The sequence below is a fragment of the Chelonoidis abingdonii genome, chromosome 3 (assembly GCF_003597395.2).
Source record: "Chelonoidis abingdonii isolate Lonesome George chromosome 3, CheloAbing_2.0, whole genome shotgun sequence".
Taxonomy (NCBI): Eukaryota; Metazoa; Chordata; order Testudines; family Testudinidae; genus Chelonoidis; species Chelonoidis abingdonii.
The window spans coordinates 6,951,664-7,076,407 of record NC_133771.1 but is presented as its reverse complement, the minus strand read 5'-3'; the positions used below and the strand labels follow the sequence as shown (position 1 = coordinate 7,076,407).

Genomic DNA, 124,744 nt, shown 5'->3' with positions numbered 1-124,744 from the left:
GGATAGCTACCCACAGTACAACACTCCGGAAATGGACTCTAGCCTCGGACCATGGACGCACACCGCCGAATTAATGTGCTTAGTGTGGCCGTGTGCACTCGACTTTATACAATCTGTTTTATAAAACCGGTTTATGTAAAATCGGAATAATCCCGTAGTGTAGACGTACCCTTAGAGAGGCCTTTTAAATTGTCCTGGGGGCCACGGAGCAGCCCAGGGTCAGGAGAGGGCAAACGTGGCTTAAAACTACCTCGGCCCCCACACTTCACCTTGGGCGTCAAGTTCTGGGCTGTACCTCTTGGAGTCATAGCACGGAACCTCACCCAATTCTTTCAGTGGGCCCATGTATGGGGTAATGTGCTACTCAGCATGACTAAGGGCTGGTCTACACTAGAAAGGTGGGGCGACTCAGTTACCCCTCAGAGATGTAGTTAAACCAGCCTATGCGCCAGTGTAGACAATGCTAGGTCTACAGAAGATTTCTTCCAGTGACCTAGTTACCGCCTCTCAGGAAGGTGGATGTGCTACAGTAAAGGAAGAATCCCTCTCATTGCTGCAGAAACTGTCCACACTGAAGCTGCAGCTAGTATAGATGTAGCCTAAGAGTGGCAAAGTCTGACCCTAATGAGGAACCAAAGAAACCCAGGAAATAAATGTATTAGAGGAAAGACTCACAGCTCCATTAACAAGCTGGCTTTCATGGTAAGTGGCTCAGCTAAGCAAGCACACCCAGTGTTCTTCAATTAGAATTCAACTGAAGGCACAGAAAATGATGAGACCACCTTTGTCAGCTTGTCTATTTCGACAGTCAGCTCCTGGGGGCAGGGACTGTTTCTCGTGAAGAGTATGTACAGCGCATAGCACAGCAGAGCCTCGCTCTGTGCTGATGCCACTAGGGGCTACTGGAACACATTAATAATACCAATTTATATTCGCCACAGAATTCCCCAAAGAAACCATTTTTACAATTACAAACTAAAAATCATATGGGTTTCTTTTAAAGTTCCACCTCGGGGTCAGGAAAGTGATGATTTGCCCCACTTCTGCATGTTTATTTCCTTCAGAATTCCACAGGAGTGTCAGAATTCAAGATTCCAGCCCTCTGCTCATATGTGTAACCCCTGCCCACTTGGTGTGGTGCTCTGTCCCCGTTGGGTGGGGGCGAGGTCACATAGAGGTTGATGAACCTGCTATAACCTAATTTCAAGCACTAGAGGCTCATGCATTAAGATACGGAGGACCCATACCAATAACAAAGACCCACCCAGGAGCATGGCATTATACATGCAATGGGTAAGCTCCAGCAACAAAATTTCCCCCCATGTGCCCTGCTGACAGGGCCACCCAGAGGATTCAAAGGGCCTGGCGTCTTCAGCGGCAGGTCCCAGAGGGGGAAAGTCTCCCCTGCCGCGGGTCTTCGGGGCACTTCGGTGGCGGGTCTTGGAGCAGAAGGACCCTCTGCTGCCAAATTGCCGCCGAAGACCCAGCACTGCGGCGGGTTGGTCCTTCTGCCCCAGGACCTGCCGCCGCAGGTCTTCTGGGTGCTTCGGTGGCGGGTCCCAGAGCGGAAGGACCCCTGCTGCTGAATTGCAGCGGAAGAAGCTCTGGGTGTCCAGGCCGCATAAGAGTTTTCCGGGGTCCCCGGAGCGAGTGAAGGACCCTGCTTCAGGAGCCCCGAAAAACTCTCGTGGGGGCCTGGGGAAAATTGCCCCACTTGCCCCCATCTTCTGGGCGGCCCTGCCTGATGACATAACCTGAGCTGGACTGACTACTTCTGCCACAGCTCAGTCTCCAGGGCTCATTCATTCCTTAGCCTCTCTCTTTGAGGGTGGCCATTAGTGCCACCCTGAGATGGTGGCTCTGTAGCCAAGGCAGAGACCAGATGTCTTATTCCTTTAATATCATCCCACAGCCACCCGGTAATAAGAGCTTCCAGTCATTACAGCCCTGGGCTGGATTGGAGCAATGAAAAGCCCCATATTGCAGCCCTGTCCCAAATTGCACAGTCATAGAAAGCCTGATTTTCAGAAGCGCTCAGCAATAGTGCTCTCAAGGAGATTAGGTAGAGTTGTGGTGCTCAGCGCTTCTGAAAATCAGGCCCAAATTCCCTAAGGGCCGGGAGCTGCTTAGCATAGATGTGGATAAATTGGAGAGAGTTCAGAGAAGAGCCATGAGAATGACTGAAGGCTTAGAAAACATCTCTTATCCAAGAGCCTGATCTATTTAGTTTAACAAAGAGAAGGTTAAGGGGTGTCCTGAACACAGTCTATAAGTACCTACATGGAGAACAAATATTGAATAATCGTCTCTTCAACCTAGCAGAGAAAGGTATCACACGATCCAGTGGCTGGAAGTCAATGCTAGACAAATTCAGACTGAAAATAGGGTGTAAATTTTTCACAGTGAGAGTAATTAGCCATTGGAAAAATTTACCAAGGGTCATGGTGGATTCTCTATCACTGACAATTTTAAAATCAAGATTGTTTGTTTTTGTAAAAGATCTGCTCTAGGCATTATTATGGGGAAGTTCTCTGACTGAGCTATACAGAGGGTCGACTAGATCAGGGTGGGGAACCTTTTTTCTATCAGGAGCCATTGACCCACAGAAAAAATCAGTTACAGGCCACACACAGCCCCCCAGGGACTCCCTAGGCTCTGGGGTGGGGCCAGAAATGAGAGGTGCAGGGAGCAGGGGCTCTGGGATGGGGCAGGTTGCGGGAGGGGTCTCAGAGCTGGGGAAGTGGGCTGGGGTGCAGGTGGGGTTCTGGGAGGGAGTTAGGGCATTGGACGGGTTTCCAACCTAGGGCAGTGGATGCGGGATCTGGGATGGAGTTAGATTGTGAGAGCGGGTTCCCACCTGCGGCAGGAGGGTTGGGGTGTGGGCTCTGGCCAGGTGGCGCTTACCTCAGGTGGCTCCTGGTTGACAGCACAGAGGGGCTAAGGCAGGCTCCTTGCCTTCCCTGGCTCCGCACTGCTCCCAGATGCGGCCAGCATGTCCGACCTCTAGGGGAGAGGGCAGGTGGCTCTGCACGGTGCATGCTGCCTGCACCTATAGGTGCCGCCCCCCGCCATTTCCAGCCAATGGGAGCTGCGGAGCCAGCACTGGGGGTGGGAGAGGCATGCGAAGTTTCCCTGATCACCCCTGCGCCTAGGGGCCACAGGGACAGGTTTGGGGTTTCCGGCCCACGGTGCTGGATTAAATGAAGTGGGCCATAGGTTCACCACCCCTGGACTAGATGATCACAATGGATCCCTTCTGGCCTTGGAATCTATGAATACGAATGGCCATCGTATAAAAGGATCTGAGTTCCAGGGCCAAGCGTGGTGCAAAGGCAGCATGCTTAAGCAGAGGAAGGGAAGAAGGAGCACCTCACAGTGATCCCGTCCAGCTGATGCATGAAGCAGCAATAAGTGACTCCGAAGTTTTGGCTCCTCTTTCCTGAAAGGAAAGTCACAGCGTGGGGCCTTTGAAGGAGAGTGGGAGGAGGAAGAGGCAAAATGCTAAGATCTACCAGACTCAATGAAAGACTTGGGGTAGCAGCAAACCTCTGGGAAAAGGAGGTGCTGAGAGGACTGGCTAGAGGCAGGCAAACTGCAGGTGAGGTCTGTGCAAGCTTCCTATACACACCAATGTCAATGTACCTCAATCCTAACACCCCTCTGCTATTTCAGTCCTGGCCCCCTCCCCAGCTCTGCCAGTGCACCTCAATCTTAACTCACAGCTCCCCACCCCCGCTATCCAGTCCTGGGCACCCCATCCCCTCTCTCTGCATATGCACTTGTGCTGCAGGTATGTTAGTTACATCTTAAAAAAAAAAGATTTATTTGTGAGATGTAAGACATAAAATCCAGTCATGTAACACCAAAAACAGTGCGAAAACAAAAAGGCTTAACACGCAAATACAAATGCTTCTCTCTGTCTGATGATCAGACCTTGCTAGGGTGTTGTTACAAGAAATTACACAGATAAAATCTCACCACCACCAAGCCTTTTGTTGTCTAGTTTAAAACACTGAGCCGAGGAAGCTTTTTCTCTTCTCTCTGCTACTCAATTTGGGCCAGATCATGGTCCCACTTGAGTTACCTGCAGTTTTGCCACTGATTTCAGGAGAAACAAGAGTTTGACCCTTCCAGATCAGTTTGTTTAGTCTTCAGGAGAATCCTTTGTTGGTGTTGGGTTGCTTGAAAAGATTAATTCAGAAGGATCTGCCCCCTCCAGCCACAACCCAGAGCTATCAGAAACTGTGAACATGGAGAGAGTGGTCTGGTGGCTAGCACAGGGGTTGAGCATCAGTACTCCTGGGTTTTTTTCCTGGCTGTAGGAGGGAATGTGTCTGGTGGTTAGAGCAGGTCCACATTCCAATATTTTATTCTTGACTCTGCCACGGGTTTAGTTGTATGACTTGTCCAAGTCACTTGATCTTTGTGCCTCAGTTTCTGTGCCTGTTGCCTGATCTATGGATTGTGTATTAATTATATTGATTGCTTAAGAGTTGAGTTATCACCTTGCAGTTTGACAGGTACTTGTCCCAAGATCAGGCTCTATGGGCAACACTGCAGAATGGGATTAATACTTTCCTACCCCACAGGAGTGTTGTGGGGGTTAGCTAAGAAATATTATTATACAGATGCTATTGCTGTAAGTAAGGGGCCACAGTACTTAGCTCACAAAGGCTAGATCCAGTGCATGACTTTAAGGGGGAACCCCTGTACCAATCTGACTAAGACTATAGGCATCTGGCAATGGAGCAATGCAGCATTTGCTTAGTGGTGAGATTCACTCTACATTCCCTCTTCTCAGTTTCAGTCTGTTACTCTGGCCCAACCGGTGCCCTTGCGTCCGAGCTATTCTTATAGAAACCCCAGCCCGGAGGGCTGCACAGCTCCTGCAGACATGCAGCCCCGCCAGAGCGCCTAGGGTTTCACTGCTCTTTGTTTGCGATATGCCCCAGCAGCCACCTCCCTCCCTTGGTACCATTAACCCTTCCACTATAATTAAAAAGAGAGGATCCTCCTCTCTCGGGCACTGACTAATTGATTCCTCAGCTCTGAAGAGGAGCTGATGCTGATCCTATCCCCCTGAGAAGCAAATGATGGCAATCTGGGGGATGAGCCATCCTCAGCTTCCTTCCTGTCAGCCAGGAGAGAGACAGTGCAACTGAGTGGACTGAACAGGGGGCTGGGCCCCCTGGTACTCCTGGCTCCTAATCCTAGCCATGCCACTGACTCACCATATGGCCTTGGGCAAATCTCTGTGCCTCAGCTCCCCATCTGTAAACTGGCGACACTGACCTGCCTCACAGTGGGTGTGTGACCCAAGGACTGGGTGGTACCAACTGGCAGAGGGCACAGAGGGTACATACGGTTTTACAGGGATCCCCGGGGCTGGATATCTGCATAACCATTCACCAAAGTGCAGCATGTGAGCTCTCTACTGCCAGCCAGTAACCCACTGCTTGTCATAATCATTGCAAAATGTATGTACAGATAATATTTAAGGAGTTATGTGTCTGTACTGAAAATTATGCTCTTTCGGTCTAGAAGTTAAGACAGTTCACCTGGAGAGCACATACCTCAGAGATGTTCCTTTCACACAGGAGGTAACAGACACCTATCTCCTTGTCTGGCCAGTTGTGTATTGGGTATTGTATGCCTCACATTGTAGGACAATTTGTACACTGAGCCACAGGCTAAATAAGAGGTTGTGAAATCTGCAAGAGAGGAAATCTACAGGAAGAAACAAAGAGGAGGGGGGTGTCCTGCTTTTGAATAGACACAAAGAATTGGGTGAGTGTATCTTGGAGTGCCAAGAGATGCACTGAATCCTTTACCAAGGAGGGAAACTGATAAAGTGGCAGTAGAGCTCTGCAGAGATTTGGGCTGAGAAATACTTTACTACACATGAATATCCTGTGAATTAAGTCGACTGTAGAATGCACGTTGTGATTTTATTTTATATGTAATCACTTGTTTCCAATACTTCTACATGCTTTTGAATCTCCAGGCTTTGTTAAATACATTTATCCTTGATTTCATTATAGATGTATTTCAGCGCCGCGTGTCAAGCGGAGCAATGAGGTGAGGTGGAACAGGTAAGCTGGGGGGCACTATTTATTTGGAAACAGCAAATCTGTGAATACTATGAGTGCCCAGTGGAGCAGGGGCCAGACACTCTGGTGGGGGATGTTCAGAGGCCTGGGGGGTTGGACTGTGCCTATCGCAGGGAATAGCGGGGCCTGCATAGGCCTAGAGGGGAGTGTTTGTGTTGCCTGTGGCCAGTGGAACTAGGGAGCCAATGCACAGACTACCTCACGCGAAGGGCAGGTGGAACCGAGGTGCCTCACAACCTAAGTTCTCAGTAAGCTGCGCAGCCGTGTGGCCACGCAGCTGCCTATTAAGCCCCACACACTGGGAAAAATTCGAGGGAAAACTGCTCACAACACTAGCTACCCCACAGGAAGCGTCACAGGATGCTGTGAGATTTAGTGTATTAACACAGAATAAGGATGGCACCACGGTTAGGGAACTTGCCTAGGACTCAGGAGGACTCAGTGCTTTGCTACAAACTCCCTGTGTGACCTTGGGCAAGTCACTTAGTCTCTCCCTGCATCAGTTCCCCAGCTGTAGCAGGGGTTAATAGTCCTGCCCAGAGTGCAGTGAGAATACACACATTAAAGAATGAGAGAAGCTCAGATACTACAGGAATGGAGGCCAGATAAATACCTAAGAATAAAAGATGTTGAGCTCTTTGTGTGTAAGGAGCTACAGCAAATACCTCCAGAATGGATCTGAAATAAATGGACTGAGAATCTAGATAATCTTCCCTATAGGATTATGAACTATTTTAACAAGGGCAAAGTTGGAGATGAAGCTATTTGATAGTGACTCTCTACCCAGATAGTGTATGATCCTCCTCTAGTTTGAGGTTCAGTAAGTACCTATTTAAAGCATAATAGCTCATATTTATAGCATCTTTCATCCTAAAGGAGCTCAAAGTGCTTTCCCAACTTCCCACAAATACAGTTCCTAGATCACTTCATCAGCCTCTGATGCAGCCACCTCTAGCGTGGTGGTATGTGGCAGTTGTTTCACAACAAACAGCAACACCAGTTAATATAGGAACCAGAGAAAAATCTTATTTCCAACTGAGACGGCAGAGTGGGGGATCGGAGAAGGCAGAATGTAACTGCTGGTGTTGGAATTCAGCAGGGAAATAGGACTAGTTTGCCTGCTCTGGAGATCACTTCTACATACAGGACCTCTGCTGATCAGAAGTGGTTAGGTTCTTGTCTCACCTGACACACCAGATTGCTGACCTATGGGTTTGTTTCCAGCACCATCACTCTGAGTGTTTCAGCTTGAGTGGCCAATGACTCATGCTGATCCCTTTGCTCTCTGACTTTCAGTTGTTTTTTAGCATATGCCGATTCACCAGGCAGGGTGACATACTTTCCAAATGCCCTGTCTGGAGAGGATGTTCACCGGTGTCTCTCATATCAGTGGTCAGCTGCCTTTGTAGCTTCTTAGGGGAGAAAAGGATTTTAGTTACTTTGTGCTGCTCTTCAGGGTCTATATTTTGAGGATCAGATCCTTTCGCTGCTTTTTCACAGGAATTAGGGGCTGTCTGTTCCCAATCCATGGTGATCATTACTTGATTAAATAATCCAGTGCAGGGATTTTCTGCTGGATACCACAGGCTCTAGTCAAGGTCAGCCAGAAAAATAAGACAATCAGGTAACTGCTCAGAGGGTTCTTGTTTAGCAGCTTGGCACCTAGTGGGCCTCAGACGAGGGGCAAGGCCACGGGAGAGGCAAGTGATGGCCGCATTTCCCTATAGAGCAAATTGGAGGTGAGGCTTCTCACCAGGTGCTCTGCAGATGCAGGATCAACTTATACTGAGCACTCGCCTACATCTGGCTAGCGGGGCCCATTCATTTGCTCTCCCAGGAGGTCTGCACTGTTCAGAGCGCTGCATCACACTCACCTGTCCACATGGACACAACCACATCAAATCCAGAGATCTCCACCGCCTCCCAGGTGCTCTGAACTCCCATTTCTACACATGGCTGCAGCCCCTCCTATGCAACTCTACTCCCCCCCACTAACAGAGGCTGATCCTTTGCCTGCTGCAGCAGGATGAAATGGGGAACCTGACTCCCAACCCTTGTATGACACAGCCCTGACCCCCAATGCTTCTCCGCTGCCTGTAGCAAGTGGGCTGTTGGCCAGACCCTTGCACCACACTATTACTACCTCTTCGCCTGAGATCCTCATCCACATTCTCCCTCCTGCCTTCGAGCGTAGTGTTTCCACTGCTGTCACTGCTCTGTATTGTGAGAGAGCTGCATGAATGGCCTGTTAGAGACATTGCATTCTGTTGTGGCAGAGTTGGAGGGTGGGCTAAGGGGGGTGGTGCTTGGATCTTAGAACGGGGTGGGATGGGAACTCTCCAGAGAGCATCTAGGAGATGCAGGAAGTAGCGCTGGAAATTCCGGAGCTGGCACTCCTTCCTGAGTTAGTACTGAGCCAACACCCCAGCAAGATGCAGGCTGGGGAGGGTGCCGTGTTGTGCGAGGCACCATCTTTCAGGAGAGGCGGAAAACCCAGGACCTGTTCATTTGGCATCTTTGATCTCCTGGTACTTTTCACAGAAAAATGCCACTTGATCCCGATTTTCTGGCAAAATTCTAACTATTGTCTTCCTAAAATTCCCCCTTGCAGTTTTGGTGGGATGCAGAATTTTCCTTAGCACAATAGCTTATATTGTTGGGTAGGTTCACATGTGCTTCTAAACAGCTGCTGAATTCCATTCCAGCACTGCCTGTATTTCAGTGGTGGGTGGAGTGATCCCTCTCAATCTTTTTCCTACCTCACAAGGGTCCTGTAAAGCTTAATACATTTGTAAAGCACTTTGAGCTTGTTGGATGAAAGCTGCCAGTAACTTTATATAAAGCAAAGAATTATTAATAATACTCTCAAACTCTCCAAAGGGTACAAAAAAATCACAAAGCTTTCATCTGGCACTGTTCATCCTCAGATATCAAGGAGCTTTCAGTAAGCCCACTTTGCAGAAAGGGAAACTGAGGCACAAAGCAATTAAAGTGACTGGAACAGAACCCCTGCCTCCCAATCCAGGGCTTTCTGCACATCACCACACAATCTCCCTGTCAGCGTTTTTTCATGTGCAATGATACAAGCCCTGGGAGGAGAACAAGCAGTGCTAAATGTTCACACTTCTTCCTTCTGGATCCAATTGAAGTGCTTTGTGAGTGAGGTGCAGGCTAGGGGATTGGGAAGCTCAGGCCTGACTGGAAACTCAGGATTCCCTTGGCTTTCGTCCGGTATGCTGTGGCTCTGACTGAGCTGCTTTGGGGTTCTGTGCTGCAGTTCGCTGGCACCAGGAGGTCTGAGCATCAGTTAGTGCTGCGCCTCCTGAGAATGAGTAATACCGTGAGGTACTGCTTGTCCGCAGCAGGCTGGTGTCATGGCATGTAAGTTAAAGGGTTCCGGTAAAGAGATCGCAAAGTGACACTGTTTCTGGAAAGGTTTCGGGGGGAGGTGGAGGGGATGCTAAGGGCACAGTGCTGCTCCCCAGCTGTTAGTTAGCGTGTCAGCCAGCCAGCATCCTGGGGGTGGGCTCACAGATGCACGTGGTGGTAGGCTGGGGTGGGAGATGCGTGGATGTGTGTGTGTGTGTGTGTACTGTATATATATATACACACCACTGTGACAGAGATACTGTGGAAGAATCACATATCAGAGGAAGCCTTGCTACTGACAACACACCCTCAGGTAGGCAATTGCTTGATAATACCGGCACTGCTTCTCTTTGTGTCAGTGGGGAACAGAGGACCACAAGGGCTCTCTCTTGCTCTCTGCATGCAGGTGCTTCTTCAGATCAGGACATCCTTTTAATAGAAAGACAATGGGAGAGGCTTTGGGTTTTGCTGAGATTTTTCCCCCATTTAAAGGGTTACAATGAATATATTCTCTTTAAGGAGTTTCTCTGGCTGAAAGGGACTGGAAGATCAGACCCTGCTTAAGATGCTAGTTTGGGTGAGTGGTTCAAAGAAAAAAAAAAGTTTTGCCTTCACAATCCAGTTCCCGAGAAAATCTTTCTTGGACCTAATCACATGAAAGACCAAATGCATCTGGAGAAGGAATTGTTCAGTATATCAAAATCTACTAACCCTGTGGAAAAACCACATCATCTTCTTAGTAATGTGTCTATTGATTTCTACCCTCCCTGTTATTTCTATTGATATTTATCAGACAGGTTTCATTTACATGGCTGCTCATTCCAGACATAAATATTTTGCAGGTGCCTGATCCTCAGTTGAACAGAATGGGGGATTTTTGTTTGCTAGCTTTAAAAAATGAATCGCTGTGAGCTTTGTGCAGTTATTCCCAGGATGATTTCTTTGACCCAGGCTCAGAATTCCCTCAGTCATGGCACCATTATTTTCCCCATTCAGTATTTCTAGCTCATCTAATTTAAAGCAAGAACAAAATAGATCACTAACTTTGGAACTTGACTGGAGAGTGTTCTCAAAGACATCTGAATTAGGAGCGGTGCCTTGTTCTTTTTGAAAACACACAAAAGGTAAACAGAATATTCTCGCAGTCACCCGTGCAGGACAAGGAGGTGTAGGAATGACTGAGATTCAACTGGGTTATACTGGAAGGAGAAACCTTTTCCCAACAATGCTCTGCCTCTAAATTGCATTTCTGAATCTACAGATTTACTGTATTTTGTAATTTGGCCAATTATGACCAATTGCACAATTTAGTGAATTAACAAGAGTATACACTTGCTTTTCTGCAAGCATCATATAAACTAGAGGAATCTATGGCCAATAAAAACCCTCGCTGAAATCTCACAAAAACCAGAAATGTAATTTTCTTCTTATCGACCCATTCTCGCAAAGGAGCGTGATTTCAATAATGTTTGTGAAATGCTTTGAGACACTCTAAAAATGTTAAATATTCTTATTATTTTGTATACATATGTCTTTTAAAACAGCATTTTCTGTTTTAGGAATCAGATTCTTCCTTGCTTACAGGCAGGCTAGTCATAACTTTATACCTATGGTTTGGAAGAGAGCTTCAGAGAGCAAAACTGCCAGGGTTTTAACTGTTGCCAGTGGGGGTCACCATTGGACAACGTTGTGGCTATTTGCTGAAATGAGTTGGACACACTCACTGTGACTAACAGAAGCTGACATCTGCTAGCCACAGTGTGTTCAGACCAAGGGCCTGAGCCAAAGCCCATTTGAGACAATGGGAGTCTTTCCATCTGGGCTTTGGCTCAGGCCCCACTTTGGTATGTGTGCATGAATGAATGAAAGAATGTTATGGCTGGATTAACTGTATAAATGTAAATTTTAGAGAATGCAGGGTACAATTCTCTGTCACTCCCTGGTATGGAAATCACCCTTTTCCTTGTCTGTTAGCTCAGTGAGAGCATGACTGATTCAGTACCGCTTCACCCACAGAGTAACAGCTCCACACACACCAACAAAGCTATAGAAAACTGATCATATTGTCGCCGATTCTTACTTTTATGGCTATTGATTCTGCAGAAGGAAAACTAGACCGTCCAGCCCATCCCAACTCCCCCTGTGGGACGGTTCCTACCTAGACATTGTGTCCAGACTCATGTACCAAGCAATGGGGCTTCTGCCCCGTCCCACAGGAGATTGCTGAGCAGCCAGTGGGGGGAAAGGGGAATTAATGATTCTGAGCCTGCTTGCACAAACGCTCAGTATAAAAGCATCAGTGCCTTTTAAATTAATTTTCCCAAAGACACAACAAGAGGGCAAAGATCCTGTCATTGGTTCTCTGCCTGGATAAAGTGCAATAGAAAATGCCTATGAGAGGATTTATTCTGTCTTTAGTACTGCCAGGCTCCAGCATTAGGCTTATCTGCAGCGTGAAGTAAGACTAGCTCTGAGCTGAAGAGTTCCTGACTGGCTTGGATACAGTAGGTCACAGGAACCAGTTCAGTCTTGACTTCTTAGGTTGTTTCACAGCAGTACTACCAAATGGCAACATGTTTTGACCAACAAGGTGCTTTCTGCCATGTTATCCGATGGGGAATTTCTTCCTAATATCCTGATACTGATCAGTTTGTGCCCTGATTCATGAGGACTGATGGGCCATGTAGTTTTTTATTCTAACTGGCCAGTACTTCTTAGTAAATGTTTAATTCATTTTTGAATCTTACTAACCTGTTCAACTCAACAACATCCTACAGCAGCAAGTTCCACAGGTTAATCATATGCTGCTGTTTAAAAACAGCATATTCTTTTATGCCTCCCTTTCCCCTTGTGTTATATGGGGAAGGATTATTAATGGATGTGCTTGGTTGATCTAGTGAGCTGTGCTCAGTACAAGTGGCCGCAGCATTATTCACAATTTTGTATACCGCCAACATGCTCCTGTCTGGAACCACAGATACCCCTCCAATAGCCAGACTCCTAATATCTGAATTGGTAGGCTGGATTTCCATAGTGCTTTACAGCTTGACTACTTGACAATAGAAATTGAGCACAATTAAGGTACATTGAGTGATAATAACCACCAATATTTTATGCTTCCCTAGCACATTCCATCCAGGGATCCCACACACTTTCCAAAAAAATGAATGAATCTGCACACCCTCGCCCTTCCCTGTCAGGTTGGAAGGCGGATGCCTTGTCCTGTCACCCTCCCGCGAGTGACCAGATGTCCCGATTTTATAGGCCTTGTCTTATAGAGGCACCTATTACCCCACACTCCCTGTCCGGATTTTTCACACTTACTGTCTGTTCACTCTACCCCCTGCCCCCTCCCAGAAGCTACATCAATATCCCTGTTTCAGGCAGAGATTTCTGCTGAGCATGTATTCGTTCTGGGAAGAAAATCTTTACAGCTTCATCTATACTTCTGCTAATTACGTGAATAAGGATACATTCTCCTCTTGACACCCCGTGGGTGGAGATGTGATGACTATAGGATAGTACGCTCGAGTGTCTTACGCCACCATTTGCATGACTGGGTGCCTCTCACAGAAGCTATCAGCATCTCTTTGGATTCCCTGCCTTCACACTTCCCAATTCATTCTCCCTCCCATGCTCCCTGCAGTTTATAAAGCCTCATAGTTCTGACCCTACTCACTGCTAGACTTAGGCTGGCATATTTTTGGCTACGTTTAACAACACAAAATTTGGAATTTGAATTTGATTGCAAGTCTATGGACCAGAGCCTCATCTATGACCAGCAGAAGGGTGTGGGTGAGGGTGGCTTCCCAATCCTGGGGCTGGTAGCAAGTCCCACGAGCCCTCGTGTAACTTAAGTCAACCTAGGGGCTGCTCTGAACTACCCTGGCTGGCTCTGGGCTCCAAAGGATTGCCAGAGTGCTGCATAGGAGGTGGGGTGGGTGAAGCCAGGGTACGAACTGATTATGCTGGCTCTACATTCACTAGCTGGGGAGTTGTGGCTGCTTCTTGACCATATCTCAGCCCTCTGTGCCCTTGCTCAGATCTCTGCCCTCCATCCCTGGGCAGAGCTGCCCGGGGTGTGGAGCAAGTGGGGCAATTTGTCCCAGGCCCCACAGGGGCCCCCACAAGAATATAGTATTCTATAGTATTGCAACTTTTTTTTATGGAAGGGGCCCCCAAAATTGCTTTGCCCCAGGCCCCCTGAATCCCTGGGACCCCCACCCCTCACTTTCTGACTGGGTTGATTTTGGGAGGTTTACGACAGCAGGAAGGTTCATAGCTGCTGCTCTGACCCCACCGCACAGTTGATCCCTTGAGAGCCACAAGCAATTGTGCGTCAAGCCAGGATTTCACATTGCACGGCAGTACAAATCAGCCACTTTGCTTATCTCTCTCACCAGAACATGTCTGTTCCAGCCAATTCTCTGTGGTGCATTTCATTCACTGGGTGATGATTGCTAGTGCCTGGAGAGACTGGGCTGATAAGATCTTTCAATTAGCAGGAAAGAAAAGACTCAATGGTTGTCTGTGTGTCTCCCTCAGCCACTCTGTGACAGCCAGTTGCAACCTGCCTTTCTAGGGCACAGTGAACTTGAAACCGCTTTGGGGGACAAAAGAGGTGTGGTAAGCTGCCTGGAGGGCCTGATTCTGATCCCAATTACTTTGGCATGAATAAGGAGTAACTCTGTTGCAGTTACATGGGTTACACTGTGTGAGTGAGGTCAGAATCAGGCCCATTGGAGTTTTCCCCTTTGTAGTATGGGATGAGCACAGACTTTGCCTAGTTAGTCTGGAAAGTAGAGAGAAATACTGGTCTTGTCCAGCAACTGCCACAAAAGTATCCCATTTATATTAATTATAGCCAACACCTGCCTCTTCCCCACCATGAGAAGCAATGAACCATTGGCTTGCATGGGAGCAGGATGGAAGCCACACACTTTCATGGACCTCAGTGAGTGGGGTGCCAGCCATTCTGGGCTGAAATAATAGTTAATAAACTCAAAGGAAAAAAGAGATCTTAAACAGTAGACTCCAATAAAAGGCTCATAAATTACTACGTGTTGGTAGGCATTGTTTTTTTTATCTGAGTCTTAATTCTAAGATCACCACAGTGCTTTCTAGATTGATTAATAGATTTCACAGTCAGAAGGGCCATTAAGATCATCTAGCCTGGCCTGAATGGCCAGTGTAAGTGCTTGACAGCACTTCCTACTGCTAGATCACTTTTCATTCACGGCTCTGAGGTGCTGCCCAAATGTGAGAGTTGAAAAATGAGAACAGGCTTTAAAATCAGAGCCTTGTAGTGACCAGATAAAGAAGCAGGAGATGCCACAGACAGAGAGATACCATGGATAGTAACAGTTAGCACTTCTGTAGAGTTTTTCCCATCTCCACGATATTCTGTTCACTTCAGTAATTAGCCCTATTAACTCTGTGAGACAGATCATCCAGGACTAGTACCCCCCATTTTACAGATGGGGAAACTGAGGCACAAAGGGGTGACACAACGTGCACAAGGACACCCAGGGAATCAGTGGCACCCCTGGGTTAGAACACAGCACTGCTTGGACCACTAAACTCTGCCTCTGTACATCGTGAGAGAAGAGATTACTCTGAATAACTTTTAGGGGTGAGTTGAAAGGGTGATTGCCATTCCCAGCTCCCTCTTCTGGAAGCTTTTGCCAATCCTCTGACTCATTCTGCCATCCAGCTTTAATGAGACTCAGCAAAGATTAAAGTAATTCCAAACCTTATCAGCGCTCTCCCTTGTGCAGTCGGCAAACAGCAAACAAGCTACTGAGATTAACCCTTCCATGCCCTCAGCATATGCTACTCCAGCCAGAGAGAATCTGTGTGTTACCCTGGTACCAAAGTGCAATGAATCTGATATGGGAATCTTTATGGGAATCTGCGTAACACTTCCACTCTGCTGGTAACACTGAATTAAGGAAAATTTGTATGAACCATCCCTTCTTAGCATCACTTCCATGCAGAAAGAAGCAGCCCAGCTTTCATCTTTTTACTGCCTTATGTGTTCCCTCTACTCAGCCTGGAAAAAGAAGCATGGTTTGAGGATCCCGAAGGCAGCCTTTTCCTCTCTACATTTGCCACTGTCACGAGCCCCAGAGAAGTTAACGAGGTCAGGCCACATCAGATTGGAACCAGCTCAAACACTTACCCAAGTTAGAGCTGACCTGGACTCAAACTGAGTCTTTGTTCTGAGGTGTCAGAGCTTTAGACATACTAGGTTTTTCATGGCACCGCACCCTTGATTCTCCTCTAATGAACGGATGTTCACTCCTATGCCTGTTCGATCCCTCAGCTTCTGTCTATTTACACTCATCTTGCTTCCCTCTACCCAAATCCCCTTTTTCTCACTCGTTGGGTTCTGATCAACCAATGAAATGAGCATTTCCAGAAGGACTAGAGTCACGGGACCATATTCAACAAGGCAACCTGGAACAACCAGGTGCAACATCCATAGATATCTCTGGGCCAAGTTCAGCAGTGACATACACAGGGGTGTGCTCAGATGCCAAGGTGATGGGGGTGGTAGAAACTCCTAAGATAAACAAACTACGTGTTAGCTCCAAATCTCAGACCTGCTCTGGTTACTTTGCCTGGTCTTGTACATGAGATGGCATATTCATATCCTGCACATTGACTGTACCTGTTTCCTCCTCGAACTGCTAGGAAAACACACCATGGTCCCATACCAGCCAGCAGAGCCAGCTGGAGACACCAGGGCCATGTACCATCCTAAGGGGCAGCAGAGGCCCAAGGAGCCATAATCCCTTCCGCAGCTCCCTCTCAGGTAGCACCAAGACCCCAGCTCAGGGCAGCACTTATCAGGCATGCTTGGGCCCTAATGGATTTCACTCCCTGACATCCCTCTGAGGAAGGTGAATGATCCCCATTTTGCAGATGGGATAAACGAGTCACAGAAAGGTGAAGTGACTTGCCCAAGACCGCACAGTGGTAGAGCTGGGAAATGATCCCAGGTCTCTTACCTTCACCACAAGACACTGGTCTGTTTCTCCCTTTTAGGCAGTTAATCTAGTCCACTGGCTCTCAACCTTTCCAGATGACTGTACCCCTTTCAGGAGTCTGACTTGTCTTGCATGCCCCAAGTTACAGCTCCCTTAAATTCTATTTGTTGACAAAATCAGACATAAAAATACAAGTGTCACAGCACACTATGACTGAAAAATTGCTGACTTTCTGATTTTAGAATTATATAGTAAAAATAAATCAATTGGAATATAAATATTGTACTTACATTTCAGTGCATAGTATGTAGAGCAATATAGACAAGTCATTCTCTGCATGCAATTTTAGTCTGTACTGACTTGGCAAGTGCTTTTTATGTAGCCTGTTGTAAAACTAGGCAAATATCTAGATGAGCTGATGTACCTCCGAAAGACTTCTGTGTACCCCCAAGGATATGCGTACCCCTCGTTGAGAACCACTGATTTAGTCCAGCCCTCAGATGCCAGTACCAGGTGATTCCCTGTGAATATACTCCAGTGCATTGTCCAGTCTAGTTTTCCCTTTGGGAGATTCTTCCATATTCTACATACATATGTCCCTGGGTTAGCTATACACTGCACAGGTGCCATGTCAGGTGAATGAGGCAGCACCTGCTGTGGGCACCACCTCAACCTCAGATCTGTGCTACATGAGGCAGCTCTAACAGGGATCTGATCACTTATTTTCGGTAAATTGATGCTGCAGCAGTAGGTAGTTAAATAACATCATCCTATGACCACATTCCAACCCACTGACAGTATCATTGCAGTAAACTGTACCCAGTGGGATGATTTTAAAGAGGATTCACAGTGTAATATGCAACCCTTCAGTTCTGCAGGTGGACTCATCTCCCTGTAACAAAGCCCCTTTTAAATCTCTTTCAGTGAGGCACTCCAGGCCCAGCCCTGTACACCCTTTTCACTGAAGTCAAGAGAGCACTGCATGCAAACTCTATACATGAGGGAGGTATGCCCATCCTCTTCGCATGAGCTAGGGGCCTGGATTCTCGTCCCTGTCTGGAATGAGACAGCTGGCACAAAGGGAACAGCACAAGGATCTGGCCCTAAGTGTCAGAGTATCTTCTCTTCCAGCCTTCTCTGTTTTCCCACCTCCTCTCTCTCTCTCTCTCTTCCCCCAAAGACTTTTAGGGGTTCCACTAGTTCCTGTTTTACACACATCTCAACAGTAGGGTGACCAGATGTCCCAATTTTATAGGGTCAGTCCCAATTTTGGGATCTTTTTCTTACATGGGCTCCTATTACCCCCCAACCCTGTCCCGATTTTTCCCACTTGCTGTCTGGTCACCCTAGCTCAACCCAGAAACCACAAGCAGAAGCAAAAAGAAATGTTGTGCTCCAAATCCTGGCATTACTGAAGTCAACAGGGCCAGTTCTGCTCTCACATCAGTTTAACACCCGCTGAACTCCACTGACTTTGACCAGGTTACTCTCAATTTACCCTGCCATGAGCAAGGCCAGAATCAGGTCCAACTGGCGTTGTGCCACTGACTTCAACTGCATCAGGATTTGGCCCTCGTTTCTTAGGTCTGTATCAAACATCTCATTTTTGTATTTGTCCAAAGACAATTACAAGCTGGATCGTAGACAGAGCAATAAATGCTGCACTCAAGCATTATACCTGATTGCTTATTGCAACAAGGAGCTGGTAAAAAGCATACCCAAGTGCTTAGTTAACCTTGTAGCCTCCCAAATCATTCCAATTAGACAGTTTCCTCTTCAAATTTGTTTATCCCCTGCTATTGTCATCAGAAACACCCTAATAAAACCAATTCACCATGTTTTTGATTATACGGGTGAATGGGAATTTCAGCTCTGAGCGGCTAATCATGTGAATAAAAGCGGTTATCCCCACTGTGCAGAACGACACTGTGACAGATAAGACTGGTGTGGAGCAAATTACCTTTCCTTATAAAAAACAATTCATTATTTTTATTTTTAAATAGCGACATGCACTAAGCTTAAAGACCTTGATCAAGCTATTCACCTAGGGGAGTAAGATTGGCAAATGAGCCTCTGGAACGAGATTCACATCTGCCTCTTCTAAGCTAAGTTTATTCACAGTGGCAAAAAATGTAGTCTTAAGGTGCAGGTTAGAAAAGTGAGGAATGAGATAAGCAGCTTCTTTAAATGCTACAGGCACATCTCAGACCTGTTGTGACTGTCCACTCCTTCAGCAGGCTGGGGCCAGTTCAGGGAAGCCCTGGCTAGTCTAAACTATGCCCATATGGCTATGATCCAAAGGAACAAGCTGCCATCTACTTACCAGAGCACAGAATAGTCTGGCTATGCCATCTTCCCCTCTGCCCCAAAGAATGACCTGATATGCCCCCTACACTATGGGCTGCAGAAGGAGGAGTCAGTTAGCCTGACTTTATGCCAGTGGAGAACCAGGGGCGGCTCTAGGCATTTTGCCGCCCCAAGCACGGCAGGCAGGTTGCTTTCAGCGGCTTGCCTGCGGTAGGTCCGCCGAAGCCACGGGACCAGCGGACCCTCCTCAGGCAAGTCGCCGAAGGCAGCCTGCCTGCCGCCCTCGCAGCGCCAGCAGAGCACACCCTGTGGCTTGCTGCCCCAAGCACGCGCTTGGCATGCTGGGGCCTGGAGCCGCCCCTGTGGAGAACTCCTCCATGCAGGGGCATTCCCCAGCTGGGGAGATCTGGCTGCTTTCTAACTTCTTCGCACCAGGACCAATGCCCAACAGGACCAGAGCGGGGCTCAGGATTGAATCCCACTGTTCTTCTATTCATCCACATCCACGGATGTGTGAGTGAGTAGAATTTGTGCTGCTCTACACATCGTCTCTGGATCCAGGCCTTGGTCCCTGATCAGCAGGAGCTCCTGGTCCTCCATATATAGCTCAGGGAGAACAGTGCCAGCCACAGGAATGCCCCGTGCTGTCCCAGCTCATGTCCAGTTCATAGGGCTGATCCCCATTCATGGATTGTCACCTCTGAGCAGAATCTTACAGTGTCAAGGGAGGAAATGAAAGTCAAACTGCAGGAAGGGGGCCTTCCAAAGCCTGCCAGCTTCGTGCCACACTTGCTTGATGCTGAGGATGGGAATGCGAATCACAAACAGAACATCCCACTAGACAGGAGACATAATGCAGAACATCTGTCACCACCGTGCTTTGTGGGAGTCATTGCCCCATGCAGGGGAAATGCAGATCAGGAATTTCACAGGAAGCAGAGAGACTGGCATCCCTACTGTGTTCAGCTTAAATCACCGTGGTGACAGGACCCGGCCTGCAATGCAGCGCTACTCCTGGACTCTGCTCATGAATAATGGCGTGTCATGTCTCCTCTCTCACTGTCATGCAAATAAGAAAACCTGCTTCTTCTGTGTGCCAGGACTCAAGTCCTTGTTCCCCTTCTCCCAGCCTTGCTGATTAAATACAACAGCTGAAGAGGGAGCTTTCAGCTAGGTCAGACAGCCTATATGTACTTGCACAGCACCACAAGCCACTGGCAGGAGTCCTGGGTACCACTTCTTCAGCTCTGATTCACTGCTGCACCTTGATTGAGTCATTTCACCGCTTTGTGCCTCAGTTTTCCTATTTATAACATGGCAGTAAACAATACCAGTCTCACAGAAGTGTGAGTCTTCATTCATGGCTATAAAGTGTTTTCAGCTCTTCAGATGAAAGGTGCTTGAAACAAGGTAGCATGGTCTTCTGTTAGCCCATTTCAACTATCCCAATATTGACTGGGTACATGTCATCTCAGGATGGGATGCAGAGATAAAGTTTCTTGACCCTTTAAATGATTACTTCTTGGATCAGCTAGTCCTGGAACTCACAAGAGGAGAGGCAATTCTGATTTAGTCCTAAGTGGAGTACAGGTTCTGGACCAAGAGGTGAATATAGTTGAACCAGTTAGTAATAGTGACCATAACATAATAAATTTAATAACCCTCTGGGGGGGGACACCAATGCAGCCCACCCCAGTAGCATTTAATTTCAGAGAGGGGAACTACACAAAAATGAGGAAGTCTGTTAAATAGTAGTTAAAAAGTACAGCGCCAAAAGTGAAGTCCCTGCAAGCTGCATGGAAACTTTTTAAAGACACCATAATCAAAGCTCAGTTTAAATGTGTACTCCAAATTTAAAAACATAGTAAGAGGACAAAAAAAAAGTTCCACCGTGGCTAACCAACAGAGTAAAAAGTGGAAGTTAAATCCTATTGAGGAAAATAGAAAGGAGCATAAATTCTGGCAAGTGAAGTGTAAAAAGAAAAAGAAAACATAATTAGGACGGCCAAAAGAAGAAATTAAAGAACAGCTAGCCAAAGATTCAAAAAGTAACAGCAAAAAAAAAAAAAGTACATCAGAAGCAGGAAGCCTGCTAACCAACCAGTTGGGCCACTAGACAATAGAGATGCTAAAAGAGCACTCAAGGAGAATAAGGCCATTGCTGAGAAACTAAACTAAAACTAAATGAATAAGACCATTGCAGAGAAACTAAATGAATTCTTTGCAACAGTCTTCATGGCAGAGGATGTGAGGGAGACGAACTTGAGCCATTCTTTTTAGGTGACAAATCTGATGAATTGTCCCAGATTGAGGTGTCATTAGAGGAGGCTTTGGAGCAAATTGATATATTAAACAGCAATAAGTCACAATGGCGAGATGCTATTCACCCGAATTCTGAAGGAACTCAAATGTGAAATTGCAGAACTACTAACTATGGTTTGTAACCTATCACTTAAATCAGCTTCTGTATGAGATGACTGGAGGATAGCTAATGTGACGCCAATTATTTTAAAAGGCTCCAGAGGCAATCCTTGCAATTACAGGCTGGTAAGCCTAATTTCAGTACCAAATTTGTTGAAACTATAGTAAAGAACAGAATTATCAGACATGTAGATGAACACAATTTGTTGAAGGAAGAGTCAACATGGTTTGTGTAAAGGGAAATCATTCCTCACTAATCTACTAGAATTCCTTGAGGGGGTCAACAAGCATGTGGACAAGGGTGATCTAGTGGACACAGTGTACTTAGATTTTCAGAAAGCCTTTGATAAGGTCCTTCACTTAAGCAAAGCAAGCTGTCATAGGATAAGAGGGAAGGTCCTCTCATGGATCAGTAACCAGTTAAAAGATAGGAAACAAAGGGTAGGAATAAATTATCAGTTTTCAGAATGGAGAGATGTAAATAGTGGTGTCCCCCAGGAGTCTGAACTGGGAACAGTACTTTTCAACAGGTTCATAAGTGATCTGGAAAACAGGGTAAGCACTAGTGAAGTGGCAAAATTTGCAGATGATACAAAATTAATCAAGATAGTTAAGTCCCAAGCAGACTGCAAAGATCCTTTTCTCACAAAACTGGGTGACCGGGCAACAAAATGGCAGATGAAATTCAATATCGATAAATGCAAAGTAATGCCCACTGGAAAACATAATCCCAACTATACGTATAAAATGATGGAGTCTAAAGTATCAGTTACCACTCAAGAAAGAGATCTTGGAGTCATTGGGGATAGTTCTCTGAAAACATCCACCCAATGTGCAGCGGCAGTCAAAAAAGTGAACAGAATGTTGGGAATCATTAGGAAAGGGATCGATAAGAAGACAGAAAATATCATATTGCCTCTATATAAACCCATGGTACACCCACATCTTGAATATTGCATGCAGATGTGGCAGCACATTTAAAACAAACAAAAGAAAGTATTTCTTCACACAATGCACAGTCAACCTATTCATGGAGGATAGGTCCATCAATGGTTATTAGCCAAGATGGGCAGGGATGGTGTCCCTAGTCTCTGTTTGCCAGAAGCTGAGAATGGGTGATGTTGTACTCAAAGTGCTATACGGGATCTTTTCAGAGGGATTAAGGCAAAACGCCACATTTATTAGTAATACAGGTATTAATTAATACTCTATCATATGCATATGATATATTACAGTCATGCATTCACACACACACACACAGACACAAACACACTCCGTCTTGCTGTTGTTACCAACTAGTTGCTCCCCTTAACTGCACTGGCCAGGTGAGTTAGATGGGGGAGGGGTGGAGCCGGGCTTCTGCCGATCCTGTTCGATGCTCCGATGGTGACAAGATGAGAACCGGGGTCCTTCTGCAAGACACCTCGTATTTATAGCAGCTTCCCTCTTATGCAAATCCAGACCAGATTCAAAATCTGGGTCTGTGTCCGTTGGTCTGTGTCCGTTGGTCTTTGTGCTGCTTTTTTACTGGGTGTTGTCCCAATGCTGCTCAAAGAGGGCATTTTATAAAGAAGGTGCTTGCTTCTAATCCCTGAGAACGTCAATATGTCTGCTCTTCTTTATTGGGCCCACTTGACAAGTTGTATTGTCTTTTGCTCTGGCTCCCATTCCCTCTTTAACTGTTGTAGCTGTCTGGAGGTGGGTGTCTTCCAAGCCTCACTCATTCACACCTCATTCAGTCAATGGGGCAATTGATTACAGAGTGGGGGAGGGGGAGATCTTATTCTACTTCTAGCAAAAAGGAACGTTTCTTTCACTTTAACTATACTATCCTTAGGGGCTATAACATTTGATACAAAGTTTTCTACCATTTTTCTAATACAGAGTTGTATGAGAGAGGCACAATGCCAAGTCATATGAAATACAAAATCAAACAGTGAACAGAAGTTACAATGCAGGCAAGTGTAGTGAATGGTGAACAGAAATTACATTAATAAAGTGAACAATTAAAAACAATTTCATTTATCAGTTCTACAGTGACAGGGGATGGATCACTTGATGGTTACCTGTTCTGTTCATTCCCTCTGAAGCACCTGGCATTGGCCACTGTTGGAAGACAGGATACTGGGCTAGATGAACCATTGGTGTGACTCTGTATGGCTGTTCTTATGTTCACATTCTCAGCAGCTGCTGACTGATTTTGGCACCTGTGGAAGTGAAAGTGGGATAGGAAATTAGGATCTGAGGTAAAAAGGTCCTTCAGGTAGAGCCTTAGAGAGAACCAGACCTGGGGAGAAGTCTTGGGTTGTCATATTGTCAATGACAAGGGCTTGGAAGCTTAGATAGAAGAGTAACTTGTATTCTAGTTGTGTTGGCGATAAGAGAGAGGCTAGAGAGGCCGACAGAAGTGAAGTGAATACAAACAAGCTGAAGTTGGAGAAGAGGATGTCTCCAAGGACTGGGAATGAGATGCAAACACCTTCATTTCTAGATTACTAGCTCAGACGGGAGGCGGTCTCTGCCTGGTTCCTAGCAGACAGGATCCACATCCCACAACCACCTCCCTAATTGGCTTTAAATCAGCTGCCTGGGCTGGCAGCCTCAGCCCAGAAACTATGATGGGTCACAAAAACATACTTCCCCTCACCACCCATATGTCATCACTCCAGGGTTGAGGTAAACTTTGCTTCTGGATACCTCTGTTGTCTAGACAAATTCCATCTCCGGCTGCCAATCCTTCATCAACACAGAATTAACTTTTAAAACCTCTTTCAGTTACACTGAAGCTTAACTGAGCTTGCTTTGGGTTTGAAGAGTGCCTCAAAGAAGGGCAGAATTGCAGCCATTGATTTTAATGTAGAAGTGACAGTGCAACTTGGCCCACTTTAGCTCATTGATATGGAGTTTTCCTCCAGCACCATCTCATATACAAAATTAATGTACCAGACCAGCACATCTATCACTGAAGACAATGTGAATCGTATGAATGTGTCTGACAACAGAATTTGATCCCATATGTTCAGCAATATCTCCCTTATATGTGTCACTAAGAGCTGATGGAGTATTATGAGTAATACTGTTTGTTATGGATTTAGCTGCTCTTTAAATTAGCAAATTGTTTGGAAACCCAATTTGATTGCCTATGACTCTATTCATTACTCACATTCGCTGAACAGTTTCGACAGAAACATTTTCAGACCAGAGGCTCTTCATCAACAGTTTACGTTGACTATTCGCACCTTTTGTTCCATGATCTTAAAGTGCCTTACGAACAATTGAATCTCACACTGCCTCTGTGGAGCGATGCAACCTGCAATTTAATGATGGGTTCCTGATCTGAAGAAGTGAAATGATTCACCCAAGGTCACACAGGGAATCAGTGGCAAAGCTGGTAATGGAACAGTGGAGTCCTGACTATTAGTTTTGTAAAACCATGGACAGTTTAGAGAAGCACCAACTGATTGGGGCAAAAGCAAATGCAGCATCTGTTTCCAAAAATGAAAGCGTGATCCTGGCAGTTACTGACCAGTCAGACCACATGCACCTTGTTAGTGTACTGGGAAAATAATCTGGTTGCTTAAGAGGTTTTGCAGCTCTGGTGACTCAGCAATGGGAGAATTTCTCTTTCTAACAGACCGCGAGTGATTTCTTCAATGAACTACTTGTCTTTGTTTCTCTGTTCCCTAGGTCTTGCAACTGCCACTATGGGGGCTCTGCTGTGGGATCTCTTGCTGCTGTGCTTGTTTGCCCACGTGCTTGGCGACTGTCAGAGGGACTGCCTGAGCTGCAACAGACACTTGTACAACCAACAGGACAACTTCAATGTTCTCGTAAGTCAGTCAAGGCCATAGCCTCACTCACTCTCCAGCAATTGACATGCAGCTGTCCCAGGTGCATCAGAAAGGCTGCCTTGTCCTGATGTCATCAGCAGTAGGAATAGATAACATAGGCAATCACCTAGAGCCCATCAGGAGGTGGGGGGCAGTAGAATTGGTAAAGTGCTTCACTGGACTAAATGTGCCCTTCTATCCCTCTTTGTTTGTTTGTTTGAAACATACCAGGGTCATCTTGTACCCCACAGTGAGATCCCCATCTGCACCCTTCCACTCCAGAATCTTTTATCCCTTTGCATTAGTAGCCACGGCAGCCTTATGCAAAGGATTCTCAGGATCATTTGGAAGTAAGGGGGGAGATCAGATCCGTCCATCACCTAGGGCTTCCAGTGACAGACCTGGGGGCTGCTTTGCAGGAAAACTATATTATCTACGAACGTGTCAGACATCCAGCTATATTTTTATGGCTGCAGATTAAGATGATCAATGGCTAGTGCAGGGGTGGCCAATCTGGGGCTCTGGAGCCACATGCGGCTCTTCAGAAGTTAACATGCTGCTCCTTGTATAGGCACCGACTCCGGGGCTGGATCTACAGGTGCCAACTTTCCAATGTGCCGGGGGTGCTCGCTGCTCAGCCCCTGGCTCTGCCCCTACTCCATCCCTTCCCTCCCCCTCCCCTAGAGCCTCTTGCATGCCATGAAACAGCTGATGGGGAGGTGCAGGGAGGGAGGGGGAGGTGCTGATTGGCAGGGCTGCGGAAGGCGCTGGGAGCAGGATCGGGGAGCTGATGGGGGGCGGCTGATGTGTTACTGTGGCTCTTTGGCAAGGTACATTGGTAAATTCTGGCTCCTTCTCAGGCTCAGGTTGGCCACCCATGGGCTAGAGGGACAATCAAGTAAATACAAAGCATAGAAACAAGAGGCCTGATTCTGAGCTAGCTTGACCTGGTGTAAATCAGGAGTAATCCTATTGAAGTTAATGGAGTTACACCACTGTAAAACTAGAATAGCACAGTAGTGAATCAGGTCCACCCTCCTTGTCTCTGAATTTGTTAGGAGCCCTGGGAGGCACCTCATAAAGCTGGAATCCTCTGTGGGACCCGTATGTTTGGCACAGCATACCTATTACATTGCACCATGTGCAGCTATTGTATTATGTGCATGGCTAGCAAGGGTAAAGGCCTCCATTTTAGGAGCAGCAGGTCACAAGTTCTCACCCAGCTGTCACCTGTGTGCAGGTCAATTAGACACTGAGAGGTCTTATTTCCAGCAATGATCCTAGAATTTCCAAGATTGATTACACTAGGACACTTGCTTCTTGGACTTTTGACACTACAGCAATGGGTGCATTACGAGTAACGCAGAAAGACAGGCTTGCTGGGGCTGTGGACACACCAGTGGGCAGTTTCAATCTGATATGTTGAGGTCCCCCATGTTAATCAGAAAGCTGATATCTTGGTGGTGTTAGCTTCCCACTCCCCAAACTAGGGTTGCCAGGTGTCTGGTTTTCAACCGGAGAGTCCAGTTAAAAAGGGAACCCGGCCAGTTCCGGTCAGCACTGCTGACCAGACACTACAAGTCTGGCTGCCTACAGTAACTGGCCTCTGCCACCAGGGGGCAGGAAGAGCAGCAGCTGCTGCTGGAGCCTGGAGGAGCACTCAGGAAAGGCTCAGGTGGAGGGAGGTACTGGTGGTTCCTGCATCCTGCCCCGAGCGTGGCTCTGCCTGCCCCACTTACCCCCACCTCAACCCCCAGAGCCCGGCTCTCCCTCCCCTATCTTGTCCCAGTTACTCACCCCTGGAGCCCAGCTCTCTCTGCAATGTTCTGCCCCAGTCACCTCTACAGCCCTGCTCAGCTGGCAGTGGGATGGTGGTGGAGAGAGCAGTGAGTGATAGGGGCGGGAGGAAGAGGAGCAAAGGTGGGGTCTTGAGGGAAAGAGATGGAGTTAGGGGCAAGGCCTCAGGGGAAGAGGCAGAGCAGGGGTGCGGGAGAGGTTCCAGTGCTTCTGGTTTTCACAAATGAGAAAGTTGACCACCCTACCCCAAAACAATCTCTAGGCCCAAGCTGCTCATAGATACAATCTAAGCCATTTCCTGATGTGACTGTCCTGAGGGCAAAAGAGTTTTTCAAAGTGTCAACCCTCGAGTCAGCCCAGACAGAGACAAGACTGTTGGGAGCAATAGCACCTGGATCACAGCTGGCTTGAACCAAACATTTCACTGCTGTCCCCCTATTCTACTGTAGCTTTAAGCCCATACAAAAGAATGGTCCAGCTTTTCTTCTTCTTCGCATCCCCTTCTCTCTCTCTAGCACAGTGTTAGGCAATGAGTCCTGACCAGTTTTATTGGCAACAATGTGTCTGAAAGGTCTTGTCTGGCTCTACAAATTTCTGTTGAAGTTTATGACTCACGAGAAGTACCACAGAATGCACCGGGCAAAGGAACAGAAAACCCCAGCTCATAAAAAACCAGTTTCAGTAACTGCACCCAGGAGAAGGGCTCCTGCAGTTTGCCTAGGGAGTTATAGCTGGGTTCAAGGAGAGTCAGGATTTGATTTGTGTCTGGTGCATATTAATAGTCAATGGGAAGTGGCTGATAGAATGCCCATCCCTATGGGTCACGGAATATCAGGGTTGGAAGGGACCTCAGGAGGTCATCTAGTCCAACCCCCTGCTCAAAGCAGGACCAGTCCCCAACAGGCCCCCTCAAGGATTGAACTCACAACCAGGGGCGGCTCTTGGCATTTTGCTGCCCCAAGCATGGCAAGCAGGCTGCCTTTGGCAGCTTGCCTGCGGGAGGTCCGCCAAAGCTGTGGGACCAGGGGACCCTCCGCAGGCAAGCCGCCGAAGGCAGCCTGCCTGCCGTCCTCGCAGCACCGGCAGAGTGCCCCCCGTGGCTTGCCGCCCCAAGCACGCGCTTGGCATGCTGGGGCCTGGAGCCGCCCCTGCTCACAACCCTGGGTTTAGCAGGCCAATGCTCAAACCACTGAGCTATCCCTCAGTAGCAGCTTCTACTCCTTGGTGTCCTGTGCAGAGGAAGAATTTCCCAGGATTTGTATTTACACTGGAAGAGGTGGATAAAAGGCCTGAAATCAACCCCCACCCCATCACAGGGTTTAGGTGGCAGAGCTGGGGGATCTAATGCACCAGCTTTACCATGTCTCTGACTTCAGACTGACACAGTCTGCTAGCAAATCTGCTGCACTGCGAGTCCTGATCCACAAACACTCATGTTCAGGGTTGGCTTTAGATGCCTCCTGGTGTCAACTGATTGAAGTGTCAGGAAAAGGATTTACAAAGTTGGTCACACTAATCTGGCCACATGATGATGACAGATTAAGCCCAATGAATCCTATTGCTGAATGCATATTGGCCACCCCAGCTATCTAGTGGTTAGTGCTCTTATCTGTACAATTGTTTAGATTCCATCCAGTCTCCTGTTACCTGTGTCAGTGGCGGTAAGGGGCGGTAAGGAAGCCTGCTCAACTTAACAGGGACCACTCTGACCAGTTGGGCTCTGAAGAGCCAATTATTCATATTGATTTTAGCGTGCACTCTGCCTTCCCACGCCAGGCTAGGGATGGACAAGGGTTACAATCAGGAAGGTGTGGTGATACACAGCTAAAAGCCGAGGGAGAAATGTCCATCTTCTACCAGGGTTAAGGGAGCAGAATTCCCCACAGGTCCATCTCAGCTCTAGTTGGGTTTGGATGAACTCTCCCATCCTTATTCTGCCTCTTTCATACAAACCACTGCCGCTAGAAGTGCTAAATACCCAGAGAGAAGCAGTTCTTGTGTGATGTCCAGGCTCAACTGTGTAAATCCAAAAGGTCTAGATTATTCTTCATTATCTGGATTACTGGGAGGGCTAGAAGCCCCAGTCATAAACCAGGACTTTTTGGCAAGGACCTGTACAAACCTACAATAAAGAGACAAGTCCCTGCTCCAAAGAGCTTACAGTCTCCGTAGGGTCACCCAAACTTTTGGCTGCTCATCTGAACCTCTGTCCCCTTTCGGAAGCTCAGCCACTGCTATTACAACCCACAGCTTGGAATAAAGGCGTTGGCCACATTACAATTTCATGAATGAATATTACTCTGAAGTATATTAAGTCACATCCTCTCTTTTGCATGTAAAATAGTGCATTGAAGACGCACACACAAACACCACCTTTGGCTGAACCCAGCCTGGGTTGGTAATGATCAAAAGCAGCTGTTGCCTGTTTGGTGGTCTCTGTGAAACATCCTCGGTGTCTTTACCCCCCCCTTTCCAGTGCCCAGATATCCCCAACATAACGGACAATAGCTGGTTTTCTTTCTCAGCATTCTCAACACGGAGACCAACAACTACATGGACCAGGGAGGGTGCATGGTCATCTGACTCCTAGAATTGGTCTCTCCTCCAGGGCAAGGTTGAGGCATGGCGATGGAGGCAGCTGGCACAATCACTCCTCTTGTTGTAAATGTTCTAGGATAACTAGAGGACTTCAAACTCCAGGGCTGTCAAGCTAGCAGTAAGTGCATTCCGAATGGAAACTTTTAATTGGAAAGGAATGAATCTGCCTGTCAGACTCGACTCCCCGACCCCAACAGACATGAGGCTTGGGAGCTGGCGCGTAACTTTATAATCTAGTCTTTAGACACATTTTCAGAAACAATGCTAAGCTTTGCTAGTCTCCTGAGTCACCCCCAATCTAACTTGTCTCAACAACTCATCCCTCTTGCCAGCTGTTTGTCCCTTAGGACGCAGCCTTACACATACAAATGAAAACTGTCTTTGTCAAGACCAGCGAGTCTCACTGTGCCAATACAAGGCAACGTTCTGATGTGATTCGACATATACACTGATTAATGAGCACTACTTAGTTCTGAGCATCTCCTGATGCAGATCCCACATGTGGAGAGGGGCAGAGCAGGACTGGAAGGATAGGAAAAAGGACATTTCTATCCTCCCTATCCTATGATGGAAATGAAGGGCCTGATCCTGAGAGGTGATGAGTAGCTGCATCTGCCCTGGAAGTCGGTAGGATCTGCATTTGCTTACCACTCTCCGGATCAGGCCCTAGCTTCCCTAGGGAAGTTTGTGTCTCTAGATCAGTATCTTCTCATTCCTTGGTTATCACTGCTCCGATCTTTCTAGCCTGTTGTGCAGGAAAATGAGACTTGCCTTCAGCGCTTGATTAAAGAGCACACAGGCATGAGAGCCATTAGATACTCTGGCCAGTACTTTTTCACAGTTCATAATGCTTTCTTTTCCTCTCTATTGATCCTCTGTGACAGCCTTGGCAGTCGACTTTCTTTCCCTATTGTTCTTCTCTACTTGATATATATTGATTTCCCCTCCACTTTCTATTTCTTAACAAGCCCAAGCCAATACATCACTGCAGTGTTTTACTTGCGTTTGTCATGGTGACAAGTCCTGAGTCACTTGGGTACATTTCACAGGATGCATCTTCTGCACTGAATGCCCTGCAGGATCCATCACCCTGCAGCAGATGGGCCAGATTTGACCTGCAGGAGGCACCTTCTGCATCAACAAACCTCCTATAAATGTTCTGCAGAAGTTAGTTCCTATTGTGGGGGGTCTTTCTAGGGACCCTCAATGCACCCATTAAGTGCAGCAGTGGGAAGCAGTATGCCCAATGGTTAGGGCACTACCCTAGGTCTTGCATTCCCATCCTGGCTCTGCCATTAACTTGCCAAGTGACCTTGGGCAAATCATTCTCAGGGCCCATGTTTCCCCAAATGTAGAATGGGGATAATGCTTAGATGATGATTACCAGACACTATGGTGATGGGCACAGTGTAATTGCCAAGCTACAGCCAACCAAGACATCAGCTGATCATGGTGCCCCCACATCACCCATCTTCCAAATCTTTCAAATCTTTGCATTAGGTTTATGTTTTGTAAGTGTGATTCTGGGCAGTGCCGACCTGGAAAGGCCTGGGGGAGGGAGGGGTAGACATGGTTCGGATGGGGGGAAATGCACTGCACTTCCCTGGGTATACCTACATTGTAAAGAAAAACCCACGGCAGTGAGTCTCAGAGCCCAAGTCAATTGACTCAGGCTCGTACTTCAGGGCTAAAAATAACAGCATAGATGTTCCCACTTTAGCTGGATTCTAGGCTCTGAAATCCACTCTGTGGGGAGGGACTTAAAGCCGGGTTCCAGCCCAAATGGGAGCATCTACACTAGTATTTTTAGCCTCATAGTGCGATCCCCACAAGCCCCAGTCACTTGACCTGGGCTCTGAAACTTGGTACCATGGGTTTTTCTTTGTAGTGTAGACATATCCTCTGAACTGGCTGGCTCTGTTTGCCAAGAGAAGACTCATGATAAAGTGCACATGGATTGTCTTTTAACATGTGTGGATTTTACAGCTCTCTAATGAGAGAATTATTGTGTGCAATGCCTTGCAGTAGCACCAGGAGGCCACAGCGAAGATCAAGGCCTACTGCGCAGGTGCCTGTCGATTCAGAGCAGGGGCTATCCCAAAGAGTTTACAACCTAAACAGATACAGACAAAGGAAGCATCTTTGTCCCCATTCTATAGATAAGGAACAGAGGTGAAGTAACTTGCCCAAAGCCACAAAGATTGCATGTCAGAACAAATGACTCACCCCATAATTCCCAAGCTCTCTCCCAAGGCCTTCACCACAAAACCAGTCTTCCTCTCTATTCTCCTGCTTAAAAAAACATGGAATGACCGTTGACTTTTTCAGTCTGCACTCTTTTAGACCTGGAGAGCAGCAACAGGGTATTTAATACCTCATACAGTTTAACCACTCTCAGGGATGAGTGTGGTATAAAAACCTAGATGGACAGAACAGTGTAACCAGCAGTAGAGTAAAACTTAGTATGCAGGAGTCAGGCACAGCACTTGTATCAACTACATAAGCATTCAGCTCAGTCTGAACCTGCTCAGACTTCTGGAGACATCAAGTTCACACAGGACACGCTCAGAGGTACTCAATCCCGTACTGGTAGTTGATCCCTCTCCTTAGTCACATAGTGTAAATCCAAATGACCCACTGATGTCAATGGAGTTACTCTAGTTTGTCACGAGTGTAATGAGAATTTGACTTAACTACATTTGTAGCTCTTCACCTGTTGTTACTAATCCTATCACTCAATCTACTAGACTGCAATGGTTCTCAAACTTATTTGATCAGGCCCCCTTCTTTGTGTCTGTAGTCATTTATGTCCCCTCCCCAAGAACATCTATCACCACCCAGCTCTGAAGGCAGAGCTGAGAGCTGGGGCTGCTGGCTTGGTGCCCAGGTCTGAAGGCAGTGCTGTGCCAGCAGCAGCACAAAAGGGTGGCAATGTGAAAAGTGCAATTTTTCAATATCACTTTTCACAGGAGACTTAGCGCCCCGTTGCCACCCTTACTTCTGCACTGCTGCTGCCACCTGGAGCTGACCAGGTGAGGGATTAGGGGTGAGGAGATTCTGAGTCTGGGCTACCTCCCAGTGAGGAATTACAGGGGGGAGAAGGACCCAGGTGTACTGAAAGCTGGAACTCTTTAAAAGAATAAAATAAAAAAAAGCACACAGCTTGTGCTTCCCTTGACACATTCCTGCGCCTCCCTTGGGAGGTCTGTCCCATAGTTCGAGAACTGCTGTACTAAAGTAGGGGTCCTTAATCTTTTCTGAATCGCACCCCACCATAGAATTTTTTTTTAAATTTAAAGCCCCATCCCTTTTTACAACAGCAAAAATGATACTGCTACATTACCATGTACTCCTCAAACAAGGCACCCAAACTACCCTAACTGCCCCCAGAGATGCCAGCCGATCTTATTCACATGTCGAGCCTTGAAATTGTGTATTGCAGGATATTAGCTTTATAACTTCTCATACATAGCTCTGGCAGTCAATGTGCTGCTTTGGCACCACGGCAACCGTTTCCTTTTTCATACAAGTGCTCTACCTTCATGATCTGACCAAATAAAGTTTGCATACAGAGACATGTTAGCCATGTATCTAATGACACTTGGAGAGCTGGCCACCTAATTCAGCAGGTTATGCTGAGCACCAGCTGAATCATAGGACTGGAACGGACCTTGAGAGGCCATCTAGTCCAGTCTCCTGCTCTCATGGTGGGACTAAGTATTATCTAGACCATCGCTAACAGATGTTTGTCTAACCTGCTCTTAAAAATCTCCAATGATGGAGATTGCACAACCTCCCTCAGCAATTTATTCCAGTGCTTAGTTATCTTGACAGTTAGGAAGTTTTTCCTAATGTCCAACCTAAACCACCCTTGCTGCACCTTAAGCCCATTGCTTCTTGTTCTATCCTCAGAGGTCAATAAGAACTTTCCTCCCTCCTTGTAACAACCTTTTATGTAGTTTTAAACTTTTATGTCCCCCCTCAGTCTTCTCTTCTCCAGACTAAACAAACCCAATTTTTTCAAACTTCCCTCAAAGGTCATATTTTCTAGAACTTTAATCATTTTTGTTGCTCTTCTCTGGACTTTCTCCAATTTGTCCACATCTCTCCTGAAACGTGGCACCCAGAACTCAACACAATTCTCCCATTGAGGCCTAATCAATGCTAAATAGAGCGGAATAATTACTTCTCACGTCTTGATTACAACATACCTGCCAAAACATCCCAGCATGATGTTTGCTTTTTTTGCAGCAGTGATCCACTATGACCCCCAGATCCCTTTCTGCAGTACTCCTTCCTAGGCAGTCATTTCTCATTCTGTATGTGTGCAAATGATTGTTCCTTCGTAAGCTGAGTGCTTTGCATTTGTCCTTATTGAATTTCATCTTACTGATGTCAGACCATTTCTCCAGTTAGTCCAGATCATTTTGAATTTTAATCCTATCCTCCAAAGCACTTGCAGTTCCTCCCAGCTTGGTTTTGTCCACACACTTTATAAGTGTACTCTCTGTGCCAGTGGTTTTCAAACTCCTTTCACACAGCAAGAATCTCAGTGTGACTTTCCCCGATCCATTAAAAATGGGAGGGGTAATTTAATTTAATGAGGGCTGGGAACTGTCAGTCCCAAGGAGTTGACAGCTCATGAACCACCTTGTGACCTTCTTAGGGGTCATGACCCCCAGTTTGAGAACCCTAGCGCTATGCCATTATCTAAATCATTGATGAAGATATTGAACTGAACCGGACCCACAACTGATTCCTGTGAGACCCCCACTTGTTAGGCTCTTCCAGCTTGATTGTGAACCACTGATAACTACTCTCAGGGAACGGTTTTCCAACCAGTTATGCAGCCATCTTATAGTAGCTCCATATAGCTTATATTTCCCTAGTTTGTTTATGAGACGATCACGCTAGACAGTATAAAAAGCCTTACTAAAATCAATATATACACATCTACTGCTTCCCCCCCGTCCACAAGACTTGTTACTCTGACAAATAAAGCTATTAGGTTGGTTTAACATGATTTGTTCTTGACAAATCCATGCTGACTGTTACCTATCACCTTATTATCTTCTAGGTGTGGACTGATGTGGAGAAAGTTAATAAGAAAGTGTTATTTACTCCTTCTCATAACACAAGAATGAAATTAATAGGCAGCTGGTTTAAAATAAACAAAAGGAAGTATTTCTTCACACAATGCACAGTCAACCTGTGGAACTCTTTGCCAGAGGATGTTGTGTAGGCCAAGACGATAACAGAGTTCAGAAAAGAACTAGATAAATTCATGGAGGATATTGGCTATTAGCCATAATGGTCCAGGATGGTGTCCCTAGCCTCTGTTTGCCAGAAGGTGGGAATGGGTGACAGGGGATGGATCACTTGATGATTATCTGTTCTGTTCATTCCCTCTGAAGCACCTGGCACTGGCCACTGTCAGAAGACACGATACTGGGCTAGATGGACCTTTGGTCTGACCCAGTACGCTGTTCTTATGTTTGCAAATTGATTACTTAATTATTTGCTCCATTATCCATCCAGGTTCTGAAGTTAAGATGACTGGTCTGTAATTCCCCAGGGTGTCTTTATTCCCCTTTTTATAGATTGGCACTATATTTTCTCTTTTCCAGTCCTCTGGAATCTCACTCATCTTCCATGACTTTTTTAAGATAATCACTAATGGCTCACATATCTCCTCAGTCAGCTCCTTCAGTATTCTAGAATGTATTTCATCAGGCCCTGGTGACTTGAAGACATCTAACTTCTCTTAAGTAATTTTTAATTTGTTCTTTCCCTATTTTAGTCTTGGATCCTACCTCATTTTCATTGGCATTCACTATGTTAGATGTCCAATCATTATTAACCTTTTTGTTGAAAACTGAAACAAAAAAGTCAGTTAGCACTTCTGCCATTTCCAAATTTTCTGGTATTGTTTCCCCCCCTCATTGAGTAACGGGCCTACCCTGTCCTTGGTCTTTCTCTTGCTTCTAATGTACTTGTACTGAGTATCCTCAGCACCTTGAAGAATCAAGCTCTTAATAAGGTGTGGGGAATGACTGCCTTCTGTGTGTAACAATTTGTAAACTGCTTTGGTGTGTGCAATGTATGACTTTAAGGAAGGCTGTGAAGTGGCTTAGCCACTGTATGATTATGATTGTTTTTTCCACTGACAAATGAAACTCTTTATTGTGACTGGATAAGGTGGTCTGAGTTCCCTACACTCAGGGAACAGCTGCAGGGGTAGAGCTGAAGCCGTTAGAGTGCCTAGTTTGAGAAATGCAACCTGAATTCTATGCCAGGTCTCAATGCCACTAACTCAAATTTGACCTGGTTCACTGCACTCCCCTAAAGTTTGAAGTCCCTCAGTTGAGAACCTAGAGCACAACAGTCCCCCAGTTACAGTTACCTCCTCCTGTACGTTCTACCCTGTAACCATGCACAGGACACGCACTGCAAATGACTCAGTTCCAGGAAGGTTATATTCTACACTGGAGGTGGGCAAACTACGGCCCTCGGGACCATCCTGCCCAGCCCCTGAGCTCCCGTCCAGGGAGGATAGCCCCTGGCTCCTCCCCTGCTGTCCTGTCCCCCCGCAGCAACGCCGCCGCACGGGCACCAGGGCTGCGAGCTTCTGCTACCCTGAGCGGCATGGTAAAGGAGTAGGGGCAGGAGGTCAGGGGGGGCAGTTAGGGGACAGGGAGTGGTTGGATGGGGTGGAGGTTCTCGGGGTCAGTCAGGGGATGAGGAGCGGGGAGGGTGGGATAGGGGGTGGGGTCCCAGGAGGGAACAGTCAGGAGACAAGGAGCAAGGGGATTGGATTGGGAGAGAGGTCCCAGGGGCGGTTAGGGACAGGGGCCCGCGATGGGGCAGTCAGGGGACAAGGAGCAGGGGGAGTTGGATGGGTCGTGAGTTCTGAGGGGGGCAGTCAGAGGGCGGAAAGTGGGAGAGGGCAAATAGAGGGCAGGGCCCAGGCCCTCCATACAGTTTTGCAACCCTGATGTGGCCCTCAGGCCAAAAAATTTGCCCACCCCTGTTCTACACCAAGCCCTTGATTAGTTCTGAGGGCAAGTCTACATTTAAAATGCTGCATCGGCACAGCTGCACTGCTGTAGCACTTTAATGAAGACACTCCTGCTTGCTGACTTGGTCTCTGAGAGGAGCTGTTGGAAACTCTACAGCTCTTGACTCCCCACCTCCAATTTCCTTATAAAGGAGGACAGACAGTTAACACAGCTGATACATCATTACAGTTAGATTTGAACACCCATCACTATCACATGCTGCGCGCTCTGGTGGTCTCTGCGCTTCAGCACGATGACTAATCCCTGCCATAACATGCTGCACCTTCAACAGCCCTTCAAGAGCACTGCAGAAGGGAGAAGGCTTCCGTAAGCTCGTTGCTGCTGCTGTGCTTGGGAGCAGCGACGTGATGGCCTCGCAGCGAGGGATTATGCAGATGATCACTTTCTGGCTCAGTAGCCCAGGCAATCACTAGGGAAGATGAATGAATGCATGCACTGGAAGAATCCGTATTAGCAGCTTGTGTCACAAGTGGCCCCTGCCAGGCAGCTAAACTAACGGGTATTTGGAGCAGGAGGGAGAGTGGCAAATGAGTAAAAAAATGGAATGGATGGGGAAGTAAATAAGAACTAGAAGATGATAAAGAAAGTCTGTTCCTATGATCCTGTAGCTGTTATCATGGTAACTAATATAGGACTAATGACTTCAAGGATACAAGGACCATAGTCTGCCCAGAAGGTTGCTCTCCCATTCTCTATTAATAGCAATAATTTGCAAATCAGCTCCTATAAACCCCCATTTCCATATGCTCAAATTTCTGACAAGTTCCCAGCTCAGGCTAAGAGTCAAGACTCAAAAAATGAATTTTCTTTTCCTTGATAAAGTTAGAGCAAAGTCTCTCCAGTCCCTTTTTTCATTGTGAAAAATTATTTTCCTATAGCTGGTTCTAGCCCCCACACCACCATTTTTTCACAGAACTACCTCAAAAGGCTGAAACTTGAACCATGCTCAGTTATTCCCGTCTCTGCTTTCCCAGGTGTATCATGTCTTCTCTGTGTCAGTAAGCAGCCTATCCATAAGCTCATCAGGGCAGCTCCTCTTAATGCTGTGTCTCGTGCAGCACCGAGCGTGTAGTTGGAGCTCCCTTTTATAGGAATTGGGGAAACTGATCCAGGCTACCTGTTCTGTAGCGTGACTAGATCAGATTCAGATCTCAGTCACACTTGGACTTAACTACTGAAGTCAAAGGAGTCATCTGGTGTAAGCAAGGTTAGGCTTTTCCCTGAGGAATATAGACAAGTTCTGTTTTGGAGAGGATCTGGTTCTGTCCAGTCTCTCAGCTATATTTTTTGCTGGTGCAACAGTAGAGAGGACTGTTTCCTTAGCCTTAAAGGCCAAGAAGGTTGGTACATGGTTGCCCTAAAGAGACAGAGTTTAATATCAAGGATGACAGGTAGTTAGATCTTATGCCCGTTGAGTACCGATAGTTGTCCATGTTGGGAATATTTCTGGCAAGATCAAGGAAAGTGAGATGTAGGCAAGAGCTCAGACTTCCTGCTGGCTCGTGATTCTGGGACACTGGGTGGTATCCGGTACAGTCTCACATTTTGTCTCAAGCCAGATGCAAGTTGAGCACCGAAGAAGAGCATTTTACATTATGACAGACTTGATTTGCCCGGCTAGGAGCTAAGTTTCTTGTTCCACTTGAGAGCGTGGCCGGATGGATATGAGTGATAGCTGGCATGCAGCCACTGGCAACAATGACCAGTAAAATGTTGGTGACTAGTAGCATTGGAAATAATTGCTTCAGGAAGGGAGATGACTGTTTGGTGGTGGATCAGTGTGTGACACTCAGACAATAGCAGAGGATGACTTGAATCAGGGTGGCTCAGATACCACAGTGACAGGCACGGTAGACTTAGAAAGAAGGTTTGGTTTTGACAGCGATAACTTTATACTGGATCCCTATATTTTCTAAGCATCAGCCAACTAATTCTCATTCAGTCTCATGGGCAGGTGAAGCCCCACACAACATTTTTGAAAACTTAGGAGCAGTTTTTCAGTGTTGTGACCTAATTGGCTGGCTGGTTAAGACTTCTTAATGATGTCATAGCCAGCTTCAGATCCCCCAAAGTTATGGGCATGACCTCAAGCCCTTCATCATCATATCAACTTGCTGTCAGTGTGAGGCAGGAATTTGGGGTGAGGTGGAAAGGGCTGGAAAGAGAAACTCCGTGGAGCAAGTCTAGCTGGCAAATGTAGATGAGCTGTTCAGTCTGGCTCACTCTGAGCCAGATCCACACCTGGTGTAAACCAATTCACAGCTAAGGATCTACCATTATGGCTCTGGGAAATTAAAAACAAAGGGCTGTTAGAAACTGGGAGTCGGGGAGTGGATCTGGCATTCACTGGGACAGTCCCAACCCTTATCTCCCACCCCTATTCCAACCCCTGGCAGTGTCACTGTGTCAGCCCTAATCAGTAGGTGTCTCTGTGCCCTGGAAGGCAGCACCAAGAACAAGTTAAAGAGAGGGACAGAGACAAGAGAACCCTGACAAGGGCCTCTCACTCCAACAGAGCTCCATTGAACCCTCCTGAGGAAGCCATGTGTAGCATGTACTGTTCCTAATGTGGACACAGATCAGTGCCTAAACAGCAAGTGGAAACCCATTTGCAAGTACGCTTGAGTGGCAACAAAGGAGTTTCATTATCTTTTATTGGAAATGAAGCGTTAAAAATTGCACCTGTTCTCATTCTGACAGAGAAGAGTCTGGGGGCAGCAGGGTGGGGGAAGGAGACGCAGATGTCATTCCCGCTCCCATCAGCTCAATCAGTAGCATTCAGGGCCTCTATTTCTGCTCACTGGCTTGGAAGTAAAGCGGCGGTGCCGTATGGGGAGGCACAGTTGATAGTGTCTTCTAGCTGATTTGCTAAACTGAGCGTTAGCATGATCTTTGTGGGGAAGTGATGCTCTATGTGCTGTCCTCAGTGTGTGCGCGGCATGGTCAGGTTTAAAGCAAATCTCCCTGCAAAAGCCCCAGACCTACAGCTTCAAAAGACACTGATCTCTGCCATTTGAGCTAAAGAAAAGGATCCATTAGCTCCAGAAAGACTTTTATATTCTTCCCAAATTCCAGCTAGCCAATAGAGAGCAAGATGCACCACAACGTGGGGGCCAGATTTTCAAAAGAATTCAGCATCCAGAATTGGGGCCAGATGTTCCAGACAGCTCAGCTCCTGTCAGGCATCGAAATAATGGGCCAGAATTACTGAAGACCCAAGTACGTTAGATGTTGCACTCCTCTGAAAGTCTGGCCCTAAGCATCACAATAGGAGCTCAGCGCTTTCAGAAATCTGGGCCATGGTTCCAAATCCTACTACCAATGAAGTCAGTTGGCATTCATGTAATGGGCATATTTTGCCAGAGGACTGAGCCCTAAACTATCCCTCACAAACACACTGTAAACAAGCAAACTTATTAATGATCTATTTTCTTCGAACACAGCTAGTGCATGGGCCTGCAAGGAGAGGTGACTATAAAAAGTTTGACGGGATAGTGTAGTAATAACAGGTCTGCACTAGAGGGAGACAAAGGAACGTTAGACCATGTTTTTTTCAAATCTAGGTATTTATTGCCCAGTAAGTCAGTCTGACTGATTTTCTTCAAACTTTGCAGGAACAGTCCTCCTTTGTTTCAGACTAAATATGGCACTTTTTAGTTTAAAGGAATTTTCCAAAGCTGTAGGATGTTAAAAATAGGATTTTATAACAGAAGCTGGCTGCAACTAACTACTGTATGGACAGGCTGCCCCCTTTTCATAATGCCCATATAACAAGGGTGGGCCTTTCCTGTGTTTGTAAAGCACTTTGGGTTCCCCAGAAGCAAGATGCTATAGAAATACCAGACTAACACGGCTACCACTCTGAACACTGACCAGAGTAAAACTACACCACCACATAGGAGTCACAGTGAAAGAGCTTCCTCAAGTGGCATAAAGTTCACCAACAGGTCTATACTTACTTCTGAAGAGAGTGTTCACAAGTCAGGATGGATCTTACCAGGAGTGCTGAGAATAGCATTCCATACTCCCAGGGTCCTCTGTTTTAATGTGAAGTTTTCTCCCTATTGTTAGATATACAAAAGAGGTGGTCACAACCAAGACTCCTGGTCCAGACACCCCTGGACTTTGGGAAGACAGGCCCATGAGCTATATATTTAATAAACATACAGGTTTCTAATATGGGTGTGGTTTGGTGGGGCACTGGCAGGCACAGAATGTGTCTCCCCAAACGCAGCCCCACTGGCCTGACTGCAGCTGCCCCCCCAAATATAGAAGTCAAACTACAACTATGGTTTCAAAGGGTAGCCCCCTCCTACCGTGCCCCAATCTGGAGAGGAGGTGTAGTTCCTGATTCCGCCCCCCTTCGTTACTCTCAGACCTTCTCCCTTCCCCTTAGGACCAATGGGCTCTGGGTCCAGGTGATGGGTGCCCTCACCTAAAGGCAGGTGTACACAGGGCTAATACCCCATGACCTCTTAGATAAAACTAACACAGCAAATCTAAACCACACCAAAACAACAACAGTTTACACTCTGGAAGAGGAAAGGGGGTCATTAAGGGAGGAGAAAGGAACAGGAGACAGAGCTAGGGATGATGACTAAAAGCTGCAAGCAATATCACGATACCAATATATATGAAAATAAGAATGGCCCTACCGAGTCAGACCAAAGGTCCATCTAGCCCAGTATCCTGTCTACCAACAGTGACCAGTGTCAGGTGCCCCAAAAGGAAAGAATGGAACAGGTAATCATCAAGTGAGCCATCCTCTGTCGCTCATTCCCAGCTTCTGGCAAACAGAGGCTAGGGACACCATTCCTGCCAATCCTGGCTAGCCATTGATGGACCTGTCCTCCATCAATTTATCTAGTTCTGTTTGGAACCCTGTTATGCTCTTGGCCTTCACAACATTCTCTGGCAAGGAGTTCCACAGGTTGACTGTGCATTGTGTGAAGAAATACTTACTTTTATTTGTTTTAAACCTGCTGCCTATTAATTTCATTTGGTGACCCCTAGATCTTGTGTTACGAGAAGTAGTAAACAACGCTTCCTTATCTACTTTCTCTACACCAGTCAAGATTTTATAGACCTCAATCACATCTCCCCTTAGCCGTCTCTTTTCCAAGCTGAAAAGTCCCAGTCTTATTAATCTCTCCTCATATGGAAGCTGTTTCATACCCCTAATCATTTTTGTTGCCCTTTTCTGAACCTTTTCCAATTCCAAGATATCTTTTTTGAGATGGGGCAACCACATCTGCACACAGTATTCAAGATATGGTCTTGAAATGGAGGCAACATGATATGTTTTGTCCTATTATGTATCCCTTTCTTAATGATTCCCAGCAGTATTAGAAGAGAACCCCCGCCTTCCCCAAAGACCACCCCCAGCCAGATCAAGAGAGCTGTTTGAGGGGCAGGTAGCTATCACTGTCTGAACTGCAGGCAGGTTCTGCATGCAGCTGGTTGATGTCCCAGTTGAATCAAGCCCTGGCTGACTCCTGGCTTCCAGAGCAGAGAGTGGCCTATAGGCTCTCTGAGGTAGACTCAGGCCCTCTGACTGGGACAGTCAGAAAACGGCTCCCTCTCCATGCAGCGGTGGAGGTTAAGAATCACCCCCACCTTCTCCTCTGGGTCTTTCTTGCTCTGGTCATGCAGTCCCTTGGATAGTCCCTCCCAGGGGAAACTCAGGTTGCCAATCACACGTCTGGTGTGTCCACTCTCCAGCCCAGGTAGATAGTCTCTGTGTGGCCCTGCTCCTTGTGCAAGCTACATCTCTGGAACCCCCAAACTGGCAGGGTCTACACACATTGTTTAGTTTGATCCAATCTGTTGCTGCAACGTGTGTCATTTTGGCCCAGCGTCATACAAACAACTTTGGTGAGGACCAAATTGTTTTCTCTTTGAAGATAACAAAAAAATACTATTTTCCCTGAACCAGTTTTCCCCATTGGCTGGTTTTAGTCATCAACACGAGGCTTGCTAACCATGACTAACAGCAAAAGCTGTGGCCACATGACCCGTCGTTTGATCCGCATCCTAGCCTGGGGAGAACTAGGTCTGATCAAAGGAGGAAGGATGCAGATGATACCTGGATTAAGGGCAGAGCCGTAATAAGCAGAGGGAGAGTGGAATAGAAGCACAAACTTCAAAGGGAAACGTGAATCATTTTCACCGATGAGTGGATATTGTTTTTTGATGCAGTTGCTGTCTGCTTCCCCAATAGAGGATCCACAGATAAGTCCTTGCGAAAGGGGGGTTAAGTGAACAGTCTTGAGGATCAGTTTGGATAATTAATACATTGTGCATTTCTAGAAGACATTGCATTTCTGTGGCTCTTTTCAATCCAGGTTAATCCATAGTGCTTTACAAGCATTAACTGCCCCCGGATAGGCAAGTATTATCATTTTGAGCTGATGGATGAGCAAATGGAGACATGGCAAAGTGACTTGCCCAAGGTCACACAGTGAGACAGTGTCTGAGAACCCACACTTAACCTATTGGAATCTCTCAAATCAACTAAATTTGGGATGGAAGCATCTCAGGGTCAGACTCATAAAAATAAACAGCAATGTTAGGTCAGACATCCCACATGTGTATTTCAACATCTTCCATAGTGGGGATGCTAGAACCAGAGACCAGAAGGTTTTTAAACAAATGAAAGCTAAGTGGGAGGAAGCAGTTCCAACGCTCAGAAAAGGATCAGTTCAGGTTTGAGTTAGTTCTGATTTTGGGTGAGCTAGTTCACCCAGTGCAAGTCAGTGGAGTTACTCTGGTTTTGTACCAGCATAACTGAGAAGAAAATCTAGCTCTGTGTCTCCAGGGATGCCTGCTGGGCTGTACAAGGTGCCCAGATACGATTACCCCGACAGGTGCAGTATGATAATTCCCACATCAGGTTTGAATGTTGTCTGTGAATCCTCTACACTACACAGACAGTTCAGTGCTGCCAAGCAGCCAAACCAGAGAAAGGAAAGAAAAACCTGAAGGGTGTTAACTATACAATTTCCAAACATGCTTCAGTGACAGGATTACAGGGCTGGCTAGACAGCCCCCCATTGTGAGCTCTATGCTTTCCCCTCAGATCTTTTAGCCAGTTACACAAGGCTAATTAAATGCCATTCTGCAGGTCAGAGAGGCTGTTGTGCAGTATTATAACCTCAGTATTACACAGCTGCAGGCAGTTTACAGGCTGCTGTAATCTAACAGTTGGGATGAGCATGAATGGGATCTAGCCCCCTCAGCGTGTGTGTGTGTGTTTGTGTATTTCTGCACAATCTTTTATAGCCGTGGCTGATGGGAATGTATTTTGCCAGGAGCTTAAACAAAAAATTTCTTTCAAAATGTCCTCTAGCAGAAGAGTGCATTTAACGCACATACTCTGTATTTTAAATGCTGTTGTTATGAACTGGATTGAATGTTGTGATGGGAGAAATTAAAACCTCATTGAAACTGATGTGTGAATTCATCCTTCACTTAAAATACCTGTGAAGTGTTTTGAGTGTTGCCCCTTAACTAAAGCCTAAGAGAGCCCACTCAGGAGTTCCTTGACTGAGTGGGAGGAAGGGTTTTGCGGAGTATTGGTTGTGTGGGGGGTGTTCATGTGTAGGCAGAACACACAGAAACTGAGAACAGACAGAACAAAGAAAAAGCCCAGGTAACCCTGGAAAAAGCTAGAGTGCACACAGCTCCTTTTTTTCACGGTTCCTACTGTGTTTGGGGAAGCAGGACCTTGTAGATTCCTTGTAAATAAACAAGATTGCATCAAAGCTAAATACCAGACTCCATCAATTTCTGCTTCCAGCTAGAACATCCCCATGACCTAGGGTGACTAGACAGCAGGTGTGAAAGACAGGGGCTGGAGGTTAGCAGGTGCCTATATAAGACAATCCCCCAAATATCAGGACTGTCCCTATAAAATTGGGATATCTGGTCACTCTATTATGGCCCCAAAATGTAACTAGTTGCTCAGGTCAAAAAAGCAGCAATACTAGGTCATTGGCCTCCCCAGCTAGGACAAAGTCAGGCCGTTCCTCTGATGCGCAGAACTCCATGCATACCAAAGGGTACATCCAGACTACCCTCCATGTAGCGATCGATTTATCGGGGATCGATATATCGTGTTTCATCTAGACGAGACACGATATATCGATCTCCAAACATGCTCCCTGTCGACTCCGGAACTCCACCAGAGTGAGCGGCAGTAGCAGAGTCGACAAGGGAGCCACGGCTGTTGATCTCACCCCGTGAGGACGGGAGGTAAACCAGAATAAGATACGTCGATTTCAGCAATGGTATTCCCATAGCTGAAGTTGCATATCTTACATCAACACCCCCTCCTAGTGTAGCCCAGACCAAAGAGAGCTCTGCCTGCAGGACAGGGAATTAGCATAATTACTTGCTTCAATTAATCCTTATTCTCTGCGGCCCTTTTCAAACATTTTGGGATTATTGGTTCCCTAGCAGTTTAGGCAGAATCCTGGAAAGACTCTGTGCTGCCTTTGCCAGATCTGTACAATGTCTACAACTATTAATTGTTGGCTAACAAACAGCCAGGTTGGGAAACCAAGTGTAACACTGACAGACCCTGGTTGGTGGCTGCTGGGATTGAACCTGGGACCTCTGGAGCTAAATGCACAAGCTTCTACTGCATGAGCGAAAAGCCATACATCTGTTACCAGGCTCATTAATCTCTCTCTTTCTCTAAGCGGTCTCAGTGTCACTAGATGGGACAAAACACTACACCCAGGAGGTGTGTGGGTTACATACTTCCCCTAGCTGAGGAAGCATGTCTCAAGCTTCAGAGACTTCCCAGCTGAAATCCCAGACAAGCCCCCACTTGTAACACTGATGGACCCTGGTCACGGGATCGAACCTGGGACTTCTGCTAAATGCATGAGCCTTTACTGCATGAGCTAAGCGCCACAGGGCTGTTAGCTAAGGCTGTAGAGCAGGCTCATTAATTTCTCTCTCTTTCTCTAAGTGGTCTCAGTGCTACTAGATGGGACAGAACACCACACCCAGAAGGTTACACAAGCTCACACTGGTGAGCAGTTGTCACAGAGGGCTTAAGCAGGGCTTGAAGCAGAGCACAGACCTTGTACTAGTGCTCTGCAGGAAGTTACTTCCACTCGCTGGAGAAAAGGCGATTGAAAGCCGTCTTGTTTTGTCCCTCTTTGCAGGTCTGCATCATGGAGTGTGAAGGAAAGGCCTTTTCAAGTACCACCTGGGAGCTTTGCACCAAAGTGGCTGGGAAGTCGTCCATACAGGTGAGCGCTGACAGCCTGGAAGAAGATTCCTACCAGCCCTTAGAGATGGATGACAGTGGCCTGTTCAGAGGCAGCCGGAAGCACTTCAATGACCTCACCAAAGTAGTGGATCTTAGCAAAATGGAAGGTGAGAAGAGAGTTTCCAAGGTGAGCAGCCTGATCCGCCAGCGGGAGGTGGATGAGGGTGTCAGCAATGGGAGTGAGACCCCGCTGGGTGACTTCCAAGAGCAGCCCAAGGATATTTCCAAGCGGCTCGGTGGCTTCCTCAAAGGAAAGTACAGTTACAGGCAGGTGCTGGAGCCCACCGTGCAGGGGGTGCAGAAGCGGTACGGGGGCTTCATAGGGGTCAGGAAGTCGGCTCGGAAGTGGAACAACCAGAAGAGGTTTAGCGAGTTCTTGAAGCAGTACCTGGGCATGTCACCGCGCTCCAGCGAGTATGATAGCTTAACCAATGACCTGAATGAACAGAACGAGATCTAACGGGAAACTCTGTTTCATGTCACTGACACATAGTGAATCGGTTTAAGTCTCCCATGGCCAAAGAAGTCAACCCCTTCCCTGATCCCAAAGAGCCTGTGCTAGGAATGGTTCACCAGACACAACCGGATTCATTGCTGCTCAGAGTCAAGGGGGGGAAGCCGCATAGTGGTTGTTTCTGAATCATTCAACATATTTATTAATTCTTCTACATTTTCATGGCACTTTTGAAGGCAAATACAAGACAACTGTCCCTGCCCTGAGCTTACAGTCTAGATTTACTAGAATGGGAATTTACTTATGAGGAGAGAGACAGAATCAGTCAGGTTTCTCTTTTCACATTCAAAATGGATTTCCAAGTGTTTTGGTCCCTTAGGATATGTCTAAGCTGTAATTAAACACTTGTGGCTGGCCTTTGCCAGCTTACTCAGGCTCGTGGGACTCAGGCTAAGGAGTTGTTTAATTGCATGGGCTCGGGCTGCAGCTTGAGCGCTGGGACCCTCCCACCTCGCAGGGTCCTAAAGCCCAAGTTGAATGCCTACATTGCAATTAAACTGCCCGTTAGGCTGAGCCCCGCGAGCCTGAGTCAGCTGGCACAGGCCAGCAGCCGGGTTTTATTTGCAGCGTAGATGTACCCTAAGTCTCACAGGGCTACATGAACAACTCAAAGCTCCACTAACTACACAGTCCATAAACTTATGGTGCCTGTGACCCATTACCACCAAGGTAGTCACCCTCCAGAGCAGCCAAGGGAAATCCCATGACCATCCCTCTCCACCTGGGACCAGCATGCCCTGGGGGACACAATGTCTAGCCCAACAAGATGGAGTCATGTCACTCTTTCCTTCTTCAACTTGGGCTTTTGCTTCTTAAAATGTAGCCTTTCTAAACCTAACACTCGTGCTGCTCTCCCTGCTCCACATGGGGAGCTTTGTTTGTTTATTTTAAATGCATTTTCTTCAGGTTAAATGTGCTGGATTAACATCCCTGGAAGCTAATCAACTACAAAACAAGTATGCCATTGGACAGCAGGAGTGCAAGTCTGATGGCCGCAATACCACAAACTGAATCAGGGACCTCCTGAGCGCGAAAGCATGAGCTGCTACAGCTCGAGCTAAAGAGCCAGGCTCTGCAGCTCTGGCTGCGATACTCTGTCTGCAGCCCAGGCATAAACAGGGACCTGTAATATACATTCCCCAGTGGTTACAGAAACTTCACTACACACTGCAGCACCATCATGCCTGAGCCCTGCCCTGGGAGCAGAGAGGGAGTTGATTCCCAATGCCCATTCATTCCCTGAGCTCTCTTCTGAGACTTCACCCACGCCAGAAAGCTCCAGATACACTCCAGCTGTAACCTTGGCAGAGACAGGGTTAGAACATGGTCATCCCATAGCCCAGTTTCAACATGGATAAAGCTGCAGTGTAGATGGGACCTATTTGTGTCCCCACACCAGGTTAACACCTTGGACTGATTAAGGGTTTATCCCAGTGACAGGGATATGGTTACTACAATTTTTATCTGTGTTGTAACCACAGCCCCCCAAGTAGACCCCTTTGTTCCGTCAGGAATCCAGAGAAAACCTTTCCTCTCTGCATGAGATCACCTCGCTTCTGCCCTCTGCCCTCCTTCCTCCATCAAGCTGGCAACCCCCCTTAGTCTTTGACTTTATCCAGATGCTGCAGTGTCACTTACAAGATGAACCCCCATGCTCACAGCTGGAGAGGACAGAGAACTCTGACACCAGAATCAGTTCTGTGGGCGAGGAGGATTATTCTAGAGTCAGAGGAATGATTGTGCACCTGCACCACCTGGAGGAGAGTTAGGGCATATCTACACAACAGCTGCACAATTACAGTGCAGGGTTTCAAAGTAAAAAGGGGGCCTCTTCAGAGCTGGAGGTGAAAGAGCCATGGTAGGACAGAGGGCAAGAACTGTACACGATTAGAGATTCCAAAATACTCAGCTCTCAGGAAACAAACAAGAGCTCACAGACGCACTGGGAACAGGAGAGCCACGAGCTGGCAGCTTCAGCAGAGACCAAGGGGTGTTTGGGCCATGAGAAATGAGCTTACCACTAGATTCCCAATCTACCATTCCAGGACAGAATCGAGGCACTTTGGGAGTGGGTAATATACAATCAAAGAGAGTGGGCATTGCCACTGCCTGTACTGCACCTGCTCTGTGGTTAAAGAGGACGACAGTCTCCAGGACTGCTGATCCAGCACCAATTTCATTGCCCTTTTAAAAAAAGAAATTAACAAAGCAGCTTAATGGTCCCCTTCACTGTGTGTAAATTCAGACTCATTCGTAAGAATATTGCTTCAGTTTGTCCTTAGAAAAATCCTTTGGATAAAATATCTCATATACATCTATAAAGCATCCAACTCATTCTGGTGGATCCCAAAGCACTTCAGACTCTTATTCAGGACTTATTCAGGAATCACTTTACCCACTACCGCAATGCAGTTACCTCTGTGGTGGGGCATGAAAGCTGTGTAACAGTCAGGGGTGGCTCTAGACATTTTGCCTCCCCAAGCACGGCGGCATGCTGCGGGGGGCGCTCTGCTGGTCGCTGGTCCCGTGGCTCCGGTGGACCTCCCGTACGCGTGCCTGTGGAGGGTCCGCTGGTCCCGTGGCTCCACCACGCCTGCAGGAGGTCCACCAGAGCCACGGGACCAGCGGGCCCTCTGCAGGCACGCCTGCGGGAGGTCCACCGGAGCCACCTGCCGCCCTCCCGGAGACCAGCAGAGCGCCCCCCGCAGCATGCCACCCCAAGCACGCACTTGGCGTGCTGGGGCCTGGAGCCGCCCCTGGTAACATTACAGTTTAACAGCACAGTAACTGTTAAAAACAGGATGTAAAGAAGGCTGCATCCATCTGCAACTGGATTGTGAATTTATTAGAGCAAAGGACTATGGGTAGTACAACAGGTGGAGGAACCACGTTTTACAAAAGAGTTAACATTTGATTGGTCACTGAAAATCCCAAATTAGATCTGGGGGTCTGGAATTTCAACAGAATTTTTTTTTCATTCCCCTGTAAAAAAACAATCCAAGCTATTTTATAATAGCAAGAAGCCATTCCAAGTGGTGATACTATGTAAGGATATTTAAAATGATACTCCTGTTACAGCCTCTGTGTCTCAAATACCTGCTGGCTCTATTTTCAGCTCCACTATTGACTCACTCCGAGACCACGGGCAATTGCGACCCCTCTTTATGCCTCAGTTTCCCCCTCTGTATAATGGGGGTAATGATCATACTTACCCCCTTACTACTCTGGAGAGTGCACTGAGTTCATTAGAAAACAAGTGCTATTGCAATGCAAAGCGCTGTCATCTCCCTGTCTGAGTACTGGCAGGTGAGATCCCGAGTCCTCCTCCTTCTAAGCATATGCGCAACATCCCTAAGGTGGCACATGACCAGAATTCATCGCTGAATTTGGTCCTCTGGTTGGATCATGAGCTTCCCTGGCTTGGGCCAGGTACTGACGGAGAGTGCGATGAGAATGCTGTTCCATGCCCTTCCCCTCCACTCCCCACCCCCCAAGTCCTTTACCCAGCTGGTCATGAATTGCCAGGACATGTCTGGCTAGGAGATCAATATTGCTATTAGAAACAACGGAAATAATGTTAAATAATACCTTACTGCATGAGTGGACACACATATGGAGTACATTGCTACTCTGTACGAATCAGAATTTGATCCTACTGTAACTATTTTAATGCACTGCTCTTCTCTACCATCTTTCCCCAGGGGCCACGAAACACTTTACAAATTTTGATCGCATTAAGCCTCACATCATTCTTGGATTGTTATAGTTCATTTTACAGATAGAGAAACCAAGGCACAGGGAAGTCACATGACTTGACCAAGGTGATCCAGTCAGCCCAGAGGAATGCTGGGAACAGAGCCCGGATATCCCAAGTCCTAGTCCCCTTCTTTAGTTACCAAGTATTTCTCCTTCCATCCCAGTTAAGAGCTGAACTGTTTCCTGCCATGAACACAGGGATCCATTTACAGTTCAATTCAAGTAAGGTATACAAGGGTTGTCAGAGTCAGGATCCATTTACAGTTCAATTCCAGTAAGGTATACAAGGGTTGTCAGAGTCAGGATCCATTTACAGTTCAATTCCAGTAAGGTATACAAGGGTTGTCAGAGTCGGGATCCATTTACAGTTCAATTCCAGTAAGGTATACAAGGGTTGTCAGAGTCGGGATCCATTTACAGTTCAATTCCAGTAAGGTATACAAGGGTTGTCAGAGTCAGGATCCATTTACAGTTCAATTCCAGTAAGGTATACAAGGGTTGTCAGAGTCAGCACCAGCCCGTCAGTTAAAGGCCGGTACAGGAAGCAGCAGGAAAACAAGGTTTCCTGGTCAGCGTTCCTTGAGGTTTTATAATCACTCTGGGGTTGACTTCTTTGCTCAGCGATACAGCGGTGTCTGTGTTTTCATTATGTCTCTTTCCCATGGCATGTATCTTGTCCTAGCTGCTGTCTCAGTGCTGTCACATTAGAGGGTGTATTTTTGTAACTCCCAGGATGACAAATGAAGCCGTGCCTGCCGCTCGGCCCTATTCTGCCTAACTTGCAGACAAAAGCATGACCAATAAACAACAAGCCTGGGTCTTACCTGCGTCACTGCCGTTACTGTTTGTAAAAAGAACCAGTTCTTTTTAATTGTTTCATACAAATATTTCTCCATTAAACTTGTACATAGCAAAAAATGATTAATAAATTAGTTTACTATTTCTACTGTATCATTGTGATCGACACAATCACTGGGTCTGGCTTCCTGAGCACCCCACCCACAAACCTCCACATAATACCACCTCCACCGCTAAGGCCCAACATTGACAATATAACCAACCCCAAACTGTTCAAAGATCACCAATCAGACCTCAACATAATTATGAGATTAGTTTAAAAATCATTAATTTTTTTAATAAAATAAAGCATTCGGGATTATTTTCCTCAGCACCTTTAGAGTGCACTTGGGTCCAGGTTTTGAAAGTTTTCTCTACTGCCATGAGGGTAGAAGTTTGCTTCTTTTTTTTTTTTAAATGAAGGCTGAGAGTCTCACATCATCATGTGATCCAGGTAAGGGAGCATTATGAAAAAATGTTGCTAGACTTATGACAAACTTGTGAGAGTTGCCAACCCTGCATGGAGGAAAGCTGGCTTCCCGTAGGTATGGAAGGAGGAAGAGACCAGTTCCTTCCCACTCTGGTCTCACTTCTGGGGAGGAGACAGCGTGGGAACCTACTTGTGGACCCCACTCTAATCCTGCCTCTGGATGAGGGTCAGAGGATTGTAAAGGCAATGAGCATCACCTCCCACTAGTCTCACACCCACAAGGAGAGACAGGGCCAAGTCTTCACAGAACTGTGGAATTCCAAGAAACCATTTGTGCTCTATGCCATGCTTGCATCCACCTCTCCTGGACACAGGCACCAACTTTCCAAAGTGCCAGGGGGTGCTTGACCCCTGACTCTGCCCAGCACCCCCACCCCTCCACCAAGCCCCAGAGTCGGCGCCCAGGCTGCAGGATCTCATCCAGTGCCTTACCATCCACATCCATTTGTTTGTCTAGTCGCTTACACCTTTAGGACCATGAAGGATGTAACTGTAGCCGGCTGATGTGCAGCTTGTAAGTGGAGCTAATGTAAACATAGGCTTGGCAGAATTCAATTATTTTTTATAATTTTAATGGATAATATTGATGTTTATTTTTATTTGTTTAGATTTTTATCTATTTAAATGTTCATAGTTGCACAAATTTATGAGGGTGTCACACAACAGGGCAGCAGTCCCCAATTTTTTTAAGTCACCCCCTCATCCTTAATGTAATTTGCCTGCACACCCTGGGACGTTGGGCTGGGAGCAAGACCGCAGTCAGGGCCAGGAGCAGGGCCACAGCCTGGGCTGCAGTCAGGAGCCAGGGAACAATGTCAGGGGTGGAGCTGGGGCAGGGTTGTGGCCAGTAGTCGGGGGCCACAGCTGGGAGCCAGGGACCAAGGTTGCAGCCAGGAGCTGCAACTGGGGACGGGGCTGCAATGGGAGCCAGGGCTGGAGCACAGCTGGGGGAAGAGCGGTGCAGGGTGGTGCTCACTCCCCACCCCCCCATGAGGGCTGGCCCAGGCCCCGATCTGTCCCCGCAAATGTTCCTCCACAACACACTGGGGGGCACGCCCTACAGTGTAGGGACCATTGCAATAGGGGGATGAGACAATCATTATTTAATGATAGTAGACACTGAGATTCAAATACTGTAATTAAAGCTTTATAACCCTTAAAACACAAATTGTAAGATCACATGTCAAAATACACAAAGTAAATATCCTTCAGTCAAACTTTAGTAAATTCTAAAGCCGCATTGTTCTTACTTTGCCTATCTCGACATTTCAATTATCAATGGAAATATATTTTTATTGGTTTGTACGGACACTGTGGATTCGACATTCATGGATAAAAACTCCAAACTTGTTTATACAAATGAACTAGCTGCACGCTCTCAGTTTGCGGATACATGCATACACATTCCTCTGAGTGATACACAATCTTCTATCCATAATGAAAGATACATTTTTTTATTTAGGCAAGAAAACAAAAAGTCTTTGTGCATAGCATGGGGGGTGGGGAGGAAAATTCATCTAGAGCAGCAAAGCCAAGCTACTCCAATGATGAGATCACTGGGATGGGAGGAGGGGTTGTCTCAGTCTAGATCCAAGTGTCCACATCTCAGACCAGTCTGTATCCTTACTGCAAACCAGGCCAAGTCTGATGGATGTGATTACTGAATGGCTGTCTCACCCTAGATTAGGGAGGAGATACCTGTGTAATGACTCCTCCATCAGCTTGTACCCTTCTTTCTATTTGTATACTAAGGGAGGACCTTCGGCACCACAACACAGACCTCTACCCCTTGAGGTACAGGATTAATTTTATTAGATGGTAGCGGCAGTCAGCCATTTCCCTTCAGCCCAGGACACTACATATACTTTGCCAGTGTGTTTCATCTGTACTACCCACTGCCCTCCTTATGCCCTCCTTATGCCTGCCCTTTGGCTAAATAGGGAGCTTCCATCTTCCAACGCCACCAACTCAATGCCTTTAGTCAGCTTCAAATTCACCCGAAGAGACGTTTTAAACCAACTCCCACCATGCAAACTGTTTGGGTGGACAATAATGCAACTGGTTTGCAGCCAGCTAGGACTTCACAGCAGCAACTGTGCTGCAGGGCACGGCTACTCAGAATGTCATGGAGAGAGCAAAGATAGAACTGCACAAGCACTAGAAACACCTTACCCAGACAGGTGGGTCTCCACTCCCGCTCCATGCTGAGCTCTCTCTCTCTCTCACCCACACACACATTTCCCCTTTATTCTTTTGGGCCCAGAGAGGATACACACTTGGCTCCTGAGAAATCTCTGCTGCGAAAGGCAGGCAGCGCAAAACAATTTTAAAGTAATGATTAAAAAAGTAGTTGATGCCGTCAGGACTCATCTGCAGTGTTTATTAGAAATTGTCTCCTCCAGGCAGAGTATTGGGATAATAATAAGGAGCAGAACCAATTGTGCAACTGACTCCCATCCTTCCTCTGAGCATTCCCTGAACTCATGGCAATTTTCTTTCACTTGCTGCTGGAAATTTGTAACCTTCCTAAGGATACCGATATCCGCTCTGTCCCGCTCCAAGCCATGGACATTCATGTTTGAATGTAAAGCTTGGATTAGATACATAGGTGTCTCAGGAATTTAACCTTCTAGGTCATTGTGACTATCACCTTTAACATTAGATCAGTGATACTCAGACTGAGGCTCAGGAGCTGCAAGTGGCTCTAGAATGTCTTCTGCAGCTCTTTGCATTACACGATATTGAAACACTGGGTGATTTAATTATTAACCAATCAGTTTTAGTTGATAAAATAATAATAGTTGGTGTAGCGAAGCAGAGTGGCCTCCCTCCCCACTTGAGAGCGAGGGATCACTACACTGCCCCTGGTGGGCAGAGTCAAACCTGCTCCACACTCCTTGCCGGAAGTACCTTGCAGGAAGTATAAAGGGAGGGAGCTGTAGCACAGCTGAGGGGAAGCCAGGGAAGGAGATGGATGCCTTCACTTTGCTGTGGCACTTTGGAGCTGAATCTGTGCTCTGCAGCGCCCTGCCCACAGTGGAGACTGACCCTGAAGAGGAGTTGCCGGGACTGCCATCAGCTGCATATCGAGAGGACCTGCGGATTACAGAGATACCAAACCCTGGGGAGGTAGGCAGTAGCTCAGGGGCAGCCGATGACTGTCTGGCTAAGATGCTGACTGACTCTAGGGAGCGTGTTCTGGCTGACGCAATGGCAGACACCACCACCATTGTTTGGGCCCTGGGCTGAGATGCGATGGAGTTGGGCAGGCCCATGTCCCCCTACCCCCTGCAATCCCACCCCTAGGGAGCCAGACTCCACAGCCTAGGCCAGGAAGGGAAATACAGGTACAGTTGCCCTGAACCATAGCATGTATCAACTTTTGGTTGTTTTACTCATACAAGAAGACGCGGCCCATCAAGGGTACCCACTCTTAGGCTCCCAGCTCTTGCCTCTCTTGGGTGGAGTAGAGACACGTCCCTCTCCCTTCTGTCCCAGGTATTTCCAGGATGCACAGTTCCCCACCTTCACTGTCTTTCCCAGTGCAGACAGGGTGCCCAAGCACGCCTGCTGGCTCTCTCTTCAGGGATGGTTAACAGGCGTAATTGCTACAGTTACCAGTACCACACAGTTCTTTCTCTGCAAGCCTATTTTATTCTTCAGGTAGGACGCATTAGAGAGAAAACATATTAAAAATGATAAAAGAACCTAAGCACATGCTAATATCAGGGGGTAGCTGTGAGTCTGTATCCGCAAAAACAACAAGGAATCCAGTGGCACCTTAAAGGCTAACGGATTTATTTGGGCATAAGCTTTTGTGAGTAAAAAACCCCACTTCTTCAGATACATGCTAATAAGCTCACCAGAATTAACCCCAACCCTAACAGATTCTGGAGGAGAAATCCTTCACCCAACTCTAGGGGTTTCTTTGTAGTTACCAGTTTGTCGGTACAGTTGCCCTGAACCCTAACATGTATCAATTTTTCATTGTTTCACTCATACGACAGAGGTAGAGTTATTATCTGCTGTTCATTCCCTGTAGGATTAGGCAAAGAGTGGGTGGGTGCATGCAGAGCAGTTTGTTCAGGTCTCTCATATCCCTCCTGGGAGATCTCAATGAAACTTTCATGGAGATACTCTGTAGTCCTCTCCTGAAGGATTCTAGGGATGGCAGCCTTATTTCTCCCTTCACAGTAGGATGCATTCCCACAACACTCTTCACAGAGTTCGGCTGGCACCATTGCAGTCAACAGGCTAGCGGCATACGGGCCCAACTGGCTTTTGGATCCCAGCAGCAGCTGTGTTCTCTGTACCTTTGTCACCCTCAGGAGTGAGATATCAGCTAAAATCACTGCCGCCTGCGGAAATTAGAGCCAATTTTCAGTGCTATTGTCCTCTGCTTGTACCCATGGATATAGGGACCAAATTGTTTCATGCAATTGAAAATGTTAATGTCGTTCTCCTTCCCCCATCCCAGTCCCTCATGAGTGATACTCATCGTAACTGGGGCTGGAAAGCAGAGCTGTGCAGAGGCACTCCACAGCAGAAGTGTTAATAAGACGTGCGCTATTAAAAATATTAATGGGAACGAAGGAAAAGAGTTTTAAAACATATCCTTCACTTTCCATTGTGACGCTAAAGACAATACATTTGTCTGTTTTATCTATAGCTGTTGCCATTGTCGCCTTGAGGGGAATCTTCCGCACATCCACAGAATGCCTGACTGATGCAGAGGAGAAATAAGAGGATTAGGGAGAATATGTGCAGCAAGATGCTGCAAGCCATAAGAATGGCCCTACGGGGTCAGACCAAGGGTCCATCTAGCCCAGTATCCTGTCTTCCAACAGTAGCCAGTGCCAGTTGCCCCAGAGGGAAAGAATGGAACAGATAATTAAGTGATCCATCCCCTATCACTCATTCCCAGCTTCTGGCAAACAGAGGCTAGGGACACCATTTCTGCCCAACCAGGCTAATAGCCATTGATAGACCTATCCTCCATCAATTTATCTAGTCCTTTTTTGAACCATGTTATGGTCTTGGGCTTCACAACATCCTCTGGCAAGGAGTTCCACAGGTTGACTGTGCGTTGTATGAAGAAATACCTCCTTTTATTTGTTTTAAACCTGCTACCTATTAATTTCATTTGGTGACCCCTAGATCTTGTGTTATGAGAAGTAGTAAATACCACTTCCTTATCTACTTTCTCTACACCAGTCATTATTTTATAGAACTCAATCATATCTCCCCTTAGCCGTCTCTTTTCCAAGCTGAAAAGTTTGAGTCTTATTAATCTCTCCTCATACAGAAGCCATTCCATACCCCTAATAACTTTTGTTGTCCTTTTCTGAACCATTTTCAATTCCAATATATCTTTTTTGAGATGGGGCGACCACATCTGCACACAGTATTCAAGATGTGAGTGTACCATGGATTTATATAATGGCAACATGATATTTTCTCTCCTATTTTCTATCCCTTTCTTAATGATTCCCAGAATTCTGTTTGCTTTTTTGACTGCCGCTGCACATTGAGTGGATGTTTTCAGAGAACTATCCACAATGATTCCAACATCTCTTTCTTGAGTGGTAACAGCTAATTTAGACCCCATCATTTTATACGTATAGTTGGGATTATGCTTTCCAGTGTGCATTACTTTACATTTATCAACATTAAATTTTATCCAGATCAGGAAAAAGAGGGAGATGCACCAGGACACAATGGGGATTCTCAGGCTGCAAACACAAATACTGCAGACTCTAGGTTGACCTACAGGTCAACAATAATGGACTCAGCAGCCTTTGCAATTCCTGGAGAACTCCATGATGGCAGCTCCCTATACCCCTCCAAGAATCCAGCTGGCACCATGGGTCACATCCCTACCACTGCATGCTGAGGGACAGTAAGAACAACCACAGCTTCACATACACTGATCTATGAGAGGCATGGCTGGTGTATGTGTAGCCAAACTGGATTGTATTTCTGCACTGTAATGGACAGAGCTGTTTTCTGCCTTTCTATATTTAAAGTTCCATTTGGTTATTTTATGTTTGACGTTGGCATTTTATTGTCCTCTTGTACATTTTTCCACTACTTTTATCAGTCAATAAAATACCTTTTTTTAAAAATATATCTTCACTAGCTCACTGCACATACTGCAGAACGCATAGTAGGACTTGAAGCACTCAGTACTTTAAGTATGCAGCACCACAGTACGCATACATTCAAGAAACCACCCATTCATGTGTAATGTACAGCAAGCACTGCTTAACACATTGTTTCAGTGAAAGTGTGTCAGTTATAAATGCACAGCAAAACAGGATAATTCCTAGGTTCATTATAAGACACAGGGTTATACGAATAAACATACACCAAACACTACAACATTCCTAACAAACCATTAGGGCCAGAGAACAGTCAGGCACAGCACATTACTGTAGCTGAAAAAGCTCTTTCAAAGTCTCCCCTAAAATCTGGTAATGACCCTTGTGTCTGGTTGTACAAACTCAGTAGACAGCCACTCCACCTCCATCCAAGCAGCAACTTTTCCCACTTTGCCTCCCATATATTATGCAGCACATAACAGGCATTTATAACCATTGGGATATTTTTCACACTTAGATCCAATCTAGTGAGTAAACAACACCAGTGACCCTTCAATCTACCAAAACTACATTCAGCTTTCTGCAGCTAGTGAGTGGATTGTTGAATCTTTCCTTGGTGCTGATGAGGTGGCCAGTGTATGGCTTCATGCACCAGGGGAGCAAGGAGTAGGCTGGGTCCACCAGGATCACTACAGGCATTTCAATATCGCCAATCATAAACTGCTGGTCATGAAAGAAGCTGCTTGCAGCTTTCTGAACAGTTCTGTGTTCTTAAAGATGCAAGTGTCATGCACCTTCACCGGCATCAGTATTGGGTGATCAGAGAAGCATCTCCAGTGATCCACCAAAGCTTACATAACCATAGAAAAGTAGCCCTTTCTATTTATGTAGACTATAGCAACATGTGCTGGTGCCAAAATGGAGATGTGTATGCCATCTATTCTCCCATCAGAGTTCAGGAACCCCGTTCTGAAAATCCACCCACTGCGTTCTGCATGTTGCCAAGAGTCACAGTCCTGCATAACAGGCCACAATTAATGGCCCTGCACACTTGCATGAGAATGGCCCCCACTGTCGATTTTCCTGCTCCAAGATGATTTCCCACTGACTGGCAGCAATGCAGCACTGAAGTTCCCAAAGTGCAATCGCCACTCCCTTCTCTGCTTTCAGGGAAGCTCTCATTCTGGTGTCCATGCTGGAGCGAGGTCTGCACACAGACTCAGAAATGTGGTCTTTTGCATCTGAAAGTTCTGCAATCACCACTGATCATCCCAAACCTGCATTACAATAAAAGCAGCAAAGAGTCCTGTGGCATCTTACAGACTAACAGACATATTGGAGCATGAGCTTTCGTGGGTGAATACCCACATGCATCCGATGAAGTGGGTATTCACCCATGAAAGCTCATGCTCCAATACGTCTGTTAGTCTATAAGGTACCACAGGACTCTTTGCTGCTTTTACAGATCCAGACTAACACGGCTACCCCTCTGATACCTGCATTACAATGTGATCCCACCAGTCAGTGCTCATTTCTCGAGCCCAAAAGTGGTGCTCCACCATCTGCAGCTGCTCTGTGAAGACTACTAAGAACCTTGAATTGTTTTTCATTATGTCCCTCAACAAATTGTCCTCAAAGAAATCATCATGTCCCCCAACTGTTGCAGTTCTTCCTGCAGCTGATAATACTGGAGAATTACGAACACTACAAATAAAGGATGCATGACACTAGTACACAGCTGTGTGGGCTCCATGCTTTTGTAAGAGTTGGCAGACACTAAAAGGTGCCATGTGGGTTTGTGGAGTGAGGGTTTAAGCAAAAATTATGGGATATAGATGGTATTAGGGAGGAAGAAAGGTGCATGATGGGAACTTGACTCCTACCTCCCAGAGATCCCTACGTGAGTTATCTGTCCCCCACACTATATTGTGAAAGCTTCCCAAAAGGTATTACACCAGATGGTAGCACATGGCACACTGGGATACCTACCCATAGTGCACTGCACTTTGCATCAAGACTCCTGATGAGTATGTCAGCACCAATGCAAAAAAGCCAAATATGCACACACGTGAGGAATACACTAACTTCCGCAGCTGCATGCCAATGTAACTTGCATCAACCAATGTTTGTAGCATAAACATGGCCTCCCATCCAAAACTGATCCAGCCATACTGGCTGATAACATCTCTTGGTGTACATGTAGAGAGGAAAGGAATGAGCTTCCCAACCAGCTGCATTTAGTAAAAACTACACAACAGCTTTAGAGAAAGGAACTTGCTGGGACTTCAGAGTTCAGAACACGTTAGGAATGGAGGGTGTTCGTAATTCTGAAATGTTCGTAACTCTGAACAAAACGTTATGGTGGTTCTTTCAAAAGTTTACAACCGAACATTGACTTAATACAGCTTGGAAAACTTTACTATCCAGAAGAAAAATGCTGCTTTTAACCATCTTAATTTAAATGAAACAAGTACAGAAACAATTTCCTTACCTTGTCATATTTTTTTTTAAACTTTCCCTTTTTTCTTTTTTTTTTAAGGTGTTTACGTTTAACACAGTACTGTCCTGTATCTGCTTTTCCCCACCCTCTTGACTCTGCTGCTGCCTGATTACTTCCAGTTCCAGATGAGCTGTGTGGTTGACTGGTCACTCCGTGACTCTGGGATTCATGACTCTGGGGTTCTGCTGTATCCCAATTTTGATTAAGAACAGTTGTAATTTGGTCTGCATTTAGTGCAACCCCCTGTTCAACCATTTACTCTTTCAAGAGACAGACTGAGAGCCATCAATATACACAACACAATGATCCAGGCAGAGGAATGGGATTTTTACCATTGTGTTTGAGGAACCTGAGATGCCAAAGCAAGTTCCCCTAGGCCCATTCCTGGTCTCTGTTCAGGAGCAAGTTACAGATGCCACAGCCCTGTTCAATCAGGGTAGGGAGTGATCTTGTCCCAGCTAACCTTTACTCTCTCAGTAAAACAGCTGCTAACACCCACAGCTGCATGTGAACTACTGCTGAGTGCAGGAGGGCTGACGCATTTACCTGCAGCAGTCACAGCACAGGAAGTATATAGCTCATTGCTTTGTTAAGTGCCGAGAATATGAAAGATACTTGCTAATAAAACCATATTCTAGTTGAACAGTAATAATGGTCTTGGCATACAGGATTTCTTGTAAGTTAATGGCCCACAGCAATCAGCTCTCTTTGCAGGGCATTCGCTTCACTGGGAAATGCCGCATACTTGCACCCTTTTTTTCTGAAGGAAAAGGAATGCTGGTTATGTGATTAAAGACCCAGATTCCAGCTCTAGTGCCAAGAATTTCCTTAGCGACTTTGGGAAAGTCACCACCTCTGTGACTTAGCTTCCTCATCTGTAAAATACAGATCATATCCCTCTGCTTCAATGGGATATTGTTGCTACAAGCCAAGAGGTTCACCAGCTGCAGAAACAAGAGGAATACTAGTGTTTCTCTCCCCATCCTCCTCTCCTGCTGAGCTGCTCCTTAGCTTCCTTACCAGCCCTCAATAATCCCTGCAGCTCTTTCAACAAAAGCCTCTCCCCCAAGTTCTCAGTGTATATGACTGGTCCATAGGAGCAGGGCTTCTGGAATGAGAGTTTGGAAGCACCTATGCCCTCCTAAAGCTCACAGGAATTGTTGGACCCTGGCAAGCCTCATTAGCTTTGCCAAGCAGGTTAGACAATTGTCTGAGAACAGCTCTATTCCTATGGAGCCCCGATGGTCAGCAGAAAACAGGCTCCCCTCCTAGAGGCCATCGGAGATGTGCATTAGTGTGGCTCTCACCCTGCCAATCTCAGGAAGCCAGGAGAAATGGAGGGGAAGTCCCCAAACCAAAAACTTCCATCATTCACCAGTATCATGTCATGCCTGTTTTAAAAACTAAGGATACTTCTACACCAACGAATTTTGTTAAAATGAAGTTAAGGCTGCAGGCACATATCAGTGGTTGGAGTGCTTATTACTTTCCTTGAATGTGGGAGTTAAAACACTCTCAAGCATTAGATACCCAGGAAATGCAGAGATAAAGATATATTACTCTAACAAGATATAGTAACTCCTCCCTTAACATTGTAGTTATGTTCCTGAAAAATGCGACTTTAAGTGAAATGATGTTAAACAAATCCAATTTCCCCATAAGAATTAATGTAAATGAGGGGTTTAGGTTCCAGAGAAATTTTTTTCACCAGATAAAAGACTAAATATATATTAGTCTTTTATCTGGTGAAAAAAATTTAAAACTGTATACAGCAATGATGATTGTGAAGCTTGGTTGAGGTGGCGTCAGAGGGTGGGATATTTCCCAGGGAATGCCTTAGTGCTCAGTGATGAACTAGCACTCATCTGAGCTCTCAAGGGTTAACACATTGTTGTTAACGTAGCCTCACACTCTACAAGGCAGAACCAATGGAGGGAAGGGAGAAAGCATGGCAGACAGAGACACACACCCTGTGGGGGGCGGGGAGTATGTGAGAGAGAGATGCGCATTGCCCCTTTAAGTACGCTGACCACACTAAGTACACTGCCTTTTTAAGTAGATCAGCAAGTTGAGACAGCATCTGCTGCTAGCAACCTCCTTCTGTCCTAAGCCTTGTTGTGTCCCCATCTGCTCTATGGAGATGGGGTAAGCGGGAGGCAGGAGCAGGGTAGAGGGGGACACCCTGACATTAACCCCCCTACTCCCCACCATCACCACACAGCAAACAGGAGCAGCTCCAAGGCAGGAGCAGCACATGGCACTGGGGGGAGGGACAGCTGAACTGCCAGCAACTGATAGCCTGCTGGGTGGCTGCCTTACAGGGAACTTAGGGGAGCAGATAGGGGGGCTGCTGGTCCACCCTGGTTCCAAGCCCCAACCAGCCAGCTGGAACAGGCTGCTCTTTCTGCAAGCAGTGGTCAAAGCAGGCAGCTGCCAAACCACATTATAAGGAATCGTTGTGCAACTTTAAACAAGCATGTTCCCTAATAGATCAGCAACTTAACGAAACAACATTAACTGGGATGACTTTAAGTAAGGAGTTACTATACCCAGATCGCCTTAGCACTGCAGATGTATCAATGCCCTTAAATAAAATAAGAGCCTGATATTGTTTCTCAACCACCCATAGCACCAGTAGAGTATTTTATACTGGAAGACCTGACAAATTTTGTGAGAACAGTGCCAGATAAATTCACAACAAAATGATTAGAAGTAATAGTATACCTCGCCTAGGAAAACAATACAATAGAAATACTGAAATCAAGCTGCTTTGATACAGATATGGTATTCCTATTCTGATAGGATAGTCAAGAACGATATACACAGAGGATAACAACTGAATTACATCTCTCTTCCACCTTTAGCTTTCCTTTCTTTCTATTCTGAGATACTTCCCCAACCAGGAAACATTCTGCTTTCTCCTCCCCCTAAAGAAGTTAATATGAATGGTATAGCATGTTAAGGTTGTCTTTAAATAACTAGGGGAAGGAGATGCTATAACTATATATGGTCAATATACAATATGTTGCTTAGTATTGGTAATTTTGTAATAAGGTATGTACTTAGGTGTGTCAAGACAATGTAAATGACCCAAATGATCCTTTGGTTATCCTCCTGGGGCTTCTGATCGGAAAGGGTCACACAAAAGGAAATTAAGACTTAATCTCTCATCGGCTATTGGTAGCTTCTCACTGGAAAAAGAAAAATAGCCCAACCATGGAGGATAGTTAAAAATATATAGGAACAGGAGCGGCTCCAGGCACCAGCACGCCAAGTGCGTGCTTGGGGAGGCAAGCCACCGGGGACACTCTGCCAGTCACAGTGAGGGTGGCAGGCAGGTTGCCTTCAGTGGCATGCCTGCAGAGGATCTGCTGGTCCTGCGGCTTTGGTGGACCTCCCACAGGCGTGCCGCCGAATCCACGGGACTGGGGACCTCCTGCAAGCAGTTGCTGAAGGCAGCCTGCCTGCCGTGTTTGGGGCGGAAAAATACCTTGAGCCACCTCTGTATAGGAGGTTGTGATTATGGAAGAATTCACACACCAATTACGTACTCAGCAAAACAGACAGAGGACAGATAGATACTAAGATATTTGATTACCTTTTATTCAGTACTCAAACAAAGTACAGCCACCTGCAAAAACCCCAGCACACCTGTCCAATTATTTTTAATATTAACATTTGATAGACATACTTTGTCTGTTAAATGTGTATATCAGTGGTCCCCAAGCTTTTTGTCTGGCAGGAATCAGACGAAGGACCGTGGTGGCAGTGGAGCATCTGCCGAAATGCTGCCGAATTTCTGCAGCATTTCGGTGGCGACGCCTCTCAATGACATCACTTGCCGCCAAGTTACATCATCGAGAGGGATTGCTGCCAAAATGCCACAGAAATTTGGTGGATGCTCCACTGCCGGCCAGGATGCAGGCGCATTTAGATGTCATGGCACCCGCGGGCACCACGTTGGGGACCCCTGGTATATATAAAGATTTCACTCAATTTAATAAAATCACTAGAAACATGTGTGTTGTAATGATGCTCACTCTGTAATATGGTAGCACCCTGTTAAATAGAAAGATCCAGTGACTATATTCCTGTATCATGTCTCTAAACAAAAGATAACCGTTGTAATGGATTGTTTTGTTTCTGATATTTACATGGCAAGGATTTGTAAACTTGTTAAAAACTTCCCAAATAAATAGTTTTAAAAAATTAAATAAATGAAATCTCCCTCCCCTCCAAAGAAAAATCTAGAACACTATTTTCATTTTCAATCAAATAGCAGCTGGGTAGCTTTGTGGCTTTCTTTATCATCAGACACATACAAGGTTTTCACAAAACCCCATTGCCTTCAGCATGCTATCATTCTCCACTCTTCTTTAAGGGGCCTGAGCCTGCAGAAGAGGGCAGGAGGGGGTCATAACAGAGGGCAGACCCCCTGGAAAGGCTTTATTCGGCCACAGGATGAACACAGATAGCCTCCGATGACATCATAATGTAGGCATCATGTCTATGGTTACAGGGAGTTGGCATCAAGCCTGTTTACCAGCTGGGTTAGGATGTGTTTCTGAGGACACCATCCAGACATTATCCACCTACCAAATGCAGGACAGGGTGCTTGGAAAAAAAGACAATCTTGCCAATAGGGAGGGAATCTTAAAGAAGGGATTTCCAGAGAAGGTCTCTGAGAATCAGCTTGTACCTGTAGCCTCCAGGTAAGTGTACTTGTAAGCCTCAGCATTAAATCAAAAGACTCAGCTCTGCTTATTTTCTCCACCCCATCCCATTGTATTGTTACACTATATTCCATGTTTGTTGTAACACGATAATTTTGCCTACAGTAACAAAGGCATCAGAGTTCTCCCTGATCAAAGTGTCCCACATTCTGCTAGATAATTCAACACAAAGGGATGAAATTCTCCATGCACCTTCTCCTGCCTGCCAAGGTATGTCTACGCTGCATTGTGAACCTGGGTCTGCAGGAGCCAGGCTTGTGGACTCAGTGTTTCCAAGTCCACACTTGAGCATCCCTACTGCTTTGTAAACCTGGACTTCCATTTGCTGGACCCAGGTCTCACAGCTATGCGAATGCCTCTGTACTACACTGCGGAAACCTTCTGACTCAGGTCTGAGGCTTGAGCTGCATCCACATTGCAAAATGAGAGGGCTTGGATCCAAGTCAGAACAGGATTCAGGCTCTGACCCATCCCTCTAGTGGTGTCCTAGCACCTGGGTACTTGCTGACCTGAATCAGACCGATTTGCATGTGGACAGAAGGAAGGTTTGGACTCAAACCTGAGTCAGAGGCCAGACTTAATGTGCAGTGTAGACAGACCCCCAGAGGAATGCCTGTTCTCTTCTCAGCTCCCTCTGTTTATCCAGCAGGAGCCAGGCCTTTTTGACTATCTAGTATTTTCACTCTGCGCTCTTCTATAAAGTTCCTGCCACCTAGAAGAGCTTACCTGTATTTCTCCACCTGACTCACTCCAGTTTCAAATCTCATCGTCAAGCCTTAGGCCAGATTCTCCTGTTCAGTGGAGGGAGGGATAGCTCAGTGGTTTGAGCATTAGTCTGCTAAACCCAAGGTTGTGAGTTCAATCCCTGAGTGGGCCATTTGGGGATTAGTCCTGCTTTGAAGAGGGGGTTGGATTAGATGACCTCTTAAGGTCCCTTCCAACCCTAATAGCTGATGATTATGGCAAAACTGCCTTAAAGCTGGTAGATGTCAACACATCGAACACCCTGGATACCTACCCACTACAGTGCAACCTGCACATTGCCATCAAGACTCTGATAGAGTAATGCAGCACCACACTGCAAAAAAGCCAAATAATGCACACACGTGAGGAATACACAACTTCCCAGCTGCAATGCCAATGTAACTTGCATCAACCATGTTTGTAGCATAAACATGGCCTCACATACCAAAACTGATCCAGCCATACTGGTGATAACATCTCTTGGTGTACATGTAGAGAGGAAAGGAATGAGCTTCCCACCAGCTTGCAATTAGTAAAAACTACAACAACAGCTGAGAAGGAACTTGCTGGGACTCAGAGTTTCAGAACACGTTTAGAATGGAGGGTGTTCGTAAATTCTGAAATGTTTCGTACTCTGAACAAAACGTGATGTGGTTCTTATCAAAGTTTACAACGAACATTGGACTTAATACAGCTGGAAATTTACTATCCCAGAAAAAAATGCTGCTTTAACCCTTAATTTAAAATGAAACAAGTACAGAACAATCTATCCTTGTCATATTTTTTTTTAAACTTTCCCTTTGTTCTTTTTTTTTTAAGGTGTTTTACGTTAACAATACTGTCCTGTACTGGCTTTTCCCCACCTCTTACTCTGCTGCTGCCTGATTACTTCCAGTTCCAATGAGCTGGTGTTACATGTCACCGTGACCTCTGGATTATGGACGGGTTCTGCTGTATCCCATTTTGATTAAGAACAGTTGGTAATTTGGTCTGAATTTAGTGCAACCCCCCTGTTCAACCATTTACCTTTCAAGAGACAGACTGAGAGCCATCAATATACACAACACAATGATGCAGGCAGAGGAAGGGATTTTTTACCAATTGTGTTTGAGGAACCTGAGATGCAAGCAAGTTTCCCTAAGGCCCATTCCTGGTCTCTGTTCAGGAGCTAAGTTACAGATGCCACAGCCCTGTTCAATCAAGGGTAGGAGTGACTTGTCAGCTAACCTTTACTGCTGCTCAGTAAAACAGCTGCCTAACAACCAGAGCTGCATGTGAACTACTGCTGAGTGCAGGAGGGCTGACGCATTTACCTGCGCAGTCACAGCACAGGAGTACTATAGCTATGGCTTTGTTAAGTGCCGAGAATATGAAAGATACTTGCTAATGAACCATATTCTGAGTTGAACAGTAATAATTGTCTTGGCATACAGGATTTCTTTAAGTTAATGCCCACTCGCAATCACTCTCTTGCAGGGCATTTCGCTTCACTGGGAAGCGCATAGCTTGCACCCTTTTTCTTCTGAAGGAAAAGGAATGCTGGTTATTGATTAAGACCGCAATTCAGCTCTAGTGCCTAAGAATTTCCTTAGCTGACTTTGGAAAGTCACCACCTCTGTGACTTACTTCTCATCTGTAAATACAGATCAAATCCTCTGCTTCAATGGGATAATTGTTGCTAAAAGCCAAGAGGTTCACCAGCTGCAGAAACAAGAGAATACTAGTGTTTCTCTCCCATCGCTCCCTCCGCTGCTGACGCTGCTCCTTAGCTTCCTTACCAGCCCTCAAATAATCCTGCAGCTCTTTCAACAAAAGCCCTCTCCCCCAATCTAGTGTATATGACTGGTCCATAGGAGCAGGGCTTCTGGAATGAGAGTTTGGAAACACTATGCCTCCTAAGCTCACAAGGGAATTGTTGGACCCTGGCAAGCCTCATTAGATTGCAAGCAGGTTAGACAATTGTCTGAGAACAGCTCTATTCCATGGAGCCCCGATGGTAGCCCAGAAAACAGGCTCCCCTCCTAGAGGCCATCGAGAGATGTGCATTAGTGTGGCTCCACACCTGCAATCGCAGGAAGCCAGGAGAAATGGAGGGGAAGTCCCAAACCAAAAACTTCCACATTCACAGTACATGTCATGCCTGTTTTAAAAAACTAAGATAACTTCTACACCAACGAATTTGGTTTAAAATGAAGTTAAGCTGCAAGGCACATATCAGTGTTGAGTGCTTATTTACTTTCCCGTGAATGTGGCGAGTTAAACCTCTCAAGCATTAGATAACCCAGGAAATGCAGAGATAAAGATATATTACTCTAACAAGATATAGTAACTCCCCCTTAAACTTGTATTATGTTCCGAAAAATCGACTTTAAGTGAAATGATGTTAAACCAAATTCCAATTCCCCATAAGAATTAATTGTAAAATGAGGGGTTTAGGTCCAGAGAATTTTTTTCACCAGATAAGAACTAAAATAATATATGTCTTTATCTGGTGAAAAAAATTAAAAAACTGTATACAGCAATGATGATTGTGAGCTTGGTTGAGGTGCGTCAGAGGGGTGGGATATTTCCCAGGAAAGCCTAGTGCTAGTGATGAACTAGCACTCATTGCTGAGCTCTCCAGGGTTTAACACATTGTTGTTAAACGTAGCCTCACACTCCTCAAGGAGAACCAATGGAGGGAAGGGAGAAACATGGCAGACCAGAGACACACACCCGTGGGGGGCGGGGAGTATTGAGAGAGAGAGCGCATTGCCCCCTTTAAGTACGCCTGCTCACACTAATACACTCCTTTTTAAAGTAGATCACAGTTGAGACAGCACCTGCTGCTGCACCTCCTTCTTCCTAAAGCTTGTTGTGTCCCATCTGCTCATAGATGGGGTAAGCGGAGGCAGGAGCAGGGTAGAGGGGACACCCGATCTGACATTAACCCCCTACTCCCTCACCATCACCAGAGCGCAAACAGGAGCAGCTCCAAGGCGGAGTCAGCCCATGCACTGGGGGGAGGACAGTGAACTGCCAGCAACTGAATAGCCTGCTGGTGGCTGCCTTACAGGGAACTTAGGGGAGCAGATAGGGGGCTGCTGGTCGCCACCCTGGTTCCTAGCCGACCCAACCAGCCAGCTGGAACAGGCTGCTCTTTCTGCAAGCAGTGGTCAAAGCAGGCAGCTCCAAACCACATTATAAGGAATCGTGGTGCAACTTTACAAGCATGTTCCCAATAATCCAGCAAACTCACGAAACAACAATTAACTGGGATGACTTGAGGGAGTTACTATACCAATCGCCTAGCACTGCAGAGGTACAATGCCTTAAATAAAATAAGAGCCTGATATTGTTTCTCAACCGCCATAGCACGCAGTAGAGTATTTTATACTGGACAGACCTGACAAATTTTGTGAGAACACAGTGCAGATAAATTCCACAAAATGATTAGAAGTAAATAGTATACCTCGCCTAGGAAACATACATAGAAACTGAATCAAGCTGCTTTGATACAGATAGGTATTCCTATTCCTGATAGGTAGTCAAAAGAACGATATACACAAGGATCAACTGGAATTACATCTCTCTTCCACCTTAGCTTTCCTTTCTTTCTATTCTGAGATACTTCCCAACCAGGAAACATCTGCTTTCTCCTCCCCCTAAGAAGTTAATATGAGGTATATACATGTTAAAGGTTCTTTAAATAACTAGGGAAGGAGATGCTATAACTATATATGTCAATATACAATATGTTGCTTAGTATTGGTAATTTTGTATAGGTAGTACTTGGTGTCCAGACAATGTAAATACCAAATGATCCTTTGGTTATCCCTGGGGCTTGATCGGAAAGGGTCACACAAAAGGAAAATTAAAGACTTAATTCTCTCATGGCTATGGTAGCTTCTCACGGAAAAGAAAAATAGCCCAACCATGAGGATAGTAAATAATAGGAACAGGAGGCGGCTCCAGGCACCAGCAGCCAGTGCGTGCTGGGTGGCAAACCGGGGCACTCATGGCCAGTCACTGTGAGGGTGGCAGGCAGGTTGGCCTTCATGGCATGCCTGCCAGAGGATCTCTGTCCTGCGGCTTTGTGACCTCCCACAGGCGTGCCGACCGATCCACGGGACTGGGGACCTCCTGCAAGCAGTTGCTGAAGGTGCAGCTGCTGCAGTGGGGCGGAAAAATACCTTAACCACCTCTGTATAGGAAGGTTGTGATTATGGAAGAATTCATACACAAATGTGCAATTACGTACTCAGCAAAACAGACAGAGGACAGATAGATACTAAGATATTGAATTACCTTTTATTACAGTACTTCAAACAAAGTAAGCCACCTGCAAAACCCAGCACACCTAATTCAGTTCCCACCAGCGCACATGCCTCATCAGAATCATCACCGACGAGCGCAAACACCATCAACTCGCAGATAAAATTAGCAAGACAACGTTTCCATCACGATCACCGCTATACCATGACTTATATTTCTCTCGGCTCAGATCGCTCTACATACTCACAAAGAAAGCACAAGCTAACGTACCAGGAGAACTAGCAAATCACAGACGACTTTTGAATAATATGAGGATCTTCAACATCGGATCAATACATACCATTGCGACAGTTAACATCCACAAGCTCAGTCTTTATTCACCAAGGAACACAAGCAATAAGACGTCAACAGTAGCATACCTTTACACAAAATCAATGTAATATTGAGATTAATCCGCCTCACTTTCGCGTCTGGTCATCGCGACACTCTCTGTTCGTGTTCCAAAACGATACACCTAATGTATCATCAAGACGCAATGAACCATCTAATAAGTACAAATCGCAGAAACTATGAATCCTACGCACCACGCTTCGTCTATGTGATACCTAGAGCGTGTAGGCCATGACTGTGAATATATCCAAGCAGTAACACAACTAAAGGCATCCATGGTCTCAGACTAAAAGCTGACTGAAATTTTTATCGTGATTACGGCAACTAGACACGCATCCTTGATACACGTCAACAACATCGCGCATCAAGGTCGAAGAACACATCTTCAGGCACATAGACCCAGTGATATTCACGCCCATCGGATCTTCGTATTTGAAAATGCTGCCGCATTGATCAGCGAGATTTTCTAATCATTTCAATGTGCCACACGCTCGAGAACTCGAGACTTCAGTAACTGAATTAGCATATACCAATGTCGGACTGACCATTTTATAAACAACACTGTTTCCAATATTTTTAAATTAACATTGATAGTATCATACTTGTCTGTTAAATGTGTATATCATGGTCCCAGCTTTTTGTCTGCAGGATCAGACGAAGGACGCTGGTGCTAGTGGAGCATCTGGCCGAAATGCTGACCCGACATTTCGCAGCATTCGGTGGGACGCCTCTCAATGACATCACTTGCCGCCAGTTACATCATCGAGAGGATTGCTGCCAAATGCACAGAAATTTGGTGGATCTCCACTGCCGGCCAGGATGCAGGGCATTTAATGTCATGGCACCCGGCGGGCACCACGTTGGGACCCGCGTATATATAAGATTTCACTTCAAATTTAAAAATCACTAAACTGTGGTTGTAATGATGCTCATCTGTATATGGTAGCACCCTGGTAAATAGAAAGATCCACGTGACTATATTCCTGTTCGATGCTCTAAACAAAAAGCATAACCGTTGTAATGGATTGTTTTGTTCTGATATTTACATGGCAAGGATTGATAAACTGTTAAAACTTCCAAATAGTTAAAAATTACAATAAATGAAATCTCCCTCCCCTTCTCAAAGAAAAATCTAGAACACTATTTTCATTTTCAATCAAATAGCAGCTGGGTAGCTTTGTGGCTTCTTATCATCAGCACATACAGGTTTTCACAAAACCCCATTGCCTTCAGCATGCTATTCATTTCTCCACTCTTCTTTAAGGGCCTGAGCCTGCAGAAGAGGGCAGGAGGGGTCATAACAGAGGGCAGACCCCTGGAAGGCTTTATTCGCCACAGGATTGAACACAGATAGCCTCCGATGACCATCATAATGTAGGCATCATGTCTATGCGTTACAGGGAGTTGGCATCAAGCCGTTTACCAGCTGGTTGGATGTGTTTCTGAGGGACACCACTCCAGACATTATCCACCTACCAAATGCAGGGACAGGTGCTTGGAAAAAAAGACAATCTGCCAATAGGAGGAATGTCTTTAAGAAGGGATTTCAGAGAAGGTCTATCTGAGAAATCAGCATGTGACCTGTAGCCTCCAAGGTAATGTACTTGTAACCTCAGCATTAAATCAAAAGGACTCAGCTCTGCTTATTTTCTTCCACCCCCATCATTGTATTGTTACATCCTATATTCCATGTTTGTTGTAACACTCGATAATCTTGCTACAGTAACAAAGGATCAGGTTCTCCCTGATCAAGTGTCCCACATCTGCCTAGGATAATTCACACAAGGGAGAAATTTCCCATCACCTTCTCCTGCCTGCCAGTAGTCTACGCTGCCATTGTGAACCTGGGTCTGCAGGAGCCAGGCTGTGGACTCAGTGTTTCCAGTCCACACTTGAGCATCCCTACTGCTTTGGTAACCTGGACTTCCATTCTGCTGGACCCAGTCTCACAGCTTATGCGAATGCTCTGTAACTACCTGCGGAAACACTTTGACTCAAGGTCTGAGGCTTGAGCTGCAATCCATTGCAAAATGAGAGGGCTTGGATCAAGTCAGACAGGATTCAGGCTCTGACCCATCCCTCTGTGTTGGTCCTAGCACCTGTGTACTCTGACGCTGAATCAGACGATTTGCATGTGACAGAAGGAAGGTTTTGGACTCAACTGAGTCAGAAGGCAGAACTAATGTGGCAGTGTAGACAGATCCCCAGAGAATGCCTTGTTCTTTCTCTCAGCTCCCTCTGTTTTATCCAGCAGGAGCCAGGCCTTTTTGACTATCTAGATTTTCACTCGCGCTCTTCTTAAAGTTCCTGCCACCTAGAGAGCTTACTTATTTCTCACCTGACTCACTCCAGTTCCAAATCTCATCGCATGAGCCTTAGCGCCAGATTCTGTTCAGTGGAGGGAGGATAGCTCAGTGTTTGAGCATTAGTCTGCTAACCCAAGGTTGTGAGTTCAATCCCTGAGTGGGCCATTTGGGATTAGTTCCTGCTTTGAAGAGGGGTTGGATTAGAGACCTCTTAAGTCCCTTCCAACGCTCAATAGCTGATGATGTATGGCAAAAACTGCCTTAAAGCTGTATACAATCCAGCTACCAGAACAAGATCACTGGAGTGCAGATGGGGGAATCATCTAGTGTCCTCCGATACTGTACAGTATCATAGATCTAGATGAAAGGACTTCAATTATCACAAGTCCAGTCCCCTGCCCTCATGGCAGGACAAATACTGTCTAGACGATCCCACAAGACATTATCTAACCTACTCTTAGTATCTCCAGAGATGGAGATTCCAAATACTTCCAGGCAATTTTTTCCAATGTTTAACCACCCTGACAGTTAGAAACTTTTTCCTAATGTCCAACTAACCTCCCTTGCTGCGTTCAGCCATTGCGCTTGTTCTATCCTTGCAGGCTAAGGTGAACAAGTTTCTCCCTCTCCTGATGACACCCTTTAGATACGAAAATGCTATCATGCTCCTCTCAGTCTTCTCTTTTCCAAACTAACAAACCAATTCTTTCAGCCTTCCTTCATAAGGTCATATTCAAGACCTTTAATCATTCTGTTGCTCTTCTCTGGCCCTCTCCAATTTTTCCACATCTTTCTTGAAATGCGATGCCAAGAACTGGACACAATACTCCAGCTGAGCCTAACCAGCGCAGAGTAGTAGTGGAAGAATGACTTGTCATGTCATTAACACACCTGTTAATGCATCCCAGAATCACATTTGCTTTTTTTGCAATAGCATCATACTATTGACTCGTATTTAGCTTGTGGTCCACTATAACCCCTAGATCCCTTTCTGCCATACTCCTTCCTAGACAGTCTCTTCCCATTCTGTATGTGTGAAACTGATTGTTCCTTCCTAAGTGGAGAGTCTTTGTTAAACTTCATCTTCAGAGGGGTAGCCGTGTTAGTTTGAATCTGTAAAAGCAGCAGAGAATCCTGTGGCACCTTATAGACTGTTAGGATTCTCTGCTGCTTTTACAGACTTCATCTTGTTTACCTCAGACCATTTCTCCAATTTGTCCAGATCATTTTGAATTATGACCCTGTCCTCAAACGCAGTTGCAATCCCTCCCAGCTTTGGTATCATCTGCAAACTTAATAAGCGTAATTTCTATGCCAATATCTAAGTCATTGATGAAGATATTGAACAGAGCCAGTCCTAAAACAGACCCGTGAGGAACCCCATTTGTTATACCTTTCCAGCAGGATTGGGAACCATTAACAACAACTCTCATGCTAACCATGTTGCAAAATCCTTTACAGAGATGGATAATATGAGACAGCTGTTTCTCCAATACCACCCCTCTCCTAACCCGCCAAGCTGGCGGCACGTCTGGTGAAAAAGGGGCATTTCTACACCCCTGCAAGCCTCAGCAGCAAGAACAGTTCCTCAGGACAATTGTCAGACAATTGAGTTTACAGCAAGATGATCAGGGGCCACAAAATGGCCTAAAGACAACTTTTCACTCTCCCTGTACCCTGAGTGTTCTGCTCCATACAGTTTAGCCAGACTGGAAGACCTGGGCTCAGATCTTTTCTCCCTTCCCTAGACACACACACACACACACCTATCCCCCTTTGTTATTAGCAGGGCCCTAGGTAAATCACAACTTTTTGTTTAGAAAATTCATGATAGTGTTCCCAGTAAGTGTAAAATGGGGCCCTCACGTGATTGTGAGAGAGTACCATGTGTGAGTTAGAAAGTTTGATTCTTTGCATGGGTGTTTTCAAATGCATGTTTGCTTGTATGCATGCTTGTCTGTTTGGGGGTGTGGTATGTAGCTAGTGACAGAAACTGCCACAAAGTGAGCTAGAAAAGCCCCTGGACCCTCTGCCTTCTCTCATCATGGCCTCTGGGTTTCTGCTACCAGTCTTGAAGCTGCAGGGTTTTATTTGCAGACACTGCAGTGTGGATGAACTCCACTATCAGTGAGTCAGAAAGCGAGGTCTCTTCCATGGCCTGGATCCCCCACAGGGAAGACCTTCAAAGATACCTGCGTGAAGGGGAATATCCTCCCTTTCGGTCTGTTGCAATGTTTGAAAGCAACTTCATCCAGGTAACTGGAGACTGGACATTGAAGTGGGAGGGTTAGATCACAGACTTGGGAGACCTGTGTACTTGGTTCCAAAACCTGGCTTTACCACTGACTTTGAGACCTTGGTAGGGTGGCCAGATGTCCTGATTTTATAGGGACAGACCCAATATTCAGGGCTTTGTCTTATATAGGATCCTATTACCCCCACACTCCCCTCCTGATTTTTTACACTGGCTATCTGGACACCCTAGACCAGGGGTGGCCAACCTGAGCCTGAAAAGGAGCCAGAATTTACCAATGTACATTGCCAAAGAGCCACAATAATATGTCAGTAGCTTTCCAGTCAGCTCCCTCCCCCCACCCAGCTCCCAGCACTTCCCACCCGCAGGCAGCCTCATGGATCGGCATCTCCCCATCCCTTCCCACACCTCCCAATCAGCTGTTTCATGGCATGCAGGAGGCTGTGGGAAGAGGGAATGGGGAGGGACGATGGTATGGCAGGCTGAGGGGAGAGAGCAGGAAGGGGTGGAGTGGAGGCAGGGCCTGTGGCAGAGCCAGGGGCTGAGCTGTGAGCACGGCTGCCCCGCCGGCACATTGGAAAGTTGGCGCCCATAGCTCCAGCCCTGGAGTCGGTGTCTATACAAGGAGCCGCATATTAACTTCTGAAGAGCCGCCTGTGGTTGCGGAGTCACAGGTTGGCCACCCCTGCCCTCGACCTTGGGTACATCACACCACCAATCTGCAAAATGGGGATAGGGCAGAAAGGGGATATTACCATCACGCCTGTTCAAGAGGCACAGAGATTTAACAGCTATTGGAACCAGAAGTGAGCAGAAGCATCTCCCTGGCAGTTTTAGGCATCTCTCCTGCAGCTGTAATTCACGCTGGGTGGCACTGTCCCTGTGTAGTGGTGGGGGGCCAGGTCACATGTAGGGGCTGATGAGCCTGCTACAGTGCTAACTAGCTGAGTTGGGTTTTTTGGCCCAGGCAGTAGAGCTCATATGTTAAGACCCTGAGTTCCCAGGTTTGATCCCTACTGCAGACGACTCACACAGCTGTGCAGCGTTACAGAGGGAGGGAGTGGCCAGGTGGAATAGTGCAAGGAGGTTCATTCCCATGCAACCATGCCCCCTCCTGGATCACACTAGAAGCTCAGGTCTTATCTGTCTGCTGCTAAAGCAGAATATGTCCCCTGTTAGTCCACGGGAAAGGTCTCAGACACTCTCCTTCTGCTCCCATGAGTTGGAAGGGAAGATACCCTAAAGGTTAACAAATGCTGAAGAGTTTGTCTACTGCCCCCAATCCCAGAGCTGAAAGAGCTCCCTGAGTGCAACTCCCTTTCGCAACATGCTGGTATTTATATTGGTGCCATAACGGGGCTCCCAGTGAGGGCTCCACCACTCCACACACTGTACAGACGTGCCGGAGAATGACAGTTCCTGTCACAAAGAGCTCACAGACTAGGTTATGATGAGAAGCAGCAGGTGGATGAAGCAAACAAATCAGATGGAGGTTTGAGGGAGAAGTAGCAGTGAAGTGAGCAAGTTATTGGACAGTATCCACTCCCCCTGCATTGCAATGTGGCTATTGCCATATTATGTCAGCCTTTTTGCACAGATTACTAGGAGAGGCAAGAACGTGGACATACATAATCATCCGACTGAGGCCACCATCGGAATCATCTCCACCGACAACAAACTGCCACTGCCCAACATAATGCTCATCGCCCGCCCGGTGCCCATGCAGAACAGCCAGGTCCCCTCAGGGTGCCGCACCGAGCAGCTGGTGCTCACCAGGTGAGTTCACGAAGGTCCTGCCCTTATGCAGGCTGGCTTTGGGAGGTGGGGGTGATGATCTCTACTCACTCTCCTGTAGCCTCCTGGGGTGGGAGGTTTGATTCCCAGAGCGAGTAGACAGGCACACACTAGCTCAGCTCAAGCTAGCGCTCTAAAAATAGCAGTCTGGACATTGCAGCACACGTCCAGCAGCTGGAGGTTACCTTCCCGAGTCCAAGCCTGCCTGAGGCCCTGGGCCTGAGCTGCTGCCTGCACTACAGCAGCCACATGGCTCTGGCTAGTGTGCGAGCTTCAGCTGAGCTAGCTCCATTTTGTCTACCCACATTGGGAATCTCACCTCCCAGCTGCAGTGCGGACATACTCAGAAAGGAAAAGGAGAGAACAGTGTTATACCCTGGGCTAAAGGATGCAGATTAGTCTCACCACAGGGCTTTCACCCAGATGAGTACGTCCACACTGCAGCTAGAGGGTGTCCGCCCAAGCTAGAAAATACACGTGTGCTAACATTGATTGAGCTAGCACACCAAAAATAGCAAGGTAGCTGGAATGGTGCAGGTAACAGCATGAGCTAGCCACCCAAGTATAATTCGGTCCAGAACCTTAAGTACTTAGGTGGATAGCCTGTGCCGCTGCAGCTACGCTTATTTTCATTGTGCTACCTCAATCAAAGCTAGCATACGTATGTCTACCCAAGCTGGAAATTATATCTCCAGCGGCAGCGTAGAGGTACTCTGTAAGGCCAACCTTGGAGCAGAGTGCCAGTGGGAGTGGTCTGCTGTTCAGCCTTCAGATGGGATAACTCAGCTGAACTCTTCCCCAGCTCTAGGAATTGTCCAGATGGAAGGTCAAGATTACTCTGTTTCTGCTCAGACACAGCAGGGATCTAACCTAGGCGTCCTGACCAGCATCCTCATCTGTTTATAAAATTGATGTGCACAGAACAGCTGCTACACTAGGCTGGGTGGTCCCAGCACCAGACTCCCTGCTGCGCAAAGTGCTTTGGCGTGCTTTAACTCTCTGTCCAGTGCCCAGTGTACTGAACACCCTGAGACACACATTTCCAAAGTAAGATTTATTCCCTAGTTATCCCAGCTTCTTTTTTTTCAAGAGTCTCCCAGGGCTATATTGCCAGTTTGAGACTAGAGCATCTCCCTAGGGAATAGAGTTCTAGGATTCCTCTCACCTATAAGCAGAAGCTGCAAAAAGCTAGGCTATCCCTAGAGAAGATGATGCAACCCCCACGCTAAGCTTTCTCTGGCTGTTTGGAGCTGCTGTTGTTTAAAGCTCTGGCAAAAAGCTTGTTCCCAGAATTAAGGGCAAAAGGCCCAGCTTGTTCCCAACAGATATTGGTGGATGCTGGGCTGCGAAATGGCTCCTAGAATCTTTTCCTAAGCCAAAGGCACAGCCCCAGCATACTCCCAATGCATTTCCACTCAGGCTCTTCCATCTGCAGTCTGAGTTCCTCCACATAGTGATGGGTGCAGTCGCTCAGCGAAGAGGCACCTTCTGGTCTCACACTGGGGTTTTCTTGTAGGCTCCTGCCCTTGAAGTTTGTGCGCATCTCCGTTCACGATCCCAACAGGCAGCGCATCAAGCTCAAGCTGATCAATGGGCGCTCCTACTACCTGCAGCTTTATGCCTCCCCGGGGGAGCAGGAGCTTCTCTTTGATCGCTGGCTATCACTCATCTACCTGCTGCATCACCCCCCAGACTGGTACCTGCGCCCCAATTCCTGCATGCCCAGAGACAACCTCAGTGTGCAAATCCTAGCAAGTGAGGAGGAAGAGGAGGTGGTGGAAGAGGAGGTGGTGGTGGTGGTGAGTCCACAGTGGGCACAAGCCTCACCTTCAGCATATGCAAATACAACCTGCCTGCAGTGTCCATCCCAGCATCCCCAGTGGCTTCCCATGATTATCCCTTCCCATACAGCTTCTCCACTGTCTCTCTCACACTAAAGTCTATAGTGCTATAGCCTCTTCATTATCTCTGGCCCATCATAAGCTGCACTGCTGCAGCTCTTTCTCCCCTCACCATCACACCATAAACTTTAGTCTCCTGCTGTAGGTGTCTTGCTGTATGGCTGCAGTCTCTGATTTGCTACTGTACTTAACTCCCTAAAGCCAGGAAGCCAGAACAAGGCTCAGGAGGATGCAGATCCAGAAGAGAAGGGAAAGGAGCAGGTGGACAATGCTGCAAGTCCTCTTGGTGAGAGCAGCAGAGTGAGTCTCACCCAAGGGCCAAGCACAGAGACTAAGCCAGAGCTCAACTCGGAGTCCAACGAGCATGAGAGCCTCACACAGTCAGATGTGGTGAGGCGTGAAAGGGATCTGGGAGAAAGGGCCAACAGCAGCTCACTGCACTCCAGCACAGCATTAGATCACGCCAGGTATGTAGTTGGCAAAGGGGCCTAGCGGTTCTGACTCGGGGGCCTAGCATGCACCATTCCGAGGATGCCATATGGCAGAGACCTGAGATCACTGCAGGGGATCACTTAATTCAGAATTGACTGGTACATGAAATCACTACTAAGAACCTTTCCTAGTGTTGTAAACTTACAGACATTGAATGAGACACAGTTCTTCCCCTGAACAGCTTTCAACTTAAGGCAGCAAAGAAAAGAAATGGGACAACAGGTGAGGGTACAAGCAGGGCCAGCTCTACAGTTTTCGCCACCCCAAACAGCGCGCTGAATTGCCTCCATGGGCGGCGGGGGCAGTCCATTTGCCCTTAGGGCAGCAGGCACGTTTCCACAATGGAGGCAATTCGGCGGCAGCTTCTATGTTTAGCTGAAGCCGCCGCAGACAGCTAAACATAGAAGCTGCCGCTGAATTGCCCTCACCGCGGAAACACGCCTGCTGCCCTAAGGGCACACGGACTGCCCCCGCCACCCGCAGCGGCAATTTGGCAGGCTGCTTGGGGGCAAAACAACAGGGACTGCTGCCCCTTGCAGATTGCCGCCCAAGCACCAGCTTAGAAAGCTGGTGCTTGGAGCCGGCCCTGGGTACAAGGAGAAGGGAAGAGTGCGTTTTGAGGAAGGATCTGAAGGACAGAGGATGCTTAGCCAAAAGGGGGTGGGAATGTTTCAAGCTGAGGAGGAAATATGAATGAAGGTAAGAAAAGCAATAAGAATCTAAGGTGCAGGGAAGGTGGCAGGAGATTATGTAAAATTGTGAAGGGTTTGCTCAGATCAACCTGAAGCAATGCATGCTGGGACCTGTAGTCTTCATGGGCCACAACTCTGAAGATCTGAGTGGCTACAGTCTGCTTACTTTCATCTAAACTGGCTGCAGCCCTCAGGCTCCTGACAAATCAAACTGCAGACCTTGACTGGGCAAAGCTTAGGCAGCCCCAAATGAACCTGGCATGCCCATGGTCAAGGCAAATGTGGGATCCAGACTTGCCTACACAACTAAAGCTAGTTTTGTTCTTGTCCCACAAATGGCTCCTGGCTGTGCCAGTAAGAGCTGCTGCATCCAGGTACATATCCAACTCCAGGAGAGGCCACAAAACACTTCCCCCACTGCCTCTCCTTGGAGTTCATGCAGCTTTCAGTTCCATAGAACATAAGAACAGCCATACTGAGTCAGACCAATGGTCCGTCTAGCCCAGTATCCTGTCTTCCAACAGTGGCCAGTGCCAGGTGCCCCAGAGGGAATGAACAGAACAGGTGATCATCAAGTGATCCACCCCCTGTTGCCTATTTCCAGCTTCTGCCAAACAAAGGCTAGAGACACCATTCCTGCTCATCCTGGCTAATAGCCATTGATGGACCGATCCTCCATGAATGTATCTAGTTCTTTTTTTGAACCCTGTTATAGTCTTGGCCTTCACAACATCCTCTGGCAAACAGTTCCACAGGTTGACTGTGTGTTGTGTGAAGAAATACTTCCTTTTGTTCATTTTAAGCCTGCTACCTATTAATTTCATTTGGTGACCCCTAGTTGTTGTGTTATGAGGAGAAATAACGCTTCCTTATTTACTTTTTCACCTCAGTCAAGATTTTATAAACCTCTATCAAATCGCCCTTAGTTGTCCCTTTTCAAAACTGAAAAGTCCCAGTCTTATTAATCTCTCCTCCTATGGAAGCTGTTCCATACCCATAATCATTTTTGTTGCTCTTTTCTGATCCTTTTCCAATTCCAGTACATCTTTTTTGAGATGGGGCAACCACAGCTGCACGCAATATTCAAGATGTGGGCGTACCATTGATTTATATAGCGGCAATATGATACTTTGTCTTATTATCTATCCCTTTCCTATTGATTCCCAACATTCTGTTAGATAAATAATTCTAGAAAATGGGTGAGCCATGATTTCCCTGTACACAAACCATGTTGGCTCTTCCCCAACAAATTGTGTTCATCTATGTGTCTGATAATTCTATTCTTTATTATAGCTTCAACCAATTTGCCTAGAACTGAAGTTAGGCTTACTGTCCTATAATTGCCAGGATCGCCTCTGGAGCCTTTACAAAAAAAATCAGTCATATGTACTATTCTCCGGTCATCTGGTACAGAGACTGATTTGATAGGTTACATACCACAGTTAGTAGTTCTGCAGTTTCACATTTGAGTTCCTTCAGAACTCATGGGTGAATACCTTCTGGTGCTGATGACTTATTATTATTGTTTAGCTTATCAATTTATTCCAAAACCTCCTCTAAACATCTCAATCTGGGACAGTTCCTCAGATTTGTCACCTAAAAAGAATGACTAGAATGGGAATCTCCATCACATCCTCAGCCATGAAGACTGAGGCAAAGAATGCATTTCTCCACAATGGCCTTACTTTCCTTGAGCGCTCCTTTAGCATCTTGATTATCCAGTGGCCGCACTGGTTGTTTAGCAGGCTTCCTACTTCTGATGTTCTTAAATTTTTTGCTGTCACTTTGAGTCTTTGGCTAACTGTTCTTCAAATTATTTTTTGGCCTCCTTAATTGTGTTTTTTCTTTACAAGTCACTTGCCAGAGTTTAAACGCCTTTCTATTTTCCTCAACAGGAATTAACTTTCACTTTTTAAAAGATGCTTTTTTTGCCTCTAACTGCTTCTTTTACTTGGTTGTATCCCTGAGACAGGTTCTGCTGTGGGGAAACTGAATCAGTTCTCAGACACCCCAGCTGAGCTAGCCACACCCCTTTCCTGGGTAGCATAAGCCATCTCAATGGACAGAAGCTCGTAGCATCTTTGGCTGCAGCAGCCTCTGCTCCCGGTGGCGCTTTCTGTCATGGGGGTCTTGCTCTGGAGTCTGGACTGGTGGTGCAGACCATGAAATGAACATGGACCCAAAGTGATAAATGCTGACATTTGGGGATAAAATAGCAACTCTTCTTTCACTCCGCTGAAGTGCACAGGGGCTGGGAAAGACTTCCAGGGGGAAGGATAGGGTGACCAGATGTCATAATTTTATAGGGACAGTCCCGATATTTGGAGCTTTTTCTTATATAGGCTCTTATTACCCCTCATCCCCATCCCGATTTTTCACACTTGCTGTCTGGTCACCTAGGGAAGGAGCATCTGGATTGTATCTTGGCTATATTTATTAGGCTCCCACCATCATAGGGTCCTGTTCACAGCTCTGCCAGTCCCAAGCAGACCTGGGCCCTATCTCCCCAAAAGTGGGATACCAGAGTGACAGGAGTTCGCAGTGTAGTGAGGGGGTGGATATCCTTGCTGCAGTGTTGCTGCTGATCACATCTGCATCAGGATCTCCAGATGAGTGTGACAGTACAGAGCCTACTGGTAAATATTTTTGATTGAGTTGTCTGTGTTAATCTGGGCTCTTTGCTTCCAGGGAAAATACAGCTGTGTCTGTCCTGTCAGACAGAACAGCTAAGGATTCAAACACATCGTCACAGGCTTCAGGTATGAAACAGATCCTGTTACATTTTTACACATTCATCCGCTTTAACTACTGCAACAGTTTCCCCCCTGCAGCAACTCCTGCGAGAAGAGGTCAAGACTGAAGGAGCTAGGCACTCCCCAACAATTAACATCCTACACCACTCCCTGCCACACCCTCCAGCTGGGATCCCCCCACTGCCAGCACTCCTGCACTCATCCCCTGCAAGGAGAGACTAGAATTGAATCCCCTACAGGTGATGCTCCTTCGCTATTCCCGACAGCGAGATTCGTTTTATTTCAGGTTGCAGGGCTTGAGGCCAACTCATATAATGGTTTCTTACAATAGCTGCTAACTACTTATGCTAAACAATCCGCTCCATCTTGTACTTAGCTGTGACACCCTGGGTACAGCTACACTGCAGCAAGAGACCTGCAGCACAGCCACAGCTGGCTCAGCGGTAGAGGGGCACTTGGCCTACGGGACAGTAAAACTGCAGTATTGTGGCACCTTAGATGCTACCCTAAAACTGCAGTGTTGACGTTTGGGCTCAAGTAAGAGCCTGGGCTCCAAAACCCCGTGAGGGGAGAGGGTCTCAGAGGCTGGGCTCCAGCCTGAGTGTCTACAATGCAATTTCTAGCCCTGCAGATCAAGCCCCCAGAAGCCTGAGTCACCTGACTTGGGCTCTGAGACTAAGTGCCATGGGTTTTTTTAATCGCAGTGCAGACATACCCTCTGAGTCCCTTTCCCAGACCTGAAGAGCTCTGTGTAGCTCAAAAGCTTGTCTCCCTCACCAACTGAAGTTGGTCCAATAAACGGTATCACCTCCCCCCCCCCCCCCCCCCGTCTCTCTAATAAGCCTTACAAGTGTCTATTCAAGCAAGGACACTTGCCCTGCTCTACGTCGTGGCCCTGGTTGCGTTGGAATGCACCAAGCATGATTCAGACAGCATGGACCATGCAAGAGACCATGCTAGAGACAGAAACTTCCCCTCTTTGTATTAGTAATAAACTCTTAACAGTTCCTGCCAGCCGATGAATGAGTCAGTCCATCTCCCTCCTCTCACTCTACTGTCCTGTTGTGTTCAGATGTCTGGTGAGACCTTCTGTAGGTGGATTTAGGCTAAATCGAGCTCACAGGCACCAACATTCTTTCCAAAACCCACCAGCCCCACACCCTACCCAAGATTTTTCCCCAAATACACTTCTTCTTCTCCCTTCACCCAACTCCGATATACTTCTGGGTCTCCCTGCTTCTAGCCTCCTGGCAGAAACTGAATTTCTGTCCCATTCTCTGTCCAGGCCCCACACTTCTCAAAGATCCCACCTTTGATTACCTTTGGGGCAGTCTGTCAGTATGCCTTTGAAGGAGACCAGTTGCCCACCTGTGAGCTCCTGTGGGTGGCTGGGTCAGTGATGTTCTCTCCCCTTCCCTGGAGAGTCATGGTCCTGTATCCATCTGTCTGGTTTCCACTGCCAATAGGTCTCTCCCTTGCCCCTTTCCCTGCTGCCTGTCACAGTATTGGCAAGCCCAAGCATTTAAAAATCATGAGTCAGACCCAAAAAAGTCATGAAAATTTTAAAACAAGTCATTTTCCCCCCATTTACCTTCTCGTTTGAGCCTTTGGGGTGCACTTGAGTCACATTTTCAAGCTTTTTTATGCAATTGCGAAACTTACTTATTTTGACAAAAGCCTGAGATTCTTACCTCACACAGCTCCAGGAGCTGAGGCTTTGGGAAATGCACCAGATATCGCAAGAAAGAGTTGGCAGCACTGCCATCACCCTCTTTGTTTGGTTGCAGAAAAGGGGAGATGCAGCAGCCTTAAGATTGTGATGCTCTTTAGTGCCATTTCCAAAACACTTCTGAGAAAGGGGAGTGAGGAAGAGAAGACTCAAGCTGACCATGGATGATGGAAAAACTGAGACCCATCAGCACAGAGGAAACAACAGAGACCCTAGTCCTGGGAGGAGAAGGTAACTTAGAGAAGAAGGCTTCTGCCAAAGCCATTCATTGCCACTAGAAATGGGGCATTCCCAGCAGTCTTTCCTAATTCCCATCCAAATCCTGAGGGCCTCAATCCCATACGTACCCACCACCACCTACAAGGCATACATCACAGCTCTCAGCTTGCTGAAAAGCACTAAATAAGATGAAATCAGAACTTGTGAGCACAGCTCCTTAAGGCAAAGGACTCATGACTGAACAGTCTGTGGCCATCTCAGAGTAACCCACACACATCCTGGGTGTGGTGTTCTGTCCCATCTAGTGACACCAAGGCCACTTAGAAAGAGATTAATGAGTCTGCTCTACAGCCTTAGCTAACAGACATATCACTTTTAGCTCATGCAATAAAGGCTCATGCACTAAGTTCCAGAGGTCCCAGGTTCGATCCCGCCCACCGATGACCAGAGTCTGTCGGTGTTACTTGAACACACTCCCCCACACTGCCAGCGCTGTGTGGCACTATCTGGACTCTTTCCATGACTGTGTAGAGTACTAAGGGCTGGCTAGCGTGTGTCATTCTCTGAGCCTGAAATCAGAGTGAACGGCGCTGGACACAGCAATATCCCTCCACTGCAGGAATCACTGGGAGAGATTCTATCGCCTGCGCTATGCAGAAGGTCAGACAAGATAATTGTAATGATCCCTTCTGGCCTTAAAGTCAATGAATCGATTAGCCACAACATCCTAACAACTGAAATGGGACAAAATAAGGTTAAACACAGTGTTCAATATAGGATGAGCTACATCAGTTCAGATGAGGTGTCCCTTAGGTACACTGGCTCTACTAGGGATCAGGACCGATACCTTGCAGGAAGGCAAAATCCTCAGAAGATCCATTTGAGGAAGTGAGATATTCCCTCCTGACCCTAGCAGACTATGGGGCCCTGAATCATGAGATTTAATTTCCCTTATTTTAGCAGATATAACTATAAACAGCCTCACAGGAGCTATGTGACTCCTGTCTGAGCCCTTGTGCAGGAATCATGCTGACTTCTATCACTTTTGTGCCTCCCTGGGACTTCCACCTCCAAATTTGTTTTGTTTGAACAAGTTCAAAAATTTCAAAGAAAGCTCAGTGAGAGCTGCCGAGTTGTGTGTTGAAACCCAGTGAGTCATCTCTCTCATAGTTTTGGTGAAAAACCATAAATCAAGCCCAATGCATTCATAACTCTGCCTAGGGTCAATACTGAACTGGGTTTATGGGTTCATAGACTCTAAGGCCAGAAAGGACCATTATGATTCAGGTTAAGATTTCACCACAGTTATTTTTAGTAAAAGTCAGGGACACATCATGGGCAATGAACAAAAATTCACGGAAGCCCGTGACCTGTCCCTGACTTTTATTGAAAGTAACTATGACAAAATGGGGCTGAGCCAAGCCCTGCTGCGGAGTGGGTCAGGGGTCCAGCACCTGCTACTGCCCGTGGTGGCAGGGAGCTGCGGGGGCCCCTCCTGGCTGACAGCTCCAGCCCTGCTGCCCCTGGGCTGAAGCAGAAAATGTCACAGAGGTCACAGAAGTTACGGATTCCATGACTTCCATGGTATAATCTTAGCCTTAAGTATGATTAAGTACTCTGACCTCCTGCTTAACACAGTGCAGAGAACCTCACCCTGTAATTTCTGCACCAAGCCCGTGACTTCCGGTTGAGCTAGAGTGTATCTTTTTAAAAAGGCATCCAGACTTAATTTAAAAACTGCAAATGATGGAGTACCCACCACGTCCCTGAGTAAATTGCTCCAATGGTTTGGATTTGAACCTTAAGTCTACAGCTCTGAGTATTATCCAGACTCCTTAGAGCTGGCCACCGTATTTGACTTTGTCTTTCTGAGGCTGTGACTTCCATAAGGCAAATCAACCTGTGTGAAGAACCTCCTCTTGTTTTAAGTTTATCTCCTTCTAACTGAGCATGCAGAATTGATCATCTCCTCTTATGTTACTGTCCCTTGCAGTTACATTATGGGCAAGTGTATACGACAAGAACTGATCAGTTTTACCAGATCTGTCATAATCAGAACTGCCTGACTAAAGTCTCCTCTGACAGGTCACCTCTTCCAGTCTAAGGAATCATTTCCTGCCATTTGTTCTCATATGCAAGTCCCATCAGGGCTTCTCCCTCCATCTAGCTATCTTCACTACCCTTATCTGGCCCTTTTCCATCTCCACCACAGCTGACACTCAGCCTGCGCACAATGCTCCACACAAGGGTGCCCAACATTTACAGAACATAACATAAGAACCGCTGTACTGGGTTAGACCAAAGGTCCAACCAGCCCAGTATCCTGTCTACTGACAGTGGCCAATGCCAGGTGCCCCAGAGGGAGTGAACCTAACAGGTAGCGATCAAGTGATCTCTCTCCTACCATCCATCCCCACCCTCTGACAAACAGAGGCTAGGGACACCATTCCTTACCCATCCTGGCTAATAGCCATTAATGGACTTAAACTTCATGAATTTATCTAGTTCTCATTTGACAGGTCCTCATTGAGATTTGTTATCCTGCCACACTTTCTGATTCTCCTTCTCTTCTGGTTTGTTTGCAGGGAGGCAGAATGGCAGTGCCCAGCTGGAATGATCCAAAACTGCTTCCATATAAGAATGAAGGGAAAGAAACAGAAGAAAAATGGATGGAGAATGGGAAGAAAAGTTTACCACCTAAAAGATTTATCCATTCCTTCCTTCTCATGCGTTTTAACCCTTTAAAATTAAACATTCTTCTAAACATCAGTCAGCAACACTGTGCTGGAAAAGCCAGGCTAGAGAGAAGGCTGCTCTGGGACATTTACAAATTATATTTACAAGACAATTACAGCCATCACCAAGAGAGTCAGAAGGGACACATTTTAAATACTGTAGCCTCTGTCTAGATTTTTGTTGTATTATCTTTCACAGTTTTCTATTGTGTGCTGTATGCTCCTGAAGGTCAACTCTCAGAGAGTTGGTCATAATGGTGAACAAATAAGGAATTCTGGTTTAATCCCAAGAAGCAGTTACTATCTGCATGTACTGGAGCCAAATGTATCAGATAAGGGGCTCTATAAGCTATTTTTACCAACCCACAAGTAAAGAAAACAGTTCCCGCTCTGCAGAACTTACAGTCGAACATTAGATATGACACAATGAGCAGAGCAACAAAGAGTAAAGAGGAACAAGCAATCATACAGCAATAACATCCATCTCAGTTATGGCACATACACACAGATTCATAGATTAAGGTCAGAAGGATCCATTATGATCAAATCAACATGTTCAACAGCCTAAAGATTACTGGAAAGGGTTTAATATTTTAAACACAACCCACTGGAGCCAAGAGCTTAACACCTCCAAGGTACTGAGGGATAAAAGGCTAAATCCCAGTTTATCAGCACAAGAGAAAGGAAGAAAGAAAAGACGCATAACACCAAACTGGGGTTCTTTACTGCAGGGCAGGCTGCTGCTCTTTCCTTTGCCTGCCCCAGAATGACTGTTCTCTGCCCTACTCTGGCACAGGCAGGACAGATTTTTAGAAGGGATTTGAAATGGTTTGGTGAACCAGTCCTCCCTTTCCTCATGGATGGCTCCTTTGGGCAGCTGCATCAGAGCCTTTAGGTCTGGTCTGGTCTAGTCAGCTGGAGCTGTGGGCTGCAGGTCTGCTCACCTTCAGCACTGCTCACCAACTGAGCTAATTCTCTGCTTTTTAATTCCTCCGGCAGATGGAGCATTCGCTGCAGGTGTGGCGGGGCAGGGCTGACTGAGCCCAAAATGAGCCCTTAAGTCCTTGTTGACCAATGTGGGGTTTATACACCTTATCACACTTGGATTCCCACATGTGTCTGCATCTATCTGTTGTCTTTTTTCTTATACTTCGATTGTAAGCTCTCTGGGAGAAAGTCTATCTTTTAGTTCTGTGTTCATACAGCACCTGGCACAGTTAGGGTGACCAGACAGCAAATGTGAAAAATCGGGGATGGGGGGGGTAATAGGAGCCTATATAAGAAAAAGACCCCAAAATAGGGACTGCCCCTATAAAATCGGGACATCTCGTCACCCCAGGGGCCTTGTCCATGGCTAGGGCTCCTAGATGCTTGATAATACAAATAATAAAATAACATATTGGACTCAAGACAGAGGGATTCATTAATCAAAATTAATATGGCACACAAATGGATTAAAGATGGCTAACTGGGAAGTCTCAAATGTAATTTTAAACTAGGAATCATCAAATGGGTCTGTTTCTAGTGGGGTCTGGTAGAGATCAGTTTTTGGCCTCATGCAATTTAACATTTTTATTAATGACTTGTAAGAAAACATCAAATCATCACTGATAAAGTGTGCAGATGACACAAAATTTGCAGGAGTAGTAAATAATGAAGAAGACAGGTCACTGATACAGAGCAATTTGGGTTCCTTGGTAGCAGAGTGCAAACAATGTGTGTTTAAATAAGGTTAAATTAAAAATATATATCTAGCACCAAATAATCCAGGCCATGCTCACAGGATGGGGGACACTATCCTGGAAAGCAGGAACTATGAAAAGGTTTGGGGATTGTGGTGGAATAAGCTGATCATAAGCACTAGTGCGACAGTGTGGTCAAAAGGGCTAGTACAATCCTTAGACGCACAAGAACAGCCATACTGGATCAGACCAATGGCCCATCCAGCCCAGTATCCTGTCTTCTGACAGTGGCCAGGGCAAGATGCTTCAAACAGAACAGGGCAATTTCAAGCGATCCATCCCTTATTGTCTAGTCCCAGTTTCTGGTAGTTGAAGGTTTATAGACACCCTAAGCATGGGATTCAGGGCTGCCCAGAGGATTCAGGGGGGCTGGGGCAGGGCTGAGTCTTTGGCGGCAATTCAGCGGCGGGTACCTCTGGGAGGGAAGGCCCCGCCGCCGAATTGCCACCGAAGAATGAAGCGGAGGCGGTAGAGCAGCCTAAGTGCTGCCGGTCACGACTTTTTTTTTTGCCCCGCCACTTGCAGCACTTGTACTCAGAACCGGGTGGCGCTCAGAGGCTTCGGCAGCACTTCAGCGGCGGGTCCTTCACTCGCTTCGAGTCTTCTGCTGCACTGAAGGACCCACCGCCAAAGACCCAGAGTGAGTGAAGGGCCTGCTGCCGAAGTGCCGCTGAAAACCTTGAGTGGCTTGTGGGGTCCCTGCGGCAAATTGCCCCACTCCCCTCCTTACCCAGGTGGTCCTGATGGGATTGCATCTCTGACCTTCTTGATGGTCCTATCTTCCATGATGGACCAATCCTCCATGAACTTATCTAATTCTTTTTTTAACCCAATTATATTTTCCTCCATAACAAGTTCCACAGGATGACTGTGTTGTTTGAAAAAATACTTTGTTTTGTTGTAAAACAGGGGAATCTTGAGGAAGAGTAGAGAGGTTATCTTACCTTTGTATTTGGCACTGGTGTGACCTCTTTGTCCAGTTCTAGTGCCCAGAATTCAAGAATGATTTGATAAATTTGAGAAGGTTCACAGAAAAGTCACAAAAGTGATTAAATGATTAGAAAATATGACATAGTGAGACTCAAGGAGCTCGGTTTATTTAGTTTCTCAAAGAGAAGGTTAAGGGATGACTTGAGTTTATAAGTATCTTACAAGGAACAAAGATTTAATAATGGGTTCTTCAATCTAGCAGAGAAAGGTATAATACAATCCAATGGTTGCAACAAATTCAGGGGGGAGATAAGGTTTACATTTTTAACAGTGAGAGGAATTAACCATTGAAACACTTTACCAAGCGTCATGATGGATTCTCCAGGACTGACCATTTTTAAATCAAGATTGGATGTTTTTTTAAAAAAGATCTGCTCTAGTAATTACTCTGAAGAGTCTTATAGCCAGTTATACAGGAGCTCAGACTAGATGATCACAATAGTCCCTTCTGGCCTCAAAACCTATGAAGTACATTAGCATGAGAACAAAACTGACACACAAAATGTTATGGGAGAAAAATATGTGAAAGCGTCAAACCTTAAATGCCATCCTCAGGGGCTCTTCAAACACTGATGCCTTTAAGACAAGGGTGGCTCTTGAGTTGACAAATGCCCATGCAGCTCGACCCCAAGATATTACAGAACACTTACAGCTGGCTGGAGAACAAGTAACAAGTGAATAAAAACATCTGAAGGTGGTTTGTCACACAGACTCAGGACAGTACTGAAGGACAGCTAGGATAAAATTACCTTCTGAAGTCTTTGCACACTTTAAAGCAGTGACATGTCAACTGGTAACACTAATATCATGGTGTCATAAGTAGCTAGGTAAGGTAAGGGTTAATTTTCTTTTGCCTGTAAAGGGGAACCAAACACCTGACCAGAGGACCAATCAGAGAACTGGAGTGTTTAAAAGTCAGGGGCGGGAATTTGTATACTCAGGGTCTTTGTTGTTTCCTCGGCTATGAGTAAACAAGCCTTTTCTTCTAACTCCATCTTATCTCAAATATTCTACTAAAAGTCTGTGAGTACAAAGGGAAACAAAGTAATTCGGCTATGAGGAGCTTTGTGTTGTATTTACAGATGTGGATTGCTGGGTCTTTGTTGCTTCCTCGGCTGTGAGGGACAAGCTATCTTGCTAATTCCAATCTTCTTCTCATTCTACTAAAAGGCAGTGAGTACAAAACGGAAACAAAGTAAAATCGGCTATGATATGCTTTGCTTTGTACTTACTGTGTGTGATTGCTGGTCTATTTAAATTGGCTATTTTTTAAATCAGACTGGGTTGACTGTTTTTTAGATTTCTTATAAGCAAGAGCCTGTATTGAGTTTCTAATGCAAAGATTATTGTTTTGTATTTCTTTCTTTTTTATATAAAGTGGAGTTTCTTTTCCTATGAGGCAAAAAACTGGTGGGAAGTTCGTTCCTAGTGAGACAGTAGAAGGGAAGGAAAAAGCCACGGCTGTGGGCTTTTTTCCTATCGTCTCCAGGCGGAACAGGACATGGGAAAGAGGAAAGAATCATCATCTGTCTCTTGTGTTGAATGGGTTTTCTCTAGTACTGCTAGACGAGACCAGGAGGGGGAATATCCTTGTGTGCTAGCTGGTGATTAGCTGTGAGATGCCTAGCCTCGGGGGGGGAGGAGTGAAAGAAGCCTCTTCCGGTTTGCATTCAAGGAGTGAAGTCACCAGTCTCGGCACCGGGCTACACCAGGGAAGGGGGGAAGCTGGAAGAGGAGAGAGGTGAGACCCTGGCTCTGGGTCTGGGGTCCCCAGGGGAAAGGTGGGGCGGGGGGGTACTAGGAACCCCAATAGTCCTAGTTGGTGGCAGCGAGAAAATATCCAAGCAGGTAGTGAGCTTGGGGGAGTTTCAGGTAAGCACCCAGATTTTGGACGCTAAAGTCCAGATCTGGGACAGGAGGCTTTATAACACATGGTTAAATGGGATTATAGGGAGTGGGGATAGATTGGAATCTAGCATTGTTTGTGATCTGCCATCTGTAAAAATGAGTGTGAAGTTAAGTGATTTATTTGGGTGCAATGATGGAAACCAACGAAAAATTCACGAGTAGAGATTGGTGCTTAGATACCACAGGAACAGGGGAGTTAGGAGAAGACTTTATAATAAAAAGTGGAAGAAATCGCTCTTTTCGCCATGGAAATCAGGGCTGGGACAAACAGAGCCTCATTAATACACCCCATAGAACATTTCATTACAAAGTCAGTGAGTGGGTCAGGGAGAGTTTTAATATTAGGTCTCTAGTTCAAATCTACCTCATGTCAGTACCCAATAAAACGGTCACCGTCTCACAGCTATTTAATGGCCCTGGTCTGAAATGAGTTGAGTGGATCTCACTCCAGTTTCATGCAGGCAGGGGTCTGGATCACTAAAAACACTAATGGGTCTCCTCATTGATAATATCAGAGGAACCAAGGGGTTAATAACCCATGGAGATTAAATGCCTCTCACCCCTTTAGAGGGTCCTTCCAGGGCAGGGAACGTGGGGCACTGAGGATGGCAGTCTACAGGGCTGTCAATGCAGTACACTCTTCATCACAGCAATTGTCATTGTAAACTATTTGCTATTACAGAAGAAGAGGGGGTGGCTTTTGTATTTCAAAGGAGTGACTCATTTTAGTAAGTTCCCTATCTTCTTTGAAAAAAAAAATCAGGCTGTTGTGGATGCACTCTTCCCACAGAGCTGAATCATGATAAATATCTCCTTCACCTCAGCATGCATCCGAGATGAGAAGGAAGTTGAAGAGGGTGTTAACTCAAGATTCGGGGAGACAAACAAATAGCGGCTGAGAACTTCAGAGTATTTTTAGCATTTCCATAGAAACCACATTGTCTTGTGGCTATAGTTCAAATATACCCAAAACGCATATGGGTGGTGTTGGTTGGGAGGGAAGGGATGGAGGGTCAAATATCCCTCAATTCTCTATCAATACAAAGTTCTTGTAACTCTTTAAAGATGGGCCTCAATAAAATCCTGAGTACACAAACACACACTCTGAACTCTGCAGAGGGATAGTTCAAACCCAAACTCCTGCTTTTTCTTGATTCTCTGCTATTCACACTACTAACTAAACTATTTTTCCTTCCTCTTCTCTCATTTCCAGTGGCCATAAAACACAGATTAGCGCAGGTTTCACCTCCCAGCAGCCAGTTGGCTCTGTTATAGCCTCAGGAATGATGAAATCAGTTAAATAAGAGAATAGCAGTTTAATTTCAGAGAAACAAAGCTCCATTTACATTTTCTAGTGCATTGAGCATAAAGAAATATGAAGAAACCCCCACTGGATACAACTATATTTCATTAGCAAGATCAGCATCAGCACCATAAATTTATCCAGAGGGAAATTCCACCAATTAATATTTCTACCCAAAGCAACTGCTACAAGACCAGACTGGCAGGGAGCATCATTTTCTTAGTCTTACTGTTGGCCACATTACATTGTTTGCTATGCAATACACCTTCTCTTTTGGGATGGGGAGGCATAATACAGCATATCCATTCCATAATACAGGGCCCCCTTGAAGCACTGTGCAGTGTAGCAGCCAATTAGACTCAGCTTCCCTGTTGATTTTCCCCCGACACACACACACTGCTCAGCTTTCAACATCCTTCAGGTTGCAGTGAATTAGTCCTGTGGCTAAGTCACTTACAGATCTACCCCTTTGGGGTACCCAAAGTCCATAACAAATACAAAAAATAAACATCTCCCCCACCTCCACTAAGCCCTGATCAGTCTTGCCTCAGTCAGCTCTCTTCTCCATAGTGAAAGCTGCATGTCTGCTCTCCCTGTCTCCCTCTCTCTCCAACTGAGCAGGGCCTTTTAACTTCTCCTTGGAAGCCTAACTCCTGCCCCAGGTGTCACACAGTGGGCTGATTGGGCATCCAATAGCCCAATGACCCTCTCCTGCCTTTTGTGGCGTTTGTATGCCCCATCACAGGGAACACCAGGTTTGACTCCCTAGAATCTAGGCATGGGCCACAAACCATAATTCCAGATTCAGATGTTGATGGAACTTTGGTTTTGAGCTTTGTTGTCTGCTTCCTACCTTAGATACTTGTACCATTACAATAGTAGGAGAGTACCTCAGCTAACGTATCTGCCCCACACCCCCGTGAGATAATACAGAACTTTATTCCTATTATACAGGTAGAGAACTGAGGTACTGAAAAGCCATATCCACAATATTGAATGACATAACCACTGGGCTATAGAATTGGACTCTCTCTGTCTGGTCTAGTGAATAACTTATTCAAAATTATTCACCCAAAGGTTTTGTTGAAAAATTCCTCATCTGCTCACACCAGCTGTCTTTCATGACAGATATCAGGTGCGCTCAAAGCACATCTACAGGATTGGATCCCGCTGGCCAGATATGCCCTCCACTGCCTAGTTTGAGAATCCAGCTTCATCCTGAGCTAGGGCTCTGAGCAGCTCATTGCCAGCACTAAGTGGCTTTGTGAATGCTGACTGGTGAAAGCTTAGGTATCGAGGGAACTCAGGCAGTTGCTGTACAGCTGTTTTGAGAATGTTAGTGGCACTTAAATTGTGAACTTACGTGCCTAAAGACCTTTTCAGATGTGGTCCTATGTGATTTGTCCAAGTCTATGGCAGAGCAAGTAATTGAAATCAGGGCTCTCGAGTCCTTGGCTAGCACCCCAACCATTGGGCAATTCTTCCTCCCTACAGCAGGATGAACCAATAAAATGGATCTGACCCCCACCCACTTTAGGACAGCTTGGGTCCATCTCTGCTGGAATCACATATTCAACTCCCAGCAGGGTCAGCTCAGCCTTTTGTCTTTCTGAGGTAAAGCGATAACCAGGAGGATGGCTCTGGGAGTCTTTTGGATGAGACTTTAAAGATCCAGTGGGATTTTTACAAGAGTAAAATAAAATTGTAGAACACCATGCCACATGGTGTGAGCTCACTTCCACCTGCTGTGGTCAAGGTATGCATTATGAAAGTGACTATCTGAGGCAAAGCTCTCCATGAAAGGATTACATGTAAAGACTCAGACTTATAGACTTTAAGGTCAGAAGGGACCATTATGATCATCTAATCTGACCTCCTGCACAATGCAGGCCACAGAATCTCACCCATCCACTTCTACAACAAACCCCTAACCTATGTCTGAGTTACTGAAGTCCTCAAATTGTGGTTTGAAGACCTCAAGCTGCAGAGAATCCTCCAGCAAGTGAACCCAGCCATCGCAGAGAAAGGAGAAAGAACTTCAGTGGCCTCTGCCAATCGCCCTGGAGGAAAATTCCTTCCAAGCCACCAAATATGTAATCAGTTAAAGCCTGACAATGTGGCAAGACTCACCAGCCAGCAACCCAGGAAAGAATTCTACCAGTAACTCAGATCCCAACCCATCTAACATCCTATTCACATGACCACTGGGCATACTTACCGCTGATAATCAAAAATCAATGCTAAATTCAATGCACAAAATTAGCTATCAGCCATCAACTCATCTCCTCCATAAACTATTAAAGCTTATCTGTAAAGCAGGGTAGTCTTTTGCCCCCCTACTCCCCTTGGAAGGCTGTTCCAGAAACGTCACTCCTCAATGGTTAGAAACCTTCATCTAATTCAAGTCTAAACTTCTAAAACTGCTAGTCATATCCATTTGTTCTTGTGTCCACATTGGACTTAAGCTTAAATAATTCCTCTCCCTCCCCTGAATAATCCCCTCTTGAGTATATTATAAAGAGCAAGCATATCCCCCCTCAAACTTCTTTGATTAGGCTAACAAGCCAACGCTCTTTTGAGCCCTTTCATAAGACAGGTTTTCCACTTGTACCTACCGAATCTACAGCCCGCTGACTGTTCATGAATCATCCTTCTTAAACATGGGACGCAAACTGCGCACAGTATTCCAAGATGAGGTCTCACCAGGCCTTGTTACAGAAACGCTACTACACCTCCTTATCTTTCTGGAATTACCCTCGCCTGATGCATCCTAAACTGCATTAGCTTTTTAACGGCCATATCACATTGCGGCTCAAGTCACCTCTGATCAACCAATACTCCGGTCCTTCTCCTCCTCTGTTACTTCAACTGATGTGTCCCATTATAATCTAAAATTCTGTTTTAATCCTAAATGCATGACCATCGCACGTTCACTATTAAATTTCATCCGATTACTATTACTACCATTCAAGTCCCAATCTTCCTTTATGATCACCCCTCTCGTCTGTTAGAAGCATACCTCCCAGCTTGTGTTATCTGCCAACTTATAGCACATTCCCGCCTTGTGCCAAGGTCATAATAAAAAGGTTAAATAAGATGTCCGCAAATGATCCTGAGAAACTACCACTAGAACTTCCCTCCAGCCTGACAGTTCAACCCTTCGTACAACCGTGTAGCTCCCTTAACCATTCCTTATCCACCTTTCAATTCAATTGATTCCCCATCTTCCAATTTAACTAATAATTCCCACGTGAACCGTGTCAAAGCCTACTGAAATCGAGTAAATAGATTCCCTGCGTTCCCTTTCTAAAAAATCTGTTACCCTTCCCAAAAAGGAGATCAGGTTGTTTGGCACGACTACCTTGTAAAACCATTTGTATTGTCCCAATTACCATTGACCTCAATCCTTAACTACTTTCCTTCAAAAATTTCCAAGACCTACATACTACAGATGTCAAACTAACAGGCCTATTGTTACTCGGATCACGTTTTTCCTTTTAAAAATAGAAACTATTTAGCAACCTCCAGTCATATGGCCAGACCCTTGAGTTCTCGATCATTAAATTCTGCTTATGGCTTGCAATTTCATGTGCCAGTTCCTAATATTCGTGGATGAAGATTATATGGGCCCTCCGATTTTGTCCCATCAAGCGTTCGAGTTTGGCTCTACCTCGGATGTGGTAATATCTACCTCCAGTACCTCATTGCAGTATTGTCATCCTAACCATTATCCCTAAGCTCCTCATTAAAGACTGAGGCAAGTATGTTGTTAGATATATTGGCCAGCTAGATATACCTTAACCTCCATTCCATCCTCAGTTTTTAGCAGCCCACTTCTCTTTCTTTGTCTTCTATTTATATGGCTATAGAACCTTTACTATGGTTTAAATTCTCTTTGCAAGTCCAACTCTACATGGCTTTTGCCTTCTCACTGTATCCCTACATATTCTGACCTCAATAAGGTAGTTCCTGCTAATCCCGTCCATCTTCCACTCCTTGTAGGCTTCACATTTTTCTTAATCACCTCTCTGAGATGCTTCCATACAGGTTGGCCTACAACCCTGCCTATGATTTTTCCCTTTCTTGGGATGCAGGCTTCGATAGTTTCTGCAACTTTGACTTGAAATAATTCCAGGCCTCCTCCACCTTACATCCACAAGTCTTCAGTGCCAATCCACTTCCTAACAAATTTCCTAATTCTTAAAGTTAGCCCTTTAAATAAAAAACTCCTAGTCCCAGAATCTAATGTGTTTTATTCCTGCATCTAGTTTGAACTGAATTAGCTCATGAACACTTGAACCAAGCTTGTCCCCTACAACCATTTCTTCTAAGAGGTCCTCACTACTCCATCATCTGCTCCAACCCCCTTCTAAACTCAACCAGAGTTTCCACCTGCATCTCCAGTCCGCAGATCTTTTCTTCCATCAGCTTTATCAGGTGGCCAACAGCCACCAACAGACCACAACCAAAGAACTGAAGGTGCCCACGCATGCTAGTGACAGGCATAAGAACTAGACAGATATGTAAATAGATTGAGCCAAGGGATCCACTTCAGGCAATGAGGTGGAGTAGTTGAACATCTGCCCACCAATTCTCAGTAAGCAGAAGCACTATTCACACAGAAACACAGCAATTGCCTTGCTGGATCAGTGGCCCCTCTAGTCTGGTATCAAAGGCTTCAGAGAAACATACAAGAATCCATATGATAGACAAGCATTCCATAAATACATACATATACACACACTATCTAATGTAACCGTGGAGGTTCTCATTAGATATAGAAACATCCAATCCCTTTCAGAATCCTACTAAGCTCTCCGACATTACAGTGAAGACATGCTGCAGCTCAAGCCTGAGGTACGATGGGAGATCAGTGCTGGTGGAGGGCCAGGCTGAAATAAGAGGAAGCTGCTGCAGATCAGGACTAAGGTGTGGTGACAGAGCTGTGCAGGGGTCCCCAGGACTGGAATAGGAGAGCTTCTGCTGAGGACGCCAGTGCATTGGCAGATCTGTGTGGAGGAAGCTTGGCTGCCTACAGTATTAGGCAGATGTTTGTGCTAATACTGCAGCATTTTTATCATCCTGAAATTGAAATTAATCCACAAGTCTTAAGAAAAGAATTGTTTCCCATTGACTAAATGAGAAAGGAAATGAAGCAGCCGACAAGCAGGTTCGCAACGTAATGAAGAGCTCAATGATTCAGAACGAGTTTATTTTGCATAACCAGCAGCAACTCTTGTCATCAGCATTCATAAAACAAGCCCTGGAAGTATTTAGTTTTGAATGACGTTCCAGCCTTTTGTCAAACTGCAATTCCTAGTCATACTTGGTAGGTTGAGTGACTGTCATAAAGCCAGCCCAACAGAGAGACACATGAAAATTAAGCAGTTTGGAGTAATTTAGACTCAGAGGGTGAAAAGGCCAACAGCCACCAACTTTGAAGTTAGTCATTTTCTACAAGGGTGTTAGTTTTATCTGTATAACTGGCTATGACATACTTCAGAAAAGAGCTGCAGGACTTCCACATCACCTTGAGCAGTGACCTTATCTGATCTCACACGGTTAGGAAGGTTTGTGAGTTGGTATTTAGAAAGGAAACTCATGCACCACAGGAAGAGGTGGTGATGGTGATGATGATGATGATGATTCAATCAGTGGCATTTAAAGCGGGTCAAAAGTTTTACAATGGAATTGTTTTTCCCACCAGAAAAAGTTGATTCAGCAACACTGAAACATTCCACTGGAACCTGCTGACTCTGTCAAAACATTAGAAGGAAACCAAGCAGGCAGGCTGGCTATTCTGCCTGCTTTCCTGGCCCACTCACCTCCACAGGCTCCCCAGCAGCTCACCTGGGAGGGAGGCTGGTTGGGTTCATGGGCTATTAGTCAACTACTCAGCTCCCCCCAAGGGAACAGTCACGCAGCCAGGAAGCTGGCCAGTGAAGGACCCAGGCAGCTCACCCACCCAAGTGGGTTGCCAGGGAACCTGCCTACCCCACAGATGTGCGTCTAGCAAGTCAAAATGTGCCATTTCAGCTCTGCCAAAACAGAATTTTCTCCCTTTTTGTTTCTGTAAAAAATTTCAATTTTTTTCCCCTGGTTCTGATTTGGAACAAGAATTTTTTCAAAAGCTCAATTTTTTTCCATGGGAAGGAAAATTTCATTCTTGCACTATTCTAGTGGCATTGTTCCTTCTGAGTCAGCACTGAACTATCATGGTGAGAGGGGGCTGTGTGGTTGTCATGGATGGGAGCTGTAAACCATTTGCAATCATCAATCAAGCCTAGCCTCCAAGCTAAATATCAATTAAGGGTAATTACACTCTGCTTCTCTATATTCCAGTGGTATCAAATGCAGAAGTACATAGATGCAATATACACTTGCTGACACTAGACAGCCTGGGAGGGTCTAGACTCCTCCCACAGTGGAGGCAGCTTACATGTTTGTGCATTTGATGAACAAAGAATCCTAATTAACTCTAATAACTGCTTGCTTTCCTCAGTTAAAGCACAATTCCCTCTGCAGTTTCACTTCAAATATGATTCCTATTCACTTCCTTTCCCTGAACCGTTGGCTGTGTTGTAGTGCACTGCCATAACATCACCACAGAAAGCAGAGATGGATGATTAATTACTGATTAAGTATGTACAATCCATTCATCAGACATGGCCTTTAGTTTTCTATTCATGAACTGTCCACCAGGGCTGGCTCTGGTTTTTTGCTGCCCCAAGCCAAAAAAAAAAAAAAAAATCGGGGGCAGCAGAATGGAAAGCCAAAAAAAACCTGCCGCGTGGCCAGAGCCAGGTGCAGGGGGAACTCCCGGTGCTGCAGATGTGCCCCGCTAGAATGGGGGGGAGAGGGATGAGGGGAGAAAGAAGGGGGGTGTCAGGGCTTCAGCGGGCACTCGCTGCACCGCCTGCCGGGGGTCCTGCGCCGCTCCAGTTGGTGGGCAGGGAAGGATGCAGGCTGCCCTGCCGGGCTTGCTACAGACCTGGCACCGGCGGGCGGACAGAGCATGTGGGTGCCCCCTCCTCCGTGCCGCTGTCCCTACAGGGCGGCCAGAATGCCAAACAAAACAAAATACACAAAAAGCAGCCGTGCCGCCCTAGGATAGACGGAATGCTGCGCCCATGAAATCTGCTGCCAAGCATGAGCTTGCTCGGCTGGTGCCTGGAGCCAGCCCCTGCTATCCACGTGCCAATGAGGATTCTCCCAAAATCTCCATTCATAACTGACCAAACGTCACACGTGCACATTATTACTTCTAGGGTTTTGCAAATGGATCCGAGAAGCATTTAATTCAGTGTTTTGGATTCGGTTCTGCAGTTTGGTTTTTGGAATCAGATGAATAGTTACAGTGCTATGATGACGTTCCTAACCTTTACAAATAGAAGGAGCACTGCAAAAATCCACTGGTAATTGACTTGCAAGAAGAAGGTGGGAAAAGATATAGAAAGAAATGAGCAGATCTAGCAAATCTTAGAATATTTTAATCTTTGTGTTCTTTTGGCTACTACATTAACCCTGGACTTAAAAATTCCAGCAGAGATGGGCAACAGGGACAGAGACATTATATTATGGGCTATTATCTAGCACATTTTGCATTCCTTTTCTCTTAAACATTGATACCAAGTAACCATGTCTATATATTCCATTTGTGAAAAATGCAGCCAGATCCTTGTTTGATTCATTTAATTCAGGGAGTGTGAGGGCTCTGGCCAGGTAGTCTCGGGGAGCTGCTGTTTATTCCCACAATCTGCCATGTGCATGGATTGAATCCATGGGTGTTCATTTGATGCCATGCTATCATTCACTTCCGACAGTCACTAACTGTATTTCAAGGTGAAGTGAAGTGTGTACCGACTCATTCGATTGACTTCCAGGGCTCTGCATAGGAGGCTTGGGACCTACCATGTATGTTTTAAAGGTGACCTTCAGTCGAGAAAATAATTGGCCTCTGCTCTTTTTCCCTTCTTCTTGGGGGTGTAAAGATGGCTTGAAAATCATTTTTTCAATTTCTGTCTGCCTTTACATTAGAAATTCAGGGCCTGTCAATCCTAGAGGATTCTATGGACAACTGGTCAAAAAATGGAGAACATCTCTGTCTCCTGCCCCCCCAAACTCCCTCTTTTCTTTTCCATCTTTTCACAAATATGAATTAATGGACAGCTCTCTGAACAGTCTCAGAGAGTGAGCGAGAGAGAGAGAGAGAGTCCCTGCAAGTGAAACTAACTTGCTAGTGTCATTTGCCAAAGTGCTAGTAAAGAAACATGTAAAAATAACTATTTGCTGAGCTCTAAAGACAAGACAAGTTCTGAGGAAAATTCCACACTTAAAATTCAGTTGTAAACCTAGATGTCATATGCTGTCCATTTGTATTAACGTTACTTTTGCAAGAATGATGAGTATCCAGGAAGAGTGGTCACTGCTGAAGGAAGATTTACTTTAATTTGTTTGAAGTCCTAGGTTTTTAGGGTCACAAGAGAAAAGCAATTTTGATGTGTGATCTAGGGTCCAGATCCTCCAGGGTATTTAGCCTCTTAAACTTCCATTTTTCCCATTACTTTTGATGATCTCAGCCTAGGAGACTATTATTGTGTGATTTGATCCTGCATTCCTTGGGCACTCCAACCGCCAAACATTCAAAATGAATGAAGCCAGGCACCCCAGAATCACAAGATTAACCAATTATAACAGTTTGCTACCTGCTTTCTGATTCAGGAGGAAGCTTTCCATTCCCAATTTGTGTGTGATCATTTTCAGGTTCAAAATTCAACATTAAGTGTATGCACAAAAACGTGTCTCCATGCCAGCTGTTTTTGATAGAGGCTCCACTTACCCTTAAACCTTTGGGGTGGTGGAGTTGCCATTTGTATCCCTCCCTACTTCGTCTACCTCTCCGTCCAGACTGCTTCTTCCCTTCCTGTCTCATCCCCTGCCCTCAGCCCCCAAATCCTGCCCCCCAAATGTGCAGTATGACCATTACTGGAGCCAATCAATGATTCCCACCATTCTGGGACAAAAACCTGCATTTAGCAGATTCTGCATTTGTCTGTGTCCCGTAATAGAAACCATCAATAGCGTCTGCCTCTCCTCACTCCTCCACTCCCAGCCTCAGCAGCAGGAGCCATCCAAGCAGGAAGTAGGTGTAGGGCCATGGCAGGATTAGGATTAGTAGTAGGGTTTACTCATGCAGAGCATAGTGATATTCACATTGATCGGAGAAGCGGGTCTGACACAAGGGTGCAGCGAGTGTTTTGGTCAAAGGGCAAGTTAAAATGGAAAGTACAGTTTCAGACTGGGCCTGAAGGAGGAGCTGCTCACCAGGGCCTCCATCTGTCATGCTTGGAAGTAGGAGAGTGGGGTAGGGGACAGGAGAGCCAGCCCAGGAAGGAAAAAAACAAAGACACAGTGGGTCCTGCCCCTCCCACTTTTGTTGGACTGACAGAGAAGCCCAATCCAGAGTGGGTTCAGAAGAACTCTGCACAGAAAGGAGAACCCCACTGAGGAAAGGAAGCACCAGGAACAGTTACGGATCACAAGAGTTGCAGTCTCGTCACTGTCAAACTGCTGTATCCAGTTTCTCAGGCGTTTGAGCCTGTGCATTCCTCCCAGTCCTCCCTGCCATTCAGAGCATGGCACTGGGAAGGGGCAGACATTGGACATTGTTGTAACATACCCAGCCTTACCAATCGGTATGCCTTTAAGAGCAAGTTTGCTGATGTGCATCACCATCACATAGCTTGTAAAAATCAGTTATTGGGCTTGTGAGCATGATGTGTAGATTAAATACATGATTTTTCATTCAAAACATTCTCTCCACCACTCATTCTCCACACTCCCTTGCTGTCCAAGGTCACACTAGTAAATCCTTTCCTCGCTGATGTTAGCTAATTAACTTCACACCAACTTCTGGCCGCTAGTGCGTCACAGGCGCTCGCATGAGCAAGACAGAAAAGCTGTCAGTGCATGTTAGTTTTCATCCTGATGCTGGATTAGGGAGAGTTTCCTGCAGTACAGGAAAGAGAGGGCATATTTTGCACCTTCTTATTAACACTTACGTTTAATTTTACTATCATTTCATGTTTCTGCAGCACAGAGATGAAGTCCTTAGAAAAAGCCTAAGGGAGAGTTTATACCTCTAGATTAATGCAGTTTACTTAGAATTAAATCACTAAGAGTACGTCTACAAAGAAAAAAAAACATGCAGCATCAAGTCTCAGAGCCTGGGTCAACTGACTTGGGCTCGCAGGGTTTCCATTGTGGGGCTAAAAATAGCAGCGTAGACTTTCAGGCTCAGGCTGGAGCTCAGGCTCTGAAATGCAGTGAAGGGAGAGGGTTTCAGAGCTCAGTCTGCATCCCAAGTGGGAATGTCTGCATGGTTATTTTTAGCCCCACCGTGGGAGCCCAAATCAGTTGACCCAGGTTCTGACACTTACTGCGGTAGGTCGTCTTTTGCTGTGTAGACTGTAGACATACCCTTTGATGCAGATCCTCAGTCCCTTGCTGCAGAGCAGGACTCTGGGAACTTGTGAAAGGGATCCCAATCCACCGCTCTTCATGCTTCAGAGCACAGATCCATGGGATCATTGCCCTCCCTCCCCACCCCCAATTTATAGGCCAGGGGCTCTCCTGTCTCACACTTTCAGTCCCTCCTTTCTTTTCCATTGTGGTTTCTTTCCTCTCCATTTCTCTTTTCCCACCTGGTTTCATCCCTCAATGTCTTACCCTCAGTCTCTTTCAACTCTTCGCTCTCCCACCTTAACTTTATTGGACTCTCCACACTTCCCATAAATGACAGAGATTTTTACCAAGCTTTTCTTATCTAGAGACAGCTTTTATATCCAAACATTGAAAGTGTGATTTTCTAGGTGATACAGACTCAACAGTCGTGGACAAGTCTTTCAGGGAAGCAACATGAGGTTGGAAATCTAGGCTGGTGTGGGAGGTGGGATGGAGAGTTCTCCAGAAATGAAAGACATTGGTCATTTTCCGGTTATGACACAGATCCAGATTTTAAAAGGCAGAAGGGGGCATGATGCTCATCTAGACTGTTCTGTGTAAGACAGGCCACAGAATAATAATAATTGAAGACATACCCATCTCTTAGAACCAGAAGGGACCTTGAAAGGTCATCAAGTCCAGCCCCCTGCCTTCACTAGCATGACCACGTAATGATTTTTGCCCCACATCCTTAAATGGCCACCCTCAAGGATTGAACTCACAAGCCTGGGGTTAACAGGCCAATGCTCAAACCACTGAGCTATCCCTCCCCCATAACTGAATGTCATTCAGCTACTTCTATGTTAGATTAGGCCAAAGCAACTCTTCCACAAAGGGACCAAGTCTTCATCTGACATCAAGAGATGTAGAATCCACCACTTCTTTTGGTAGCTTGTATGATGCTGGTAAACCAGGTGCCAGCTCTTGCCAAGGCTTTAGGCCTCCGCTGAGCACTGACAAATTCATTGGTGGAAATCAGTCTGTTTTACGCGTGTGTTAATATGGTTAAGAGGAGTACTGGACTTCTAACAGTCTGTTTACTGTTTAGACTTTATGAAATGCTTGTAAGTTTCTGCATGCATTAATCTCACTTACAATTTCTTTATCACATGCTATATGGTAATATTAAAGTTTTTGCTTTATAACTATCAAAAACGATTGCTATGAAACTGAACCCAGTCAGGAGTGATCATCTCCTGCCCATCAATAAGGGGCTTGTCCCATCAGCTTGAAATCTGGAAGAAGGAAATAAAAATAGCTGACAAGAAAAATTTTCATCTCTTTTGCTATTTGGCCTTGGAGCTACGAAACAGAAGCAAAGATCCCCAGGGTCTACTTGGGTTAGCCCTAAAAGACATTCAGAGCTGACAGATTACAACTCCATCACCCTTTGAACCCATAGACTAACTCATTTGTGTATATTTGTTTGCCTGCTTTAACCTTGTAATAATTTGTTTCTTTTCTTAGGCCAGGTCTACACTACAGACTTGTATCAGCATAACTATGTCGCTCAAGGGTGTGAAAAATCCACACCCCATGCGAGGTGTAGGTATACTAACCTAACCTCCAGTGTAAACAGCACTAAACGATGGGAGAGCGTCCCCTGTCACCATAGCTACCTTCTCTTGGGCAGGTGGATAACTACACCAATAGGAGAAGCTCTCCCCTTGGCATAGCAGTGTCCTCACTAAAGTGCTGTAGCAGTGCTGTACATGAAGACAAGCCCTTAGATAGTTTATTATAGGACCAGCTACAAACAGTGCCTTTGGTGTGAGATCTAAGCTGGGGTAAGTGACGGGTCCTTTGGGACTGAGAGTAACCTGAGTCTTTTGTGATGTTTGGTGTCCAGCAACCATCTATCACCAAGACCAGCTTGCCTGGGTGGCAAGATAGACTGGAATGTCCAAGGGGCCTGTCTGTGGCTCCATGGTAAGACCAGTACAGGGCTTTTGGAGTTCACATTGTTACTGGGTTGGTGGAATCTAATGATAGAAAATACAACCAGCTTGGGATCTCTGCCCTGCTTCTTGACATTCTGCCCTGAGATTGGCTCTCACAATCACGAGTCACTTCAGACAGCATAATAGTTTGTTCTGGTGGCCAATCCGCCTCACTGTTAGAAATTTGACCTGGATGACAGCCAATTTCAAAGCACAAGACTAGAGACTTTTGTCTTTTACTAAAATCCCTGTGATTTTAGGCTATTCAGGAGTCACATAGATTGTTCTGTAAGAGGAGGTAGTGAAGGGAGGGTGCCTGAAGACTACCCTGCTGTGGATTGGGGGTCAAAGAGTACAGGCTGTAGTGTTCTCTCTCCCAGCTTAACCTCACTGGACTCTCCACACTTCCCATAAATGGTAGAGATTTTTACCAAGCTTTTCTTATCCAGAGACAGCTTTTATATCCAAACATTGAAGGTGTGATTTTCTAGGTGATACAGACTCAACAATCGTGGACAAGTCTTTCAGGGAAGAAACATGAGATTGAAAATCTAGGCTGGTGTGGGAGGTGGGATGGAGAGTTCTCCAGAAATGTTCAATGTTGGCTGCATGTGTGTTCTCTCTGTGTGCTGCACTAACTCTGACCAGATTGCCCATACAGCAGGCTTCAATTGAACTGCCCAAAAAGCCCACATACTCGGTTCGGTAGTGATGGCAATCTGCCAGGTTAATTGCCGATGAAGCACTGTCCTAGCTTCCCGGATCAATGTCGACAGTTACACCAGCATGTGTATGCTGATGACAATGGACTTGTCTCAGTGAATGGAGGGACTTTTCATTCCCCCCTTGGCTGGACAAAGACACCCCCTCTGCGACTCCTCTTTATACACCAATACAAACAAGTTAATTATTGCCCCTCTGACGTAGTTAGTTACCACCCTTTACTTTGTACATGTTGGTTCAATCAAAACATCCTCTATCCATCACCCTGTCATCCTCACCTTATCTTTAAGAGGGGTCAGAGTGTCCCTGTTACCTTCGGGGAGTGTGTTTACACCATAACCTTGTATCAGGTGTTGTGGGGCTACCCTTTTGGAATGTCTTTATGTGAATATTTAGTGCCTAGGAGAGCTTGTGTTTTTGCAATGCCAGCCCTGATCTTGCCAAGTTCATGGAACCAACCTGAACTCCTTCTTTGAGAAGGTGACGGATTACTTAGACAAAGGAAATGCGGTAGATCTAATTTACCTCGATCTCAATAAGGCGTTTGACACGGGTTTCCTCATGGGGAACTTGTTAGTATAATGGAAAAGATGGGGATTGAATATGAAAGTTGTAAGGTGGATAAGGAACTGGTTAAAGGGGAGACTCCAGCGGGTCGTACTCAGGGTGAACTGTCAGGCTGGAAGGAGGTTCTAGTGGAGTCCTCAAGATAGGTTTTGGGACCGATCTATTGAACCTTTTTATATGACCTTGGCACAAAAAGCAGGATGTGCTAATAAAGTTTGCGGAGCGACACAAAAGCTGGGGGGTATTGCTAGCACAGAGAAGGACCGCGATACTATACATGAAGATCTGGACCACCTTGTAAACTGGATAATATAATAGGATGAAATTTAATAGTGAAAAGTGCAAGGTCATGCACTTAGGGATTAATAATAAGAATTTTAGATATACGTTGGGGGAGCATCAGTTGGAAGCGACAGGAGGAGGAGAAGGACCTTGGGGGTATTGGTTATAGCAAGGATGACTATGAGCCGCCAATCGCGATATGGCCGTTAAAAAAGCAAAATGTGGTTTTAGGATGCATCAGGCAGGTATTTCCAGCAAGGATAAGAAGGTGTTAGTACCTTATATAAGGGTGACTGGTGAGACCCCACATGGAATATGTGTGCAGTTCTGGTGTCCCATGTTTTAAAAGTGATGAATAAACTGGAACGGTTAGAGACGGGGTGACTAGGATGATCCGAGAATGGAAAACCTGCCTTATGAAAGGAGAGTCAAAGAGCTGTTTTGTTTAGCCTGGCCAAAGAAGGCTCTGGGGGGATATGCTTGCTCTATAAATTATAATCGGGGGATAATGTTAGAATCATAAGATTACTAGGGTTGGAAGGGACCTCAGGAGATCGTCTAGTCCAACCCAGCTCAAAGCAGCGGACTAACCCCAAATGGCCCCTCAAAGATTGAATTACAACCCTGAGGTTTAGCAAGCATTGCTCACATCACTGAGCTATCCTCCCCCCAGGAAGAGAGAGGAATTAATTTAAGCTTAGTCACAATGTATGGCCAAGGAACAAACTGTACAAATAGATATTGAGAAGGTCAGACTGTGAAATTAGACGAAGGTTTCTAACATTGGGAGTGAAGTCTGGAACAGCTTGCCGAGGAGCAGTGGGGGAAAGCATTATCTGCTTTAAGACTGAAGCTTGAAAAGTATATTGGAGGGGAGAAATGGGAGGTTTAATATTTGGGCAATGATCTTGGATTTAGCAAGATAAGTCTCCAGTGTGTTGTGGGGGATGTTGGATGGGAATGGGAATGAGTTACTGCAGAGAATACTTTTCCTGGGTGCTGCTGGAGTCTTGCCCACATCTCAGGGTTGCTGATACGCCATATAGGGGTCGGGAAGGAATTTTCCATCCAGGCGGTATTGGCAGAGGCCCTGGAGGTTTTCTCCTTCCTCTGCAAGCGTGGGAGCATGGTCACTGTGCTGCGTGCGATCTCTCGCAGCATGAGGTCTTCAAACCACAATTTGAGGATTATACTAGTCATGGGTTAGGGGTTGTTATAAAAGTGGATGGGTAGGGTTCTGTGGCCTGCCTTGTGCAGGAGGTCAGACTAGATGATCATATTGGTCCCTTCTGACCCATGAGTCTATGAGTCTATGTACTGGACAGTGAAACTGCAAGCAGGCATCTGCTTTGTAACAGGGCCGGACTTTTGCTCAGAGCTTGACTCTTGCTAACTTTGCTTTATCTCAACGGGACCAGACTTTAGTGCAGACCTTAGCCCTTATACCAGGCCTCATGACTCAGACTCTCCTTCTACTACGGGCTCCTGTACTGTCTGGCATATGGCGGTGAGGACTTGGATTCTAATGCATGGGAAATACCCGTTGACCACACATGAAAACCTCTGTGACACCTGAGGAACTTGTCACTTTTATTCTTTAGGAACTTTTACTCTATAGTTTACCACATCCACAAAGTATTTTTGCTCCTTGGAATGAGCAGTTAATCAATATTCAAGGCCTTGCTGGATTGTTTCCAATAGGCAAAGAAATTGATTATATGATTCTTTGATCCAATCCGATTAGTTTACAATGAATGCATACAGAATCCTGTTTCCCAGAACAGTATCATACTCATATGGTGCCCCTTACTGAATTGTCTGAGCACCTCAATCTTTAATGTATATATCCTAACAACACCCTTGGAGGTAGGGTAGTGTTGTTATCCCTATTTCACAGATGGGGAACTGAGGCAGAGAGAAGCTAAATGACATGTCCAAAGTCACACAGAGGGTGTCTGGAGGAACAGGGATTTGAACACAGGTCTCTTAAGTCCTAGGATAGTGCCCTAACTGCTAGACCCTCTTCCCTCATGTGGGAACAAACAGCAGGCAGTTTCCTTGCTCACAATTTCCAAGCCTGCCTTTCCAGCCAGTCCTGTGCCCAAACGAGCTCCATCTGCGCTCCTTCTCAGAACCACATTCACAACTGTTTCTGTGGCTTTCTGTTTACTTTCTCCTGGCTTTCTAGGTGCTTTCTGCCTCTGACACCCACAGCTGCAATCACTCAATTCCTGTCTCAGACCTTGTGTTTGTAATCAGTCCCCAGGAAAACCCTTCTTATTTTCTCCAAGTTCTTGCTTAGGGCGGCTCTAGACATTTTGCCGCCCCAAGCAGGGCGGCATGCCTGCAGTAGGTCCACCAGAGCCGCGGGACCAGTGGACCCTCCACAAGCATGCCGCAGGAGGTGGCCTGCCTGAAGCCCTCCCGGTGACCAGCAGAGCACCCCCCGTGGCATGCCACTCCAAGCACGCGCTTGGTGTGCTGGGGTCTGGCGCTGCCCCTGCATATGGCCCAGCCCCTTGGGTGGGGGCTACTGTTGTTTCAGCGGTCTTACTCCACAACGGAGTTTAGTTGTGTTTCCTATTTAGCCTGAATGAAAGGCAACTAGCATGACCATCTGCTTTGATGGCGGTCTGTTATTTCCCATAGATCAAAGACAAGATGACAGCCATTAACCCCTTCCAGCAAAACAGTATAATGGAACTGAAGGTACTGCTCCTGAAACTACCAGAAATAATTATGCTTCCCTACCAGTGTATCATGTAGGGAGCTAAAGAAGTTCTCGCCCATCTCATAGACTTTAAGGTCAGAAGGGACCATCATGATCATCTAGTCTGACCTCCAGCATATTGAGACCATAGAACCTCGTTCACCCACTCCTGTAATAGGTTGAGTTACTGAAGTCCTCAAATCATGATTTAAATAGTTCAGGTTTCAGAGAATCCACCATTTATACTAGTTTAAACCTGCCAGTGACCCATGCCCCTTGCTGCAGGGGAAGGCAAGAAACACTAGGGTCTCTGCCAATCTGATTCAGGGAAAATTCCTTCCCAACCAACATATGGTGATCAGTTAGACCTTGAGCATGTGGGCAAGACCCACCAGCCAGGGACCTGGGAAAGAATTCTCTGTAATAACTCAAAGCCATCCCCATCTAGTGTATCATCACCAGCCACTGGAAATATTTGAGGCTAGCAGTCACAGTTGGCTATATAGGCAGTCTCATCATCCCATCCCCTCCATAAACTTATCAAGCTCCGTCTTGAAACCAGTCACGTTTTTTGCCCCCACGGCTCCTCTTGGAAGGCTCTTACACAGTTTCACTCCTCTGATGGTTAGAAGCCTTCTTCGAATTTCAAGCCTAACAACTTGTTGATGGCTAGTTTACATCTATTTGTTCTTGTGTCCACATTGGCACTTAACTTAAATAACTCCTCTCCTTCCCTTGTATTTATCTCTTTGATGAATTTATAGAGAGCAATCGTATCTCCCCTCAGTCTTCTTTTGGTTAGCTAAACAAGCCAAGCTCTTTGAGTCTCCTCTCACGCAGGGAGCTTGGGATGTGGTGGAAGATTGGGGAAGGCAATTTGCTAATATCAATATTTCTTTCAAATTTCTGAAACTCTGCTTCAGTACAGATCAGAGCTTAGTCTTTTCATGACTTGGAGTGAGGGAGGTAGAAAATATACAGTTAAATCTCTGATGGAAGCGGTGTGACAAAATCCTTAATGGAAATTGTTTACTGAATCTCTAGTGAATGAATATTTAACAGTTTACTTGTATCCCTTGAAGCAAATGCGAGTATTGTCATAACAGCTCTTGAAAGAGAATACTTCCCTGGGGTTCCCCACGAGCTTCTGGCAGAGCTCTCAAGGCCTTACACTCAATGGCATTTCTTTGTTTGTAATGTGATAACTTTTGAACACTGCATCCAAACAATTTCAGTATTTTAGGGAACGTTCTTGGCATCAATGGCCAGAATCATATTGATTTGGGGGACAATCAGAACACTGAAAGAGGGAAAAGGGGGTACACATGGAACCACTGTCATCTATTGATGGCACCTACTAACACCTCACAGCAAACACCACCCCAGCCCATCCTACCACTAGAGTTTAAAATGTTCAAAACCTAAACAACAAGGGAAATAATTGCTCTCCCCATGGGGCGGATACTCAGCCAGCAGGGACAGCCAGAGGGAGAAAAGAAAGAAGTGTCTTTCATTCCTTCTTAATGCCCTACCTCCTCAAAGCCTGCTCCAAAGGGGCAGGATAGGGCACCAGATGTCTACTCCTCTCTTCCAATCTGGAGGGAAGAAAGGTGAGGATGCAGGCGGGGGTAGTGGGGGAAGAATGACACACAGATCCTTTGACCAATGGTGTAGACAATGAGGGGCCATGCTAGTGGGCCCGTGGTAAGGCAGATTGGAGGACTCTGCCATGGGGGGAGGGAGGGGCTCACAGAGCCCCTACCATTGAGGAAAAGGGTACGGGGGTACCCTGCTACTGGAGAAAAGAGGGAAATTGAGAGAATGGGCTGAGGGAAGTGGGAATTAGGGCACACAAAACCGCTGGGGAGAGAGAATAGGGACCCTAGTATGGGAGGCGCACATAAACCTGGCAGGGGGCTTTGGGAGGAATTTCAGGGACTCAGGGAGGTGGCACACAGGGAGCTTGTGCAGGCGAATGGAGGAATGCAAGGAGTCAGTGGTCTGTGTAATGAGCTCAGCTGACACAAGTTATGAAGCATGCACCCCCCTTCCCAGTAGTACCTGTTACTGTCACAAGTTCATATGCAAAATATTACCTGCGTGTACATAAATGCTCCCCCTAGGACTCTTCTCTGGGCAGACTTCCCTCTCTCAGCTGCTGTGGAATGGTGTCAGCTCCTTAAAATTGGGAAATAAGTGATAGTTCCACCGACACCTTCACACTCCTTTTGGGTCTCTACCACTATAGCCTGCAATTAGTTAAGTCTGCAGCAATTCTAGTCCCCTTTCTTCCTCAGTGGGCTGAGGGAATCTTCTGTCCAAACCCAAACTGTCAAAATCCTTGAACACAGTCCTAACACTTACAGCAAACCCTAGTGGTCCTCACACTGCTTCCCAGCTGAGTCCTCCTGTCAGTCTGGCTCCCTCTCTTTATAAACTCCTCCTCCTACCCTTGCGCTCCCATTGGTTCCACTCTCAGAGAGTGACTCTGGGTGTGTCCTGCCAGGCTGCATGCCCACAATGGAAATCACTTAAATAGCTTCAAACAGCTAATGAGCACTTCCAGTTTCTGGGTGATTCTTGCCGAACCAGCAGAGTCACAGTATCCAGCTCTGGCAAATCTGTGGGCACACAGCATTCCCTGAAACAAAAACAAGAGCATAAGTATCCTCCCTGCTTTTTCTTCCCTTATTTACACCACTAAATGCTGCAGTACAAGTATGTGAGATAGACACCAATGGACAATACATCTGGTAATAATTCCCGTTAGGTGGCAGGGCTCCCAGGTGTCATGCACCTGCCTGCAGCTCAGTCTGAATTGCATACACCCAGCTGAGCTGCGAGCAGAAACCCCTTTGACTGCTGGAGGTCATCAAGCCTGGCTTCATACAGTCAGATTACCTCTCCTCTAGCTGCTTTTCCTGGTACAACTCAGAAGCGAAGGAGGCTGTGGCAACAGCCAGTTGGCTTGTCAGCACACAAACTGAGGGAGTTCAATACTAGCCCCAGGCTCCCCCAGCAGGCCCCCACACTGACTCCCAACCCTCAGGAAGAATCCTTGCCTCCCAGCCAGGTTTGCCATTTCAGATTTTGGTAAAGGGGGAGGGCAGGGGCAACTTTAACCACGATTCCAGGGGCTACTGAGGCACTTGAAAGCTCATTTTTTTGGCAGATAACTTAGCAATAGCTGACAGGAGCATTGCATCTAATTCCTAAATAAAAGAAATAAAATTAAAGAAATATTAGACCCACTCAGCTCTAATACTAACATGTGGTTCATCCCCTCTCGCTCATCCCAAGCTTCTAGCAAACAAAGTCGCTTTAATCTCTCCTCATACATAGGCTGTTCCGTACCCCCAATCTTTTCTGTTGCCCTTCTCTGTATCTTTTCCAAATCCAATATATCTTTTTTGAGATGGGGTGACCAAATCTACACACAGCAGTCAATATGTGGGCGTACCATGGATTTATATAGAGACAATATGCTATTTTCAATCTTATTATCTATCCCTTTCCTAATGAGTCCCAACATTCTGTTTGCTTTTTTGATTGCCACTGCACATTGCGCAGATGTTTTCAGAGGACTATCCACAATGACTCCAAGATCTCTTTCTTGGCAGATTACAGCTAATTTAGACCCCATCATTTTGTATGTATAGTTGGGATCATATTTTTCCATGTGCATTACTTTGCATTTATCAACATTGAATTTCATCTGCCATTTTGTTGCCCAGTCACTCAGTTTTGTGAGATCTCTTGGTAGTCAGCTTTGGACTTAAGTATTTTAAGTAATTTTGCATCATCTGCAAATTTTGCTGCCTCACTGTTAACCCCTTTCTCCAAATCATTTATGAATATGTGGAACATCACTGGTCCCAGTACAGACCTCTGGGGGGACACCACTGTTTACCTCTCTCCATTCTCCATAATTTATTCCTACCCTTTGTTTCCTATCTTTTAACTGGAGTGCCTGACAATGCTTTCAGGATCATCTAACAATCCTTAATTTAATTTAATGACAAGTCTTCTGTTATCTTAATCACCCTACCTCTGTTTATAAACAAACTCCCTGCCCCAAAGATGAAGCTGGGAACAGCACAGAACTCATCAGGCTGCATTAGTAGGAACACTACCAGCAGATAGAGGGAAGTGATTATTCCCCTCTATTCCACACTGGTGAGGACACATCTGGAGTACTGCATCCAGTTTTGGGGCCCCCACTATAGAAAGGATGTGGGCAAATTGGAGATAGTCCAGCGGAGGGGAACAAAAATGATTAGAGGGTTGGGGCACATGGCTTCAAGGAGAGGCTGAGGGAACTGGGGTTATTTAGTCTGCAGAAGAGAAGAGTGATGGGGGATTTGATAGCAGCCTTCAGCTACCTGAAGGGAGGTTCCAAAGAGGCTGGAGCTTAGCTGTTCTCAGCGGTGGCAGATGACAGAACAAGGAGCAATGGTCTCAAGTTGCAGTGGGGAGCTCTAGGTTGGATATTAGGAAACACTATTTCCCCAGGAGGGTGGTGAAGCACTGGAATGGGATCTCTAGGGAGATGGTGGAATCTCCATCCTTAGAGGTTTTTAAGGCCTGGCTTGACAAAGCCCTGGCTGGGATGATTTAGTGGGGTTGGTCCTGCTTTGAGCAGGGGGCTGGATTAGATGACCTCCTGAGGTCTCTTCTAACCCTGATCTTCCATGATTCTATATTCATCACTAAGGCTCAGATTTTGTCACAGATATTTTTAGTAAAAATCAGACAGGTCACGGGCAATAAACAAAAATTCACGGAAGCCCGTGACCTGTCTGATTTTTTCTAAAAATATCGCAGACAGAATAGGAAGGGAGGAGGGTCCAGCATCAACAGCAACTGGGGGCTCTGGGGTCCCCTTGTTCCCCCACAGCGGCTGGGAGCTCTGGAGTCCCCCCGTTACCCGCTGCTGCAAGGCAGCTGCAGGGAGCCCCACCGCAGCTGGACAGCTGCTGGGAGCCCCACCACCTGTGGTAAGTGAGAGCTCTGGAGGACCCCCACCACCCACAGGGGTTGGGAACTCCGGGGTTCCCCTGCTACCCGGCAGCTAGGAGCTGTGGCTGAGAGCTGCAGGGCTGCCTTCTGACAGCTCCAGCGCCAGGGCATAAAATGTCACAGAGATCTCTGGAAGTCACGGATTGTGTGATTTCCGTGACCTCCATGCCAAAACGGTAGCCTTACTCACCACATATCGTACTCAAGCTGTGTTGCAGTTACGAGCTCCATCTGGGGCTAGGGCATGGGCTATGAGCAGACCTCAGGTATGAAATTCTGCCACCCCAAATGGCACCCCTGCTGTCAGACAGACCAACACCCTGCTCCCGAGGATACCTCTACCACACAGGTTTCAGAGTGGTAACCGCATTAGTCTGTATCAGCAAAAACAATGAGGAATCCTAGTGGCACCTTGGAGACTAGCAAATTTATTTGAGCATAAGCTTTCATAGGCTAGAACCCACTTCATCAGATGCATGGGGTGGAAAATACAGGAGCAGGTATAGATACAGGAAAAGATGTGATTTGCCTTACCAAGTGTGAGGTTAGTTTAACGAGATAATTCAATTGACAGCAGGATACCAAGGGAGGAAAAATAACTTTCAAAGTGGTAATGAGAGTGGCTCATTTGAGACAGTTGCCGAGAAGGTGTGAGTAACAGTAGGGGGAAATTAGTATTGGAGAAATTAGGTTTAGGTTTTGTAGTGACTCAGTCACTCCCAATCTTTATTCAGGCCTAATCTGATGGTGTCTAGTTTGCAAATTAATTCCAGTTCCGCAGTTTCATATTGGAGTCTGTTTTTGAATTTTTTTTGTTGAAGAATTGCCACTTTTAGGTCTGTCATTGAGTGACCAGGGAGACTGAAGTGTTCTCCTACTGGTTTTGGAATATTATGATTCCTGATGTCAGATTTGTCACCTACAGCCCCCAACTAAAACCTCTCCAGAGCATCATCAAAGATCTACAACCTATCCTGAAGGACGATCCCTCACTCTCACAGACCTTGGAGAGCAGGCCAGTTCTCGCTTACTGACAGCCCCCCAACCTGAAGCACATACCCCCCAGCAAGCACACAACCAAAGACATCAAACCCGGAACTAAACCCTGCAACAAACCCCCCTGCCAGCTCTGTCCACTTATCTATTCAAGGGACACCATCATAGAACCTAACCACATCAGCCACACCATCAGGGGCTCGTTTACCTGCACATCTACCAATGTGATATATGCCGTCATGTGCCAGCAATGCCCCTCTCCCATGTACATTGGCCATACTGGACAGTCTCTACGCAAAAGAATAAATGGACACAAATCTGATATCAGGAATCATCCAGACATCCAGAGAGGCCCCTATCACATCCCATTCCCCTGCCTTCCAGAGACACCCTAGCTACCAGCCCCAGACAGATTTCAGCTCCCCTCCCAGGCAGCATTCACCCACCTAACCCAGCACTCCCAGATATCCCAGAGCCCCCTACACTGATAGCACCCACCCAGACACCATTGCTACCCTTAGGCAGCACTCAGGCATCCCAGACCTCCAGCACTCATCTAACCAGGCAATTCCAGATTCCTACCAGCACTCCCCCATTCACATACCTCAGCATCCCTAGACTTCTACCCTGTATTTTTCACAGTTCCTTGTCCTACACTCACCACTACTGGAGGAAGGGTCAAAGAGTGTCTTGACAATAAACTTCTATTGCAATTATTTGAAAATATGCAAGTTCACTAATATTTTTGCAATCAGTGGGACCCATGGAGTTGAACAAAACCTGGCAGCTATGTTCGCGTTTGATTCTACTAGGTCTCTTTGCCGAACTGGTAGTGCCATCTGGTGGTTTGAAAAGGGCATGATGAATAAGCCGTAAAGATGAAAACTTTGGTGGATAGCAGTATCTAGTGGTGTCATGGCAAAACTACTCAGAGTGTAAGAATACACAGAGGCTTAAATGAGGCCAGGTCTACACTACGCGCGAAAATCGATTTTAGATAGACCAAGATCTCTTTCTTGGCAGATACAGCTAATTAGACCCATCATTTGTATGTAAGTTGGATCAAATTTTCCATGTGCATTACTTTGCATTATCAACATTGAATTTCATCTGGCCATTTTGTGCCACAGTCCTCAGTTTTGTGAGATCTCTTGTGGTCAGCTTGGACTTAAGTATTTTAAGTAATTTGCATCATGCAAATTTGCTGCCTCACTGTTAACCCCTTTCTCCAAACATTTATGAAATGTGGAACATCAACGGTCCCGTAACAGACCTCTGGGGGACACCATGTTTACCTCTCTCCATTCTCCATAATTTATTCCTACCCTTGTTTCCTATCTTTTAACTGGAGTGCCTGACAATGCTTCAGGATCATCTAACACCTTAATTTAATTTAATGACAATCTTCTGTTTCTTAATCACTCCCTACCTCTCGTTTAAACAAACTCCCTGCCCAAAGATGAAGCGGGAACAGCACAGAACTCATCAGGCTGCATTAGTAGGAACACTACCACAGATAGAGGGAAGTGAATTCCCCTCTATTCCACACTGGTGAGGACACATCTGGAGTACTGCATCCAGTTTGGGGCCCCACTAAGAAAGGATGGGGGCAAATTGGAGATAGTCCAGCGGAGGGGAACAAAAATGATAGAGGTTGGGGCACATGGCTCAAGAGAGGCTGAGGGAACGGGTTATTTAGTCTGCAGAAGAGAAGAGTGATGGGGGATTTGATGAGCAGCCTTCAGCTACCTGAAGGGAGGTTCCAAAGAGGCTGGAGCTAGCTGTTCTCAGCGGTGGCAGATGACAGAACAAGAGCAATGGTCTCCAGTTGCAGTGGGGAGCTCTAGGTTGGATATTAGGAAACACTATTCCCCAGAGGGGGTGAAGCACTGGATGGATCTCTAGGGAGATGGTGGAATCTCCATCCTTAGAGGTTTTAAGCCCTGGCTTGAACAAACCTGGCGGGATGATTAGTGGGTTGGTCCTGGCTTTGAGCAGGGGGCTGGATAGATGACCTCCTGAGGTCTCTTTAACCCCTGATCTTCCATGATTCTATATCATCAACTAAGGCTCAGATTTGTCACAGATATTTTTAGTAAAAATCAGACAGGTCACGGGCAATAAACAAAAATTCACGGAAGCCCGTGGACCTGTCGATTTTTTCTAAAAAATATCGCAGACGAAGGAAGGGAGGAGGGTCCAGCATCAACAGCAACTGGGGGCTCTGGGTCCCTTGTCCCCCACAGGCTGGGAGCTCTGGAGTCCCCCCTACCCCTGCTGCAAGGCAGCTGCAGGAGCCCCACCGCAGCTGGACAGCGCTGGAGCCCCACCACCTGTGGTAAGTGAGAGCTCGGAGACCCCCACCACCCACAGGGGTTGGAACGGGGGTTCCCCTGCTACCGCAGCTAGGAGCTTGGCTGAGAGCTGCAGGGCTGCCTTCTGACAGCTCCAGCCGCCAGGGCATAAAAGTGCACAGAGATCTCTGGAAGTCACGGATTGTGTGATTTCCGTGACCTCCATGCCAAAACGGTAGCCTATCACACAAGTCGTACTCAAGCTGTGTTGCAGTTACGAGCTCCACTGGGGCTAGGGCATGGGCTATGAGCAGACCTCAGTATGAAATCTGCCACCCCAAATGGCACCTCGCTGCAGACAGACCAACACCCTGCTCCCGAGGATACCTCTACCACACAGGTTTCAGAGTGGTAACCGCATTAGTCTGTATCAGCAAAAACAGAGGAATCCTAGTGGCACTTGAGACTAGCAATTTATTTGAGCATAAGCTTCATAGTGCTAGAACCACTTCATCAGATGCATGGTGGAAAATACAGGAGCAGGTATAGATACAGAAAAGATGTGATTGCTTACCAAGTGTGAGGTTAGTTTACGAGATAATTCAATTGACAGCAGATACCAAGGAGGAAAAATAACTTTCAAAGTGGTAATGAGAGTGGCTCATTTGAGACAGTTGCCGAGAAAGTGTGAAGTAACAGTAGGGGGAAATTAGTATTGAGAAATAGGTTAGGTTTGTAGTGATCAGTCACTCCCAATTTTATTCAGGCCTAATCTGATGGTGTCTAGTTTGCAAATTAAATTCCAGTTTCCCAGTTTCATGTTGGAGTCTGTTTTGAATTTTTTTGTTGAAGAATTGCCACTTTAGGTCGTCATTGAGTGACAGGGAGACTGAAGTGTTCTCCTACTGGGTTTGGAATATTATGATTCCTGATGTTCAGATTGTCACCTAACAGCGCCCCAACTAAAACCTCTCCAGAGCATCATCAAGATCTACAACCTACTGAAGGACGATCCCCTCACTCTCACAGACCTGGAGAGCAGGCCAGTTCTCGCTACTGACAGCCCCCAACCTGAAGCACATACCCCCCAGCAAGCACACAACCAACATCAAACCCGGAACTAAACCCTGCACAAACCCCGCCAGCTCTGTCCACTTAATTCATTAAGGGACACCATCATAGAACCTAACCACATCAGCCACACCATCAGGGGCTCGTTTACCTGCACATCTACCAATGTGAATACCGTCATGTGCCAGCAATGCCCCTCCCCATGTACATTGGCCATATGGACAGTCTCTACGCAAAAGAATAAATGGACACAAATCTGATATCAGAATCATCCAGACATCCAGAGAGGCCCCTATCACATCCCATTCCCCTGCTTCCAGAGACACCTAGCTACCAGCCCCAGACAGATTTCGCTCCCCTCCCAGGCAGCATTCACCACCTAACCCAGCACTCCAAGATATCCCAGAGCCCCACACTGATAGCACCCACCCAGACACCATTGCTACCTTAGGCAGCACTCAGGCATCCCAGAACCTCCCCAAGCACTCATCTAACCAGGCAATTCAGATTCCTACCAGCACTCCCCATTCACATACCTCAGCATCCCTAGACTCTACCCTGTATTTTCACAGTTCCTTGTCCTACACTCACACTACTGAGGAAGGTCAAAGGGTCTTGACAATAAACTCTATTGCATTATTTGAAAATATGCAAGTTCACTATATTTTGCAATAAGTGGACCCATGGGTTGAACAAACTGGCAGCTATGTTCGCGTTTGATTCTACTAGGTCTCTTTGCCGAACTGGTAGTGCCATCTGGTGGTTGAAAAGGCAGGATGATAAGCGTAAGATGAAAACTTTGGTGTGATAGCAGTATCTAGTGGTGTCATGCAAAACTACTCAAGTGTAAGAATACACAGAGGCTTAAATGAGGCCAGGTCTACACTACGCGCGAAATCGATTTTAGATATGCAATTTCAGCTACGAGACATAGCGTAGCGAAACGAATATCTAAAATCAATTTACTCACCCGTCTTCACCAGCAACGGGACGAGTTCGCGCTCGCCTTCGATTCCGACTCCCGTTGGTTTGGTGGAGTTCCGGAATCGATATAAGCACTGCCTCAAGGGATCGATATATCCCGTCTAGATCAGAGCAATATATGCGAATCCCTGAGCAATTGATTTAAAGCGCCGAGGCGTCTATTGATGTGTGTGAGATTGGTATGAAGTACATATTCACTCCATGCTTTGAAGTAGTCACTCATGTGCACATCGATTCATTCAGTTAGAGGGCATATGACTAAATAACCAAGTAAAGAAAGTAGGGATATGGATAAATGACAAAAGTGCGATAGAAAGCTGGCCTAGAGGTGCCAGGCCCAATGGGTAGTGATCAATGGCTCAATGTCTAGTTGGCAGCTGGATATCAAGCAGAGTGCCCAGCGTGGTCAGCCTGGAGCCATTTGTTTACATGATCTCGATGAATGGAATTAATTGCACCCTGAGCAAATTTGCAGATGACACTAACTGGGGGGAGAGGCAGATATGCGGCGAGGGTAGCAATAGGGGCCAGAGGTGACCTAGAGAAATGGAGGAATTGGGCCAAAAGAACGGTGAGGTTCAACAAAGACAAATGCAGGTCCTGCTCGAGAAGAAAGAATCCCAGGCACTGCACAGGCTGAGGACTGACTGGCAAGCAGCACTGCAGAAAGGACCTGGGGATTATAGTGGACGAGAAGCTGGATGAGAGTCAGCAGTGTGCCCTCATTGCCAAGGTGCCAATGGCGATATGGGTTGTACTGAGCTAGCCATGCAGCAATCGAGGGAAGTGATTATTCCCTCTATTCCACACTGGTAGGGCCACACCTGAAGTATTTGCATCCAGTTTTGGTTTCCCCTACCCCCCACTACAGAAGGATGTGGACAAATTGCAGATACAGCACAGCAGGGCAACGAAAATGATAGGGGCTGGGGCACATGATTTATGAGGAGAGGCTGAGGGAACTGGGGTCATTTAGTCTGCAGAAGAGAAGAGTGATTCCATGATGCTATGATCCATGGAGGTATAAAGAGGGAAGTAGTGAGGTGATTTTGTTGCCATATACAGCATTGGTGAGACCAAGACTGGAAGACTGTGAAGTGTTCTAATGTCTACATTTTTTAAAGGGTGTAGGAAAATTGGTCAGGGTGCAAAAAAGAACCACAAAAATGATTCGAGGGCTGGAGAAAGTGCTTTACAGTGAGAGACTTAAAGAGCTTGATCTCTTTAGCTTATCAAAATGATGGAGAAATAACTTTACTGGGAGACGATACTGGGTACTAAAGGGCTGTCTAATCTAGAGGAGAAAGGCAAACAGAACCAATGGCTAGAAGGTGAAGTCATACAACTTCGAGTTAGAAATTATGCACAAGATTGTAATAGTGAGGGTGATTAACCATTGAAACTAACTACCAAGGGAAGTGAAGCATTGGCCATCTCTTGATGTCTTCAGATCAAGACTGGAGGCTTTTTGGACCAGATGCTGTAGCTAAACACGTTATTAGGTTCAATACAGGGATAAATAGGTGAAATTTAGTGGCCTGTGATATACAAGAGGTCAGACTGGATGATCTAATGTTCCATTCTGGCCTTAAACTCTATGAATCACTATCTTCTTGGAAAATGGTTTGTGCCAAATTTAAAATTCCTACTAGCTTGCCTTCTCTTACTCACAAAGCATGTCTTCCATTTTACTTTCCCCATTGCCCAGATCTGTTGGTTATAATTTGTAATTCACACCTTTACTCCCAATATTCTGAGAAGAAATTTATTCCTCTGGCAGAGATGCTTGGGAAGAGGAATTTGCTAGGTTTTCTTTTTACTCCTTTCTATATTTTCAATACTTTCAGACAGAAAGCCTCCTTGCTCTACCTGCTATTAAAACAGCACAGAGCAGAAGGGAGCTAATGTTTGAATCTGTTGTATTTTTGGTCAGTGAGTTCAGAAGTAATGAGCTGCTTACACAAAGCACTCATGAGTGCAATGAAGTGCAGGAATAGGGAACTGGGTTATTAATTTTTCCTAAAAAATGTGGATTGAGGAGGGGAAATATAATGACCAATTTATGCTCCAATCATAGGACTGGAAGGACCTCAAGAGGTCATCTGGTCCAGGCCCCTGCACTCATGCAGGACTAAGGATTATCTAGACCATCCCTGACAGGAGCTTGTCTAACCCACTCTTAAAAATCTCCAATCTTCCACAACCTTCCTAGGGAATTTATTCCAGTCCTTACCTAACCTGACAGTTAGCAAGTTTTTCCTAATGTCCAACCTAAACCTCCCTTCCTGCAATTTAAGCCCACTGCTTCTTGTCCTATCCTCAGAGATTAAGAAGAACAATTTTTCTCCCTGCTCCTTGTAACAACCATTTTTGTACTTGAAAACTGTTATCATGTCCCCTTTCAGTCTTCTTTTCTCCAGCCTAAACAAACCCATTTTTTTTCATGGATCATGTTTTCTAGACTTTTAATCATTTTTGTTGCTCTTCTATGGACTTTCTCCAATGTGTCCATATCTTTCCTGAAATTTGACACCCAGAACTGGACACAATACTCCATTTGAGGCCTAACCAGCATGGAGTAGAGAGGAAGAATTACTTATTGTGTCCTGCTTACAACACTCCTATTAATACAATGCCACATCTGTAGATATTGTAGAATTCCAGAAGAAAATATACCTTGGGTATCAAACTCTTGGTAAAATGCTAGGGTTGCCAAACCTCCAGGATTGGCCTGGAATCGCCAAGAATTAAAGATTAATCTTTAATTAAATGTTATGTCACGTGATTATATCTCCAGGAATTCACCCAGCCAAAACTGGCAACCCTAATCTTGGCTCAATAGATGGCTAAATATTAGAGTGACTATAACTAAAAAGCCTCACTGTTTTGCATACTTTGAGCTTGCACAAAACTTATTCTGGTCGCTTGTTATTTTTTTCCATGTGACGGAGTACAAATTTGAACTCTTGAATACTCTTTGAATTCTGGGATAGCTTCATGTGCAGGGGGAAAGATTTGTCAGCACACAGGCACTGGAGAAAGATGAATCCTCAAGCCCTGTTAGAATGGTCAAGTCAAGTATGAAAGATTGCTCAATAGTACACATTTTTTCAGGCAGGTTAGATGTTCTGGTGATCTCTTCTGGCCTTAAACTCTATAACTCTATAGACAAAAAAGGATTATATTTGTCATTAGCAGATTATTTCAGGCACTCTAAATCTCCTACTCACTACTTCGTTTCTCAAAAACACCATCCTGCACTTGACACTCAGATCTGTAACCTGGGTGTTGTCTTTGACTTGGACCTCTTTTTCTAGGTCAGAGATTTTCAAACTGTTGGGTGTGCCCCCTTAGGGGGGCAAAGGAACATTCGGGGGGGTGGGGTGAGCAGCGACACCAGGCAGCTCAGGCTTCAGCCCTGTGCAGCGGGGCTTGGTCTTTGGCTTCAGCCCTGCATGGTGGAGCTTGGGAAGGGAGCGCCACCTCCACCCCTTGACTCACCTAAGTGAATCACCCAGCAAGTGGGTCAGTGTCAATGCCTCCATGCCCAGTGTTGGCTCCGCCTCTCCCAATTATTACACATGCCTTCCCCCATCATAAAAACCCAAAGGGGGAGGGCCAGCTATTGGAGAGGTGCAATCAAAAATTGTACCTCAAAGCAGGGCCTCAGCTCAAAAAGTTTGAAACCACTGCTCTAAGTCCTTGCTTTTAGGCTATATTTAAGAATTACAGATTCTTTCTGCATAGCATCTCGAAGCTATGGCCTTTACTATCCATCCACACAGCTAAAACTCTCATCTACCTCATGTCTCGATTACTGCAATAACCTTCTCTCTGGACTTCTAAAATGCAATCTTGTGCACTCACATCCATTCAGAATGCTGTTTAAAGATGACTTTCCTGGCCCATCATTTTGGTCATGCAACACCTTTCTTTGCATCCCTCCACTGGCTCCCTCTTTATCTATCATATAAAATGTAAGCTACTTATCCTTCCTTTCGAGGCCCTTCATGACCTGTCTCTACCTTACCTAGCATCTCTAGTTCAGTATGAACAGGTCAACCCTCCCATCTCCATGATGCCAGCTTCCATTATCTGCTTCTTAAATTATCTACTTCTCAGGAACCCTGTCCCCCACTCAGGACAGGTGGAGGGTCTGGAGCTATCCACAGCCGCCTGGGCTCCCTGGGTGAATCTTACTACAGCCTAGGGTGACCATACATCCCATTTGGCCCTGTCCCAGATGTCCCAACTTTTTTGGCAAACTGGTCATTTGTCCCATTTGCTCTTGTCATCTGATGATCAGCTGGCAAGAGCAAACGGGACAAATAACCAGTTTTGCCAAAAAGGGGCTCAGGGATAGTATAAATGGCGGGGCTGGACATTAGACTGGAAGAGTTTGCAATAAAAAACAGTGTTCAGCATTCTGGGGTTTTGAGAACATAAGCCATAGCCTTCCACTTTGTCACCATTGGGGATTTCACACCAGTAATGTGTTGGATGCAAACGTCTATTTTCATTGTCTTTGGGGAACATGAATTTTTCACTTGCTGTGGCCCAAGCAGTACAAGGAAGTCCCTCAGGCTACTGCTCAAGTGGTTCCATAGTCCTGGATGATCTAGACCAGGACTGCACAACTCGTAAAGCAGCGAGAGCCATATTACTCCAAAGAAAACAGCTGAGGGCTGAACCCCCCCCGCCCCCCAACAAACCACCCCCCAGTGTCGCCCAG

At 46.1% G+C, this 124,744-nt stretch overlaps 1 protein-coding gene and 1 long non-coding RNA gene across 2 annotated transcripts; both read left to right on the top strand.

The window, feature by feature from the left end:
• Window positions 1-9,755: 9,755 nt before the first annotated feature.
• PNOC (prepronociceptin) lies at window positions 9,756-48,821 on the top strand. Its single transcript, XM_032790517.2, has 3 exons — window positions 9,756-9,792; window positions 24,887-25,029; window positions 45,680-48,821. Exons 2-3 carry the CDS (start codon window positions 24,904-24,906, stop codon window positions 46,244-46,246), a joined length of 693 nt encoding a protein of 230 aa, XP_032646408.1. The 5' UTR covers window positions 9,756-9,792; window positions 24,887-24,903; the 3' UTR covers window positions 46,247-48,821.
• A 153-nt stretch (window positions 48,822-48,974) lies between these two features.
• Window positions 48,975-50,885, top strand: LOC142046463 (uncharacterized). The gene is made up of 2 exons (XR_012655412.1): window positions 48,975-50,283; window positions 50,544-50,885. It is a non-coding gene; the product is annotated as an uncharacterized LOC142046463 (long non-coding RNA).
• The last annotated feature ends 73,859 nt before the right edge of the window (window positions 50,886-124,744 follow it).

Excerpts from the sequence above, each read along its gene's own strand:
- PNOC (XM_032790517.2), top strand. The coding sequence starts at position 24,904 with ATGGGGGCTCTGCTGTGGGATCTCTTGCTGCTGTGCTTGTTTGCCCAC. Across the intron at positions 25,030-45,679 it reads AGGACAACTTCAATGTTCTC|GTCTGCATCATGGAGTGTGA; the intron begins GTAAGTCAGTCA and ends CCCTCTTTGCAG.